The sequence below is a fragment of the Lutra lutra genome, chromosome 7, assembly GCF_902655055.1.
Source record: "Lutra lutra chromosome 7, mLutLut1.2, whole genome shotgun sequence".
Taxonomy (NCBI): domain Eukaryota; kingdom Metazoa; phylum Chordata; class Mammalia; order Carnivora; family Mustelidae; genus Lutra; species Lutra lutra.
The window spans coordinates 101146112-101290290 of record NC_062284.1 but is presented as its reverse complement, the minus strand read 5'-3'; the positions used below and the strand labels follow the sequence as shown (position 1 = coordinate 101290290).

Sequence of the window (144179 nt, the reverse complement as noted above, 5' to 3'; positions counted from 1 at the left end):
TTGGGGAATGACTGCTAATGGGTATGGGGTTTCTTATGGGGATGATGAAAATGCTCTGGAATTAGATAGTGGTGAGTAAAGCATAATTTTATAAATGTATACAAATGATTCTCATTTTTCAATGTAATTATATTCTATAAATTAGCTATAAACACTCAAGGAGTGAACCCTAAGCCATTGCTCTTCAGGGAAATAGAGGAGTAGGTTCCCACTAACTTTTGTTCATAACATTTTAGTCAACCAATCAATACATAACCTTGTTTTATGTGTATTTCTGTCTAAAGTTACCTTATTCAATAGATATTTCTTATAATTAATTATAGGCAGCGTTTCTTTACACTAAACCACTAACCAAGAAGAGTTTAACATTTTCCTCCCCTTGGGTAATGCAACAGTCAATTTTTCTGGCTTTTGGTCTCACAACGATGCCATCCACTATGCTTTATGCACTTTTCCATCTTTTCCATGGCTTCTTCATACACTAAAGATGTTACTTTAGCATTTTCCAAAGCAGCCTCATGAATAGATTGGCAAATTTCCTCCTCTTTTTTCCTAGATGTCCTGCATTGTTGTTGATTCACTAACATTGAACTCGTAGTGAACAGCACTATAACTCATGCATGGGGGAAAAAAAAAAAGCTTATCAAACATATGTATTTTCTTTGTAAGGTACATCACAATCTTCCAGTGCTTGGGAACAGTAGATAACACTTCAACACTACACGTGGGAGCCATTCTAAACAGCAACATCACCAACAAAAGCACAAAAAATGCAAAAAACACGACACTAAATAGACCACCAAAAGGGCACCTGTCTTTAGTATGAGAGTTGTCTAACCTCAGCTGGAAACGTGCATGTCCAGTAATTCAAATTTTTCACCACTGTGCACATTTCCATGAATAACCAACTGTACAAAAAACCACTACTGAGTTGTATAACTTTAAAAGTGAACTTTATGGTATGTGAGTTTTTGAATTATATCCCAATAAGCCTGTTATTAAAAAAAAAAAAAAAACTTTAGGGTAGCCTGGGTCACTCAGTGGGTTAAGCCTCTGCCTTTAGCCCAGGTCATAATCTCAGGGTCTTGGGATCAAGTCCCACATCCAGCTCTCTGCTCGGTGGGGAGCCTGCTTCCGCCTCTCTGTCTGCCTGCCTCTCTGCCTACTTGTGATATCTCTGTCTCTCTGTCAAATAAATAAATAAAATCTTTAAAAAAAAAACTTTAAAAAGAAAAATGTCAAATATCAGTCCTACATGTAACATATAAAACTTGTGTTTTATATATCGCTATGTGTGGCTTCTTTTTTCTCCCATGTATCCTGTGAAATAGAAAAATACCATTCTGTTGTATGAGAGATTAATGAGACTGACTAGCAGGAAAAAGCAGATGAGGAGGACGTCCAAAAAGAGGTGGGCTTCTTACAATGCTTCCAACCCCTAACCTCTAGAGGCCTGCTTGTCCACACTTTCTTCAATACCACTGTAATTAATGCCCCCTTTTTTGCTGAAACTGGCTCAAGTAGCCTTCTATTATGACAACCAAAACAATTCTAATTAATACAACAGACTTTAAGAGAATTTTCTTGAACCTTTTGATGAAGTAATGAATGAGTATACCTAGGTCTTCAAACTAGAACTTGAATAGATGCCTTGAAAACATCCGACTAAATCTCTTGAGTGCAAGTTATGATCTTGGTCTTTGCTCTACCCAGAATTCAGGCTTGCCATCCAACCCATGCAAGAAAAATGCTGACGCATAAGTGCTGGATGGTGTAACGTATTTCTGGTACTGTAGACCGTGCACTAGAATTCCTAGAACAAGAAGTCCTTTGTGGTCCTGACTCTGTCACTCTCTAGCTGTGAGACCTCTGAAACACAAGATCAGAAAAACAAACATTTCCTAAAGTCTCTTGCTGCTCTGATATTTTTTGGTTACGTAAATGAAACATACTGCTTAAAATAGTTCATACGCTATCACTTATCTTGCTAAACCCCTCCTTCATGGCCATTACAGAAGATAAATGACAACTCAGCCTGACTCAGCCCAGGGCATCCAGATCAAGTTACAGTGTTCAACTAAGCACTATTCCCTCTCAGCTGAATTAGCAAACCCCTCTTAAGATTACAATGGATAGGGGCGCCTGGGTGGCTCAGTGGGTTTAGCCTCTGCTTTTGGCTCAGGTCATGATCCCAAGGTCCTGGGATCGAGCCCCGCATCAGGCTCTCTGCTCAGAGCCTGCTTCCCCCTCTCTCTCTGCCTGCCCCTCTGCCTACTTGTGATCTCCATCTGTCAAATAAATAAATAAAATCTTAAAAAAAAAAAGATTACAATGGATAATTAAAAGTGTTACTATGGTAGAGAGACCTTTGAAGTATTTTCAATAGGATAAAAAAAGAAAGTAAGCTTCATTCCCCTTCTCCCCACAAACACTCATTTTCTCCACCATCCAGGAGCCCGAGGCCCAAGGGAGCTCTCCCCAGGTGATCTGAACCCCTGTGGCAGAGCAGCTGGGGAGGTTCTGTGAGGAACAGTGCTCCCAAACTTTAGTCTGCTGCAGAATCTCCTGGAGGGCTTTTTAAATAGCAGAGTGCTGGGATCCACCCCAGAGTTCCTGGTACAGTAGATCCCAAGAGGGTCAGAAATTTTACATTTCTGGCCAGTTCCCAAGCAAATTGGGCTTGGGTTTGGAACCAAAGTTTGGGAACCATAGAAAATCTCAGAGAGTCAATCCTCACAGCCAGGTTATATTTGCCCCTGAGAGGTTGTCCAGTGGGGAAGCTCTTGTATCAGAGCTTGCAGGTAAAGAGAGCCTCCATAAAGGTTTTCCTTATTCTCTTCCCCTTTCCTATTTTTAGCTTTCCTGGAGAGGTCAGGAGCTCCTCCTATGAGCTTTCTAAAGCGTTAGGTATATCTCCTTTCAAAGTCCCATCACATGACGTGTCCACTGAAAGAAACCTGTTCCCTCTTGAAGCATCTGATGGCTACGTAATGTGAGAATAGTTCTTTCATGGAAGAGGTATATTCAAACCTTCCATGAATGTTTTATGCCATATTGTTTATCAAGTAGTGACTCCTCTCCCTTTAGGTCAGAGATGCAGTGTTCTCATATTCTTTATGAATGCCTACTATGCCCAAGGGCTGTGGGAGATACAGATAACTAAATATACTGGCCACGGTGCATTTACGCTGCACGGCAGAATTAAGATTACAAAGTAGAAGATGGCACGCGGCATTGGGAGGGCACAAGCAAAATTCTGTCGGAGTCTACGAGGGCTATCTTTTAAGAAGGAAATTATGGATAGCTTCATAGTATGGATTTTTTTTTTTCTTAAGGTTTTGAGTTTCTGGAAATTTGACCCTTTGTCACTTCGTGTTTAGTGCTTTTTATGGTACTAGGAATGATTATCTAATATTTAGAGGTATAACCTTGTCTCTCTGTGAAAGAAAAAGAAAGATCGCTGCATGGGACAGAAAAATTAAAGGGCTCTTTACCAGGTGGCAATCTGGAAGTGGTAGTAAACTGACTACCCACAGTAGTTCAGTGGAACTCCCTTCTGTAACCTTCCATCACACACACATACACACACACACACATTCATGCACACACACCTCCAACCACGCTGCCCCTTTTCAGCTTACTCGTGGGCTAAGCTAGCTGGACAATTTGCAATTTTAGAAAGAGCAGAAAAGAAGAGCACCAAAACAAGTTGTTAACCTTGTAATTTGGAGCTGTTGGAAGAAGCATACTTGGAGTTGCACTGGGATTTGCATTCCCATTTAGCATTAGAATAAATAGCGCCATGCATACTAATCTCTTGAGTAGTTCAAAACAAATAGAAGTGAGAACGTGTGTGAAACCCAAATTGTGACATAACTTTCCACTCCATATATTATGTTTGGCTAGATACAAGTCTCTGATCATACTTGAAATTGAGATGGGGGAAAAGTATCTTAAATATTTAGTGGTGGGGTTGGGGGGAAGAAAAGATACCTAACCCAAATTATTATATTATAAAGAAGACTTTAAATATGTTGTCAATAGTATGCTTTTTTATTATATTTAAATAACTCTGAGTATTTTTCCTTTCAAAAGTCAGAGTAGAACAAAAGAGATTGTATCATGATAAATATTCTGTCTTTTAAAGAAAATGAATGATTTTTCAGTTTCCTTTTAATTCCATATGCTGGGAGAACATACCAAGTTATCCCTATCTTTTATTTAAATGATTGTTTGAGGCATTTATAATCAGATGTCCTAACTGCTGCTGGTGGTTAAGCATACTGGTCCATCCAGAGCTAAGCTTCCTTCTTATACAACACCCAAGGGAAAAAAAGTTTTAATTATTTATAGAGCAAAAGCTGTGTCAGTGGAATTGAGGCTACGGTAATGTTAGCAAAAATATGGAAATCTATGTGATATAATAGAAAACACAATATTAGATTCCATCACTAACTAGTTGTGAGACCTTGAATAGCTCACTTTAAATCTCTGGGTCTTATTTTCTTCATCTGTAAAATAGAATAATTGGACTTGATGAGTTGTTCCAAACCAGAACAGACAGCAGGATCATCTGGAGAGCTTCCCTTTTTTTTTTTTTTTTAAGATGTATTTATTGATTTTTAGGGAGAGAGGGAAATAGAGAGGGACCACATGCAAGAAGGGTGGGCAGAGGGAGAAGGGAAAGGAATCCCCAAGTTGACTCCCCACTCAGCATAGAGCCCAAGGTGGGGCTCAGTCTCAGGATCTAGAGATCATGACTTGAGCTGAAATCAAGAGTCAGATGCTTAACTGACTGAGCCACGCAGGCCCCCCTGCAGAGCTTCTTAAAAGCATTTGTGCTAAGTCCCCCATACATGGCTCCTATACTCCAGATCATCCCATCAGAAACCCAGCAAGTATGTCTCTGAAAAAGCTCTCTAGGCCATTCTGGATTGTCTCCTCAGTCTTTTCAACCCTGCCCTCTACCCCTCAATTCTAGGACTCCCTAAGACTATGAAATATATCTTTATTTTTTTTCTGTTTATCTCAAAGTAGAGCCAAGTAAGAGAAGAAATTAAAGCACTTCAATGAAAACTTGGATATTTATTTTCAAAAGATGCCTCCCTGTCTTATTCTAGTTGAAATCATAGAATTTCAAGCTCCCCAGAGACCTTCGCAAACATAGGTTATCTCCAGAGCTTTAAAAATAAAGATATGATTCTATATTCTTTTAAAACCTTCAAAATTTGGGGGCACCCGGGTGGTTCAGTTGATAAAACATCTGCCTTGGGCTCAGATCATGATCTCAAGGCCCTGGGATCAAGTCCCACATCAGGCTCCCTGCTCAGCAGCAGGTCTGCTTCTCTCTCCCTTTCAGATCTCTCTCATTCTCGCTCTCTAAAAAAAAAAAAAAAAAAAACCTTTCAAAATTTTCTTGGCCTCAGCATTTGGCTTGTTTTCATATTTGGAATGCTTTTCTTTTTTAACTTTGTTCAGGAAAAAAGAAAATTACCCTTTCTAACTTGGATAGAGTTATTCATCGATGATTTTAAAAAACATTTGTTAAATACCCCTTTGTACCTGATACAATGCTAGAAGATCTATAAAACAAGCAAAGAAGAAATCATTACTGCTCTCTGAAAATATTTCTAAGATCAGTAGCATAAATGACAAAACTTGAAGTTTTATGATTTCACAATTCAAGGTATAGGATTTTCTGTTGACTAATCATGGACTCCTTATTTTCCAAAGCATTTGAATGTTTATAATCTATTTTTATCCTCAGCTCAGCCTTTTGAAATACATTCAGAAGGCATTTTCATTCTGATTTATTCTGACAAATAAACTAAAAACCAGAATAGATCCCTTGTCTCCTGTGAGCAGCTTGAGTTCAGGAAATGTGGATGTTCTTTCGTAGCCCCAATGCCTAGCACACAGCCTGACACAAAGTAGGTGCTCAGTAAATGTATTAATGAGTGAATAAATAGGAGTGTTGCCTCCCTCCTCAGGGCTGTTCTCCAACGCAAGGAAAGCAATCAGAGCATTAGCAGGGTGTCTTGACTGCTCTCTGAATCTCCTGGCTCTGGGTTCCTGATTTCTGGGATTTCTAGTGAAAAAACCAGGTGAGACACTATAGATATGCAGCCACATGATTTATTATTTTCATTGACTTTGACTTCAAGGATTCTTTTAATTGTCTCCTGACCCCTGGGGCTGCCTCAACCTTGTATGCTTTAGTAGCAGCTGCAGATGCTAGGACTTCGGCATAGTTCATAGCTGAAAACAGCTGTTCACACTTACTCATCTTTGTATGCACAGCATCTAATACAGTGCTTGGATTGAGGATCAGTAGGGGCTCAATAAGTGTTCAGTAAATTGAACTGCAGAGGCTGCTGTGTCTGGAAAAAATACAGATGCTTGGCTCCCATGCTTGGAGATTCTGATTTAATTGGTCTTGAGCGCGGCCTTGCATCAGAATATTTAAAAGTTGTTCAGACACAGCCATGTCTGAGAATGCTGCCCCTTATTATTAAGAGGGAAATGAGTAGTTCATCAAAAGCCACCAGGTGTTAAAGAGAGATTAGCACCTAATAGGAATTTTCTCTCTGATGTAGTCAGAATTAAAAGCTTAGAAATAGGGAATGCTACAGAGAAAAGGGCACGATTGTCATGCCCTTGCTTTACACCTTCAAAGACATCACAGATCTGAGACGAGATCCAATATCCTTAGCATGGACTGCAAAGCCTCTTCCATAACCCCAATCGGGTTTTCCAGTGTCACCTGGGGTTACCTCCTCCCTCACCTCCTGAACCGTGGCCATGAGCTCCTCTTCTCACTTTAGACCCTCTTCCCTCCTGGAATACTACCCATTCCTCATCCTTAATCCCATCCCACCCATTCACCCAGCACTTTGCCTTCCTAACTCCTATACACTGTGGAGCCTCACGATTGAATGTCACTTAGTCAGGGAGGAATGTCTTCCTTGTCCCTTCAGACTAGAGGTTATGTGTGCTAAGCACCTGGCATGATGACTCACAGCTGTCATCCATCCTTTGTTCATTGTTCGACATCTGTTGTCTCCATACAGGACTGGGATGGAATCTCTACCACCCCCCCCCACCCCCACCACAACTGGGGCCCTGCTACTAAAACATTCTGTAAGTTTGGGCATATTATTTAACCTCTCTAAGCTTCAAGTTTCTAATTAGTAAAATGGTGTTGTCACTAGTACCCATTCATAGGATTGCTATAGGAATTCAGTGAGATCACTCATGCAGAAGGCTTGTGGTCCTGTGCCTGTCACACAGTAAGTGCTAAGAAAAATAAAAAGGATGATTACTGCATTGAAATCTTTAGCTTAGATGTGGTTCAGGTTCAGGATGACCTCTTCAGGTCCCTTCTAAACTCAATCTTACAATCATATGATGGCTTACAGAGAGTTTAAGGACTAAATAAATAACAGTTCTTTTTTTCCTCTCTAAAATTTGTAACTAGGGATGTCTGGATGGCTCAGTGGGTTAAGCACCTGCCTTCAGCTCAGGTCATGGTCTCAGGGTCCTGGAATCAAGTCCCACATGAGCCTGCTTCTCCCTCTCCCTCTGCCTGCTGCTCCCCCTGCTTGTGCTGTCTCTCTGACAAACAAATAAAATCTTTAAAACAAACAAACAAACAAAACTGTCACCAATAAGAAATAAAATGCAGGAGATAGAAAAATAAATATCTGTTGCCTTTACAGCAGATAAAGCTGATTAGATAATGTGACTTTAGATATGAAGCCAAAGGGGTTTATAAGATGCTTCCCAAATGGAATTCCCCTCAAATCTGAGCTAGCAGGCCTCTTCCTGGAGGCAGCGCTGCTTCAGTGTGAACCACAGGGAAGAGCAGAGGATGTGGGCATCCGGAAGACAGACTGACTCTGAAAGATGAGCCCAAAAGATACAGAGCCAAGCCAATTCACCAATAAGGTCTATTCCATCTCCCTGGAGGAGGAGTGAGGGGACAGAAGATGCAAAGGGTCTTGTCTTACCTTGCCTTGCCTGTTCCTTCTGGGAAAGAAATGGATGGTCTATCCCTGTCCATGAGGAGAAGAAAATTAAGCACTGTCTCATTCACAATGTAGTTTCAATACGAGTAGAATGGTGCCTTTCAAAAGATAATTACAGGGGCACCTGGGTGACTCAGTCGGTTAAGAATCTGCCTTTGGGGGCGCCTGGGTGGCTCAGTGGGTTAAGCCGCTGCCTTCGGCTCGGGTCATGATCCCAGGTCCTGGGTTCGAGCCCCACATCGGGCTTACTGCTCGGCAGGGAGCCTGCTTCCTCCTCTCTCTCTGCCTGCCTCTCTGCTTACTTGTGATTTCTCTCTGTCAAATAAATAAATAAATAAAATCTTTAAAAAAAAAAAAAAAAAGAATCTGCCTTTGGCTCAGGTCATGATCCCAGGGTCCTGGGATAGAGCCCCGCATCGGGCTCCCTGCTCAGTGGGAAGTCTACTTCTCCCTCTCATACTCCCCCTGCTTGTGTTCCCTCTCTCGCTGTCTCTCTCTCTGTCAAATAAATAAATAAAATCTTAAAAAAAAAAAAAGATAATTGCAAAGTGCATTTTGAAAAAAATCAACCCATAGTGCACTGCAGGTGGTACATCTGATGCAGTAGGCAAGTAAAAACAAGTTTGGTGATTGGCTTCTTTTGTTTTTCTTCTAAACCAGTTGGTGTCTCTTTGTGTATATATGTATAACAGTATTTGAAGATAACATCAAAGTCTTTGAGGCTCTGCATGAAGCTGACACCCCAGCCACTCCAGCCTCCTACTCTGGCCCCTTCGAGAGAGAGACACCCTGGCTTTCTGACTGGTGCAGGTCTGTGGCCATGTTTCCACCTGTTGATGTCCAAATTTAAAAAGCAAGTTATGTAACCAATTTTTTAGTGATACTAACTGTAAGGTGTGATTAATGCTTATCACATGGTTTTGAAAACCATGAATGAATGGTTTGAATGAATGAAATGAATCCACACTCTGCCATTACTGTGTTTCTTTAGACACATTACCTCTTTGTACCCGATTGTCTTCATCTGTAGAATGAGAATAATAACAGTATCCATCTCACAAGGTTGTATGAGTAATACAGTATATTCAAATGTCTCAGTACCTTGCATATAAGTGTTCGATAAGTGTTAGACACTATTATCTATTTTGAAAGACCATTCTTTATCCTGAAATAATACCCACCCTTTCATTTTGATATTTGAATGTCTTCCTTCATGAAATCATAACAATAGTTTATAGGAAATCTCTTTTGTAATTTCCTCCACAAAATTTGCAAAAAAAGAGTTGACAACCTTGTATTGATTAGTCTCTCCCATTTTTTTTGTTTTGTTTTAAAATTTAACTGATTTATTAAAATCAAGTATCTGGAAACCACTAAATTATTGTACACTGCCTCCCACTTCCATTTTTTGAAGACCTGGTAAGTAAGAAAATAAGGTATATATTTTGTTATCAAATAACTTTTAGAATATTACCAACTCTCCTGCCCCTGTCTTTGTTGCAACAAACAAATGTGTTTGTTGCAACAACAAGTTGTCTTTGTTGCAAATTAACATCCAAGGGCCCATTAGTATATTTGCACAGGGGTCTGAAGGGCTGTGTGAAATGACCTATGTTTAAACAGTCTTTACTAGTGGGCAATTAATCTGCCTATTTACATTGCCTTGGCACTGTGCATCAGTGAAATTATGATAAATACTGCTGAATGATAATGTCCCCTGTGACAGTGATTCTAATATCCTTTGTCACTCGACTTGAGGCAGTAGAGGCACTGAATGAACATACAATTCATACATGATTGACTGAAAGACAGCAGAAGATACCAATTAAAACCAAACCACATTTCTTTTTTTTTCTATTTCCAAACTTTATTGACCACTTTCTAGTGGTATTTCTAAAATTTACCTTTTTTTTTTTAAATACAGTGTTTTATTAGTTTCAGGTATACAATATGGCAATTCAGCAATTCCATACACCACTCAGTGCTTGTTACATTAATTGCACTCCTGAATCCCCATCACCTATTTCACCCATCTCCCCACCCACTTCCCCTCTGGGAACTAACAATTTGTTCTACATATTTAAGAGTCTGGATTTTTGTTAACCCTTCCCCCCTTTTTAAAAAACAAACCTCATTTCCAACTCTAGCCCTGATCTTATGAAATTGCTGGCACTCCGATTGTCACCACTGGGACATAAATTCATATTTTGAAATAAGTTGGTAATGAAATAAGAAAATGAGAACCTGTGTAATTAGGAAGTGAGAATCCACGTCAGCACCCAGAAGTTCTACGAATTTTATTGGGATGAACTTTAAAAGCCCAAAACATTTTCCCAGGACCTCTTACTTGTTCACACTGCAGCACTGTTGACTAAAGCTGTGATTAATTCTGACAATAACCACAGGTAAGGGATAATATTTGTCATAAAAACAGAAGCCTTTGCCTCAAACTAACATGTGACGGCATCTTTTATGATGAAAATATCCAGGCTCCTCCGGATATTTTTGAAGGGGATGTGTCTGTTTCTCTAAGCTGGCTCTGGGCGTCTGGCACGTCTCTGTGAGTGGGCAGAGGAGGGATGCCAAAGGAGCAGCCCCTCATCTGAACTCTTGATTTGCCTTCCCTGACAGCCCCGCTCAGATAGAAACTGAGATTAGAGAGATGCCTGTCTCCTGGGAATGTGACAAGTGACAGTTTCCATCAGCGTTTATCTCTACTTGGCAAAAATAAGGCAGGTCTGGATACAGGCCTCTATGGAACTTGTTGGCAGTCATGGGCCATCCCGAGCTGGGCCCTCATGTCCAGGAATACATACATATTATCCATCATAACCAGATAAAGAGGCTGCCAACTATGAGAGTGACTAGAATTTGAACTTCCTTCACTGAAACGAGGGCAATCATCTAATGACCAAGAGATTTATATGAACTCTCAGATGTATATTCCTATCCCTGTTTAATGGTTGGGGATGGAAGGAAACAAAGCTGAGAAAGATTTGGTCGTCTCATATACAAGAGCCCACAGCAGGTAAATGGTGGGGGGGATGGAAGAGAGGGGGAACCAGGATTCCAACTTGCCTGCCTGGTTCCAAATTTCAGGTTCTGGCCACTGTGCTAATGGACCTCTTGCTCTCTGAGGAAGGCTGGGTAAGGTAAGTCTGCTCCCTGCAAGACTGTGCCATGTTTGTGAAACTGTCTTTCTAATTAACTTCTGTCCTGAAATGTTTCTCAGAAAGGACCACCCCTCTGAGATTCTTCAGGGTCTGGTTGGCTTACCTGTTCCTGTCATTTTAAAATCCAAAGCTAGGAATATTGTATACATTTATTTAAGTGCATCCGTTTCCCCCTTTGTCTTAACTTTCCCTTCACCTCAGGAAAGTCTCCCAAGCAAGCTTTGTGAAACTGCAACCAATAATCCCTTTTGCTAGTAATTCTTCAGAAGTATTTGACTCTAAAGGTATGCTCTGATGGCTTGTCACCTAGAAAGATGGAAGCATAGAAAATTGTTTGTTTTAATTCATTAGCCTTCTGTGAGAGTAAATCTACAACCAAGTATTGAAAAGAACTTTTTATGAAGTTACATTGAGTATCCAAAATATAGTATCTTTTTAAATAAATGAAGACAAGTGGAAGAAATTAGAGTATAGCTTATATGTTTTTATTTGGGTTCTACTCCCGATCTTGACCCTCCCCACCCTAATAACCCTAACCGATGCCCTTATGTCTGGACAATAATGTGCCAAAGGAAAGACTTAGGGCCTGGCACATTGATCTAGAATGTGGCCAGAAGCAAAGACCTATGATCAGGAAGGCAAGAAAATGGTGCCAAAATCCAGAATCACAACCAGCCAATCAGCTGAAGGGTTGACTAAGAAGCTACAGATGAGATGAGACAAGCTATGTCTAGTAAGGAGATATTGAGCCACATGTGGGCAGGTCAGGCTGGATAGTGGGAGCACAAGAACATTCTAGGCGATTCCTTTTATACTGCCCTTGGTCCACTTTGCTGGGCCAAAAATGGAATGAAACTATGTTGGAAGATGTTAGAAATAACACTGTGTTAATGGACTAAATGTTTGCATCCCCCTAAAATTAATATGTTGAGATCCTAACTCCCAACATGATAGTATTAGGAGGTGGGGCATTTGATAAACGATTAGGTCATGAAGGTGGAGCCCTCATAAATGGGTCTAATGCCTTATAAAAGGGGCCCCAGAAAGCTCTCTCACCCCCTCCACCATGTGAGGACACAGCAAGAAGACGGCTGTCTATGAACCAGGAAGTGGATCTCACCAGAATCTGCCAACACCTTGATCTTGGACTTCCCATATCCCAGAACTGTAAGAAATAAATTTGTCATGGGGTGCCTGGGTGGCTCAGTTGGTTGGGCGACTGCCTTGGACTCAGGTCAGAATCCTGGAGTCCCTGGGTGAGTCCTGTATCAGGTTCCTTGCTCTGTGGGGAGCCTGCTTCTCCGTCTGACCCTCCCCCACTCATGCTCTCTCTCTCTCTCTCATTATCTCTCTCTCTCAAATAAATAAATAAATAAATAACTTTTTAAAAAAAAGAAAGAAAGACATTTGTCATTTATAAACCACCCAGTCTATGGTATTTTTGTGATAGCAGCCCAAATGGACTAAGACAGAATTAGCACTAATAATATACATCCGAAAACCATATTAAAATGAACTTAGCTTGATACTTAAGGAATATACAAAAGCAACTCTTAAAAATGAATTCTGACCAAATTTCAAAAGCAAGAAATAGCATATTTGCATGGTAGGAACTTTAGGGAGTCTACTTTCCTCATCATATCGTCATGACCTTTAACCAGTCTGGTTCAGTATCTTTAAGCACACAACAAGCACACACCACATAAATAAAGCAAATCGCCTGTCCCATTCCCTATTACCGACTTCACCTGGGAAAGCTTCAGCTTCTTCCACGCTTCTCAACCTGTCCTAACGTTCCAGTTCACCAGCCAGGTTCCAGGCCTATCTCCAACTGGCTCCTCTGACCACAGCTCTGTAATTCTGCCCTTCACTCTGCCTCAGGGGTCCTCTTCATTGTCTGAGTCATTCCTTGCTTACCTGATTTGTTCTAGCCTTTCAGGGAAGGGAGAGAGAATGCCATTCCTTTACCTTGAACCATTGTAATGAGAAGATAAAAATCTCTGCCCTACTACTATCTTGAGTTCCACCTATAGTGATCCATTCCTTTGTGTTAAACAGGGATCTATCCCTACCACTCTCTTTTAAAATGTAAATACTTCCAGAAGACAGAGACTTTCAGCATGAATTAATTTATCTCGTTTTTTCCCCAGGACAGAAGAAATCAAGATAACAGAAACAACTCAGAGTAGAGAAAGCACTGAAATACAGAAAGAGAAGAAAGGGAAGTTAGAAGCACCAGGCAACATCACCCCTTTGCATTTTAACTATTAATATGGACAGCACTGGACTTTTGAAAACAATATCCTACCTGAGCTACATCTTCAGAATGAAAAAGTCAAAATAGTTTACAGGTTTATTACTGCTTGCTGCCTTGTGCCAAAAATCAAGGATTAAATACAGACTCATTAATATTTGTGCAGTGGGATAATACTTTGAGATATTAACCTAGAGTTTTCCCCCTGATACCCACCTCTCTACCCTGTCCTCCGTACCCCCACCAGGTGCTCTTAGGCCTTTCCTAGGCCCCTAAAGCTAGACCTTCTTTATTCATTACTTCAGTCAAGAGTAAGAAGCCTGCTAAGCCCTTGATCTCTACCCATTCAGCCTAGAATGATAGATACCTTCACTGTGTCTCTTCTTTTTTAATTAATTATTTTTATTAACATATAATGTAGTATTTGCCCCAGGGGTACAGGTCTGTGAACCATCAGGCATACACAGTTCACAGCACTCACCATAGTACATACCCTTCCCAATGTCCATAACCCCATCACCCTCTCCATACCCCCCTCCCCCCAGCAACCCTCAGTTTGTTTTATGAGATTAAGAGTCTCTTATGTTTTGTCTCCCACCCGATCCCATCTTGTTTCATTTTTTCCTTCCTTACCCCCCAAGCCCCCCCCCACTCTGCCTCTCAACTCATATCAGGGAGATCATATGATAATTGTCTTTCTCTGATTGGTTTATCTCACTCAGCATAATACCCTCTAGTTCCATCCACCTTGTCGCAAATGGCAAGACTTCGTTTCTTTTGATGGCTGCATGTTATTCCATTATGTATATATACCACATCTTTTTTATCCATTCATCTGTTGATGGACATCGAGGTTCTTTCCATAGTTTGGCTATTGTGGACATTGCTACTATAAACATTTGGGTGCACGTGCCCCTTCAGATCACTACATTTGTATCTTTAGGGTAAATACCCAGTAGTGCAATTGCTGGGTCATAGGGTATCTCTATTTTCAACTTATTGAAGAATCTCCATGCTATTTTCCAGAGTGGTTCACCAGCTTGCATGCCCACCAACAGTGTAGGAGGGTTTCTCCTACATCTGCATCCTCTCCAACATCTGTTGTGGAACCAGAAAAGATCCCGAATAGCCAGAGGAATGTTGAAAAAGAAAGCCAAAGTTGGTGGCATCACAATTCCAGACTTCAAGCTCTATTACAAAGCTGTCATCATCAAGACAGTATGGTACTGACACAAAAACAGACACATAGATCAGAGGAACAGAATAGAGAGCCCAGAAATAGTCCCTCAACTCTATGGTCAACTAATCTTCGACAAAGCAGGAAAGAATGTCCAATGGAAAAAAGACAGTCTCTTCAACAAATGTTGGAAAATTGGACAGCCACATGCAGAAGAATGAAACTGGACCATTTCTTACACCACACACAAAAAGAGACTCAAAATGGATGAAAGACCTCAATGTGAGGCAGGACTCCATCAAAATCCTTGAGAAGAACACAGGCAGCAACCTCTTTGACCTCAGCCACCCCGACTTCTTCCTAGAAACATTGCCAAAGGCAACGGAAGCAAGGGCAAAAATGAACTATTGGGACTTCATCAAGATCAAAAGCTTTTGCACAGCAAAGGAAACAGTCATCAAAACCAAAAGACAGGGCGCCTGGGTGGCTTAGTGGGTTAAGCCTCTGCCTTTGGCTCAGGTCATGATCTCGGGGTCCTGGGATTGAGCCCTGCATTGGGCTCTCTGCTCAGCCGGGAACCTGCTTCCCTTCCTCTCTATCTGCCTGTCTCTCTGCCTACTTGTGATCTCTGTCTGTCAAATAAATAAATAAAATCTTTAAAAAAAAAAAAGACAACTGACAGAATGGGAGAAGATATTTGCAAATGACATATCAGATAAACAGCTATTATCCAAAATCTATAAAGAACTTAGCAAAGTCAACACCCTAAGAACAAATAATCCAATCAAGAAATGGGCAGGGGGGGAGGAGTCAAGATGGCGGAGAAGTAGCAGGCTGAGACTACTTCGGGTAGCGGGAGATCAGCTAAATAGCTTATCTAAAGATTGCAAACACCTACAAATCCAATGGGAGATTGAAGAGAAGAAGAACAGCAATTCCAGAAACAGAAAATCAACCACTTTCTGCAAGGTAGGACTGGCGGAGAAGTGAAAACAAAGCGACGGGAAGATAGACCGCGGGGGGAGGGGCCGGCTCCCGGCGAGCGGCGGAGCAACGGAGCAAAATCAGGACTTTTAAAAGTCTGTTCTGCTGAGGGACATCGCTCCAGAGGCTTAACTGGGGTGAAGCCCAGGCGGGGTAAGCGCGGCCTCAGGTCCCGCAGGGTCGCAGAAGGATCGGGGGTGTCTCAGTGTCGCAGAGCTTACCGGTATTAGAACGGGGAAGCCGGCTGCAGAGACAGAGCCGAGGAGTGACTCTCAGCTCAGGGTTGAACCTTGAACCGGTCGCAGGCTCGGTCAGCTCGGAGCGCGGCCGGAGGCCAGGGTGACGAGAGTCATTTGGCACTGTTCTCTGAGGGCGCACTGAGGAGTGGGGCCCCGGGCTCTCGGCTCCTCCGGGCCGGAGACCAGGAGGCCGCCATCTTCATTCCCGTCCTCCAGACTCTACGGAAAGCGCTCAGGGAACAAAAGCTCCCGAAAGCAAACCCGAGCGGATTACTCAGCGCGGCCCGGGGTAAGGGCGGTGCAACTCCGCCTGGGGCAAAGACGCTTGAGAATCACTACAACGGGCCCCTCCCCCAGAAGATCTACGGGAAACCCAGCCAGGACCAAGTTCACCTACCAAGGAGAACGGCGGAATTCCAGAGGAGAAGAAAGCAAAGCACGGAACTCATGGCTTTCTCCCCATGATTTTTTAGCCTTGCAGTTAATTTAATTTTTTTTTCTTTTTCTCTTCTTCTGCTAAATTTTTTTTAACTTTTACCATTTTCTTTTTTTTAACGTTTTTTAAATAGTTTATCTAATATATATATATTTTTTCCTCTTTTTATATTTATTTCTTTATCGGCTTTCTTTTTTTTAATAGTTTTTTTTTTTTCTTTCTTTCTGAGCCCCTTTTTATCCCCTTTCTCCCCCCTCACAATTCAGGATCTCTTCTGATTTGGCTAAAGCATATTTTCCTGGGGTTGTTGCCACCCTTTTAGTATTTTACTTGCTCCTTCATAAACTCTTATCTGGACAAAATGACAAGGCGGAAAAATTCACAACAAAAAAAAGAACAAGAGGCAGTTCCAAAGGCTAGGGACCTAATCAATACAGACATTGGTAATATGTCAGATATAGAGTTCAGAATGATGATTCTCAAGGTTCTAGCCGGGCTTGAAAAAGGCATGGAAGATATTAAAGCAACCCTCTCGGGAGATATAAAAGCCCTTTCTGGAGAAATAAAAGAACTAAAATCTAACCAAGTTGAAATTAAAAAAGCTATTAATGAGGTGCAATCAAAAATGGAGGCTCTCACTGCTAGGATAAATGAGGCAGAAGAAAGAATTAGCGATATAGAAGACCAAATGACAGAGAATAAAGAAGCTGAGCAAAAGAGGGACAAACAGCTACTGGACCACGAGGGGAGAATTCGAGAGATAAGTGACACCATAAGACGAAACAACATTAGAATAATTGGGATTCCAGAAGAAGAGGAAACAGAGAGGGGAGCAGAAGGTATATTGGAGAGAATTATTGGAGAGAATTTCCCCAATATGGCAAAGGGAACAAGCATCAAAATCCAGGAGGTTCAGAGAACCCCCCTCAAAATCAATAAGAATAGGTCTACACCCCGTCACCTAATAGTCAAATTGACAAGTCTTAGTGACAAAGAAAAGATCCTGAAAGCAGCCCGGGAAAAGAAGTCTGTAACGTACAATGGTAAAAATATTAGATTGGCAGCAGACTTATCCACAGAGACCTGGCAGGCCAGAAAGAGCTGGCATGATATATTCAGAGTACTAAATGAGAAAAACATGCAGCCAAGAATACTATATCCAGCTAGGCTATCATTGAAAATAGAAGGAGAGATTAAAAGCTTCCAGGACAAACAAAAACTGAAAGAATTTGCAAATACCAAACCAGCTCTACAGGAAATATTGAAAGGGGTCCTCTAAGCAAAGAGAGACCCTCAAAGTAGTAGATCAGAAAGAAACAGAGACAATATACAATAACAGTCACCTTACAGGCAATACAATGGCACTAAATTCATATCTCTCAATACTTACCCTGAATGTTAATGGGCTAAACGCCCCAATCAAAAGACACAGGGTATCAGAATGGATAAAAAAACAAAACCCATCTATATGTTGCCTACAAGAAACTCATCTTACACCCGAAGAAACCTCCAGGTTTAAAGTGAGGGGGTGGAAAAGAATTTACCATGCTAATGGACATCAGAAGAAAGCAGGAGTGGCAATCCTTATATCAGATCAATTAGATTTTAAGCCAAAGACTATAATAAGAGATGAGGAAGGACACTATATCATACTCAAAGGAACTGTCCAACAAGAAGATCTAACAATTTTAAATATCTATGCCCCTAACGTGGGAGCAGCCAAGTATATAAACCAATTAATAACAAAATCAAAGAAACACATCGACAAGAATACAATCATAGTAGGGGATTTTAACACTCCCCTCACTGAAATGGACAGATCAATCAAGCAAAAGATCAACAAGGAAATCAAGGCCTTAAATGACACACTGGACCAGATGGACATCACAGATATATTCAGAACATTTCATCCCAAAGCAACAGAATACACATTCTTCTCTAGTGCACATGGAACATTCTCCAGAATAGATCACATTCTTGGTCCTAAATCAAGTCTCAACCGGTATCAAAAGATTGGGATCATTCCCTGCATATTTTCAGACCACAATGCTCTAAAGCTAGAACTCAATAACAAGAGGAAATTTGGAAAGAACCCAAATACATGGAGACTAAACAGCGTCCTTCTAAAGAATGAATGGGTCAACCAGGAAATCAAAGAAGAATTGAAAAAAATTATGGAAACAAATGATAATGAAAACACAACGGTTCAGAATCTGTGGGACACAACAAAGGCAGTCCTGAGAGGAAAATATATAGCGGTACAAGCCTTTCTCAAGAAACAAGAAAGGTCTCAGGTACACAACCTAACCCTACACCTAAAGGAGCTGGAGAAAGAACAAGAAAGAAAGCCTAAACCCAGCAGGAGAAGAGAAATCATAAAGATCAGAGCAGAAATCAATGAAATAGAAACCAAAAAAACAATAGAACAAATCAACGAAACTAGGAGCTGGTTCTTTGAAAGAATTAATAAGATTGATAAACCCCTGGCCAGACTTATCAAAAAGAAAAGAGAGAGGACCCAAATAAATAAAATCATGAATGAAAGAGGAGAGATCACAACGAACACCAAAGAAATACAGACAATTATAAGAACATACTATGAGCAACTCTACGCCAACAAATTTGACAATCTGGAAGAAATGGATGCATTCCTAGAGACATATAAACTACCACAACTGAACCAGGAAGAAATAGAAAGCCTGAACAGACCCATAACCAGTAAGGAGATTGAAACAGTCATCAAAAATCTCCAAACAAACAAAAGCCCAGGGCCAGACGGCTTCCCGGGGGAATTCTACCAAACATTTAAAGAAGAACTAATTCCTATTCTCCTGAAACTGTTCCAAAAAATAGCAATAGAAGGAAAACTTCCAAACTCATTTTATGAGGCCAGCATCACCTTGATCCCAAAACCAGACAAGGATCCCAACAAAAAAGAGAACTACAGACCAATATCCTTGATGAACACAGATGCAAAAATTCTCGCCAAAATACTAGCCAATAGGATTCAACAGTACATTAAAAGGATTATTCACCACGACCAAGTGGGATTTATTCCAGGGCTGCAAGGCTGGTTCAACATCCGCAAATCAATCAATGTGATACAACACATTAATAAAAGAAAGAACAAGAACCATATGATACTCTCCATAGATGCTGAAAAAGCATTTGACAAAGTACAGCATCCCTTCCTGATCAAAACTCTTCAAAGTGTAGGGATAGACGGCACATACCTCAATATTATCAAAGCCATCTATGAAAAACCCACTGCAAATATCATTCTCAATGGAGAAAAACTGAAAGCTTTTCCGCTAAGGTCAGGAACACGGCAGGGATGTCCGTTATCACCACTGCTATTCAACATAGTACTAGAAGTCCTAGCCTCAGCAATCAGACAACAAAAGGAAATTAAAGGCATCCAAATCGGCAAAGAAGAAGTCAAACTATCACTCTTTGCAGATGATATGATAGTATATGTGGAAAACCCAAAAGACTCCACTCCAAAACTGCTAGAACTTGTACAGGAATTCAGTAAAGTGTCAGGATATAAAATCAATGCACAGAAATCAGTTGCATTTCTCTACACCAACAACAAGACAGAAGAAAGAGAAATTAAGGAGTCCATCCCATTTACAATTGCACCCAAAACTATAAGATACCTAGGAATAAACCTAACCAAAGAGACTAAGAATCTATACTCAGAAAACTATAAAGTACTCATGAAAGAAATTGAGGAAGACACAAAGAAATGGAAAAATGTTCCATGCTCCTGGATTGGAAGAATAAATATTGTGAAAATGTCTATGCTACCTAAAGCAATCTACACATTTAATGCAATTCCTATCAAAGTACCATCCATTTTTTTCAAAGAAATGGAACAAATAATCCTAAAATTTATATGGAACCAGAAAAGACCTCGAATAGCCAAAGGAATATTGAAAAAGAAAGCCAAAGTTGGTGGCATCACAATTCCGGACTTCAAGCTCTATTACAAAGCTGTCATCATCAAGACAGCATGGTACTGGCACAAAAACAGACACATAGATCAATGGAACAGAATAGAGAGCCCAGAAATGGACCCTCAACTCTATGGTCAACTCATCTTCGACAAAGCAGGAAAGAATGTCCAATGGAACAAAGACAGCCTCTTCAATAAATGGTGTTGGGAAAATTGGACAGCCACATGCAGAAAAATGAAATTGGATCATTTCCTTACACCACACACGAAAATAGACTCAAAATGGATGAAGGATCTCAATGTGAGAAAGGAATGCATCAAAATCCTCGAGGAGAACACAGGCAGCAACCTCTTCGACCTCAGCCGCAGCAACATCTTCCTAGGAACATCACCAAAGGCAAGGGAAGCAAGGGCAAAAATGAACTATTGGGATTTTATCAAGATCAAAAGCTTTTGCACAGCAAAGGAAACAGTGAACAAAACCAAAAGACAACTGACAGAATGGGAGAAGATATTTGCAAATGACATATCAGATAAAGGGCTAGTGTCCAAAATCTATAAAGAACTTAGCAAACTCAACACCCAAAGAACAAATAATCCAATCAAGAAATGGGCAGAGGACATGAACAGACATTTCTGCAAAGAAGACATCCAGATGGCCAACAGACACATGAAAAAGTGCTCCATATCACTCGGCATCAGGGAAATACAAATCAAAACCACCATGAGATATCACCTCACACCAGTCAGAATGGCTAAAATTAACAAGTCAGGAAATGACAGATGCTGGCGAGGATGCGGAGAAAGGGGAACCCTCCTACACTGTTGGTGGGAATGCAAGCTGGTGCAACCACTCTGGAAAACAGCATGGAGGTTCCTCAAAATGTTAAAAATAGAACTACCCTATGACCCAGCAATTGCACTGCTGGGTATTTACCCTAAAGATACAAACATAGTGATCCGAAGGGGCACGTGCACCCGAATGTTTATAGCAGCAATGTCTACAATAGCCAAACTATGGAAAGAACCTAGATGTCCATCTACAGACGAATGGATAAAGAAGATGTGGTATATATACACAATGGAATACTATGCAGCCATCAAAAGAAATGAAATCTTGCCATTTGCGACGACGTGGATGGAACTAGAGGGTATCATGCTTAGCGAAATAAGTCAATCGGAGAAAGACAACTATCATATGATCTCCCTGATATGAGGGAGAGGAGATGCAACATGGGGGGTCGAGGGGGTAGGAGAAGAGTAAATGAAACAAGATGGGATTGGGAGGGAGACAAACCATAAGTGACTCTTAATCTCACAAAACAAACTGAGGGTTGATGGGGGGAGGGGGTTGGGAGAGGGGGTGGGGTTATGGATATCGGGGAGGGTATGTGCTATGGTGAGTGTTGTGAAGTGTGTAAACCTGGTGATTCGCAGACCTGTACCCCTGGGGATAAAAATATATGTTTATAAAGCTGTAAAAAAAAAAAAAAAAAAGAAAGAAAGAAAGAAAGAAAGGATGAATCCCCAAGTTTTGTAGCAACATGGACGGGACTGGAAGAGATTATGCTGAGTGAAATAAGTCAAGCAGAGAGAGTCAATTATCATATGGTTTCACTTATTTGTGGAGCATAACAAATAGCATGGAGGACAAGGGGAGATGGAGAGGAGAAGGGAGTTGAGGGAAATTGGAAGGGGAGGTGAACCATGAGAGACTATGGACTCTGAAAAACGATCTGAGAATTTTGAAGGGGTGGGGGGTGGGAGGTTGGGGGCACCAGGTGGTGGGTATTGTAGAGGGCACGGATTGCATGGAGCACTGGGTGTGGTGCAAAAATAATGAATACTGTTATGCTGAAAAAAATAAAAAAAATTAAAAAAAAAAAAAAAAAAAGAACACCAAATGATACAGCCACTTCAGAAGAAAGATTTGGCAATTTTTATCCTATGTAGCAATCCTACTCCTAGGTATCTATCTACCCACGTGAAATGAAAAGCTATATTCACACACAAAAAAAAAAAAAAAAAAGAAATGGGCAGGGGACATGAACAGACATTTCTGCAAAGAAGACATCCAGATGGCCAACAGACACATGAAAAAATGCTCAACATCACTCAGCATCAGGGAAATACAAATCAAAACCATAATGAGATACCACCTCACAGCAGTCAGAGTGGCTAAAATTAACTGTGTCTCTTCTTGCTCAGAGTATCTGAGACAGTTTCACAGAGGTTTCCACAGGCCACTGTGTGCTCCAGCTGAATAATGGTCAACATACAGCACAGAGAAAGCTAGCAAGCCTGGAGACAACTTGAAATTGGGACCAGAAAGATACCATAGTGACCCAGTGATCAATTATCCAAGATCAGACAGGAATGCTGCCAATCTTGGCAGGTGCCAGGATGGATAAATGATGACAACATAGAAGAGATGCTCCTGACTCCCAGCTCCAGGATGACTCAATGGCACAGGTGAGAACTCCAGAATCTCAGATCCTGAGATTAATTTTCGACCACCTGACAGAATAGAGATAAAGACAGCACATTTCTTACATAACTGCCTATGTAGCCTGGAATGTGGACCCTCCACATCAGCTAATAAAATAAGCAATTTAACCAAAATTTTTTGGTTAAATATTTATTTATAAATATTTATATTTATAATTATAAATATAAATTATAAATATATATAAATATAAATATATTTATATATAAATATATATAAATATAAATTATAAATATAAATAAAATATTTAACCAAATAGAGATAAAAAATATTTTTTTAAAATTTTTACTTTTAATTCCAGTATAGTTAACATATGGTGTGATAGTAGTCTCAGGTGTAGAAGTGAGTGATTCAGCACTTCCACATATTACTCAGTGCTCACCATGATCAGTGTACTGAGAAAAATACAGTTTTAAGAAACAGGAAAATAGGGCACAAGGTGGACAGGGACAGAAGCAAATGTAGAGCCTCTGCCTCAAGGCATGTAGTCATGTGGCATTTGTACTTGAATTACTTGCATAAGGGTCCTCTCCCTGGAACTCCAGTGCCAGGAATTCTTGCGAGGAGAGCGCCACCCACACTCCTACTTCAGAGGCTTCTCACAGTGTGATCTGACACATGAGGTTGGTTAGGATTACATTTCGGTTAGCAGGAGTTGCAATAAGACATTTCTTTCAGACCCAGAATTCTGAAAATTCCTTTCCAAGAACACTGAAACCTGAACACTGTAAAGGAAAGAAAGGGTCATGGTTGGGAGAACAATAAAAAACAAGATAAAACAGAAAAATAAGAGAGGACGGGAATGAAAAAATGAGAGAAGTATAGAGAGGTAACGCATAAGATCATGTTAGTGGTCTCAAAGCCATGTCCGATGTAACCCCTACTCCTAGGACACCCCCACTAACTCAATGGCTTTACTTTGCTCTAGGTTCACATGACATATCAATTCCATTGCTCACATTTTGCTGGTGCTAATAATGGCATGCCAGGTGCCCACATTTGGCAAAAAGGCCAAAAGTCTTACGTACATAGTCACTGATGCTGAATTTAGGAGTAGGAAAAATAGTCATAAGAGGTCATAACTAGAAACAACTGTAGCTCAATTTCCTCATATTACAAATGAAAAAAAAGCCAGACCCTCTGCAGATAAATTGTTGCCAGAGGTCAAATGTCTAGTTGGTGACAAGCCTGAGTCTAGAATCCAGGTGTTCTAATTTCCTAGACCATACTTACTCTGCTCCTGCATCCCCATATGCTGCTATTCACTACATATCTTGAAACACACCTGCTCTCCCTGATTTCTGTCAATAGCACCAACTTTTTTCCCTTCCATTACTATGAAGGATGCAGTTAAGGACAGCTGAGATCAACAGGACCTACTGCACCCACCTACAAAAAGAAAGAGGAGGTGCCTGGTGTTTCAGCTGGTTAATCATCTGACTCTTGATTTCAACTCAGGTCATAATCTCAGGGTTGTGGGATTGAACCCTGTATCAGGCTCGCACTCAGCAGGAAGTCTGCTTAGGATTCTTTCTCTCACTCTCCCTCTGTCTCTTCCACTCACGTTCTCTCTCTGTCTCAAATAAATAAATAAATCTTTAAAAAAGAGAGGGAGAGAAAGTAATGATACCCAGAGATTCTATTTTTCCACCCATAGAGCTCTACCTGGGAAAGTTCTGGAAAAGGCTTATAATAGTAATAAATAAGAATAATAATTAAAAAACAATTCATTAGTTCTATAGTCACTATATTAGACTATAGTCAGCTGATGGCTGGATGACAGCAGACCTCATTTGGGGAAAGGGTAAACCATCATTGCATCACCATGATTTTGGTGAGCTCTAAGGGACAGGCTTAACACAGGAAATAAACAGAAGAAATCTGGGCAGGAAAAAAAAATTGGTTTTTGCTCGATGTTATTGCCAATTAAACTTCTTTGAAAGAAGGAAACAATGTTTATGTTCACATAGGGCATCTTCTAAAAAGGTTGCAATATTTTTTTCAATATGTATCAGAAAACTCTTTGTCCTTGGGGTAAAGCCAAACTTAAGGAAGCCTCATTACCACAGGATATCTTTGCAATTAAGGAGGACCATTAAAAATGAATGGCATAGCCATTGTAAGGAAACTGAGAAATTGTTCATGTGTCATGGACATTGAGAAGAAAAAAAAACCAACAACAACACTTTCTGAAAATGGAAATCCCCCAATTCTTGATACTGATGCTTCCTGATTTTTGTGGAAAGACGAAATTTCTTTATAAGGACACTTCTGTTCAATTTGAAAAATGAGTTCTGGGCTGTTCTTATGTGTTATCAATTTATTCAGAGTCTCACGGTACATTAGCATCACTTATCAGGCTACTAGGTCTACTGAGAGACAGTATAACGGATGGAGGAAGTCAATGCATTATTCAGTCCCTTCTTGTGGGTTTTTCCAAAGCTAGATATCTAGCGACATGACTGTATAGACCATTTCTGGAACTGTTCCCTCATCTTTACTATAATGATCTTCTTTAATCCATCCTATACCCAATTGATTAACTAATCTTCCCTTTTAAAAAGAGAGGCGGCTGAGAGAATGTTATTCTCCCGCTAGAAATCTATCCATGTCTTCTTATCATATACAGAATAGACTCTAGACTCGTGAACATGGCATTCAGGGTCCTCTGTGATCTGGCACAAATTTTGCTTGGCACAAAGTGGCATGCGATTATAGCTTTACTTTCTATATTTGTTGTTATTGTTAATATTCCAGATGGACCTTTAATCCCATTCTTTTAGCTATTTTTTAAGTTTTCATTTCCTCATTTGGCAATTTTCTATTTATAACTTTTGATGGAGGTTTATTAGTTTTTCCAATACATAACTAGGAACTCTCTACCAATTAAGGTTTGTAATCTTATATCAGGAATGTTTTATGACATCTTTTTCAGGGTAGTTGATATGAACTTATGGGTGAATTTAGAAAGTCAAAGCACAAAACAGCTTAACTGGTAGGGCCAGAGTTTGTCTTCCTGGCAATTCATGTCTCAAAGAAGCTTCCATCAGATAACTTCTTTTATTTATTTATTATTTTTTTTTTTTCAAAATAAGTTAGACATCTGCATTATCTACATGATTGTGGTTTTATATTATTTGGCTTTTCCAATAATCTGTATGTGCTTATCTCTCCTGCCCCACTCTCTGTCTTCTACGCAGTTCTTCCAATCCTAGGTCAGTGTGTACATGATTCTTTCTACCTGGAATATTCCTCTGCAGCCCACCTCCATTCACCTTTTCAGCTACCTTTTATTTGCCTTTTCAGATCCTGCTTTAGGCATCTCTTTTTCTGGAAAGCTTCTGTGACTGTCTCCATCTTTCCCCTCACAGATGGGTTGAGCAACCCTCTGAGCATTGCAACATTACCAAGGTCTTTCTCAGGGCTCCTTTCAACTTTACACCTGCCTATTTGTCCATTTACCCACTGGGCTGTGAGTTCTCTCCCTAATGCTGTGCTTGGCTCATACTTAATAGGCATGCGATACATATGTGTTCATTTCAGTTGACCTTTTGTCAGTTACCCCTAACAACTGTTATGCCTTGAGAGAGAGGTCATATCAATTGTCCTTTATTTTACAAGTAGGAAAATATTGCCTGACCATTATTTACAGGAGCTAAAAGATGCCACTGAAAAGAAAATTCTGTTTATATCCTTTCTTCCCTAAGAATGATGAATTCCATGTTTCACCCCTGATTCAAGCTGCTAAGTCTCCAAATCAAACAACTCCAAGAAACTTTCACTTACCTTAAAATTCATTTAGCGCTAATAGGGTCCACGTAGTTTTCATGATCTTTGAAGGAGATCAAAAATGTATAGATATCAAAGAATTTCAGAGGTCCCTGGACTCCTCAGAAGAAGATTTCAAAGTGCATGGAAGAGTACTTGAATTCTCGTTTTTATCCCTGCAGCCTGTGCCACTGTTATTAAGAAAGCCAGCTGTGTTAAAGGGGAGAGGGACAGAGTTGCAACGAGGACTTTGTGTTACCTAAAACTCAGGTGTATGCTCCCTCCTAGGAGCTGCATCAAGGTAGAGGAGCCAAAAAGGGGTTGAGAGAAGCTCCAGAGAAGAGGATACAAGTAATCGCAGGCCATCTAAGGACTGAGAAGTCCAGTTCCCTTTTCCTGACCTCTGTGTGGAGCAAGAGTTCTGAGAAGAACAAGTTTAAGTAACTGAGGAATCACAGGGCTAACTGAAATGTAAATAAATAAGGTGCTTTAGATGCTGAATACCACTAATCCTAGTTCATAAAACGTAGAGATAAAAAGAAAGTGGGGCGGGGTGAGGGGAGCACGGAGAACGGGGGTGGGGGGGGGAAGGAAACCTTTGGAAATACTGGAAGGTGTTCTGTTACACAATGTGTTTGCCACCAGAGGTGCCAGGGGACGACTGTGGGAGGTTCCAGAAGGACTTTCATATACATTATCCTATGTTTTCTTAAGTAACCCTCAGCACAAGTGAAGCAAGTATTGTCATTATTCCCACGTAACTGATGATGAATTTGAGCTAAAAGCACACATAGCTAATCTTTGACAGGACTGAGAGCTGATTCTAGTTCTGTCTGCAACCTGTGTGGGGTATCTATGATTTTATTCAATAAATAGTAATTTTATTCAAGTTGGGGAGTCAACAAGACTGATGTGGTCATCTAAAGAGAAGGCTACTTGGAATAGAGGAAACTCTAAAACAGTGGGAGTGGTGGACATCATATTATTCTCCATTTGATTTTACTTGTTTAAAAAAGTTATTTAATTATACAAGTAACATACAAATATATGCTCAATCACTTAAAGTTCAAATAATATTGAATTTAAGGTCTAACTTCATTTCCCCACCACCTTCCAGGACTAACTATGTGGGTGATTTGTAGCTTATTCTTTCAGATTTTTACCAGTGATTTACAGATATATTGGTGAATATATATGTATATGTATATGTACACACATATTTTTACTGTATATGCATAGTGTGGATTTCTAGGGTTTTTTTAAAGATTTATTTCATTGAGAGAGAGAGTGTGAATGAGAATAAGCATAGTGGGGAGGGACAGAGGGATAGGGAGAGAGAGAATCTCCAGCAGACTCCCCACTGAGTAAGAAACCCTGCGGGCCTCAATCCCCCAACCCCTGAGATCATGGCTTGTGCTAAAATTAAGAGTCGGACAGATGTTCAACCAACCAAGCACCCCTAGATTTGTGTTTTTAATATAAAATATGTAAAAAAAGTAAATATGTAAAATAATGTTAAAAAAACGTAAAAAGATCAAACCACAGGGTGCCTGGGTGGCTCAGTTGGTTAAGCATCTGCCTTTAGCTCAGACCATGATCTTGGGGTCCTAGGATGGAGCCCTGCTCAGGCTCCCTGTTTAGCAGGGACCCTGCTTCTCCCTCTCCCTGCCCCACCCCTCCAATTGTGCCCTCTCTGTATCTCTATCTCTCTCAAATAAAATCTTAAAAAAAAGTTCTCCAGTAAAGATTAATCTAGTCATTATTTACATGTTTGACAAAGTTGTTTAAACACTCATGCCTGCTTATTCACACTATAGTAAATTCAATAGTGTCCCCCCACAATTCTTGTTCATATGGAACCGCAAAATGTAGCCTTTCTTAGAAATACAGTCTTTCTAGATATAATTTGTTAAGATGAGGTCATACAGGGGGCTCCTGGGTGGCTCAGTCAGTTAGGCATCCACCTCTTGATCTCAGTTCAGTTCTCATTTCACAGTTGTGAATTTACACCCTGCATTGGGCTCCACGTGGGGTGTGGAGACTACTTAAAAAAAAAAAAAAAAAAAAAAAAAAAGAGGTCATACTGGATTAAAGTGGGCCCTAAATGCAATGACTGGTATCCTTATAAGAAAAGGAGAGGTCAGGGGTGCCTGGGTGGCTCAGTGGTTTAAAGCCTCTGCCTTCCACTCAGGTCATGAAGGGATCGATCCCTGATCTCTGCTCAGCAGGAGGCCTGCTTCCCTTCCTCTCTCTCTGCCTGCCTCTCTGCCTACTTGTGATCTCTCTCTGTCAAATAAATAAATAAAAATCTTAAAAAAAAAAAAAAGAAAAGGAGAGGTCAGACATACAAACATACAAGGAAGAATGCCATGTGATGACAGAGGCAGAGATTAGTGCAATGTAGCTACAGACCAGAGAACACTGCAGACCACTGGCAAGCATCAGAAGCTAGGAGAGAGGCATGGAACAGTTCCTTCCTCAGAAGTCTTCAGCAGAAACCAAGTTCAATGACACCTTAATTTTGGACTTCCAGCATTCAAAACTGCAAAAGAATGAAATTCTCTCATTTGAAGCCACACAGTTTGTAGAAACATAGTTATGACAGCTCTAAGAAACTAATACACTGTCCTATGTATTCATTAAAATTATTTCCAAAGCACCTCTCAAGAGCATTTCAGGAGATTTATAGTTTCTAACCTGAAAGTATGGTAAGATGAGTGATCTAGGTTTATAGTTTCTAACTTGAGAAGTATAACAATATGAATAATCAGATGAAGGACTGTGAGCTCTCATTGATGATTAAGAATTTATTTGAAGTCCTAAACTAAAGAAGTAAAGAAAGCATGAGTTGTTAATGCAAGGCAGTTGTTATTCATTTTTTATATTAAAATACAGATTATTTAGTCTTAAAGATTAAATTTCTGAAGAACTTAGCTTTTCCACAATCTCATTTTAATTTTTTAATGATATTACCCTAATGGCTATCTAGTTTGGTTCCAAAGGCAATGGGAAAAGCTGTGAAAGTGGTTTGTGGGCTTATGAGTCTATAATCATTGACATTTAAAATGTTGATTTATGATGTAAAGGATAAAAACACTGTCTTAAGCAGCAGTTGCAAAAACAATTAATTGATTCTACCACTCAGTCCTTTAAAAACTCAGTAAGTTACTCAGAGTTGCACTAGAGGAAATCCCAACTGAAACATAGCTCCTTTCTTCTTTCCTTTCTACTTCTATGAAAATCAGAATATGAAAATCAGAATAAACTACACATAAGCAATATGCTACATCCAAGTCTTAGCAAAACTTGTGATGATCAATTATTTATTGTTGAAGATGATATGAATTAAATACTATATATGTACTATGTATGAATTACATACTATACAGTTTGTGAATAAACAAATATGTACTTTTGGTTTACCTCTGGTGTGAGAAAGGAAAAGATCCTGGAGCACAAAAGTCATCAAATGCATCTACAGTGGATACAGAATGTGGACCTCACAATAGGCTATGGTTATACTCTAATTCACTTTTCTATAACAAAAGGACAGGGAAATAGCCAAATCTTCTCTTTCAGATATAAACAAGCTAATGAAGATGCATAAAGAATGCATCAATATTTTATTGATCTGCAATCTGTTGCATTTGAGTATATACCTTCAATGCCATTGACCTTTATTTCCAAAAAGAATATTTAAAAAAAATTTACGGGGTTTTTGTAGGTACAACTTTGAGGCCAGACCTCTTACAAATCTTTAGGTAAATGCACTAGATAATTCTACATTTTAAGTGTGATTTGAAGTAATATAAAAACAAAAAACATTAGCAAAATAGCAGTAGACAATAAATATTTGTTGAATGAATGTATAGAAATGAATGACTTTATTCATTATGTATTCCTATGTTATTTCTGCTCATGTAGCTACATTTTTATTGTAATAAAATTCCTTTATTGATCTGTCTTTAGGGGAAGAATGACTCCTGCGGTCATTCTGGCATTGCAATTATATTCCTCATAGGAACTAAAAAGTTGGCATTCTGGGTTTATTTAAAGATACCTCTAGACTGTGAATGCTTCACAGTAGGGCCTAGCTAGTGCCTGGAACTTAGCAAACATCTAATGTATGTTCAATGAATGTTCCCTGCTTTAGTCTAGGTTGTCATTCCTTTTCATCTGTTCACTAAAAAAAAGACACTCTCTGCCATTGTCCAAATGTTTGTGTACCCTCCAGAAGTCATATGTCAAAATCCCCAAGGCGATGGGGTTAGGAGGTGGGCCCTTAAAAAAGAGGCCTCACAGAGCTCCCTAGCCCCTCTGACATGTGAAAACCCAATGAAAAGATGACTGTCTATGAGCCAGCAAGATCTCACCAAACACCAATCTGCCAGCATCATGATCTTGAACTTCCCAGCCTCTAGAACTGTGAGAAATATTTGTTGTTTATAAATTATCCAGCTTTTGGTATTTGTTATAGTAGCATGAACAGACTAAGACATTCTAATTTTAAGAAACTAGGTAGTGATCCTAAAAATAAAAGTTACAATAAAAATTTAAATGTAGTGGATAAGGTATCTATCGAACAGGAGATAGAGCAAATAGGGATATGGTTATATGACCACCCTCTTTCTCCATTCTAAATTTTCCATCTGTATACAATGGATTAAGCTATTTCAAGTGTGGGTGTGGTTTATTGGTTAGAATTAACTACATGGCATAAGGCCTAATGACCTAATATTTTTATACAGGTGAAAATGGATTAAAATGAACAATAAGGAAACCTTGAAAAGAGAAGAAAAGGGAAAGGTGGCATAAAATTGCACCATGTAACTTTTGAGAGATGGGGAGGGAAAGATGGTTGTTGTTGTTAGATAGCTCCAGTCATGTCTAATGGGGAAGGGAGGGTGGCAGGACCTGCAGATGAAATGCTTTAGTCTTTAATAGTACAAACCACCTAGCTTTGCCTCTTTATCTTTCCCATACCAACCAGAACTCCCTCAGGTTCGGTTCCACATCCCAGTGGTTATTGCAGTGGCCTGGATCCACAATGCCAGAAGTCTGAATCAACCATACTCATTTGGCTTATGGGAAGGTGGCTTGGTCTTGCGTAATGATGAAAACACAACATCATTCTTTACATACAACCATGAATGTTCAGATACTGCTCTGTCCGTTGCATACAATAATGATGTAGAGTGCCACCTGACACCTATACCAACAAGTGGGGACTGCTATCGATGGAAGCTTCCTTCTCTTGTCAGGATATTATGACCTAAAAAGATGTTTTAAAAAGCAAAAGTAGGGGGGCACCTGGGTGGCTCAGTCGTTAAGCGTCTGCCTTCGGCTCAGGTCATGATCCCGGGGTCCTGGGATCCAGCCCCACATTGGACTCCCTGCCCTGCCGGAAGCCTGCTTCTCCCTCTCCCACTCCCCCTGCTTGTGTTCCCTCTCTCACTATGTCTCTCTCTGTCAAATAAATAAAGAAAGAAAATCTTAAAAAAAAAAAAAAAAAGCAAAAGTAGGGGATGCCTGGGTGACTCAGTTTTTAAGTGTCTGCCTTTGGCTCAGGTCATGATCCCGGGGTCCTGGGATCAAGCCCCCCCCCCCCATCAAGCCCCACATTGAGCTCCCTGCTCAGTGGGAAACCTGCTTCTCCCTCTCCCACTCCCCCTGCTCACGTTCCCTCTCTCTCTCTGTCTTTCTCTGTCATATAAATAAATAAATAAAATCTTAAAAATTTAAAAACTTAAAAATAAAAAGCAAAAGGAGAGTAGTAGAAGGAAGGATCAGATAAAGGATTTTTTTTTTTTTAAAAGCAGAGAAGAAAGTTGAGAAGAGCAACTTTGTTGCCTTTGCCTTGACATGGCTAAGGAATACAAGGAAATAAACACATACAGTCACATGAAATTAGAGATTATATTTTCAAGTATCTTCACTTACTGTTAGTCTACGGCCAGCTACATGGGTCTGTTCTATTAGTTGCAACTCACTTCCAAGGGGCAGAAGCGATCTCAACTCCCAGAAATACTGAAAGACATCTCCCCTCGCCAAGGTCTAAACCAAGATAGTGAAATCAGAAGAGAATGTGGAATTCCCTTCTCCTGGATTCTCAACTGGGTTGTGGGGTTTTTATTCATCATCTTTGGGGATCAAGAGCTTCTTCAAGAAAGATCATGCTGCCTAAAAGAACATGGCCTTACCCAGTGGACCACAAGAGGATATATATAACCTAATAAGCACAACATTTAAATAATAAAAACATTCATTTGATACAGGGTGGACAGTAATTTTTTTTTAACAGAGGATAATATTCATTAGTGGGAATTGTACTGTCCTAACAGGTTAACATTTGGCTAAAATAATCAGATCAGAAGCTATACAGGTAGGATATGTTCAATCAAGAAATAGAGATATTTTAAATGTTATGACATCCCTTATTTTGAATTCCCTTTATGGTACTTATCACACTCTACTATGATGTATCTGTGTACTTGTCTGTATTCCCTTCTAGAGTGTAATGTCCCTAAAGAAGGAACCGAGTCTCCAATTCCCTTTTGTATTGTCACCCAGAACAGAGATGCCTGCCACATATATCAAAGAATGGTAGAATAAACGCTTTATGGGCAGTAAATAAAGCAAAGCTCATAACCAAGTTTCATATTCTGCATGTTGTCATAGAAAGACTGGAGAAGAAACTGAAAAGTGAGTACTCAGAAAGCAGTATGAATGGAGATGAGTGCTCTGATCTTAGATGCTTTCATCAGGGCTGCTGTGTCCAACTGGGCATGTTGTTCGCCACATAAAATTATCATTTGGGCAAGGGCACAAATTGGAGCAAAAATCCAGCCCATGCTCTGTTTTCTAAGCTGTGAACTTCAGCACTATCCCATACCTTGTATTGCACACAAGAAGCAATGTCCTTTCTTTCAAATTCACTTAGCACTGCACAAGCTAGAGACAGCCATGCTTTGAATTATGACTTAATCTCTAACAGGTTAGATCACAGGGCAAGAAAAACTGCCCCATTGATCTGATTCTCCACAAGAGGAGTGAAAGAAACAGTGTAGACTGTGTGGTCATGAATTGATAACATGAGGTTGGAGATTGTTTTTCTCTAGATTTTCAACACAAGATAGGGTGTTGTGCTTATAAGATTAAACTTTTTTTTTTTTTTTTTTTGGTAATATAAAAGAACTACACAGTGGAGGCTCAGCATTCAACTGGATTCCAGAAAGTGAGCTACAGAATTAGAGAGGCATAAAGAACAGGAAGAGACCGTGAAGATCATAGAATGCCATCGCTGGAAGACACTTTAGAGATCATCTGGTCCAATAATCACCTCATTTTACAGATGAGGAAACCAAAAAGATCAAGGAGATGATGTGACTTGCCTGCGGTTAGTAAAACTAAGTCTAGGACCTAGTGTTTTCTGGCTTTCAATGTAATAATCTATCACAACTGGCTGCACTTAACATCAGTTATAATCAACATTGATTACGCACCCACTGTGCGGGAGAGGTTGAGACATATGGACTCGATCTCCATCAAGGGCCTTACAGTGAGGTTGAGAAAACAGGAAATAAGTATTCAAAGATAAACAATAATAGAAGGTGGCCTGAGAGGGAAGGTTTAGACTCGGGCTTCTGAGAGGGAATGGTGATGTCAACATTAGGGACCGCAGGCATGGAGTGGAACGCCTTTGTGTGTGCCGACAGTTCTGGAGGGACTAGAGCCAGGTGACTGAGAAGCTCCAGGTGAGAACCTAGGGTCACAAAAGCAGTGTCAGGAGAAGCCAGCTTCCTTGGGACCTCTCCTGTAGCTTAAGCCCTGCGGCTCATGACCCAGAATACAAGGCTGAGTGGGATAAAGCCTCTCCTCACCTGGGCTCTGATCCCTAGAAAGGCGGGGGCCGAGGCAGGTGTGCAGGGAGAGGAGCGTGGAGAAGGAAGACAACTAACGCATGTGAGAAGTTGCGGCTGCCCTGAGCTGACCCACCGCGGAAGGCCACAGAGAAAATCCTAGGCCATCGCGCGAGGCCCGGGAGGAGAAGTGGCTTCCGGGGCGGCGCGCGCGGCCGGCGGGGCGGGGCCGGGACAAGCACCGCCCATGTCGGGCTGCGCGACAATGGGGCGAGCTGTGCAACGCGGCTGCGGCTGCCGCGGGCCTCGGGGGGGCGGAGCGACCGCCGCTACCTCCGCAGCCCCGGTTGGGATTTGAAAGATTAAAAACTACCGGTGGAGAGGGCTACCGCGTTGAATGTGTGTCGGAAGCGCTGGGGGCCACGGCTCGGCGCGGGGCCGGGCAGCCGGCGGCGTCTCCACACCATGAATTACCCGGGCCGCGGTTCCCCGCGGAGCCCTGAACATAACGGCCGGGGCGGCGGCGGCACAGCCTGGGAGCTGGACTCGGATGCGGAGCCGGCGTTCCGCGGCGGCGTTTGCTGCTTCGACCACTTGCCCGGCGGGGACCCGAGCGACGACGAGGTGCCCCTGGCCCTGCTGCGCGGGGAGCCCGGGCTGCACTTGGCGCCGGACGCGGAGGACCACAACCACCACCTGGCGCTGGACTCCTGCCTTAGTGACGAGAACTACGACTTCAGCTCCGCGGAGTCGGGCTCCTCGCTGCGCTACTACAGCGAGGGCGAGAGCGTGAGCGTCGGCTGCGGCAGCTCCTCGTCGCTGCACCCGCCGCCGCAGCCGCCGCTGGTCCAGTCGAGCGCGGGGGGCATCGGGCCAGCGGGAGGGGGGCTCGGGGAGAGGAAGCGCACCCGGTCTGGCGGAACAGCCGCCAGGCACCGCTACGAGGTGGTGACGGAGCTGGGCCCCGAGGAGGTTCGCTGGTTCTACAAGGAGGACAAGAAGACCTGGAAGCCCTTCATCGGCTATGACTCGCTCCGCATCGAGCTCGCCTTCCGAACGCTACTGCAGGCCACGGGTGGCCGGCCCCGGGCCGAGGACCCGGACGGCGACCGTGTGTGCGGCCCGGCCTCCAGCTCGGGAGAGGACGAGGACGAGGACCGCGTCTGCGGCTTCTGCCCGCGCGCTGCGGGACACGAGCCCGAGATGGAGGAGCTGGTGAACATCGAGCGGGTGTGTGTGCGGGGCGGCCTCTACGAGGTGGATGTGACCCAAGGAGAGTGCTACCCGGTGTACTGGAACCGTGAGTAGCCGGCCGGGGGAGGGAGCGGGATGGGCTGCTTGTGGGGCGGGCGAGCACCCGGGTGGGGTTTGGGACTTGACCGCCGCAGAGAACGAGGCGCTTGAGGCCTGGCGTTTGGGCGTTTGGTAGGGAGAAGGGTGGAGATGAGACCCGCAGAGCCGGCAGGTGAAGGGTAAACGAGCAGATGGCAAAATCCAAGCCGCCTGGGGTTCCGAAGAAGATTCTGCCGGGGTAGCCCTTCCTGGGTGAGCTGGGTGCTGCTGCCATCCCCTGGAGGTGATCCAGGAACGGATGCCCAGCCCGAAGGTTAAATTTCGCGATCCTACCTGAGCTTTGTCCACCTGGGGATCTGATTCGGTCTCATTTACCCAGAACTGCCTCTGATTTAAAGAGCAGCCTGTCTTCTGAAGTGTTAGAGATGATCTGCACGAGAATCAACAGTTCAGTTACGGACTCAGGAAAAGAACATTAATCCCAGGCGGGAAAGGAAAGGAGATAGGTTGTTTCCACCCGGAGCATTCGGGAGAAGTGGAAAGCACTGCGTGAGCCGCTCCTGGCAAATTGGTCTGTTCACTCTCTGTGGAATACTCGTTTTTGTCTCTTACGTTCTTGTTTACTTATTCTCAGTTTGCTTCTTAGCCTTGAAAAAATTACTAAGGCCTATGCCTTGGGTCTCCTCATCTATAAAATAGAGATAATTGTATCTATCTTGTAGAGTTGTTGGAGGAATTAAATGAAATAATGTACCTAACCGGCTTGAAACTGTGCTTGGCACACGTGTGATTTATAAGTGTTAACAGCATGTCTTATTCAATTAGACAGCAACACAATTAAGTTTGTAATTAGGTTAAAAGCAAATGTTGCATATGTAATAATATACAGTAGATATTCTACTGTGACACAAACTATTGGCCACCAGTAATTTGTAATATATAGTTTTCGTTTTTATGAACCTAGTGCCCTAACTCAGATATCTGTCTTCCTTGGTTGTCACTAGCCTTAGGTCTTATCTACATTTCACAGTATTCTGCCTTATATTAATATATATTCATGACTTACCTTCCTTTCTATATGTTTAGCAATCTATGGGCAGAGTCCACCTTTATCTTCATAACGCTCATTGGGCCTAGTGCAGTAGATATTTAATAGGTATTGAACTGCGTGAGTGATTCTGATAATGTTAAAACATATGAGAAGCAGGAGTCACTAAGATAACAATTATAGTATGTGTCAAATCAAATAAAATAAGCACAGCAGAAAATTTAATTTTTTACTGCACTTAACGATGACATTGAAGGCATTGGCTAACATTTTCACAAGACCAGATTCGTATGGGATTTGTCACATTACTCCTTTTGATTACAAGCTCACTAAGGATAGGGTATGCTTGTATTCACTAATTTATTCATTCATTCACCTTTTTCATTTTTGACAAGTATTTGTATGTCCATAATATAGTAGTCTCACAAAGGCTTTAGGAAAGGTAGAAAAACCAACCTTTACCCTTCAGGAGTCTCCCATTTAGTCTTTTCTTCAAATGTCCTAGACTTCACTATGGGCTTTTTTCCTTTGAATGTAGAAAAACAAGGACTTAGTGCCGCAGTAAAGTTGGATAAAATGCAGGTGCATCCTTGGAGAGGGGTCTGGAGACCAAAGGATGAATCCTACCCTTAAATCGGCTAAAGTATATTCACCTAGAATATTGTGTGCTCTTTTGGTTTATGGTAAAATTGTGTTTTTATTTTATTTTATTTTATTTTATTTTATTTTATTTTATTTTATTTTATTTGAGAGAGAGAGCATGACCGAGAGATAGATCATGAGCCAGAGGAAGGGTAGAAGGAGAAGCAGACTCCCCGCTGGGCAGAGGGCCCTATAAAAGGATCCCAGGACCCTGGGATCATGACCTACGCCAAAGGTAGATGCTTAACCAACTGAGCCACCCATATTCCCTCTGATAAAATTGTTAATGCTTGCAAAGTGCTTTACTATTTATTAAGTGATTTTTCACATTATTTCATAGTGATATAAAATTAATGCTACCATTCTGTTCATGAAGAAACAGACTCAGTAAAATTAATGAACGTGTCCAAGGTTACTCAGCTAGAAAGTAGTGAAGCATTTTAGAGTCCACTGGGGGAATAGGTGTGACGTCCAAAGAGCATCTGACACACCACCCAAGGGTGAGGGTATCAGGAAAGCTTCCAGATAATGTAGGACTGAATCCTAAAGGATGAATTTAATCAAGGGAATAAAAGGGGAGGGTGAGATGCAGGGAAAGTCATTTCAGCCAGATGGGGTAACATACAAAGACACAGAAGCATGCAAATGCATGACATTTTGAGGAAATTAAGGCTGCACCTGCAGGGACCAAGACATATAGGATAGGCTTGAGACTTGACTACCACAGAGACAGGTGTTTGGTCCAGGAAGGGAGGAGATTGTGAAGGGTACCTGCCTTCGAATGATGCATTTGGAGAGTAGCTAGGAAAGGAACAAGAGTAGATATGTAATGCTAAGAACTTTGGACTATATCCTGTGAGCATTAAGGAACCAAACAATCAGGGGCGCCTGGGTGGCTCAGTTGGTTAAACAACTGCTTTCAGTTCAGTTCATGATCCCATAGTCCTGGGATGGAGCCCCACATGGGACTCCCTGCTCAGCGGGGAACCTGTTTTTCCTTCTCCCATTACTGCTTCCCCCCTGCTTGTGCTCTCCTGTGCTTGCTCGAGCTCTCTCTCTCTCTCTTTGAAAAAAAAAGAAGAAGAAACCAAGCAATTGAAGGTTCTCTCTTACTCAGGTGATTAGTGACAGCACAAAGGCGGAATTAGAGAGTTGGGGTATATCTTTAGAATGGTAGTGTCCTGGGGCGCCTGGGTGGCTCAGTGGGTTAAGCCGCTGCCTTCGGCTCAGGTCATGATCTCAGGGTCCTGGGATCGAGTCCCTCATCGGGCTCTCTGCTCAGCAGGGAGCCTGCTTCCCTCTCTCTCTCTCTCTGCCTGCCTCTCCGTCTACTTGTGATCTCTCTCTGTCAAATAAATAAATAAAAAAAATCTTTAAAAAAAAAAAAAAAAAAAAAGAGTTTAGAATGGTAGTGTCCTGAATCAAGAGAGAAACCATGAAGGCCTACAGAAGTTAGTCTGAAAGAAAATGTGGACTTAGTCTTCTCAAATCTTCTTTTCAAAAGCAGTTAGCCAATAGACCAGTTATAAGTTAGTTTTCGTGAACTAGCATAACAGCAGCACTCCATTTATTTTCACTCCATTTTAGCATTTTCTAGTTTTCTATAGTATACAATCCTGTGGGTATCCCAGGCCTTCGTATGAACTACAGTGAAAACACAGTGGTGCTTGTTGTCCCTAATTCACCATTTCTCAGAAAATCCCATGTCACTTTGCTCCAATTGGTTCTTCAGGTATGTCTGTATTATATAAGTTTTCATACATTCTCATGAGGGTTTAATCCCAGTATGGTCTCGTCAGCTTTTGCAGCTTTTGACTTCCTTCTCATTTTACTTTTCTTTTTTAGTTCATCTGGAAGCTTTCTAAAGAATGAAATGAAAGTTAAAAACAGAAGAACTTCAGAAAGTTCTTACAGAGGGGTGGTGTAGGATTCTAGTGGTTGTTTAGGGTTTTGTGACCTAATTAAGCCCAATGCACCTGGGTGTCAAAGCCAATAAATTAGCTATGCCTAGTCTAAAAGAAAGGTGTAGTTTATATTTGCTCTTCCTTTTGAACTCTTATTAGCAGACAAAATTTGAACTAATTTAGGGTATATGAATCAGAAGGGGAATAGAATTTGTCTTCTATAGATAGGAAGCCCATATTATTACATATGAAAAAATATTAATTTTAGGAAATTTATTTTCATTTTATTGTCTGTTTAGATATTTTTCTTACTGCATGTAGACATTTTAGATAAAAACTAATTTTTGCTGAGTAATGGCTAAGTGAATTCCCTTGCTCCTCCTCTTCTTTCTAAGCTACTTGTAGCCCTCTAATAGGCTTGTTTTGAGAATTGTTATATATAACATGCCTGGAACAGTGGGTGTTTGGCACAAAGTACTAGGTGTTAACTCTATCTATGTGGATCTCAGAAAACAATAATCCTTATTTGTAGAAACTCACCTGAGATTTCATTAGGATGACCAGCACAAAATTGTCAAGAACAGGGTTTGTTACTGGCCTGTACCTCACCATAAGTGAAAGAATGTTTATAAAGAATATTAGCAAAAAAGTGGCCCTATTTAGAAATAGTGGTAGAAAGGCATAGGGAGCTTTATAGAGATACTTGATGAATAGTCTCATAACAATTCTTATGTGTGCACTGTACACTAGGGAGTATATAATTTCCATTTATTGACTAAAGTTATTTGACCAAATATTTATATGAATGTAATCCACTTTCTGATATATCTTGTGGTCTGCTTGTATTGTTATCATTTTAAACCATTTTCAAACATTTTAGAAATTAACCAGTCTTCATGATATATTGAAGAAAGAATAATACTTCCACCAAAATGAGGTAGAAAAATAAGGGCTTTTCCTGCAAGTACCAAAATAAAATGGTGTTTATTAACTTGGCATACCTGTAACCATCTCTTTGGTCTTTTTCATTTAAGGATTAATAACCTTAATAATCCTTTATGAGGTACAGGGCATCATGGGAAAGTAATGGAGTCCAGCCTGGGAGAAGTCACTCTTTCTTGGTCAGTTTCTCCTCCAATAAAGCAGAACTATAGGGAATGGAGACCAGGGATTGACATGCCTGACTCTGGAAAAAGTGTTAGAGTCTTTTCTATTTCTTTTTAGCTGCATTGTCTCCCACAAGCCCGGACTGGAAAGCAGCCTTGGGCTGCATTGGAACCCTGGCTGCTCATTTGCAGAATTCTGACAAATGTCTTCTGAGAACCCTGTTCTAGATCAAGCCTGCTTTAGACTGTATTTTTCAGCAATCTACTGAAAGAGCACAAAGAAATGAATGACACCGAGTGATATATAAGAAGGGCAGGATTTGACACAATCTGATCAAGGCACTCAGGACTTTTCTTCCCCTTTACATTGGACCATTACTTTCAAACTGCTTTCATATCAGTTATTGATCCACCTTGTTTGTATATAGCTCAAATGTAATAATGCATGTTTTACAAGTGCTTTATGTAAATATTCAGAGTAATTGGTATGCCTTTCTTTATTCCGTCTGTCACCCCCTTCTTTTTTTCCTCTCCTTTACTATTTTTTTCATAAAAGAGACCTTTTATACTGTTCCTTCCTCCAAATATTATTTCCTGGGTCTTTTATCTCCGCATCACACACTATAGTTTCTGCTTTGCTAAAATCTGATGTCTAGAACCGTAGTGGTGATCCTTTTCTGATCCCTGGTTGGGGTGGGTAAAAAAAGCTGGATGTTCTGGTCATGGAATCCTCTGAGATTGTGGACACTGAGTGAGGACAGTACAGGGATGAAAAGGAGAAAGAGAAATGGGGAATATACTCACGGAAACCTAAGATGATTATTGGCAGGAGAGATGGGGAGGTAGACAGTTCTAGAACCCCTGATTGTTGGGCAATCTAAGTCATGAGTGTGATAAAATTTAAAATGTACATGTTATCAAGAAAAACTTTAATACTGATAAAGGGTATAGATACCAGTTTCTTCTTTTTTGCCACAATACATTCCTAAAAGCTTGGTTAAAAAGTAGAACAAGGAAAAACATCATTTTTAGAGCCAGTAGTTATAACTTACAATTCTACTCTTTTTGAGTCTGCTCTGGTAAAGGGAAATTATGCCCACAAAAATATTTGAATCACTGACAAATGAGTGGATTAGTGGGATGCAAAGCATAATATAGATACTTTTTGATACGCCCAGATTAGGGGACAGGTAAAATTTAGGAAGTGGTGAAAAGATTAGGGGACAAGTGACATTCAAGATTGTAAAAACTGCTACCCGTGTTTACTGTCAAGATTGCCTGTGCCAGAGAACTAAAGAAAAATGGTGGAAGTTTTGATATGATTATATAAAAGTAGATATGTTTTATGTAGTGCTTTCTAATTTTGCCAGATTGCCATACAAGATAAATTATATACTCATTAGTATTTGTTCTAATGTGTTATTACATTAAGCTATATCTAGATAATCCTTATAATCATTGCACTTATAAGTTTAAATAAATCTGTCGAATGACTTTTGGGCCCAGGCCAGCCTTTAGAAATTACATTGTCATTTGTACTGCTATACCTCAAGACCTCAGGTATCTAGAAATCTTAGAGAAATGTGAATTATGTCTGAATGGATATCTTTTCCAAATTAGTTGAGAGTTAAGCTTTTATTTGTTAAAGGGTAATTTTAACTATGTGAACGGAAATCTCTCATGTTACTATTTCTCCTTTTGGCCACTTCTCAGTGAACCGTCATTGTGAAAATTGGTACAGGATAGTTCTTGAGATACATGATGTGGGACAGAGAGCTGCATTAACTGTGCCAAACATAAATCTTCTAGATCATATGCTATAGAATGTGCTGCTCAGTAACTTTAGCTGATGCATAGGGAGCCTAGTTCGAATTACTTCTGAGCCTTCCTGTAGATAGAGTTAAATGTAGATCCACCTTTATTTTACTATGTATTAAAAATGATCAACTTTCAGTTAGTATTTTATTGACTGAATTCATTTTTTTCCTTATTCTATAGAATTGCTTCTAGATAGGCCTAGGATATCCCTTCTCCACCTGATTCACCCACCTAGTCCTTCAGTAATGCTTGCATTGTAACATCTGATATGTTTTAACATTAAGGACCAAGTTTGTTTATGCTTTAGAAAACAAAATCTTTGCTGTGAATCAAAAGGCAGTTATTGGAGAGAGAGAGGGTCTACTTGAAAGAAATTGTTGAGGACCACTCAAACTGAGGAAAGTGCATTATGGCTGTTTAAGCACTTTTAATGGCACTCACTTTACCATGCTGGCTGTCCACTGCCAAAATGAACCCTTTCTATATGGTTAGCAGTAAATCATAAGGCTGGTATACATGTCTATGAGGTTTATGAACAAATGTTTGCCTTTGTTTGACATTTGCATTGTATAGCAAACCACTCTTACTCTTATATGAGTAACCACTAACCATGGTTCTGCTCTTTGTCTTTTACTAGAAAAAAATTGGGACCTTGTATTTCAGAGTATCTTTTTAGATATAATTTATTTTTATTTTTAACCTGTTTACTATTTAGCCTATTATTTTGTGTAAACTACATTATATATTACACTTTTTTGGTGGGCAAAGAAGGGCGTTACTGTACGTCACATATAACAAATGTTCCTAATCCTGGAATACTGGACTGAATTGTTTGGAATTCTGATTGCCTGACAGGATTCTGTCTTTCATGGGCAGATCTAGAACCCATCAAAGTATATGGTAGGTCACACATAAAGGGTAGACCTGGTTTACTTCATGTGTTTTCAGATCAGCTCTTCTCCCACCTCAGGTCATCCGTTTTATCTCTTCCCCTTCCAGTTCAGTTCTTACTGGCTTTTCTAGACTGGCAGCCCTGTGTTGTGTTTATGAATGTAAATGATCGCTGATAGCAACTCTGTGGGTCAGAATCCCAGCTCTACCTTTGACTTTGTGACTTTGGGTAACTTAAATTTATCTGTGCCTCACTTTCTTCTATAAAATGTGGTTATTAGTACCTACCTCTTAGAATTGTTGACATAAATGTGTTATAATAATCAGAGATCTTGAAACCTCCCATGATGTTCTAAATATAAGTTCTAAATAACAGCTGTTATTCTCCATTTTCCTGACTCTTCTGTCCTTTCAAATTTACAACCTACTTGACATTCTTGGCTTTCAACTCTCCTATTTCAATTTGCAGTTCCTTTCCTGACTTTCCAGTTCCCCCCTCTTTGGTCTTAACTCCTGGTAATCGGCTCTTGATTAGGCACAGGGCTAGAACCCTCTGTGAACTGTTGCCTGCTGCTGTGAGAAGCTCACTGGGTTTTGCCCCAGAAAGAGCTGTCCTGTCTTGAGTTTTCCTAGTTTATGCACCAGAGGTGTGCACCATTTTCTTATATATCTACTGCCTGTGGGAAGGGAGGAATTCTTTCTCATGAAAGCATTCCAAGTTCTTGAGCATCTACTCTTTTTGGTATGCAGATCCTGTCACCAGCTGTGGGAGGTACTGACTTCATCCGCAGAGCTCATTTAGAACATCTCTACCAGCTACCAGGATTTTTGATACAATAGAGAATTTTACAGCTTTCAAAAGGCTGCTCAGTTTTCAGTTGAGGCAGAGCCAGTAGTGTTTTTGGTCTTTAGCCATGTTGGCAAGAAAGAAATGGCCCATAATTCCTTTTACAGTGAAGACCTCAACATGAAAACTTTGAAGGAATCAGTTCCTCTTAATTGACCTGCAGTTGAACCAAGAGTGGTAGGAATGGCAGCTAGGTTATGCACCTAGGGCAAAATCTAGCTTCGAATCTGAAGTTACCTTTTAGACCAGGGATTCCAAGCAGCCGTCCCTTACCAGCATTGGCAATAAAAGCTGAGTGGGCTCCGAAAACAGATCTTTGTTGCCAAATTCCCTTAGTTTGAATCCTTGATTTATCATAGCCATATGACTTTAGGCAAGTTATAATCTCTTGATTGTCCAGTTTCAGCTTTGTAAGTAGGGATAATAATTCCTGCTTCACAAAGTTATTTTAAAGATTCTGTTAAAATACACATAGAGTACTTAGCATAGTACCGGTTCATTAAGTGTTAGCCATTGTATTTAAGCCAGGCTGATATATTGGCTCTTCAACTAGAAGCCTAGTTTCTGGAAATTAAAAAGTGTGTGGTTGGCCCATTTTATTTGTGAAAAAGAAGAATGTGAATCTGTGGCTCAACCAAAATTACTTCACCCTGTATTTGATGACCATATACATATATAATACATACATACACGCATAGTCCCTCATTCTTCCTTTCCCCTTCTCTCTTACCTTTTTCTATATGTATAGCTATGTGTTTATTGTAAAGCTGCTTAATCTTACCCCCACAATCCCCCCCCTCAAGTGTTCTGGTAATCACAATGAAGTAATCACATTGCAGGCACTTTAATTGCTCTTGTTGACTCTGACACTGAACGAAATTATGGTGAGGACAGTGAAATACATTTCAGGCTTTGAATTGCCTCTGTTGGGTTCTGTTGCCTATGGAATGGCATCCTATCTTAGACCAATAGTTTGCAGATTTCATTGAGCTGGGAAGATTGTTAAAACTGTAGGTTTTTAGATCATCCCTGGAGATTCAGTGGAACAGATCTGGGCCAGGGGGCATTATAGACCTCAACATTGATAACTCTATTAATTATCTCCTGCAGTCTAAATGGCTCACAAATGCCTCATCCTAGTTTGTCTTCATTTTGAATCAGAGGATTACCAGTTCGGCCAGTCCAAGGTTGTATTTCATGCAGCTTGAGAGGAAACAGCCTTTCACCCACGAATTGGTTTATCTTTATTTCATCTTTGTTTTTCTTTACCTGTTTCTGCTCTGACCTTCCAACTTAAAATTTCTGTATTTATATTAATTTTCAATAAACTCATTCTGTCAGTTATTGAGGAGGATGAAATACCATGTGTGTATAAATAAATAATTGACCAAAGATTCAAGATCTCCTCTAGATATCTCCAGCAGTGTCTGTCTTTATAGCCCTCTGTTTTCTGATATTTTGCCCCACAGATTCTAGCTACCTTAGCCTCCCTGAACTCTGAGCCATTTGGCATCTGAGCAAGACTAGTGGACTCTTGTTTCCTCTTCCTGTGCTGTGGTATGGAAGCTCTAGGCACTAAGCTTGGGCAGTTGCTGGAGTTCTCCCAGTGATCACTGTCCTCTTCTGCCTGTTGCCTGTTGTGCAATATCTGATGATGATGAAGGATGAAAATCGTCCTTCCATATATTTGATTTGATTTTCCTGGTTGTTAAAGGTGGGGCAGTAAATCTAATATGCATTACTCCATTATGACTAGAAGTAGAAGTCTGTCCTTCCAATTCAGCAAACCTTTCCATTCTTGGTGGCCTTTTTTATGTCTCTTTTTGTTAGGCACAACCTATTACTTTCGTATCCTATATGTCTCTCTGTCCAGGAATGTTGAAATGGACAACAATAATTATCTATTGAGCTAACATGGATCAAGTAAGTGGCTATATGCCACTCAGAGTAGAATCAGGGTGTCTTCTGTAGCCGTTTTTATGGACTGTAGGGTAGAAGTGATTGTTAGGCTTATACATCAAAACTATTTGCTGCTGCCTCTTTTTGCTGAATATTACAGTACATGCAGTTTACCAAACCAACTGCTGCATTTAATTTCTCATGTTTCCTAGTCTCCACCTTTCTTTTTCTATCTTATTTCTTACACCTTCATATAGAAGACTCTTGAGGATCTCTGTTTTCATATCGAAGGCTTCTCCCTTCCCCCACCTTTACAGGTATCAGCATGAAGTAAATCAAGGTAACTGGATTAACCTGCCAGTCACAGTATGTCTGCAGTGATCTCATCTGTAGGGTTTTTTTTTTTTTTAAGATATTATTTATTTCAATCTCAAGTAGGTGGAGAGGCAGGCAGAGAGAGAGAGAGAGAGGAGGAAGCAGGCTCCCTACTGAGCAGAGAGCCCGATGTGGGGCTCCATCCCAGGACCCTGAGATCATGACCTGAGCCGAAGGCAGAGGTTTAACCCACTGAGCCATCCAGGTGCCCCTCATCTGTAGGTTTTAAGCTTATATTTAGTTTCTGGATTTCTGAGCCTGCTTCTCCAGTTGTCATAGCATGAGGTTTTCATTTTGGAAGAGATGGTAGGGGAAAAGGGAATTTAGTCGATTCAAATAGCTGAGGATTCTAGAAAGCTAGTCTTGATAAAGCCAGATTTAACCACTGCACATAGTTTCAGAAACTTAAAAAAAGATAATATATGAATTAGGGCCTTGGTGCCTCAGTCGGCTCAGGTCATGATCCCAGAGTCCCAGGATAGAGCCCCACATCAGGCTCAGCGGGGAGCCTGCTTTTCCCTCTGTCACTCATCCTGCTTGCTCACTCTCTCTCTCTCTCTCAAATAAATAAATAAAATCTTTTTTAAAAAAGAAAAAGATACTATGCAAATCAGACTAACACCATAATTAGGAATGGGATTTTATAGTTTACAGAGTACTTTCACATACAGAATTTTATTAATCCCTATTCATCCTGCAATGAGCTAGAATATCCTCATGTTACAAGATGGTTGCAGAGAGAAGTTCAAGATGAAACTGGAATTAGGCCCAGCCTTCTGAGTCCTTATCTAGTTCCCTTTCTCCCATATACCGTCTATGATCCTTTGTACCATCTGAACAGATGTGAAGATTATATGATAACAGTACTGGATTATTTTGTAACCTATGTAAGAATTACTTGCCTACTTTTATTGCTACATTCCCTCTATGGACGTTCCTTCCTTTCTTTTTTTCCCTTTCTTTTTATTTCTTTTAGAGAGGAAGAGACAGGGGCAGAGGGAGTAGGGGAGAGAGAATCCCAAACAGGCTAAACACCCGGCATGGAGCCCATGGAGGGCTCAATCCCACAACCCTGAGGTCATGACCTGAGCTGAAATCAAGAGTCATACACTCAATAGACCAAGCCACCCAGGCGCCCCTCTATTTGATGATTTTTAAATATATTCCTCAAATAAGTTTCTTGTGACTTTAGTCTTAGGAATTTAAGGATTTTCCTCGACTTTTTTTTGCATATTTTCAAGTTTTTGCTTTTATACTTGTTAACATTCTGAATTTTGACTATACAGATCTTTTTCTCCCTTTTCTCCCATTCCTTTTTTACAAAAGATTTTAGCTTTCGTTTGATTTTGACCCAGTTTAGAGCTGACATTCTGAAATGATCATATTTTATTTGTAGTTAGTTAACTCACCTGAAGCTAGTAAGCCCACCTGAAGAGAAACTGCTTTGACAGATTAACATTTATTTGCCATCTTCCTAAACTATGTGCTTCTCTTTTGTGATGTGAATTTTTTTTTTTTTTTTTTTTTTTTTTTTGTAATGTGAATTCTTTTCTTTGAATACTTTTTAACTTAGGTCACATTTTATTACTTTCATTCTATAAATATTCATCTAGTGTCTGTTAGGTTACAGAAGAGAGGGATCATCTCTACCTCAAGTTTACAAAAACTTTCCAAAGAAATACTTGACTAAGATCTTTAAGGGTGTTATTGGCAGAGGGACTGGCATGGCTAAAGGCCTGGAATCTTTTTTTTTTTCTAACTTTTTTTTTTTTTTTTTAAGTTTATTTTAGAGAGGTGTGTGTGTGTGTGTGTGTGTGTATACTGAAGAGCTGGGGGTGGGGCAGAGGGCGGGTGAGGGAGAGAAAGAATCCTCAAGCAGACTCCCTACTGAGGAGGGATGGGGGCTCAGGTGAGGATCCAACCCAGGACCCTGAGATCATGACCTGAGCTGAAATCAGAGCTGACTGAGCCACCCAGGCATTTTGAAGCCTAGAGTCTTGAAGGAGGACTCTTGTATTCAGAGGACTCAAGAGTTTCTGTTTGGTAGGAGCACTGGGAGTAAGGTAGAAAGGGTAGAAGAAGAAAACTGGATATAGATAGGCAAGGACTAGATCAGGCCTTTTCATACTGGAAATTTTAAATTATGCTGTGAGAATGAAACACTGGAAGGTATAAAATGAGGAAAATGCTTGACCAGATTTGCATTTTAAATTATGAGTTTGGCAGCAGTGTGGAAGATAAATGGAAATCTGGAAATGTGATTATAATACTCAGGGAGACTAGTAAAGGAGTTACTGCTGTGTTACAAGGGAAAAACAGGGTCTAGGGCAACACTCTTTGAATGGATATTGGAGGGTTGGAAGAAGATATGAAGTAGAAGGGACACTATCAATGCAATATGAGTAAAGGGGAGCGTAGTCCAGCTTATCCTTAATGTTTTTAACTTGGGTGGATTATGGAGGAAGAACAGGTTTCTCTTCCACGTTCTGCCAAGTGGCAGAAGGAAGCTAAATACTAGTGTATTTTTTTTGCATTTAAGGTGCCTATTGCACACCCAGATGGAATCATCCCTGGGCAATTGAATATATAGTTCTAGAGCTCAGAAGAAAATAGTGTTGCAATTAAAGATGAAAAGATCCTCATAATGTAAGCCAAGGTCTCTAAAATGGGTCTGCAAACACTCTATTGGAGATATTATAATGAACATGTTTGAATTTATATTTCCTTTCTGTTTCATCCCTTCAAATTTTCTATTTTTGAATGTTTTCTAATGTATGTAGAATAGTAATACATATGCATAATTTAGAAATAAGTATGTATGAAAATATGCTCAAAATATTTCTGGTAATTACTAATCTAAGTTGATTGTAAACTAATGGTCACTTCTGAGCATTCTGCTTTACAATAATAACCTGGAGAACTTTTAGAAAATACGTATTTCTGGACCCTATCTCTAGAAGACTGTGATTCTAAGTGTGCGGCAAGGACTCTGAAAAATCCATTTTTTAATTTAATTTCTCAAGGGATTCCTATAATCAGCCAAGTTTAAGAGAACCAACGATAAAACTGTGGAAACATGTATAATATAGAAAGAGATGAGAAAATAAGTTTGAATGCCACTTTGCTGATTCTGAAAGTTCCAAATATGTTAATTTCTATTCTTTTGATTTTAATACTCTGATGGAGTGGCTATAGTCAGTATTGAATTAATTATCTCCGTTAAGCTAAAATTAACATTAAAAATTCAAAAGCCCGTTTTTGTGTTATAGGCTTCATTTTTGGTATAGGTGTTCCTCCCATATCCATGCAGATTATATCAAACATTTTTTAACTAGCCAGGGAACTAGAGAACTTTTCCCTAAGCATGTAAAATTCTGCGTTGCCTGGAACCACTAAAATATTAAACTTGGAGAGTTAAGAACAAGAGGGCCAGTGATTTAAAGTTTTTGCTAACACCATCTAAAATATGCCTTCTGTGAATTAAAATGTGTGAAAAGGATGAAAATGTAATGAGAAAGCCTGAAAGGATCATGTAATAAGAATGTTTGAGGACTTTTAGGGGCTGAATTTTGTCCTTCCCACAGACTCCTATGGTAAAGCCTTTGTCACCACTACCTCAGAATGTGACTGTGTGTGGAGATAGGGCCTTTAAAGAGATGATTAAGTTAAAATGAGGCCATTAGAGAAGGCACTAATCCACTTCGACTAGTGTCATAAGAAGAGGAAACATGGACATGAGGAATGCATGTGCACAAAGAAAAGGCTGTGAGGCTGTAGTGAGAAGGTGGCCATCTACAAGCCAAGGAGAGAGGCCAAACCTGCCAGCCCTGTAATCTTGAACTTCTAGCCTCCAGAGCTGAGAGAAAAATAAATTTCTCTTGTTTAAACCACCCAGAATGTGGTCTTCTGTTTTGGCAGCCCTAGCAAACTACTATAAGGACTGTAAATTGCTTATTAAACTTTACACTTACACTAATGTAGAACTAAGAAATAACACAGGTTCTAAAACCTATTTGCCCTTGTTCCCTGAATCAAAAGAAACAAACAATATGAAGGGTATAATTATATTGTCCAGAGTTTCTCATCTCTAAGAAATAGGTTTAAATTTTGGTGAGTGTTACATATTATCCACAGAAGCTAGACATAATTTAGTATTCCTAGTGTAATTGTTACTTCAAATATGAGCCCAGGTATATTTTGAAATATAGGTATTTCTTTCCTAAGATAGAATTTTGTGTGATTGCTGAGTATGAACCCAGTTCTGCAATTTAACATTGTAACGAAGCTAAATGAGGATTAGGTTAATGATTGTGTAATTATTTTTGTCCTACATTATTCTTCCAGATTATAGCTTCTTGTGCAGTGAATAAACAAGTCTTCAGGTATTCAAATGGAAAGTAATATTTTGATATCTAGATCCTAATTTACTACCTTTCATTTCGTTTACCAATGAAACTTTCTTTTCAGGGGCACCTGGGTGGCTCAGTCGGTTAAGTGTCTACCTTCTGCTCAGGTCATGATTCCAGGGTCCCGGATCAAGCTCCACCTAGGGCTCTCTGCTAAACGGGGGAGCCTGCTTCTCTCTTTGCATGCTGCTCCCCTGTTTGTGCTCGCTTGCTCTCTCTCATATAGACAGATAATCTTTATTTATATTTTATATAAATAAATAGATAAATCTGTAAATAGATACATCTTTAAAATAGATAGATAATAGATAAATCTTTATTGAATAAATAAAATAGAAAAATAGATAAATCTTTTTTTAAAACTTTCTTTTCATAACTAATGTTTTTATTTTATCACCCACCTTCTGAGAACTCTCAGTTTTATCAGTAACTGTTGATTTTATTATGAAATGTCTCAATTATATACAAAAAGCTAGATAACATAACCGAGAATGAGTACTCCCCATCACTTAGCTTGACAAGTTAAACATGACCCCTCCCAGGCCCCTTTCTTCAATCCAGAAGTAACAGTCCTACTTAATTTGTTACTCATTTGCATACATTTTTTTAGATTATTATTTCCATAGGCTTTTCTTTTTTTTTTTTTTGGCTTGTTTCAACTTCATAGAAATGCCATTTCTGTGTGTTTCTTTCTGCAGTTTGCCTTCTGGCTCAGGTTGGGATTTTGAGATTTATCTGTGCTGATACATACAACTCCAGCCATTTGTTTTTACCCTATGTAGTAGCAGTAGTACATTGTATGAATATACCACAGTTTGTTTTCCTCTTTGGACACTTAAGTCGTTTGCAATTTTTTGCTATTAAAACATTGCGGTATCGGGCTCTCTGCTCAGCAGGGAGCCTGCTTCCCTCTCTCTCTCTCTCTCTCTGCCTGCCTCTCCATCTACTTGTGATCTCTCTGTCAAATAAATAAATAAAATCTTTAAAAAAAAATTTAAAAAAAAACAACATTGCGGTAATAAACATTTTTATAGCGTGTCCTATAGAGATGTGCCAGAATTTCTGTAGAGTACATACCTAGGAATGGTACTGTTTCAGATTCCATCTCTTCTTGGTTGACTAGTGAATCTGAGTATATTTCATACTGTATATTTATTGACTTTTTTTCCTGCTTTTTTTGTTGTCTTTGTCTTCCTGGTAAAATCTTATTATATCAGAGTCCAATCAGGAGACAGAAACCACACAGTAATTTCACCAGAGAAAGTGTAACATAAAGAATTATTAGAGGAATGAAGAGGGTAAAGAGAGCTCTATGAAGAATACAGAAGCAGCAGATGCACAAAGCAGCCCCCACCCTGTGACTATGATAGAGCATCAAGGAAGAGGCCATGTGCTCTCAGGCCTGAGATTCTGAGCTTATTGGAGAGTGGCAGTGGTCACTGTGGTGCTACCCCAGTGGGACTGCTGGAAATCTGCCCTCTGGACAGCTGCGCGAGGCCTCCCGCAGGGAAGTGCCTAGCCTCAGAAGTCACTGCAAGCTCCTTTTGGGGGTTTGGGGCGTGTAGCAGGTGACATTCTAGTCTGAAACTGCCTGGGGGTAAGGGTCCAGCCCACGGGAAGGTGCTCCTGCTGTTAGCACACGGGTGCTGCTGAAAAGCAAAATGCACACTCTGAAAGAACCCGATAAAATGAGCCCACTGAAACTAGGGAGAGAAACCCCTTCCTTTTCCATCATAAAGGATGATCTGGAAGAAATAGTTCATCAATATGTTAGGCACATAATGGTTTACATAGGCCTTTATGGGGCTGATCCCTGAACCTTATCTACCATTTACAGCATTAATTCTGTGGGAAGTATTTTCAGAGTTCCCAAATAGTAAGTTTACAATAAACCTTAAGAATGGATGACAAAATATTTTTCTTAATCTCCTATTCTTTTTTTTCCATTTTCCTTGTCTCTCTCTCCTCCTTTCCTTATGTCTTTTATTTTTCTTACATCTGATCCTTGCTGATTTCTTCTTCCCCTATATACCAATACTACACTATTCTTCTTTTCCCTTATTCTGTGACTTTCCTCCTTTTTAAGCCCTGTGTGGTCAGATTGGCTGTGTAAGTTTTTAGAGCAGTGAATGATAAGCATGCCTTGAACGCTAAGTCCATAAAGCTACAGGAGCATAGCTAAGCTGGAGGAAAAGGGTCAAGACTTCCTCTCTACGTATCCTGTATTTTAGAGTCTAAGAAAGGTTGAAATAGTTCTTGAAAAGAGTCCTTTAGAAATCTTATAGTAGTTCCCTTTGCCTCCTGATGTAAGTATGGCTTTTTTATATATAAATGTTATTATTGCCAAGTTTCCCCCATCCATGTGTAAGAGATCCATTTAAGCTTTTGCTTAAATGAAGAAAGTGTTCATAGTAGGAAATGGGCCTTGCAATTGCTTTCTAGTCAACAAGAACCTGTATTTTTCTTTTTTAAAAATGCTTATTAAGGTGTAATTGACATATGACATACTACTTTCAGGTGTATAGCAGAGTGATTTAATATTTGTATATTATTATAAAATGATCACACTAAGCCTAATTAACATCCATTACCATACATAGTTACAAAAAAATTATTTTTTCTTGTGATGAGGACTTTTAAGATCTACTCTCTTAGTAACTTTCAAATATAGGTGGGCTAGTTCCAGACCACCATGATAAAGCAAATACCACAATTAAGGAAGTGAAATGAATTTTTTTGTTTCCTACTGCATATAAAAGTCTTCTTTACACTATACAGTCCTCTATCAAGTGTACAATAGCATTCTGTCTACAGATATAGATACAAACCTTAATTTTAAAACACTTTATTGCTGAAATGCTAACCATCACCTGAGCTTTAGTGACTCCTCATCTTTTTGTTAGTGGGGTTGGCAGACTTGCGTGAGTACTGATGGCTGCTGACTGATCAGGGTGGTGGTTGCTCAAGGTTGGGCTGTCTGTGGCAGTTTCTTAAACAACAATGAAGTTTGCTATGTCTATTTTACTTTTCCTTTCACAAACAATTTCTCTGCAGCATGCAATGATAGCTGATAGCATTTTAACCATGGTAGAGCCTCTTTCAAAACTGGAGTCCATCCACTCAAACCCTGTTGCTGGCTTTAGTAAGTAAGCTTATGTCATATTCTAAATCCTCTGTTTTCATTTCCACAGTCTTCACAGCTTCTTCACCAGTAGATTCCGTCTCAAGAAACCACTTTCTTTGCTCTTCATTGTTCAAGTTTTATCCTGAGATTGCAGTAATTCAGTTCTATCTTCAGGCTCCACTTCTGATTCTAGTTCTCCCACGGTTTCCACCACTTTTGCAGTTACTTACTCTACTGAAGTCTTGAATCCCTCAAAGGCATCATCCATAAGGGTTGGAACCTATGACTTCCAAATTCCTGTTGATATTTTGACCTTTTCCTGTGAATCATGATGATGTGGGGTTTTTTGTTTTGTTTTCTTTTCTTTTCTTTTTAAAGATTTTGTTTTTTTTGACAGACAAATCACAAGTAGGCAGAGAGAGGGGAGAGCAGGCTCCCCACTGAGCAGAGAGCCCAATGCGGGGCTCGATCCCAGGATCCCAAGATCATGACCTGAGCTGAAGGCAGAGGCTTTAACCCACTGAGCCACCCAGGTGCCCCTGAATCATGATGTTTTTAATGGCACCTAGAATGGTGACTTCTTTCCAGAAGATTTCCATTAACTTTGCCTGGACCCATCAGAAGAATCACTAACCGTGGCAACGGTAGCCCTATAAAATGAATTTCTTAAATAAGATTTGAAAATTGGGGGAGCCTGGGTGGCTCAGTGGGTTAAACATCTGCCTTTAGTTCAGGTCATGATTCCGGGGTCCTGGGATTGAGTCCCACATCAGGCTCCTTGATCAATAGGAACCTGCTTCTTCTCTCTCTGCCTGCCTCTCCCCCTGCTTGTGCTTGTGCACTCGCTCTTGTGCTCTCTGTCAATTAAATAAATAAAATCTTTTTTAAAAATTTGAGAATTGTAATTATTCTTTGATCTATAGACTACAGAATAGATGTTATGTTAGCAGCCATGAAAACAACATTCATTAATCGCAGTGTACATCTCCCATCAGAACTCTTAGGTGACCAGGTGCCTTTTCAGTGAGCAGTAATATTTTTTTTTTAATTTATTTATTTGAGAGAGAGAGAGAGCATGAGAGGGGAGGTCAGAGGGAGAAGCAGACTCCCCATGGAGCTGGGAGTCCGATGTGGGACTCGATCCCAGGACTCCGGGATCATGACCTGAGCCGAAGGCAGTTGCTTAACCAACTGAGCCACCCAGGCGCCCCGAGCAGTAATATTTTAAAAGGAATCTTTTTTCTTTCTTCTTTTTTTTTTTCTTCCCCTGAGGAATCTTTTTTTTTCCCCCCTGAGCAGTAGGTCTCAACAGTGGCCTTAAAATATCCAGTAAAACATGTTGTAAACAGATGAGCTGTCATCCAGGCTTTGTTGTTCCATATACAGAGCACAGGCAGAGTAGAGCTAGCATTATTCAGGGCCCTGGGATTCTCAGGTTGGTAAATGAGTGTTAGTGTCAACTTCATGTCACTAGCTGCATTAGCCCCTAGCGAGAGAGTCAGCCTGTCCTTTGAAACTTTGAAGCCAAGCATTGCCTCCTCTCTACTATGAAAGTCCTAGGTGGCACCTTCTTCCAATAGAAGACTGTTTCATCTACATTGCAAATCTGTTGTTTAGTGTAGCCACCTTCATTTATATCCCAGTTACATCTTCTGGATAACTTTCTATAGCTTCTACATCAGCACTTGCTACTTCACTTTGTACTTTCATGTTAAGGAGACGGCTTCTTTCCCTAAACCTCATGAACCAACCTCTGCTGCCTTCAGACTTTTCTGCAGCTTCCTCACCTTTCTCAGCCCTCTTAGAATAGAGGAGTTAGGGTCTTCCTTGGGATTAGGCTTTGGCTTAAGGGAATGTTGCAGCTGGTTTGATCTTTTATCTAAAACACTAAGATTTTGTTCATATCACCAATGAGGCTGTTTTGCCTTCTTATCATTCATATGGTCACTGGACTAGCACTTTTAATTTCCTTCAGGAACTTTTCTTTGCATTCACAAGCTGGTTAACTATGGCACAGGAGGCTTAGCTTTTGGCCTGTCTCGGCTTTCAACATGCCTTCCTCACTAGGCTTAATCATTTCTAGCTTTTGATTTAAAGTGAGAGACATGAGACTCTTCCTTTCACTTGAGCTCTTAGAAGCCATTGTAGGGCTCTTAATTTTCCTGATTTCAATATTACTGTATCTCAAATAGGGAGACCTGAGGAGAGGGAGAGAGGCAGTCTGTAGAGCAGTCAGAACACATACTTATAAATTAAGTTTGCCATCTTGTGTGGGTGTAGTTCATGGTGTCCAAAAACAATTACAACAGTAATATGGAAGATCACTGTTCACAGATCACCATAACAAATATAATAATAATGAGAAAGTTTGAAATAATGCCAGAATTACCAAAGTGTGATGCAGAGACACAAAGTGAACAAACGCAGTTGGAAAGATAGCACCAAAAGACTTGCTCGATGTAGGGTTGCCACAGATCTTCAATTTGTAAAAAAAAAGTAGTATCTGTGAAGCACGATAAAACAAGGTATGAACACAATATTATTAACTATAGTCACCGTACTGTACATTACATCCTCATGATTTATTTTATAACTAGAAGTTCGTACCTTTAGATCTGCCTTCATCCATTTCGCCCACTCCCCACCCCTGGCAACCACCAATCTGTTCCCTGTATGTGAGCTTTTGTTTTTGTTTTAATTCCACATATAAGTGAGATCATATAGTATTTCTTTCTCTGTCTGACTTATTTCACTTAGCATAATGCTTTCAAGCTACACCCATTTTGACCCAAATGGCAAAATTTCATTCTTTTTTATTGAATAATACTCCATTTTGTGTGTGTGTGTATGTCTGTGTGTGCATACCACATCTTCTATACCCATTTATCCATCAGTGGTCACTTAGGTTGTTTCCACATCTTCCATATCTTGGCTATTATAAATAATGCTGCAATGAATATGATTCCAGTAAAGGCTTTTCTTTTTTGCCTAAGAGTTACAATTAGGATAATGACTTACTTATTTTCTGATAGGCAGGTAGTAATTATAAGTATTAGTCTTAATTATATTAAGTTTACAATGACTTTCAATGAGTGTTTTCATAAATGAGAAAAGTAATACTTTGTTTATCTAGTTCCAACATATTCTTTACATGGGTTATCCCTGTGAAAAGTTTTTCTCTGGTGCCTAGCTACATAGTCTGTTGTTTAACAGATGTATCCAGATCTCACCATGCTATAACTACAAAGTAAGGTGACATTTTAAACATATATAAGTATGCAAGGCCATATCGCCATGAGATTGTACTGTGTGTGATCTTAAAAAGCTAAAATACCAGTGGCTTAAACACAAAAAGGTGTATTTCTTTCCACGTAAAAGAAGTGTGGATGTCTAGCGTTCAGGGCTATGTGGCCCTGTAACAAGGGACAGAGGTTCCTTCTGTTATTCAGCGTTCTGTCTTATGTAAGTCTTTAGGTTCTTGTAGCCAATTCCATGTATGTGAGTGTGGTACTGTGTGGGACTGTGGTGACCAAGCAGTTCTCTAGGGATACCAGCTGTAGTTGTTCTACAGTTAAACAGTTCTGACACTGTCTCCCCAGAGATAGCATCAGATCCTACAGGTTAAGGGCTAAGTCCTCCAAGACTGGCTCCCTCACTGCCTACCCTCAGAAGCTAGTCTACAAGCCCAGATTGTTATTTTTACTTCTTACTGACCAGGTATTGTTAATCAGAGGTTTCCACAGCCCCCTGTTTGGGTTTGATTAATTTGCTAGAGTAGCTCGCAGAACTGAGAGAAACATTCCACTTCCTGGATTACTGCTTTATTACAAACTACATAACTTAGGAACAACCAAATGAAAAGATTCTTAAGGCAGGTCATGTGGGAAAAGGGGTACAGAGTTTCTATGCTCTCTCTTAGTGCTCCATTCTTACTACAGTTCCACGTGTTCACCAATCCAGAAGCTCTCCAGACTCTGTCCATTCGGGTTTTTAGGTTTACTTTTTTACATGGGTATGACTGATTAAATCAGTGGCCATTGGTGATCCATTCAACCTTCAGCCCCTCTCCTCTCCAAAAGGAGGTAGGGAGTGAGACTGAACATTCCAACCCTCTAATTACATGGTTGGTTCCTCTAGTGACCAGCCCCTATCCTTAGATGAGCTAGAGGTGGTCTAAAATTCACCTTGTTATCATAATAAAAGATAGCTTTATCTTTCTCATCTCTTAAGAAATTCCAAGGGTTTTAGAAGTTCTATGCCAGAAACAAGGACAGAGACCAAATATGTTTTTATTATTGTTAAAAAAACAAAATTCAGCAGAGTAAATTTGAAGATGTAACTGGTTTTATTAAGCAGTTCATGAATCAGGCAGCATCCCAGGAGTTGTGCTGAATGGAAGGTTTTATAGGAAGGAGAGTGGGTCAAGAAGTTATTAAGCAAAGAATTGTTTCAGGCATAGGCATCTTCCCTTAGGGGAAAGGGCAGAGGGTCTTACTAGGTAGGTGGATTACCTCATCTTCCTTTGGGGGATGGAATGGACCCAAGTGATAGATTATATTTGTTTAGTGATGAGGAAATTTCTGACAAGTTAAGACTATATTTCTAGGGGAAAGATTGGAACTTCAATTTAATTAGGTATTAAGCCCCAGTTTGGTTACTTGGTCTGGTGTAAGTGACTCTGTCTTTGGCTTGTGGGTTTCTTTTTTTACCATTACAAATCACAATTTTATAGTAGGTGACTTGAGATCTTCAGGAGCTCAAGACATATAGGTGGCAGTAAAGAAAGAGGTAAAAATAAAAAACTCTATCACCAGTAATTTGCAGTATTCTTTTACTAAAATTTTTACTAAAATTCAGCCATGTGATGGAACCTAGCTGCACAAGAAGACTAGAAAATCTTTTAACTGCATATTGCTGCCCTGAATAAATTAGTATTCTGTTATAAGGAATAGGGAGAGAGTAGATATAGTGTGGGCATCTTGGAGTTTCTTCCAAAATATGTGATCTTTACTTTTCCTGAATGTATTAGGGTTCTGCAGAGATGAAGAGATGTTAAAGATTTGGCTCACATAATTAGGGAGGGAGGCTGGCAAGTTGGCAGAGCCAGTGTCTCTGTTCAAAGGCCATCAAGAGGGAAAAGCTTAATGTTCCAGTTTAAAGGCCAACAGACAGAATTCCCTCTTATATGAGGGAGGGTCAGCTTTTTGTTTATTCAGGCCTTCAACTAATTGGGTGAGGCCCACCCACATTATGGAGGGCAATCTGCTTTACTCAGTCTATTAATAAACATGTTAGTCTCATCCAAAAACACACAAACTCCCAGAATGTTTGACCAAATATCTGGGTACCCTGTGGCCCATTTAACTTGATACATATAAGATTAACCATCATTATATTCATCATTAACTGAATATAAAACTTAAACATTTATATTATAAAAACACCAATTTGACATTTATTATGTAGAAATAAAAATTTCCTTATAGTCCTATCTCCCAGAGATATCTGTTAATAACAGCTTAGTGTATTTTTCTCCACTTATTTGTAGTATAGATACTAATGTATATATCTCACAGAAACAGGATTACATTACTTATATATATATATCTATGATTTAATTTTTAAATTTTTATTGTAGACCTTATTCCATGTCATTAAATGTAGACCTACTTTTTCTGAACATTATTTCACTATGGCTATTTTATCCATTCATTCATATTTTGATTTACTTAATGAATATTTTTCATACCTACTATGTGCCAAGCAACATTTTTATGTCTGGTCCTCTGTTAGTAGAAATTTGGGTCATTTTGTTTGTTTTTATTCTTTTGTTTTCATTTATAACAATATTGAGGTAAACATCTTTATCTTCGGACATTTTTGCAAGAGTTTATTCTATAAAGCATATTTCTAGAATTGCTGTGTAAGAAGATACCCATGTTTTAGGTTTTAAAAGGTGCTGCTAGCCCAGAGTTTGTCTCAGCACTTGTTGACATTTTGGGCAGATGATTTGTTGTTTGTGGGCATGGTGGTGTGAGGTCAAGTGCAAGATGTTTAGCAACATCTTTGGCCTAGATACCAGCAACACTGTCCCACCCCCAAGCTGTGACAATCAAAAATGTCTTCAAACATTGCTAAATGTGAGGATGCCTGGGTGGCTCAGTCAGTTAAGCATCTGCCTTAAGCTTAGGTCATGATCCCAGGGTCCTGGGATCAAGTCCAACATCAGGCTCCTTGCTCAGCAGGGAGCCTGCTTCTCCCTAGCCTGCTGTTCCCTTTGCCTGTCACTTCCTCTGCTTGTGCTCTCTCTCTTTCTCTGACAAATAAATAAAATCTTTAAAAAGCAACAACAAAACAAAACATTGCCAAATGTCTCCTGGTGAGGAGATTGTCCCAGGTTGAAAACTAGTACACTAACCCTTCTCTCTTTTCCTGCTCCTGAGCAATACAGCTCAGCTAAGCTGGGCTTAGGAGGTCAGAGCCCAAGCTGAGTGAAGAGATGTTCACATGAGAGGCAGCCCAGCATGGGATATTGGAGGCCAACTGGGTGGGGTGAGGAGGGTAGCCACAAGGGATCATGGCTTATTGTGGGATATCAGAGTGTAAGCCAGATTAGGAGGGCTTCCAACCATGAGGGCAGCCTGGCGTGGGGTATTCTGAGCCTCAGGCAGGGTGAAAGTATGTCCATATTAGAGAGGCAGGAATAGTCCTCTCTAGTTCAAAACTGAGAGTGCTTCATTTATATGGCTAAAGACCCGTTTAGGGGAGTTTCCTTACATTAGAGCTTGCTCTCTATGGAGATCCATTAATGAATTGATGATTTAATATCTTTTAAGGCATATAATTAGGGATTTTTTGGCAGATGTCTCTATGCTATTTGGAATTATTTTAATAGTAGAAGATGATAGCCTCAGAACATAGGTCACAGCTATGTAATGCCCACTTGCTATCACCTGGCGAGTACTTGAACCATGCAAATAATGCCATCTTTGTGGCTGACTCTCAGTAACATAATGCTGAGCCAAAGAAAGTCATAGAAGAATACACACTACATGATTCTACTATATGAACTACTAAAAAGCAAAAATAATCTGTGGTGCTAGAGGTAAAAATTATTTTTACCGTTGGTAAGGGGTAGAACCCAGAAGGAGATGCATGAGGGAGCTTCTGAAATGTTAATAATGTTTTCTTTCTTGATCTGGGTGTCACTAACTTGTAAAAAGCCATTGAGCTGTGTGCATAAGATTAGCACACCTTGGGGCGCCTGGGTGGCTCAGTGGGTTAAGCCTCTGCCTTCGGCTCGGGTCATGATCTCAGGGTCCTGGGATCAAGCCCCGCATCGGGCTCTCTGCTCAGCGGTGAGCCTGCTTCCTCCTCTCTCTGCCTGCCTCTCTGCCTACTTGTGATCTCTCTCTCTCTGTCAAATAAATAAATAAAATCTTAAAAAAAAAAAAAAGATTAGCACACCTTTCTATATGTATGTCATTCTTCAACAGAATGTCCACACACCCCCCCCCCCCAAAAAATAACCTGTTCTTTTACTCTGGGGAAAATGGTCAGACTCTTTCCTCTGACTCACATAATTATCATAAAATAGAATGTTAATGGCTGACCACAGTATAGACCAACTAAAGAGGTTGGCGAGTACCACTCAAACTGAGGAAGGCCCAATTGGGAGTAATAATAAAAGTGCTCAGTCTACCACATTTGCCAGGTGATAGGATAAGCTGAATGAAGTATGTCTTGTTCAGCAACATTCAGCATACTTTTATTGAAATCCTACTTTATCGTAGGTGCTCTTCTCTTTTAGGTTTTGGAGGTTCCTAAGACATAGTACCTACATCCAAGTATCCAATGGAAGTGAGGGAAGACTAAGTTACATAAACACTGACAGATGTGCAGAGTTTTTTCAGTGAAATCACAGAGAAGGGCAGGTCACCAAAGGATTCCTGCAGGAGAGAAGGATGAAAGTTAGCTAAATGAAGAATATGGGGAAGAGAATCCAGGTAGAAGGAAAAGCACATGCCTGATACAGAAAATACAACTCAACATCACACATTCAAAGAACTGTCCTTGTTGACATGGACAGCACAGCAACCATCAGCATTATCTTACATATCATCCAGAGCGTACCCCAGAGCCTGATTCATGGTAGACATTCAGATATTATGTAGGTGAATAGGTGAATAAGTACCTAACACAGCATCAGTTATGTGAAGAGGTAGTCAAAGAAAGATCATGAGCTTATAATTAATTCTAAGAAGCTCAGAGTTCATTTAGTACGGAGTGAGGAGCCATTAAAGAATTTGAAGTATTAGAATAACATGATTTGTGGTATTTTACAAAGGTTCTCTGGAAATTCTGTAAAAGAAGGATTGAATCTTTCTCTAAAAAGAAAAGAGTAAGTTAGGGGGATTCGTGTATGTGTGTGCATGAACACATCTACTTACACAGCTGTGTGAGCAGGCATTTGATGAGAGTTGAAGCTAGGGATACTACATTTAGAAAAGAAGTTCCTGAAATAAAACAGGTAGAAATGATAAGAGTGTGAACTTAGACTGTAGACCCAATGAATATGGAATGAATTTGAAGGTGATTTAGGAGATATAATAAAGACTGATTAATGTCTGGTTATGAGAAGCACTAGAGGAGTAGGCGTCTTGGGTGACTGGTTCAATGCTGTCAGCACACCATTTGCTGTGACGGAATACAAGTCGAGTAACAGGTTTCGGTTCCATTTTGTTTTCCAGGAATCTAGTATGTTCCATGGCTACTTGTGATTCTTGTCATTGTGATGTATCTGCTAGTAGACATTTAGTTAGCAGTTGAATATTTGGACAAGATAGAGGACTGAACCGGAAAGATGATATTTGATAGCATACTTACTGGTAGGATTTGAAGCTTGGGCAAAACTCCAAAAACATCTATCAGTAGAGTATTTGTTTAGATTTATTAGGCTAAAGAAAGGAAAAGAGTTCAAAGTACAGATGTTTGCTATAAATTTGTTTTACTTTTTTTTACTCTGGTTTTTATGGGGAGGCATGGTTGGCTCTGGTTTGTAAGTCTCATAATAGACTGTCAGTATAAAATCTCCCAAATTACTTGTTTTCAAATTACCAACACAGCTAAATAGTCTGTATTTCTTGGGGAGAAGGCTAAAAAGGGATTTTTCTTTCTTGAGAAGGTTGTGTTGTAGAGTAGAAGCCTAGATGAAGATTGGAGTCAAAGTTTGGCAGGAATCCTGCTTCTCATATTATTTAGCTATGTGCCTTTGGGCAAGTTATTTAGTTTCACTAAGACTTAACCTTTTTATTTGTAAAGGTGCAGTAACTATAGCTATCTTTTAAGATTATTATAAAAATTAAATGAGGGGGTGCCTGGGTGGCTCAGTGGGTTAAAGCTTCTGCCTTCGGCTCAGGTCATGATCTCAGGGTCCTGGGATCGAGCCCCGCATCGGGCTCTCTGCTCAGCGGTGAGCCTGCTTCCTCCTCTCTCTCTGCCTGCCTCTCTGCCTACCTCTCTGCCTACTTGTGATCTCTGTCTGTCAAATAAATAAATAAAATCTTTTTAAAAAATTAAGTGAGATGAGCTTTTGGGTTTAGAAGATAATGGCAGCTGTCCAAATGTTAGTCTCTCCACACATCCTTCCCAAAAGCCATAAGACCAAACAGGACCATACACGTACACGCACACACATGGCCCATATAAAATCACACCTTCAGCATTACTACAGTGTAGATAATACCATGAATTTTAAATTGCCTTTGTGTAAAGAAACAACAAATTACAAAAGTTCCTGTTGCTGCTACAAATCCCTGAGTCCAGAAAGTGGGGCAAGGAGAGGCTCAAGAGATAGTGAAGACAGAGGAAAGGAGATCAGAGGTTTACAATGAAGCACAAGCAAAATGACCCCCATAGAAAGAAAACATCCCCCACATAACTGGGAAAATACAGACACAGGCCTGGGACTTGGGAATTCATAGCACTAGCTATAGGGAAGGTGTGTGAAAGAGAGGGATGACTAACCGCATCAGAGAAACACTGCTCTTGGGAGAGGAGATAGAGAAAGGTTGGTTCCCCTCAGAGCCATTGCAGGGAGAGGAAAGAAGAAAGGAAGGAGAAAATAAATGTCCTGGAGAAATCAAAGAGAAACAAGACACACAAGTTCAGTATCCACTCACCCACCACCTACTACCACCATAACATTATCCATTAAAACAACTGCTTTTACTAATGTGCAGAAGCAGGACAGCCTTCAACAAAGAACTTTATCCATAAAATGCTCAGGAATAGAAATAAATTAGATGCTATACAAAGCTACTTTAAGAGGAATACAGAAAATATGAACCAACATATTTCCACTGATAAAAATTCTTTCACATTGGGCACCTGGGTGGCTCAGTGGGTTAAATCCTCTGCCTTCGGCTCAGGTCATGATCCCAGGGTCCTGAGATTGAGCCCCACATCGGGCTCTCTGCTCAGCAGAGAGCCTGCTTCCCTCCCTCTCTCTCTGCTTGCCTCTCTGCCTAATTGTGATCTCTGTCAAATAAATAAATAAAATTTTAAAAAATTCTTTCACAAAAAGGAAGTCCAAAACAGAGGAAAACTCTTTTTTTTTTCAAATTTTTTTAAATTTATTTATTTTCATCATAACAGTATTCATTGTTTTTGTACCACACCCAGTGCTCCATGCAGTCCGTGCCCTCTCTAATACCCACCACCTGGTTCTCCCAACCTCCCACCCCTCCACCTCTTCAAACCCTTCAGATGGTTTTTCAGAGTCCATAGTCTCTCATTGTTCATCTCCCATTCCAATTTCCCCCAACTGCCTTCTCCTAACTCCCCATGTCCTCCATGCTATTTGTTATGCTCCACAAATAAGTGAAACCATATGATAATTGACTCTCTCTGCTTGACTTATTTCACTCAGCATAATCTCTTCCAGTCCCGTCCATGTTGCTACAGAAGTTGGGTATTCATCCTTTCTGATGGAGGCATAATACTCCATAGTGTATATGGTTTAATTAATGTACAGTGTTAACATTAGTTTCTGGCACAGTATAATGATTCAATAATTCTTTGCATTATCCAGTGCTCGTCACACCAAGTGTATCTTTATTTATATATATATTTATTTATTTATTTATCCGAGAGAGAGCACAGGCAGGGGGAAAGGCAGGCAGGGGGAGAAGAGGGCTCCCCGCCGAGCAAGGAGCCTGATACAGGACTTGATCCCAGGACTGCAGGATCCTGGCCTGAGCGGAAGGCAGATGCTTAACCGACTGAGCCACCTAGGCATCCCATACTAAGTGTACTCTTAATCTCCTTCATCTCTTTCATCCATTCCCCACCCACTGCCCCCTCTGATAACTATCATTTTGTTCTCTGTATTTAAGAGTTTTTTTTTGGTTTGTCTCTTTATTTACTTCTTTGTTTTGTTTCTTACATTCCACATATGAGTGAAATCATATGGTATTTGTTTTTCTCTGCTGTATTTCACTGACGTTATATCCACTAGATCCATCCATGTTGTTGGCAAATAACAAGATTTCATTCTTCTTTTTATGGCTGAGTAATAGTATTCCTGTGTGTGTATGTGTGTGTGTGTGTGTGTGTGTGTGTGTGAGTGTGAGTGAGAGAGAGAGAGAGAAAGAGAGACATTTTATCCATTCCTCTATCAGTGGACACTTGGGTTGCTTCTATAACTTGACCATTGTAATATGCTATAAAAATGTAAAAATGCCGTAGTAAATATAGATGTGCATCTGTCTTTTCAAGTTAGTGTTTTCCTGTTCTTTGGGTAAATATCCAGTAGTGGAATTAATGGATCCTGTGGTAATTGCATTTTTAATTTTTTGAGGAACCTCCATACTGTTTTCCACAGTGGCTGCACCAGTTTGCATTCCCACCAATAGTGTACAAGGGTTCCTCTGCATCCCCTTCAACACTTCTTTCTTCTGTTTTTTAGCCATTCTGACAGGTATGAGGTGATATTTTATTGTTTTCAATTGCATTTCCCTGATACATTTTTTCATGTGTCTGTTGACCATCTCATCTATATGTCTTCTTTGGAGAAATGTCTATTCATGTCTTCTGGTCATTTTTTACTTGGATTATTTGGTTTTTTTTGGTGTTGTGTAAGTTCTTTATATATTTTGGATACTAACCCCTTATTGGATAAATCATTTACAAATATATTCCCCATTCAGTAGGTTGTCTTTTTTCCTTGTTGTTTCCTTTGCTGTGCAGAAGCTTTTTATTTTTATGTAGTCCCAAAAGTTTATTTTTGCTTTTGCTTCCCTTGTCTTAGGAGACATACATAGAAAAATGTAGCTACCACCCATGTCAGAGAAATTACTGCCTTTGCTCTCTGCTGGGATTTCTATGGTTTCAGGTCTCACATTTAGGTCTTTAGTCCATTCTGAGTTTATTTTTGTGTGTGGTTTAAGAAAGTGGTCCAGTTTTCCCAACACCATTTGTTGAAAAGACTTTTTCCTGTTGCATATTCTCACCTCTTTTGTTGTAAATTAATTGACAGTATAATCATGGTTTTATTTTTGGACTTCCTGTTCTGTTCCATTGATCTATGTATATGTCAGTTTTTGTGCAAATATCGTACTGTTTTGATTACTACAGCTTTGTAGAATATCTTGGGAACTGAGATGTGATAACACCAGTTTTGTTGTTCTTTATCAAGATTGCTTTGACTATTCAGGGTCTTTTGTGTTTCCATACAAATTTGAGAATTATTTGTTCTAGCTCTGTGAAATATGCTGTTGGTATTTTGATAGGGATGTCATTAAATTATAGATAGCTTTAGGTAGTCTGGATATTTTAACAGTATTTGTTCTCCCATTCCATAACCATGGAATCTCTTTCTGTTTCTTTGTGTCATATTTAATTTCTTTCATTGGTGTTCTTTTACAGTTTTCAGAGTACAGGTCTTTCACCTCATTGGTTAAGTTTATTCCTAGGTTTTTATTTTGGAGCAATTGTAAATAAGATTATTTTATGAATTTCTCTTCATTATTCTACATTATCAGTGTGTAGAAATGCAGTGGAGTTCTATATATGGATTTTGTATCATGCGACCTTACCTAATTCATTTATCAGTTCTAATAGTTTTTTTGGTGGAGTCTTTAGGGTTTTCTATATATAGTATCATGTCATCTGCCAACAGTGAATGTTTTACTTCTTTTTCTTGCCTGATGCCTATGGCTAAGCCTTCTAATACTATGTTTAATAAAAGTGGGGGAAGTGGACATTCCTGATCTTAGGGGAAAACTCTCAGTTTTCACCATCAGGTATGATGTTAGCTCTGGGTTTTTCATTATGGTCTTTGTTATGTTGAGGTATGTTCCCTCTAAAACTACTTTGTTGAGGGTTTTTATCATGACTCGGTGTTGCCCTTTGTCAAATGATTTTTCTGAATCTATTGAAATGATCATATGGTTTTTATCTTTTCTCTTACTGATGTAATGTATCGTGTTGACTGATTTGTGAATAATTGAACTACCCTTGCATCTCAGGTAAATCTCATTATCTCAAGTAAATCCCACTAGCTCATAGTGAATGGTGTTTTTTTTTAATATATTTTTTGATTCAACTTACTAATACTATGTTGAGGATATTTGCATCTATGTTCATCAGAGATATGGGCCTATAGTTCTTTTTTTGTAATGTCTTTATTGTTTTTGGTATTAGGGCAATGCTGGCCTCATAGGATGAATTTGGAATTTGGATGAATTTGGAAGGATGAACTTTCCTTCCTCTTCTATTTTTTGGAATAGTTTGAGAGAAATATATATTAGCTCTTCTTTAAATGTTTGGTAAAATTCACCAGTTAAGCCATCTGGTCTTGGACTTTTGTTTGTTGGGAGTTTTTTGATTAGTGATTCAATTTTATTGCTGGTAATCAGTCTGTTCAAATTTTCTATTTCTTGCTGGTTCTGTTTTGGGAGGTTATATACTTCTAGAAATTAAGACATGTTTTCTACATTGACCAATTTGCTGGCATATAATTTTTTATAACATTCCTATAATCTTTCGTATTTCTTTTTTAAGATTTTGTCTATTCAGGGGTGCCTGGGTGGCTCAGTGGCTCTCAGCTCAGGGAGCCTGCTTCCCCCTCTGTCTCTCTGCCTGCCTCTCTGCCTCGTGATCTCTGTCTGTCAAATAAATAAATAAAATCTAAAAAAAAAAAAAGATTTTGCCTATTCATTTGACAGAGACACAGCGAGAGAGGGAACACAAGCAGAGGGAGAGACACGGGGAAAAGCAGGCTTCCTGCTGAGCAGGGAGCCTGATGCGGGGCCCAATCCCAGGACCCCGGGATCATGACCTGAGCTGAAGGCAGATGCTTAACAACTGAGCCACCCAGGTGACCCCCCTCTTTTTTTTTTATCTTCTAGATGGAGGCGTTTCTGCTTCGCAGCGGCAATGCCTGGCACAATCTTTTGTATTTCTGTGGTGTTGCTATTTCTCTTTCATTTCAGATTTTGTTTCGGTCTCTTTTTATGATGAGTCTGGCTAAAAACATCCTTTTTTTCCCCTCTTTTCAAAGAACAGCTTCTGGTTTCATTGATCTGTTCTAATGTTTTGTTTTGTTTTTAATTTCTATTTTGTTTCTTTCTGCTTAATCCTTTTATTTGCTTCCTTCTACTGTTTTGGGGTTTTGTTTTCCCTTTTCTAGCTCCATTAGATGAAAGCTTGGGTTTTTTATTTGAAATTTTTCTTCCTTCTTGAGGTAGGTCTATCTTGCTATTAAACTGCCCTCTTAGAACAGCTTTTGCTACATCTCATAGGTTTTGGACTGTTGTGTTTTCATTTTCATTTGTCTCCACGTATTTTTTTTATTTTCTCTTTGGTTTGTTGGTTGACATGTTCATTGTTGTGGTAGCATGTTATTTGTCCTCCATATATTTGTGTTCTTTCCAGATCCTTTCTTGTCGTTTATTTCTAGTTTCAAGTCATTGTGGTTTAAAAAAAAAAAAAAAAAAAAAAAAGATGTGTGTTGACTTCATTATTTTTTAATTTGTTGAGACTTGTTTTGTATTGTAACATGTGATCTCTTCTGGAGAATGTTCCATGTGCACTGGAAAAGAATGTATTCTGTTGTTTTTTAATGGAATGTTCTGAATGTATCTTGTTAGATCCATCTGGTCCAATGTATAATCCAAAGCCACTGTTTCCTTGTTGCTTCTATTTGGATGTTTTATTCATTGATGTAAGTGGGATGTTAAAGTCTCCTACTATTATTGTATTACTATCAATTACTTTCATTATGTTTGTTATTAGCTACTTTATCTACTTGGATGCTCCCATGCCAGGTGCATAAATATTTACAATTATTACATCTTTCTTTTGGATTATTCCTTTTATAATTATGTGATGTCCTTCATAGACTCTTGTTAGAGTCTTTGCTTTAAAGTCTGTTTTGTGGGGCGCCTGGGTGGCTTAGTTGTTAAGCGTCTGCCTTCAGCTCAGGTTATGATCCCAGGGTTCTGGGATCAGGGCCCTGCATCAGGCTCCCTGCTCGGCAGGAAGCCTACTACTCCCTCTCTCACTCCCCCTACTTGTGTTCCCTCTCTCACTGTGTCTCTGTGTCAAATAAGTAAATAAAATTTAAAAAAATAAAGTAAGGGACGCCTGGGTGGCTCAGTTGGTTGGAGGACTTCCTTTGGCTCAGGTCATGATCCCAGAGTTCCCGGATCGAGTCCCGCATCGGGCTCCCAGTTCCACGGGGAGTTTGCTTCTCCCTCTGACCTTCTCCTCGCTCATGCTCTCTCTCATTGTCTCTTTCTCAAATAAATAAATAAAATCTTTAAAAAAAAATAAAGTAAAATTGTCAGGAGGCAATAATTAAGCAAGACTGTTTATTTGGGATCAAAGAACTGCAGTTCAGCACATACACACTTGAATAGCAACCTGAAGAGTTGCTTGAATAGCAACCTGAAGAGTTGCTTAGCGAAACTCTCCCTTTAAAAAGAAAATACTAATAAAATAAAAATAAAGTCTTTTTTGTGTGATTGTAAGTATTGCTACCCAGCTTTTTTCTCACTTCTATTTGCATGATAAATGCTTTTCCATCAGGTCAGTTTCAGTCTGCCTGTGTCTGTATGTCTGAAATGAGTATCTTTTAGGCAGCATATAGACAGGTCCTGCTTTTTTATCCATTCCATCACTCTGTGTCTTTATTGGAACTTTGTCACTTAAATTTGAGCCCACCCCCTCCCACATTTTAGGTGTATGATGTCATACTTTACATCCTTTTATTTTGTGAATCCCTCAGCTGATTTTTAAGATTTTATTTATTTATTTGTCAGAGAGAGAGAGAGAGTGAGCACAGGCAGACAGAGTGACAGGCAGAGTGGTAGGCAGAGGCAGAGGGAGAAGCAGGCTCCTTGCTAAGCAAGGAGCCTGATGTGGGACTCGATCCCAGGACACTGGGATCATGACCTGAGCCAAAGGCAGCCGCTTAACCAACTGAGCCACCCAGGCATCCCCCCCCCAACTGATTTTTATAGATATACTTAATTTTACTGTTTTTATGCTTCCTACTGTTCTTATCCTGCTCAGCTCATGGTCTTTCCAAAGAGTTCCCTTTAACATTACTTGTAAGGCTGATGTAGTGGTGATGAATTCCTTTAAGTCTTGTTTGTCTGGAGTACTCTCTCCTCCTCTTCTGAATGATAGCCTTGCTGGTTAGAGTATATGTGGTTGCAGGGTTTTTTCTTTCAGTACTCTGAGTATATCATGCTCCTCCCCTCTTGCCTGTAACTTTTTTGCTAAAAAAATTAGCTAATGGCCTTATGGAGTTTCCCTTGTATTTGAGTGTTTTCTTTTCTCTTACTGCTTTTAAAATTCTCTCTTTATCACTCTACTTTGCCATTTTAATTACTGTGTGTCTTGGTGTGGACCTCCTTGGGTTGATTTTGTTGGGGGTCCTCTGTACTTCCTACATCTGAGTTTCTATTTCCTTCCCCAGATTCAAGAAGTTTTCCACTATTATTTCTTCACATACATTCTCTGTCCCTTTTTCTCTATCTTATCCTTCTGGGATCCCTATATTTGAATGTTATTACACTTAATGGTATTATTGAGGATTCTTAATCTATTTTTATTTTTTCTTTTTCTTTTTTCTTTTTTTTCTTTCTCATATTCAGCTTGATTGTTTTTCATTACTCTGTCCTCCAGATTGCCAATCCATTGTTCTTCCCTTTAATGTACTGTTTATTCCCTCTAGTGTATTTTTTATTTCAGTTATTGAGTTCATCTCTGACTCTTTATGTTTTCTCTTTGCTGTTGTTCTCACTGAGGTTCTCGACTCTTTTTTGAAGTCCATTGACTATCTTTATGACCATTACTTAAAATTCTCTAGGAGGCATATTACTTATCTCCATTTCATTTAGCTCTCTTGTTGTGTTTTGTCCTATTCTTTATTCTTTATTCATTTTGTCTCTTTCTTTCTATGTGTTAGATAAATCAGCTACATCTCCTGCTCCTGACAGTAGTGGCCTTAAGATGAAGATTCCTATAGTGTCCTGCAGTGCAGAGTCCCCTGTTCACCAGAACCTAGCACTTCAGGTGTTTCCAGTGTGTGTTGTGTGTACCCTACTATTGTGGTGAGCCACATTGCATTTAGTCGAGTCATCTGCAGTGACTCCGTTTGCCTGTTGCAGGCAAGGTTTGGCCCTTGTGTTGTTAATGGGCCAATCTGGGGCAGCCTTGACTTTGAGTGGAGTCAGACCAGGATTTTGTCAGAGATGCAGTATCACTGAACTGCTGGGTATTTTCTCTTTGTTGTCCCCTGAGAAGCTTTTGTTAGTATTTGGGACCTGCAGTCAGACCACACATCTGACCTCTGTCTACTGCTGGTGCTACAGTGCGACTGGTGTGTGTGTGGTTGTCTTCCCCTCTCCCCAGGGCAGGGGTTACTTTGGAGCAGTTCTGGCCTCTGTTGGGGCTACTTGCACACTGCCACACTTGTTGCACTGCTTTGGATGGACTCCTGCTGAGGGCTTGTTGGAAGAGATAGGTCCACAGGAAAGAGCTCTGTTTATAAGGTAGGTGGAGAGAGTTCCCAGTGGTTTTTCCAGTTGTCTTTGTATCTAGGCTGGCGAGATGGGGAGGCAAATGGCACCCTCCAACTCCTTTGTTCTTGGAGAAGACTCCTAAAAATCCCTGTCTCTCCAGCATACGTTCTGAGATTCATAAATGAATCTTCCCCAGGTGTTTTTCAAACTGCTGTTTCTAATCTGTATCTCAGTGGGGCTTTTTCTAATACTGTCTCTTTTCAGCCAAGGACTCACATTCTCTCCCTCTCTGGCTCTTCCAGAGCCAGGCCCACTATTTTTTTTAAGATTTTATTTATTTAGGGGTGCCTGGGTGGCTCAGTGGGTTAAAGCCGCTGCCTTTGGCTCAGGTCATGATCCCAGGGTCCTGGGATCGAGCCCCGCATCGGGCTCTCTGCTCGGCGGGGAGCCTGCTTCCCTTCCTCTCTCTCTGCCTGCCTGTGATCTCTGTCTGTCAAATAAATAAATAAAATCTTTAAAAAAAAAAAAAGATTTTATTTATTTATTCGACAGAGAGAGATCACAAGTAGGCAGAGAGGCAGACAGAGAGAGAGAGAGGAGGAAGCAGGCTCCCCACCAAGGAGAGAGCCCGATGTGGGGCTCGATCCCAGGACCCTGGGATCATGACTTGAGCCGAAGGCAGAGGCTTTAACCCTCTGAGCCACCCAGGCGCCCCAAGCCCACTAATTTTTTAAAGTTCCAGTTTTTAATCCCCACTGATTGTAAGAACTTGAGATGTTAGGACCCTCTGGTTTTCAAAGCTGCACATTATGATGATTCCTCTTCCCAGTGCAGGTTCCCCATGCCTGGTGAAGTGTCTGCTCCTCTGTCTTTCTGTGCCTACAGCATCACTTCCTCCTGTGGACAGTCTCCCAGTCAGTTTGGTTCCCAACCAAGTCTCTACCCTTCCTACCCTCTTCAGTGTGCCCTCATGTCTACATTTAGCTGTGGAGAGTCTCTGGATTGTTTTCTGGGTTATTTACACTGATGTGGTTGTTACCTAGTTGTATCCTTGGGATGAGGAGAGCTTAGGATCCTCCTACTCCACCATCATCCCCAGAAGTTTCAGGAAACTATTAAATACTCCAGCCAAATAAAAAATTTCTCAAACTTGTGGACATACTAATAGGGGCATTGACATAAGAGGGATTGATAAAAGGAAGGAAAACAAACAAAATAATGGAAAAAATGCAGAAAGAAATAAAAAGCTTGAGAAACTGTGTGAAATTCCATATAGAAAAAGGAAGACCCAACATATCTACAATTAGAGTCCCTAAAGGGAAGAAATCACTGGAACAGAACTAATGACTAAACCATAATCCAAGGGAACTTTTCAGAAACAAGAGAAAAATTGAAATTTATGTATTAAAAGGGGCCACCAAGACTGATTGATCCAGAACAATGAACTCTGAGTCAAAAACTATTAGACTTCAAAGGCAATTTTTTTTCTATCATCTGGGGTAGAGTGAGCAGGGGATCACTTTACTTAAAAAAAAAAAAAAAATTAGACTTACATCAGAATTCTCAAGAATAATACAGCAAGGAAAGCTAGAATAACATTTTGAACAACTCAAGGAAACAAAATTCAGGCTTAAGATGTATCTGTAGTTCTTTTTGTTCACAGGATATATCCTAATACATATATGTAAAAATTACTGTGTGTTAAACCCAGTTGAAATAATTTTTCTATATATGATTAAACCACCAAATCTCTACATAATTAAGTTCATTTGTTTTATTTTGCTTTTTATTTTTAGGCTTGTTATTTCCATTTTATTTTTGCTTTATTTTTTACAAATCTTAAAGGATTCAAAATAACATAACTAACAGCTGTGGTTTATTTTTAAAAAAAAAAAGTAAATAGGGGTGCCTTGGTGGCTTAGTCAGTTAAGTCTCCAACTCTTGATCTCAGCTCAGGTCTTGATCTTGGGGTCCTGAGTTCAAGCCTTGCATTGGCCTCCACACTGGGCATGGAAGGAAAGGAAGAAAGGGAAGGGGGGGAGGTTTGGAAGGAAGGAAAGTATTAGGCTTATAGAAACAGCATTTAAATCTTTATTTTTTAATTAATTTATTATTTTAAAGATTTTATTTATTTATTTGACAGAGACATAGCAAGAGAGGGAACATAAGCAGGGGGAGTGGGAAAGGGAGGGAGAAGCAGGCTTCCCGTGGAGCAGAGAGCCTGATGCGGGGCTTGATCCCAGGACTCTGGGATCATGACCTGAGCTGAAGGCAGACACTTAAGGGCTGAGCCACCCAGGTGCTCCTAGGAACAGTATTTAATCAAAGGAATGTTTACAGTTATTCAAGAAAACTTTCTATTCAATTTTTTTCTAAAATGGGTAAGGAATTTACTATAATTAAATATATCAGCTATTCCTATATTCTAACTGGGAATCTATAACCTTCAAGGCAACTCTAAAAAGTACAACACACTACTACCACACACTCTAGTTCTGAAATACTTCTGGGAACGTGTATCAGTATTTTCTAAAACATTGGAACTATTACCAGCATCTTGCATGAACTTGTCTTAACACCATCATCTATTAATTTGGGTAACTCAGGGCCTCAGTTATAAAGATAACAGCTCATCTGCCTTTCTAATGCCAAAATAATTTTTACATAATAGCCAATATAAATAAAATGATATACTGTAAAAATAAGTATGGTGCCTTAAAATCTAAAATTTAAAACTAAATGATTCTGCTGAGCCATGGAAGTTTTTGTCACAGTAGTAACAAAATATAAAAATTATAGTTACTATGTCTCTCTCTGGGACCCTTGGATCCTAAAATGTATAATTCTGTGTTTTCTCTTTTCAGAGGCAGATAAAATACCAGTAATGCGTGGACAGTGGTTTATTGATGGTACTTGGCAGCCTCTAGAAGAAAAAGAAAGTAATTTAATTGAGCAAGAACATCTCAGCTGTTTTAGAGGTCAGCAGATGCAGGAAAATTTTGATATTGAAGTGTCAAAATCCATAGATGGAAAAGATGGTAAGACCAATTAATACAATTAATATGTTGTAAACCAAGTAAGTTCTTGATGAAGTTTAGAGTAGTTCTTAATTTTGCATGGTAATTCATGAGTGTTAGAATTTATAAAATTCCAGATTTAAACATTTGGTTATTTTAGAATTTAATACTGCTATGAATTTCAAACTGTCTGTTTTTATTTTACTTAGTATATGTGTTCATTGGCATGACACTAACATGACTTACTATTGTACAAATTGTTAAAGGTTCTGTGAATTAGTCCTTTTCAGTAGTTTGTAATTACCAATGAAAATTGAATCTACAAAAAAAATTTGTCATTATATCAAAAGGGCAGTTTTATTAATATTTTAATGTCACTTCTTTTCCTGAAGTTTAAAAAAAAAAAAAAAAAAAACCTTAATTTCCTTTGTATGAGTACCTTTAGGTTGTTTCCATATTGATAACCACATCAACTTTTACTTTGAAACAGTCTACTCTTTATATTCCCTTACTCAGCATTTGCATTTGTTTACAATACCTTAAAATATTTATATCATAGCCAAGATGGCCATGTTTCATTATGTGTCTGATCTTGAGTAAAATTCAAAATGTGTGGTAAAGTTAAAAATACTTCTATTGTTCCATTTACTGCAGGCAGTGGGATCAGCTATTCTGGTGAGTATAATATAGGTAGAGTAGAATTTATAGATTTCTCTAAATATTTTTTTCTAAAAAGTATTTCTTCATCTATACTTGCCTTTATTTGGGAGGTTTCTTGGCAAGCCCTGTTAAAATATGAGTTAAGTGGGGTTTTTTTTCCCCTTCTCACAAAACATCTCTAAAGCAGAAAAACTCAGTGTTGATCAAGTAATTCACAGAATGCAGCTTGAAAAAATTATGTGGTTAGAAGTAAAAAAAAAAAAAAGAAAGAAAGAAAGAAAGATAGGATCCGGAGGGAGACAAACCATCAGAGACTCTTAATCTCACTAAATAAACTGAGGGTTGCTGGCAGGTGGGGCAGGGGAAGGATAGTTGGCTGGGGAGAGTATGTGCTATGGTTAGTGCTGTGAAATGTGTAAGCCTGATGATTCACAGACCTGTACCCCTGGGGCAAATAATATATTATATGTTAATTTAAAAAAAGTGATTGTTCACATGACATAATGGCAAAACAATAAGCTTTAAATTGGCTAATTTTTTTTTCTTATTGTTAGTATCAAACATCCTAAGTCTTCTTTCTCCTATTTTTTCTCTGTGAACACACACACACATACACACACATCACAAGCAAGGAAACTATACAGCTTAGTTCACACCAAATTAACATATCTTTTGTATCTAGTTGATTAAAAGTCTACATAACTGAGGAAAGTTGTGGCTCATGATCACTACCAAAATAAGATTGCTACTGGAGAAGGCTGAATTCTAGATTTCTTTCTATTAATTCTCCTTCAGTCCTCCCTCAGAAATGGCAGTTCACCTTAACAAACCCAGTTTAGCCACCTGAATTCATTACTATTAGTAGGGGAAAAAATCCCAAGAGCTTGGAGGAGAAAAAGGATGAGTATAAAAAATAAAAATCTAAGTAGATTATTTCCCTTTCTTGTACTGTATTCAAAACATTCTTTTTCAAAACTCTTACTAATTTATCCAATAGAAGTTACTCACCAGCTCTGTTTTATCTCTATATCCATCTATTTGGAATCTTGTTTTTATTTCAGTGAAAATTAGAATCTTGTGTGTCTTTTTTACTTCTACTGCCTGTCAAAATGTTAAGGATACCAGGATACTTCCATTTTCTTCACAGTACCCTAATTTTAATGTACCAGTCATTTAAAGAAGTCTAATAAAGAACATGGTATATTTGTGTGAGTAGACTTTTAGTATGCCTAGAGTGTCTGTGTTGATTCTAGAGTATCAATTTAGGATATTATAGTAATATTTTTTGCTAGCTTTAAGGATATACTTTGGTAAAATTCTCATTAGTAGCAACAGAAAATTTTTAAACTGTTAGAACATTTTTCCCTTGTCATCTTTCAAAATGATGGTTCTTTAAGGTTCATTAGAAGAAAAATTGGTTTTTTAAAATACACTGTGGCATATAAGTAAAGCTTCAGTATATTTTGTTATTAACAAAGATTTTAAGTTCAATGTGGTATATATACTGTTGTCATAAATTCAGAGCCATTTTAGTTTTTATTCAGCTTTATGTAAAACATACATTTCTGTGTTAAGATGTGATATTTGACTTTGAAGATTATGGGAAATTTTGTAGTGTACTTGAAAATTATCACTGGTCTTAAGAATATTTGCTGTCTAAAAAGCCACCATTGTTAGAAAAATCAAATTTACCATATCTACAAAGATAAAAACATTATCTTTTATTTTGCTTCTTACCTCCAAGCTTCTAAAATTTCATATCTCATTAATTCATTAGGGTAAAAATATCTTTTCCACCCAAATTTTCTCATGCACATGTGAGAAAGCCTTGACTCTTCATATTTTTAGGAGGTTTTCAGTGTTTCCATGTGCAGATAGTACTGTGTTAGGCACTTTGTTAAAGATACAGGGTTTTGAACCTCATGAAGTTTTGGGAAAGACAAACCCAAAGGTGAGAGTAGTTACAAAGAGTTAAGTATAATATAACACAGTAAACAGTGAATACAGAATTAGATATTCTGCAAACAGAGTTGGAATACAGAGAGTTGGAGATCACAGTGCCGTGGAGTTTTTCAAATAAGACTTTCTGGAAAAATCCCACTTAATAATTAAAAACATTTTAAAAAACTATATGGAGGAACTCTTAAGTGCTCTGTGGAATTATTTTCCCTCTGGAATTTCTAAGAAACTAAACAGAGTTCTTGCCTTGAAGGACATTAAAATAATTCCTTTTCTTTCTGATCTTATCTGTGTTTTGGTTAGGGTAGCTGATGCCACAAATAAATTGGCTTTTAAAGTATTTTCTCCTTGTTAATTTTCCTACTAATCTCAAAGTGAGCAGTGAAATAGATTGAAAGTTTAGCATAACTTTTTTAGCATACATAAAGATAACCCATAAAAATGTCATGACTTTTTGTGATTTAGATACTTTAATCTAAATTTTGTTTTCTCGTAGAGTTGCAATAAAAATTGATTCTCTTCCCACCCCACCTTAGCAGCCTAACAAATGGAAGTCTAGAGTTTCACTAGGGATGAATTCTACAAATAAAATCAGCACTTCAAATAAGTAATTTTGAAAATATCTGAATATAGTACCAGAGTAGTATTTGACTCACTTTATTGATGCAAGCAATAATCAGTTTTAAAAAGATTAAAGTTTTTAAATGGGTTAGTCCTGTACTTCACCCCGCCCAAAAAATGTATAACATCAATCCAATCATGAGAAAACATCAGATAAACTCAAATTAAGGGACATTCTACAAAACAACTGATCAGAGCTCTTCAAATAGTTGAGGGGTTTAATTAACTAGATAAGGGGAACACTTTCACAATGTATATCAGTTTACTATGATGTACACATTAAATATCTTACACTATTGTCAATTGTACCTCAATAAAGATGATTTTTTTTTTTAAATGTCAAGGTTATGAAAGAAAAAAAGTCCAGTTGGGGCATTAAAATAAAATAGTAAAAAATATTTAATTAACCCAAGAGAAATCAGGAAGGAGAAACAAGAAACAAAATACAAATGGAACAAAGAGAAAATAAATGTGAAATGATAGGCCTAAATTCACCCATGTTAATAATTACAGTAAATGTAAATACTAATGCTCCAATTAAAAGGCAGAGATTAACAGATTAAGAATGTGAAATGTAACTATGTGCTATCTAAGAGTCACACTATCAATATAAAGTCATAGGTTACTGTTCAAGCTATTTTGGGATACTGTGACATCACAGGTGTTGGCATATCTTGAAGGACTTAAAACATTTAACAATTTGGCATGTAAAGTGTGTATTCCTATCACTTTTGCTGGATAAGAATATCCCAAATTCTGAATACAGAACTGCAAAAGTCAAAAAGGCAAGAGGAGTAGGGGAGCTAATCCTTTCTAACCAGCTTTTCTTTTCCTCCCTCTTTGGTGACTAAGAGGATTCTCCTCTTCTAGCTTTTTAGTTATTACTTTTTATAAATTTACCTAACTTAATTTCTCTGAGTTCCAAGAAGGTTGCTGGGGGTTTTCTCATTACAGTTGGCATGTTTGAGATGTCAAAACTGCTTTCCCTAAAGTTGAGATTATCCAGGTTACCAGCTTTTAGAAAGGAAAAAGTCATTGAGTTGTTCTATTCTGGGAATTAGTATGTCATCAGCAACCCCCTTTTTTGATACTCGGTTACTTTCAGAATTATATAATGAAGAAAATCCTTTTAGGAGGAGAAGGATTATTATGGAAATTTATTAGAAATGCTTTAGTGCTTTAAATCTTCTTCATTGCTATGTAAGGCTTTGGTATATAAAATAACATTTTAATTAAATGTTAGCATTTAATAAGTTAACATTTTGAGTTTATGCATATGTTTGCTAACATAAAAATTCCTAACTAAAACTTCACATTTTAGGGGAAAAAATTCATTAATGCTTTTTAGCACGTGAGTTTCATTTAATGGGGATACCTGTTGGATTGATAGTAAATACTTTTTGTCTCTCTTGTGCTCATGGTAGTACCACTAATTCTGCCCTTTGGGTTGAAAAAAATTAAGTTTTCTAACTATGCTGTGAGATATTGTGACAAATAGAGCAAGTGACTTTCGAGTGAAAATAAGAATTTGATTTGAGAGGAAGGTATAAAGAACCTTGCCTATTTAATTTTGTGAAAATATTTTAAATAGGGGCGCCTGGGTGACTCAGTCAGTTAAGCACCTGCCTTCAGCTCAGGTCATGATCCCAGGGTCCTGGAATCAAGTTGCTCAGTGGGGAGCCTGCTTCTCCCTCTCTCTCTCTGCCTGCCACTCTGCCTATTTGTGTTCTCTCTCCATCTCTCTGTCAAATGAATGAATAAAATCTTAAAAAAAAAAAGAAAATGTTTTAAACAAATATGTTTTTCTATTTTTAGTAAGTTGGGGTATTTGTCTTTTTTAATCCCTAAATCATACAGTTCCTTTTGAAAGAAAAGCCTTTATTTTTTATATCTTGAGTAGCTTTCTGAAAGTGTTTGTATAATTTTGAAGTATAGTCAAAGGTCCATATGTATTTCAAGTGGATTTATAAATAATTGTTTACTTAAAATGTAAAGCATTTTATATTGGTTTATAACCAGCAATATTTAATAGGGAAAATGTTGATTTTAGGGTTATCTGCTGATTTGCCAAATATCAAGTCTATGTCTGGCTTTATGTTGGCTGTTCCATGCTTACCAAATGTCACAGCATACATTTTTACTAATGTCTTTTTTTTATTATTATTTTAGTTTTCTTTTGGTAAATATAGATTTGGTTCATGTTAGTTTTACTAGTGGATATATAAAACCTAGGTTTTGTTTCTTTGAATAGTAAAGTCTCAAATTTATGCCAGTTTGATCTACTTTGATATTTAGCTTTTTCCTAATGAATTTTTTTTGTTTAAAAATGTTTCCTGCAAGTGGTACATCTACTCCTCAATAACTAACCAGAAGGCACCTTTGAGAAGAAACTTTTTCAGTGAAGAAAATTGCTTCAGTTGTCATTTTCTACCTCTCTGTAACAATGAAATGTTTTTATAATCTTAATGTTACCACCCAGCTTTTAAATTCTAGTTTGTAGCTATCTAATTACAGATAGTTGTAATTATTAAGTGCCTTGTAAACATTTCTCAGTTACCTTTATTGCACAAATCTTTGAATATGCTTTGCCTATACATACAACAGATTTTTTAAATGTATCTAATACTGCTCAACAGGAATTAAATATATCCATATTTGAGCAGTATTTAACCTTTGAATATGACATTATTGTAGAAGGGAGTGAGGATGGAAAAGCAAATAGATGTTTTAGAACATAAATTTGAACTAAGTCATTAAGGTTCTATGGTTCATTTCCTGAACTGTTAAGAAACTGCTTTATTAAAAAAAAGAAGAAGAAGAAGAAGAAAAGAAAAAAAACTTTTATAAGGTTCAATTTCAAGTGGATTTTTTTAAAAAATGCTTATTTAAAATGTAAAGAAATTTACTGATATGTAACTAGCAATGTTCAACAGGGAAAGTGTTGACTTCAAGGTTGTCTACTGATTTGCCAAAAATCAAGTCTATGTCTGGCTTTATGTTGTCTGTTTCATGTTTAAAGATGTCACAGCATGCATTTTTACTAGTGACTTTTTTCATCATTTATTACTAACTTTCATTATTTTATCACTAACCAGTTAAAGAGCTTCCAATTTTATTTATTTTGGCAAAAGTTTCATTTTAAAATTCTTTTCACAGCTTGAACAGAGTTGTGAAAAGAATATTTTGTTTCTGTGGGAAGCTTCCATTATATACTTCAGTAATAGAAGACATCTAGTGGAATGTATATTGTGATATTTTCTCAGGAAAACTGCATTAAATGTCTAAAATGTTATTTATTTCCTTCTTAATTTGGACACCAGCTGTCACCTAATTTGGTGAAAGTAAATAACCTTAGTATTGTGAAGATGGGTTTATATATCCCTTATGCATACAAAAATACCAGACCTATTTTTTATTCTATCTGTGTAAAGGCATTAAATATGATGATCACATAGTTGTCTTTAACTGATAAATTTTAGGTATCATTTGCCTTTTTTTCTTTCAATAAAAGTAGAGCATCTATTTGATAAACATTATTAAACTAATGTTTTGCTTTACTGGTTTTTAATTAGAAGTTATGTAAATAAAGCATTTAGAATAATGTTTGTCAAATACAACTCATCTTTTAAAGTTAATACAACAAAAAGGCAAAATGGCAAACCTCATTTAAAATTTACTTTGAAGCTCAGTGTTTTTGCTTTCTTAGTTGTCTACCACCTCCCTCCCTTCTCCCTCCCTTCTCTGTTCAAATGGAGAGGATATAAGGAGAGTACAGATGCGGCAGGTCTTAAACGAAAGCGTTCTCAAGGTACAGTAATTGTAGTTTTATTTCTCCATGTAGTTATTTCTCCCTGGCTTATAGTATTCAGCATTTAAAGCATAGAAGTTTTTAGTTTTTTAGAAATGTGTCCATTGTGCTATTTTGCTTAGAGTTACCTAATTATAAGCAACATAAACATTTGTTAATAATGTGTGTAGTCCAGTAAAGGGATGTTCACCCAATACTAAGGCAGTTTGTGGATGATTTTGAGAAGGAACAAAATTTTGTTGGCTTCAACACTATTCTCTTAATATCTTGGTCCTATAGTTTAAATGTTTTAAGCATATGTGACTCAAAACTATTTTAACAAAGATGTAGCTTAGAAACTTTAGATAAAAATGCTTTAATAAAATAGTGGTTTGGATCAGACATAGAAAAGTAAATAATTATTAAACTCTTGCAAAAGATTTTCCTAATTTACAAAAAGCTCTTTTATAAGAAAATCTGAGTTTGTACATTGTTACTGGTTTTTTTTTTTTGATTGAACATTATTTATGGTTGTTACATTAATCGCATCTAGGTCTGTATTCAATGTTAGTAAAATGCATCCTGACAGATAAGTGAAATATAAATAGGTTTTTCATAAATTTTTGAAATTACATTTATCACATAACTAAGAATAATTTCCCTGAAATGATTTACTTTTCTATGTGTTTTTAGTAGGGAATAGGTTTTCATAAAAATGACTTAACGATTTTAGATCTTGACCTCGGCTATATAACCTTTCATATTTAAACTTCAGGTTATTTTCAACTCATCTTCAAGTCAGAATAGTTAGACTCTGCTGGTAATCAGCTTTGTGGGAAGTCACTTAATCTCTTTGTACCTCTGGGTCTTTATATATATTGGGAGATAATATTTTGCTTAAAAAGGTTTTTTTTTTTAAATAAATCAGGGATAGCAATTTTAAGGTGCTTGGTTTTCTGAAGATGGGTATGTGGATTTTTCTCACCTCTATACCAGAGATATAGAGAGGAAAGTTTAAGGCCTTCTGAATATAATTATCAAGTTATGAATGCATGAATATGTTATGACATTCTTAATCCGCTGCTTCCACAAACATTACTGAATTTGTGACACGTCGGCACTATGCTAGGACGCTGGTGCCAGTGGTACAAATTGTGGTACAAGACATTGTAGCTGCCACAGAGAACTTACGTATTCCTTGAGCACAAAGGTTTGGTTTTTGTTTTTCCTTAGAGCTTATTTTCACCAGGCATACCTTAGTTATAGAAATGCAATAACCATACTGATTTGAACATCAGAGTAGAAAATATTTCTTCAATATTTTTTTGATATCTTATTAAAACATCTTTCAACAAGCAATATCCAGTGATAATTGGTTTTTATATCCATTTCAAAACTACCCTATATTCTAATAAATTAGGTTGTTCTCATCCCAGTTAAAGATAATTGTTTTCCTCTAGTCTTGTTTTGTCTTGCACTGAGTGAAATTTTCAGAGATCCAAAAATAAAATCCGTAGAAGAAAGGAAACTTAAGTTTCTATGTCAAAGATATTGAGGACTTTCATGAAGGTATATATTATTCCTTAGACCTAAGAAATGGGCATATCACGTGGGAAAGCAGTTCTCTAATAATCACAACATACTGACTACGTGTTACACGTTAAAATTACGGTGGTTAAGCCAGTTATTCCGTGTTGTTGAAACAAGTTGATATTCCCTGTAGCATGGTTTATCATTTATAAAATAAAGTCCCTATCCATTACTTGCTTCACATCAATATGTGTTTCAGCAAGACAGTTTTTTATTGAACAGAGTTAAAATACTGATTCAAAAATCTGTGTATAATTCTTCACACAAATGAGCAACCTTAACATTAATTTTTCCTTTTTGCAACAGCTATTCATAGTTTCAAGTTGAGTCGAAATCACGTGGACTGGCACAGTATGGATGAAGTGTATCTTTATAGTGATGCAACGACATCTAAAATTGCTAGGACAGTAACCCAAAAACTGGGATTTTCTAAAGGTAATTGTTAAATATTACTATAGTTTGTCAAAATTTTGAAAGAATCTTTTTCTCTTACATTCAAAATAGACTATTCATATTCGATTTTTAGTGTATTTTAAATATGCCTTAAATTTAGTGACAGTTACTGCCCCGTTAAATGAAACTTTTATTAAGGTGATTGAGTTCACATGTATTCATCAGTGGTAATATATTTAGAATGATCTGACAAGATTAGTAAATATCTTTTATACTTCTAGAAACACAACAGCAATCAAACCTCAGGCAGTGATGTGAAAATAAAACATAGCAATTGAAGGTGAAAACTAAAGTTTTATGTTGGATTTAGTGAAATGGAAGTCATTAGTGGTTTGGATAGATTGAGGGGGCAGAAGCCAGATTGGTGTGGGTTGAAGTCTAGGTAGGTGAAGAAATGGTGGCAGTGAGATGAGACGAATTTTTCAAGAAGTGTGACTAAAGGGAAGAAAAGAGGAAATGGTACCTGAGAAAGGTGTGAGAGCATTACTAATACATTTTTCAGAAATTTTTGTTAAGTCTGATATTAATCTTTTTTGCTATTCCATCTTTTGTTGTGACTTCTTTGGTAACAGATGTGCTTGAATATCTTCTTTATGTTTACTAGTCATTTGTATTTGTTTTGTGAATTACCTTGTACCTTTTGCCCATTTTGCTATTTGAATGGTTGTCTTTTCACTTTTTGGTTAGTAAGCTCTCTCTTGTACCTTAGTAATTAACTAATTTTGCACATATTTTGCAAAATTTTCCCCAGTTTGTCATTCACCTTTTATCTTTGCTTCATGGTATTTTTTTGATAGAGAAGTTTTACAAAAATTTTTTGTGTTCTGTCCATCATTCCCTCCTTCCTTTTCTTTTTTCCTGTTGTTTCTGGCTTTGGCATCATGTCCATTTAAGCACTTTATATCTGAGCCAGTCAAGATACATCTTCTTAACAAATTTCATCTCCACCCAATCCAGTGAAATTTTTTCTTAATATTCCTTTTACTTTATTATTTCTTTCAGTATATTGTCAAAATGCTATATCTGGAATAAATAATAAACTTAGAATCACACTTTTTCTACAGCATCAAGTAGTGGGACCAGACTTCATAGAGGTTATGTAGAAGAAGCCACATTAGAAGACAAGCCATCACAGACAACCCATATTGTATTTGTCGTGCATGGCATTGGGCAGAAAATGGACCAAGGAAGAATTATCAAAAATACAGCCATGTGAGTTCTTTGATGAATACATTCTCCCTGTAGTCTAGAATCCAAACTTTTGTCTGGGGTATAACAGAGTGTAATCATTCCACCACCTGTTTCTTCAATGCCAGCTACTCTAATATCTCTTACTTTATAGATGGAATTTCTGGACCAAATTTTGAGAGTGATTATGTCCAGACGATGACGATGATATTTGAATTCTTTTTCTCCCACAGTGTGGAGAAGATGAAGGACAAGAAAGTGTTTTTAACTTACTAATTTACATTAAACTAAGGTTGAAAGCAAAGAGAAAGGCTGTTTTCAGTTTTTATCTTACTGTTTGAACTGCAGAAACTGAGAATAATTGCAAATTTGCATAATTATGAAAAAACCTAAGAATCATTTAAATTGCCCATCAGCAGTTTAACCTGGCCATTTAAAATTACTACCAGGGGAAACCAAACTCTAAATTTTACACAAAGAACAGTGGGTATTTTACCAACACACCAGGTATATTATTTACCCCATTAATTTATTTATATTCATCTTTAGTCTAAAAAGTCCATCATGTTATGGGGGTGGAGGATGTTTGTGTGTAATGAAAAATGTTAAGGACTGTGTTGAAGAGAAATGTTAGGGTTAAAGATCCCACCACAGGAGCACCTGGGTGGCTCAGTGGGTTAAGCCTCTGCTTTCAGCTCAGGTCATGATCTCCCGCCTGCTGCTCTGCCTACTTGTGATCTGTCAAATAAATAAATAAAATCTTTTAAAAAAAAGTTTCCAGCACAAATTTGGCTCTAACCTAGCAGCCAGTATGAAGAAAAATCTAATCAGGGCTTTCTGCCTGACTCAGTCTGTAGAGCATGCATCTCTTGATCTCAGGGTTGTGAGTTCAAGCCTCATGTTGGGCATGGAGCCTACTTGAAATTTAAAAAAAAAAAAAATCTAATCACATGATGAAAACAAACAATTGTTGGTTCAGAGCACACTTGATCTGGTTCTGAGGCTTCAAGTAAATGTGTTTCTTAAGTCCTTTAGAGCAAATACTGTGGGATACCAGGAGCTTTGTCCTCATCAACATCTCTATAATAGTGCAATGTTGAGTTTTGTTTCACCTTTTATTGTAACACCTCTTAATGTCAACTGATGTTGATTAAAGTAAAAATACAGTTCAGCTTTTAAAAACTTTGTCAGATACTGCCAAGCCACCCTAACTTCTGTCAGTCTTCATAGCTTATATTACAAAAATCTCTTCCCTCTGATTCTGACTTTATTTTCTGATGAGTTGTGCATGACTTCTTGAATATTTATGGTTTATTGTTAAAATGCTGATCTCTTGCTTGGATACCTAGGAACCCGAGACATAGGTTTAATGACATGTTCTTTGTGTATCTGTTGATAAATGGGAAGGTATCACCTTGCTTATTTTGGGTGTAGGTGAGGGAAAAACCTAACCCAAAAAGGCTTAAGCCAAAAGGAGGAATTAGTAGTTCATAAAACTGAGAAGTCTAAATCTAAGATTTGCCAGGTTGAGAATCCAGAATTCAGTTTCTATCTGTTCTGCTTTCCTTCATTTTTTAGCTGTTCTTGGACATCTGGTTCCAGATATGATTTCTATTATATTGTGTTCAACTTCAAGGAAAAAAAAAATAAGCCCTTTTTTCCAGAAGTCCCAGCTAGTCTAGACATTTCCGTGACCAATGGCGTTGCATCCAAATGCCTGAATCTACACATGCAGCCATGCAGTGTCTGATCTGCTGAACCTGTCATCTTTCCACAGTCAGATGGAAGTTGTCTTCATCGTAATCATAGAGAGAGATAGAGCCATAGATAAAAATCAAGAGCTAGTATTGGAAGCAGAATGAATGAATCCAAACTGGCTCAGAAAAGACAAGAATCTCCTGGGGCAACAGGTGGTTGAGTTTCTACTCTGGTGGTAATCTTGGGGTCATAGGATCGAGCCCCATGTTGGGCTCTACAGTCAGCACTGAGTCTGCTTGGACTCTCTCTCCCTGTCCCTCTGCCCCTCCTGCTCGTGATCTCTCTCTCTCTCTCTCAAAAAAAAAAAAAAAAAAAAAAAAAAAAAAAAAAAACTTTTAAAAAAGTATCAGTTACAGAGAAGATTGTCATCATTCCTTCAGAGACAGGTTAATTTAATGAAAAATTCCCCACATAAATTAGTAAATAATAAAAAGTAAACAAAGCAATTCTCCTTAATAATAAGTGGGAAAACCCAGAGGACCTCTTAATCCTTTCCCTGCTTCCTACCATTCTTAAGTTAGTTGTCCAAAACTATAAAAAGAGTAAAATTAACTTCATCTTTGTCACTGCCATTGTGAATCTTATTTGTATTTGTGAGAGTACAGTTGAAATGAACAAAGCAGTGTAAAGGATTACCAGACTCCACCCAACCTTTGTTCTTTGAGGACCTCTTGAAATCGTGTTCCAGAAGCCTAGAATTAGAGGTTTATCCCTCACCTTATTTTAGTGATTGATGTGTATTGAGAAGAAAGTTTATAGACAACTTCTAGGAATATCAGAACTGGTTTACTAAAAAGGATGAATGTATTTGAATTGGATTGGATTTACTTTTTGTGGTGATTTATGACAAAGAAAATCTTTGCTGAACTTATATACCAATACCATAAGTAATGTTAAAGCTATAATTTTAGAAGAGTATAAGCAACTTTCCATTAAACATGGTAGATTTAACACTTAAGCTTATCTTATTCCCTCCTGAAACCTCACTGAAAATGATAGCAAAGGAATTTTTAAAAGAAAAAAGGCATAAGCACAGAAAAAAAATGGACAACAGCAAACAAGATTATCAACAAAATTTACTTTTTAAATAGGAAGTTCATTCACATGGTTAACGAATCAAAGAAAATGTGCAGAGTGAGAACCCTGACCCCCATTCTTATCTCCATCATCCCCCGTTGTCCCTGTCCTTGTGTTTCAAAGCAATGTTATTCATTTATTTTATATTCTTCTAAAGTTTCTTTAGGCAAATCCAGATTTTTTCCATTCAAAGGTGGCATATATAGTTCTGGACCTTGCTTTCTTGTGTAAAGAGTGTACCTTGTGGATTGCTTTCATGATTTTCTATTTTTCTCCTTTCCTATATATGTCTTAAAACCAACTTGTTTTATCAATTGATTTTTTTTAATTGAGGAGAATTAGAAAGACTTTTTTAGAGTAATTTCATGATACTTAATTGGCAGTAATTCTCAGGCACTATTAGTCTCTTCTTTCCTTTCTCAAAAATACCAACTAAGCAAGCATTCGTGTAGGAGAACACTGAAGTTTAACAAGCTTATAAAAGGACAGAGCTTTGTGCATGGCCTTACAGCTTCACAGTCATGGGCTGTAGCCTCAGCCGTAGCATAATAGTTTTCAAGCATTCCCGTTTTGTTGTTTCTTCCACCCTCCATTGGTCTCAATGTTTCTCATGTAGTCAAGACCTATACATTTTGGAAATGTTTTACCATTTTTAGTAAGGCAAATCTGGGGACATGACCAGTCTCTCTCTCTCCCTTCTTCCCTCCTACCCAGCTCTCTTCTTTCCTTCTCCTTTTCCCCTTCCTCCATTCCCTACTATCTTTTTTCATCTTTTTTTTCTTTCCTTTTTTTGAGTCATTCCAGTTATTACAACCAAGTGATTTAAGAGATATACCTGCTTGCCTAATCATTATCTACACGTGTGACCATTTGAGAACTAGTGTAGTGATCCTGTGGAGTGGAGGACTGTGGAAGTTTACTAGAGAAAAGGACAGTATTTTATGAAAATGAAGTGTTTTCCTGAGTTTATAGCTCAGTCAGGGTTCCTCAACTCTATCAGTTTTGACATATTTGATCAGATAATTCTAATTATTATGTCATAATGAAATACATAAGAACTATACAGTCATCAAACAAATATGTGGGTAGAGTAATATTAAAAATCTTAAAATATGGTCTTTCTTATACATTCTCATACTTTTTAAAACTAAACATTTGAAAGGATGGCAAAGAAACTTAAAAATGCATTTATAACCCTTATTGGACTATCTGCAGTGAAAGAAATAAAACGAAAACAAAAAAGGAACTTTTAGACTCTGTGGGTAATGAAAGAGGTCATGCCTTCAAGTCTGAAGTTTTGGCTATCATTTATTTTCAGTACTGTTAAAGGAAGCAGATTTCCTTTTGGCAACCTACAATATATTTAGACATTTTTAAAGGCAACTTTGGGGCTATATAATCAATAAAATGTAATCATATTGTAAATAATGCCTTTTAAAGTATATTAGAAATGGAGATAGACTTTTTTTTTTTTTTTTTAATTTATTTGTCAGAGAGAGAGGGAGAGAGAGCGAGCACAGGCGGACAGAATGGCAGGCAGAGGCAGAGGGAGAAGCAGGCTCCCTGCCAAGCAAGGAGCCCGATGCGGGACTCGATCCCAGGAGGCTGGGATCATGACCTGAGCCGAAGGCAGCTGCTTAACCAACTGAGCCACCCAGGCGTCCCTAGACTTTTTTAACAAATAGTAGTAGTGTAGCTAGATAACCATAGGGGAAAAAAATAAAATTGGGTCCATTTCTCACACTCAGGTAAATTTTTATTGGATCACATTTAAACGTAAGAAATGAAGCCATACAAATACTATGCATTTAAAAGGTAGAATTGAGGGGAGTTTGAATTCTTTTACACTTTAGGAGTAGAGAAAACTATTCTAACTATGACTTGATCCAGAAACAATAAGGAAAAATATTGATAAATATTTTCCCAAAAAAAGCTATGTTGACAAAAACATAAAATAAGACAAACTGAGAGAAACTATGTGCAGCTTATATCACAGATAAACAATTAATATCCTTAGTATATAGGGAACTTCAAAAAACAAAGAAAAAATATCTGGCTACCTTTTAGGAAAATGGCCTAAAGAGGTGAACAGCTAATTCCCAGAAAAGGAAATGCTCAACCTTGCTCATCAAATGTAAATTAAAATTGCACTAAGATGCCATTTATTGACATGAGATGAGCAAAAATCAAAATTTGACAATATTCTCCTTTAGCCAGACTGTAGGTGATAGGCATTCTCAAACTGCTGGTAAACTGCAATGAATAAGAGAGAATGTGGGAATGTCTGTCAAAATTATATATGCATTTATATTTTGATCCAGCAAACTTAACTTCTGGATAAAGAATAATACCAGCAAAAATATTTTTTAAAGATGTATGCCCAAAGCTAATCTTTGCAGCATTATGTGTAATGGGAAATTACCCAAATGTGCATCAGTAAGAGACTGGTTGATAAACTATGGCTGTTTATGTGATGGAAACTATACAGTCGTAAAGCAATGAGGTGGCTCTTTGAAAAGATCAGTAAAACTAAGAAACCTGCAGCTAGACTGACCAAGAAAAAAGAGAGAATTCAATTTATTAAAATCAGGAATGAAAGAGGGGACATAATTACTGACCTTACAGAAATCGAAAGGATTATAAGGGATTACTATGTATAATTCTGTGCCAACAAATTGGATAGCCTAGATGAAATGGACAAATTCCAAGAAAGATACCTGCTGTCAAACTGATTTGATGATCAGTAAGAAGATATAGACAATCTACATTGACCATTTAAAAAGTAAAGCATTTGAATTAATAATAAAAAAGCTTCCTTCCAAAAAAAAGGCTACCATAAGGAGAAAAAAACAAAACAACAACAAAAACCCTATAGACCAGTATCTCTTATGAATACAAATGAATATTCCTTATGGACACAAAAATCCTCAACAAACTGAATCCAGCAGCACATAAAGATTATACACTATGACCAAGTGGAATTTATCCCAGGAATGCAAGTTTGGTCTGACATAGTTTTTTTTTAAATCAATCAAGAGTAACAGAACAAGGACACCTGGGTGGCTCAGTGGGTTAAGCCTCTGCCTTCATTCAGCTCAGGTCATGATCTCAGAGTCCTGGGATGGAGCCCTGCATCGGGCTCTCTGCTCAGCGGGGATCCTGCTTCCCCCTCTCTGCTGCCTTTCTGCCTACTTGTGATCTCTGTCTGTCAGATGAATAAATAGAATCTTTAAAAAAAAAAATTCAGACCCTGATGAACTCTACAAGACAAAAATAAATTACAAAACAACACCCCCAAAAGAGGAGTGAGGGGAACCTATAGATTAAGAGATGAATAAGAGACATATCCACCAACTACAGTGCACAGACATACAGTAGTCCCCCACCTTATCTGCAGTTTCACTCTCTGTGATGTCTGTTACCTGGTGTCATCTGCATCTGGAAGCAGGTGATAGTAGCCTAACACTGCGTCACAATGCCTACATCATTCCCCTCACTTCATCTCTCCGCAAAGGCATTTTGTCATCTCATGTCATCACAAGAATGATGAGTACAATGCAGTAAAACTTTGAGAGACCACATTCATATAACTTTCATTAAATTATAAGTGTTCTATTATTAGTTATTGTTATTAAGCTCTCACTGTGCCTAATTTATAAACTCTATCATTGGTGTGTATGGGTAGGAAAAAACCATATAGATAGGGTCAGTACTATCTGCAGTTTCAGGTATCCACTAAGGGTCTTAGAATGTATCCCCACATTTAAGGGGGGGGAAACTCTTTGGAGCTCAATTCGAACAAATGTAAAAATATATTTTGTGTTATAAAATAACATTTCTAGTCAACTGGGAAAATGGGACCATTGAACTACATATTTGCTGAAATTAAATTGTTAAAAAGTTTTGGTGTGATAATAGTACTAAATAGGTTATGCTTTCCTTACGTTTTAGAAATAGCTACCAAAACAATTTACAGGTGAAATGATGTGACATCTGGGATTTGCTTTTAAAATATTATGGGGGAAGGGTGCTACTCTAAAGGCTGTGTGTGAGAGAATTTGGGGGGATGATAGAACTAGTCTGTATCTTAATTGTGCTAACCACAAATCTATACAACTGACACCAAAAGGGAAAAGAACCCAATTCTGCTGTATCTTAATTTTAAAAATAAAGTTTAAAAATTCATATTATGGACAGAACGAGTGGAGGAATAGATGAAATAAGACAGGCCATGACTTGCTAATATTTGGAGCAGAGTGATGTCAGAAGGATGGAAATTCATTGTCCTCTCTCTCTCTACTGAAGATTTATATATATAATTAGAATAAAAGGTGGAAGCTTGTAATACTTGAAATCACAGGTGACAAATTTAGGGAAATATTCAGGTTTCCTAGTATTGTAAATTACTGCATAGTGTAACAATGAAACATTATAGGATGAAGATAGAAGTGAAAGTGATATGATTAAAGACATTTTATACCATATAAGTACATATGAGAAGTTACTTTGATAATGTTTTCTTTTGTTTTTATTTTGTTTTCTTTAGGATGAGAGAAGCTGCAAGAAAAATAGAAGAAAGGCATTTTTCCAACCACGCAACACATGTTGAATTTCTGCCTGTTGAGTGGCGGTCAAAACTTACTCTTGATGGAGGTACAGTTTGTTTAAAAATTAAGTGATTTAATCAGTGACAACAAAGTGTTGCTCATTGGGAACAAAGTGTCTTTCATTTAGTTGTCTTGGGGTATAGTCACTCTTTGTTATAGATTATTTAAGAAAATGCATTAATTTTTATTTTTTTATCTTCTTTTTTTATTAACATGTAATGTAATATTTGTTTCAGGAGTACGAGTCTGTGATTGATTTTTAAAATAATTATATTGACATATGTTGATTTAGATCACCATGTAGATTTCACAGATAGCCCAGTTTTCATGCATGCCTTCTGTAGCTTAGGGGACGGGGCACGGGGGATGGGGAGCATGTGGAGGGAACAAAATATTGTCTCAAGTTTTTGACAGAAACTTGATTTATTGACAACTTTAAAAATATTTGTGGTCCACAGTTCCATATGAGCTTACATTTTCTTTCTAATAATTTTCTTTTCCTGTATTTGGAAGATAAAAATCTCAGGTTTTTTGTTTTCTTTTGTTCCTGCATTCCCTGGGCTGGTAAATTATACTCTAACATAGAGAAATTACACAATATATGTGTTTAAATAAAATCATTTTTGTTTGCTTCCTTAAAGAGTTGTAAGCTAAAATATGCACAAAGTTGTGACTTTTTAATCTTTAAACCATTAGGATGTCACGTTTCAGTTGATGATTTGCATAATCTGGAAAATGAAAGCGTTGTTCTAAACTTGACATCAGCTGCTGTTTGTGGGCTTTTCCTGTGTGGCCTGGCACTCCATAGTTCATTCTGCATGGATTTTCTCATTTAATTTTCTCATATGTCTTTGAAATATACCTACTTTGTTTTCTCTGTTTTACTGATAAGGAAACTGAAACTCAGTGAAAGGTAAATGAGTTTAATTAAGAACGGCAGACAGAATCTAGATCTGTATGATACCAGAGCCCTTGTTCATCACAGCACTAACCTGCCTCCCTGGATGATTTCCAAGGATTATTCCAAGCCTGTGATTCTATCTTATAGTCAGTTAGGAATGTCAGTTTTAGCTTGTGAACCTAAATGGTATCCGAAGTTGTAATGAATTCCAAAAAAAAAAAAAAATTGCTAGTGATCAAAGAAGACTTCTTAGCAACAGGAGCTCACATATAAGGTTCTAGGGTAATTAACACTATCTTTTGGGCTTTTCCCATTTACCCAGATAAATTTCTGAGGCTGCTCAAGAATGTAGGCAATATGAGTGAACTAACATTTAATAAAATGGAACCTGTAATTTTCCATCAGGTTTAAACTACTGTGATAGACTCTCAAGGCATTATGTTAAGTGAGAGAAACTAAAGGAAAAACACCACTGTTTCTCTTCTCAACACTTCTGATAACAAAAGTTATGGAAGTTTTTTCCCATACCAACCATTTCTCCAATTCTGGGTGTCCTGCAATTTAACTCAGTTCTGCCACAAACTCCCCAGAGAAGAGTGCAGTCAGATTCAGGACTCAGACCCACAAGACTGCCCCCTGCTTCAGATGCCTTCACACATTCCAGATTGTCACTTGTATCGGACTGACTGGCTGTAAGTTGGGGGAGGGGGGATCCTGTGACCCCCATCCTAAGGTTCAATAATTGACCAGATTCACAAAGTAACCCACAAAACTCAGGGAAGCATTTACTAGTTTAAAATTCACTAGTTTAAAACACATTTACTGATTTAAAAGGGTGTTCCAAAGGATACAATGAAAAGCCAGATAAAGAGATAAGTAGGGCAAGGTATGGGGAAGGGGTTTAAGGGAATGTTTAAGTTTAAAAGGGCATTTTTGGGGGGTGATGGAACAGTTCTGTATCCTGATTATCCTGGTAGTTATACAAAAGCATATATGCATTAAAACTCGAGTGAATTTTACTGTTTGTAAATTCAGAAATATTGATAAAAGGTATTTACCCATCATTGTCCTCATTAGTACTCAAGGGATAAATTCATTTCCTTTAAATTAGGAACAAGCTAAGGATATCTACTCTTACAACATATACACAGTTTGATATCTTAACCACTATAATGAGATAAGAAAAGAAATAGTTTTAAGGGATGAGAATGATATGTTTTCATTTGCAGGTCTTATGGTTATCTATGCAGAATATACAACAAAAAAAATCTAAGGAAAAATTAATAGAAACGATAAGGTAGTTTACAACATTGTGAAATAAAATATCTATATGCAAAAATAACTACATTTCTGTATGCCAGCACAAACTATTCAGAATAGCATAAAAATACAGTGTTCCTAGAAATCTAATAAAATATGTATATTTATATTAAAATTTTAAAAAAGATATTCAATACAACTTTTAAATATAAAGTTCATTTTTGTACATTAGATGGTTCAATATCTAGAGATATTAATTCTCCCAAACTGATCTATAGATTCCATGCAATTCCAATCAAAATCCCAATAGAGTTTCATAAAACTTAACAAGCTGATCCCAGAATTATTATAGAAAGATCAGAGGCCCAAAAATAGCCAAGATACAGAACAGGAGGGTGGAGAGGGTGTCATGTCCTGGTAGATAACTGGACTATTTTTTAATTTTTATATTTAAGACAATTTAGATTGGCATGAGGATAGGCAAACAGAGCTGTGCACCAGAGTAGAGACCCCTCAAATAGATCTGTGCTTAGTTTGGAAACCTGATGTATGACAAAGCCGACATTATAGTCTGAGGTGAAGGATGGCCTGTCCCATAAATGGTGCTTGATAACCACTTACTGTAGGGGGAGGGGAGTGAAAATGATTCATACGTCACATTCCAGAAGATCAAATGCATAGGCCAAAACTTTAAACATATTAGAAAAAAAAAATATGGCACAAAAACACAACTCTAAAGTAACATTGGTAAGTCTAATGAGATTGAAATTAAGAACTTCTTTTTCTCAATAAACAACATAAAAAATGAATGACAAGCCACAAACAGAGAAGATGTTGCAACAGAACAACAGATATAACCACCAAAGCTTTAATATCCAGAATAAAGAACAGGAAACTTAAATGGAGATAGATAGGCAGACACGTACATACACATAGATGTATATATGTGTGTGTGTGTGTGTGTGTGTCTATTTTAAGATTTTATTTATTTATTTGACAGAGATCACAAGTAGGCAGAGAGGCAGGCAGAGAGAGAGGAAGGGAAGCAGGCTCCCCGCCAAGTAGAGAGCCCGATGCAGGGCTTGATCCCAGGACCCTGGGATCACAACCCAAGCTGAAGGCAGAGGCTCAACCCACTGAACCACCCAGGCACCCCAATATATGTGTGTGTGTTTTGTAATATATATTTTTAATTATATATTTTCATATATAAAATGTACATCTCTCCTAGTAATCAAGGAGATGCAAGTTAAAAACACAATGAAATATCTTTCAGCTTTCAGGCAAAAATTTAAGAAAGTGACAATACCAAATATTGGTGAGGATGTATAGCATTGACAGTTCTCATTGACTACTGGTGGGAGTGTGAATTGGTATAATCGCTTTGGAAGGTGATTTGTTATATTCTTACAAAGTTGAGTGTTCATGTGCCCTATGACACAGCAGTTTCATTCCTAGATGTATATACCCTAGAGAAACTCCTATACATGTGTACCAGGAGACATGTGCGACAGTTATTAGCATAGTTTATATCAGCAAAAAACTAAAAACAACCCAACTTATTTTCAAAGGAAAATGGGTACATTGTTAGACATGTATGAAATACTATACAGCTGTGAAAATGAGTGGATTATAGCTATATGGGTCAACATCAATGAATCTCAGAGGCACACTATCGGGAGTGAAATAGTTCAGTTTACATAGTGTTCAGAAACAGACAAAATGAAATAAAATATTTAGGCTCTGTCACATAGTAAATGCTATAGAATTGGCTAAAGTTATTAATATTAATGAACCTGTAGTGGATTTATAAACCTGTAAAGCAAGAGTGTAGCTCCAGCTTCTTATTGATGGTTACTTAGGGAGAGGCGTGTGATCATTTAGGGGGATATACTGTTGAGTTTCAGAGATACTCGCAATATTCTTACGCTAGATGGCAGAAACATGTTTTCCCATATATAAATTATTCTCTCAGATGCACATATATATTAAATTTCTTTATATGTATGTGTATTTCACAGTAAAAGCTTTTTTTTGGAAATGCATTAAAATGCACTGAAACTCTTCATATCAGTATGGTATTCACGTCTTTCACTTTTACAATTTAAAAATGGGTTGTGCTACCCATATCCTTTCCATCGTTGAGAGGACTTCTAGCTTTTGCTTGAATCATTGTCACTATTAGATTGTCATTATTCCAGTCATTATTAGATTGTATTAAAGTAGGGAATAAATAAAAACAAACCAATACAGTGAAAAACTGGAAGATAAAAGAAGCTGCACTAGACTAAAAATACAATCCTTCTCCTGCCTAAATGTGTTTTCATTTTATGATGTTCATCCAAGTATAGGGCTTCTTTGTATTTCTGTGGGAAATGCAAAGTTTCCTCTATCTCAGATCATTTCATTAGGCATTTCGGAGAACAAGCTTCCCAAGATAGAATTTCCACGGGTTAGCTCTAACTCATGAATACTAAATTGTTTGCAGTGCAGTGTACGTGACTTTCTTTTTTCAAAAGCAAATTATACCAATTTGACCTTGTTTACTGTAGAGGACCTTTGCTGATTTGGCTTTGTGTGTATTTATAATTTTGCAGCTTTTGCCCGTAGGATCTTGGGTTCACTAAAGAGAGGTGTATGTAAAGCATAGGGAAGCTTTTTAATTTGTTGCTGGTTTGCTACCAGTGGCGGTGAGCATTCCACATGGGTATTGCCAGGCCTAAGGTACAGAGGCCAAAGAAGAGAAAGGAAACAGAAAAAGAGGTACAGGAAGAGTGAGGTTGTGTCCCTTAACACTTGTTCCAAGAACAGAGATGGCCTGCTTTTGCTCTGGGTACCCCTAAATGTCATGCAAAAGCCAGTACATAAGAAAAATTAGTAAATCTTTATAGATTTGATAATGGCTTTCATCCTTATTGTTCCTTTTCTTCCTGTGTCCCCTTTAGCCTTCTACTGTTTTTGTTTTTTTCAGCATTTTGCAAGAAGGGAAGGTTCATTAGAGCCAAAGCCACTCTTGAATTTTTAAACATGAGCTTAAACAAAGATCTTCTGTAAGTTTAATTTTTTTTTTTTAATTTGTAGACACTGTCGATTCCATTACTCCTGACAAAGTACGAGGTTTAAGGGATATGCTGAACAGTAGTGCAATGGACATAATGTATTATACTAGCCCACTTTATAGAGATGAAGTAAGTATCATGATTACCTTGTTGCCGTTGGGTATTTTTTAGAGTGATATGTGTCCTGAATTTTAAACTTTCATGCGCTTTTTTTATGTAAGCAAATGAGAATTTACAGGAATCCATTAACTTAATAGCCTGTATTTAATTATAAATTTGATTATCTCCAAACTACACATTGGGAAACCCTTAATAAAATGGATAATCTTGGAAGTCAGAGATTAGTTAGAAAACAGCTCTTTGGCGGTGCCTGGGTGGCTCAGTTATTTAAGTGTCTGCCTTTGGCTCAGATCATGATCCCAGCGTCCTGGGATCGAACCCCATACTGGGCTCCCTGCTCCACGGGGAGCCTCCTTCTCCCTCTCCCTCTGCTGCTCCCCCTGCTTGTGCTTTCTCTCTCTGTCAAATAAATAAATAAAATCTTTTAAAAAAGAAAACAGCTCTTTGAAAAATACCAGTTTTCATAAATCTTATTAATTATGACTGTAATTATTGTCCTCATGAAAAAGTTTTAGACACTTAAGAAATTTCCTTCAAGTTTTTTGTTTGTAATAGACTTACTTTTATTGTGTCATTTCTGTCATAAATTTGTTCTTAAATAGTAATGTTGCTGATGCATCACAAAAATAACCCTGGGGTAAGGGTAAAAATTTATTCAGAGGGATGAGGGACTCTCCACTGAATACATTTTGTCACTTTATTGGTAAGAGAAAAAGAATTCTGTTTCATAGGAATAAACTTATTAATTACCTAGCATGTGTTAGCTTGCCTAATGCTCATAAAAACCCTATGAAGTAGGTATAATTAGTATTCTCATTCAAAAGATGAAGAAACTGGTGAGGGAGTAGTTACCAGTAGAGCTGCTCTGCACTTCTCCATGCCAGTTCATTTCTGATTTTTTTCGTTCAGAGTCATCCCTGACTTCACTCATGATATCCCTTGTATATCTACAAAAATATGTTAGGTTAAGTGCCACAGAACTGCCTTCTCTTTGGGCTGCCATCCCCTCAGGATTTTTCACCATTCCTCTTTCTATATCCCCTCATTGTCATGTCCCAGTCTGGGGCAAAGTCTGCCTTGATCTGCTTGATAGCAGTAAAAGAAAGTATAATAAACAGTAAAAAGAAACTATACAAGACCTCATTCTAACCAACAAGGAAAGCCTGGTTCATGAAGTAAAATACTGATAATTTACATGTTCATACCCGTTGTTGGATATGTTCATACCCATTGTTGGCCCTTAAGGTTAGGAAATTGAACTATAGTATTTCAGGTGAAACCAGTAAGGGGGAAAAAAAAGAGAATGAGAGCATATAACATATACACACACACCCTCATAAAGCATAAGTATACCTTATACACACACACAGGTATATGGTTGGTAGGTTTCCTAAGAAGGTATCCTGAATGTTTAAGGGTAAAATGTTCTGAGGCCTGTCCCCCAAAACTAATATTAAGAGCTTTTTTTAAAAAAGTTTTAAGTTGACATTAATAACAGGAAAAACTAGAAAGAGAAGAGTATCAGACTCAAAGCTCTGACCATTGGCTAGTGATGACTGAGAAAGTAGTCACTTTCTATTTTACTCTTTTATCTCCAAAAATAATCATCTTCAGAATGGAATTGAATAAAACAGATATTCAGGTGAAAGAAGAAACTGATCGCTAAGATAAATGAAACAGAGAATACCCAGAGTCGTTTGTTATTGTTGTTGTTTTAAGATTTTGTTCATTTATTTGAGAGAGCGAGCCCACATGTACAAGGTTAGGACACAGAGGGAGAGGGAGAAGCAGGCTCCCCAGCTCCCCACTGAGCAGGGAGCCTAATGCAGCCATCCCAGGACCCGGAGATCATGACCTGGGCTGCTTAATCGACTAAACCACCCAGGTGCCCCAAGAACACCAAGTGTTTTAAATTAGTTTGTCTTTTAATCCAGTTGAATTTTGTGGAAAAGCACCAGAGAACTTGTGGCTGAGATCTGTCGCCATTCTTGAGCAACATTTCCCAGACATCCTTAACTAGAACAATTACTTGGAGTACTCATTAAAAATACAGGCCAAGGGGGCGCCTGGGTGGCTCAGTGGGTTAAGCCGCTGCCTTCGGCTCAGGTCATGATCTCAGGGTCCTGGGATCGAGTCCCGCATCGGGCTCTCTGCTCAGCAAGAAGCCTGCTTCCCTCTCTCTCTCTCTCTGCCTGCCTCTCCGTCTACTTGTGATCTCTGTCTGTCAAATAAATAAATAAAATCTTTAAAAAAAAAAATACAGGCCAAAAAAACAGTCTCGAGGGGGTTATTGGAATTAAAGGTCTCATAAATATGAACTCATGATTTTGAAAATATGTGTGTATAGATAGCTATATATTAAATGTATATGTGTATATATGCATGCATATATTTCCCACCCGTGTGCATTAAAAGGGCCAAGAAGCGAGGATACCCCAATCTAATGAGCACACCTAGCACCCGCATCTTTTTCTCCTGTACTACTATTACCTTCTAAGAATAACTAGGTTTCCTTGGGAAAATGGCTGATTCCAGGCCTGGAGTAGGATAGATACAGATCAAAGCTGGAACCAACTTGTCATGACAGAAAGTAGGGAAATGCTTGGAAGAACGATGGGGCGGGTCACAAGGACATAGCCAAATTAAAGAAGCAGATCCCACTGGCCAAAGCTGGAACAATTTGAGCACCAAAATAATCAAGTAATTATTATTACTTATAAGGAATTAGTAGTAGTTGTTTTAATATAGAATTATAATAAGGATAATATAAGGAGTTATAAAATCACTAAAAAATTCATAATCCGAATCAATTACACATAGATAAACAATGCGGGAGAAAGCTACTGTGCCCACCATAAATGCAACGGGGTTTCTGAAATATGTGGGAGGAATGCTAGAGGAAAATCCTCATTTTGCAGCTGTCGTGGTAAGATAAGGTAAAGAGGCTTGGGAAAGATTCGTCAATGGATGCTTCATTGAGGGCCTTATTTTGATGAGGAACAAGATATTTGAATAGTCTTAAAGTATATCCTCACTGCGTATTAGTTAAAGAACAGGTATAGAGTGGAGAAATTAGACAGCACCTTTACTGGGTGTTAAGAGGGACACTCAGAGGACACAACATCATTTATGCAGTACTCCAGTAATTAGGAAACATCAAGCAAACATAGAATGAGGAAGTTCAAATAAAGTAAGAATGAGACTATGTCCTTTTAAAATGTAAATATTGTGAAAGATGAAGAATGGCTGTGGAGAATGTGCCAGATTAAAGGCTAAAGAGATACAGTAGCTCAGTACATCTCATCCTAGACCATAACTTGTCCTAGATGGGGTAAGTGCTACCAAGGATATTAAATCATCTGACAAAAGGTGGATGGTAGATCAGATTAGATGAAATGTTATATCAAAGTAAATTTATGAAGTCGATTACTACACTATTAGTATGGAAGAGAATATTCCTAGTCTTAGGAAGTATATACTGGAGTATTTAGGGGATAAAGTACGATGATGTATGTAATATATCCTCAAATGGTTCACAAAAAAAAATGTACATGGGTGGTGTGTGTGCTACAGAAACAGAAGGAATGATAAAATGCTAACAATGGATAAACCTTTGAGAAAGGATATGTGGATGATCTTTGAGGAGTTGTGTTTTCTTGTTTGGTTTTTGGTTTTGGGGGGTTTTTTGCAACATTTTAATTAGAAATTATTTCCAGGTAAAAGGTTAAGAGAAGGAATGAAAAAAATGGTTTCCAAGGTCTCCTCTCTGGAGATTCTGATTCAGTGGGTCTGAGGTAGAACCTGTGAATTTGTGTTTTTTAACAGTTCCCCCGGTGATACCATTAGGGAAATATTGTGAAGAAACAAAAGAAAACTTAGTGAGAAGCAAGCAGAAATTGTTCTTAATGTTAAGAAAGGAAAGCTGATTCTTCAAGCCATTTAGCACAGGGTTGATGTTAGCTAGTATTCTAGATTAAATTATTATTTTTTTTCTTTTTAAAGATTTTATTTATTTGACAGAGCACAAGCAAGGGGAGAGGGAGAAGGAGGCTCTCCACTGAGCAGGGAGCCTGATGTGGGGCTGGATCCCAGGACCCTGAGATCATGACCTGAGCCAAAGGCAGATGCCCAACCATCTGAGCCACCAAGGCGCCCCTAGGTTAAATTATTTTTTAAACTGTATATGTTTCCTTAAGGAAGTAGTGATAAATAACAGCAATCAGGAGTTCTTTTAGAGAATTATATCATGCCCGGTGAATGAACCTTATTTAGTTTACTCAATAGGCATATGAAAGAGTCTTTTTTCTGTCCTCTCAGTTAAAATAGATGCCATTCAAAACCTGTCACTTAACTAGCTGTGTGACCTGAGACCAAATTTCTCACTTTCTCAGCTTCCTTGCTTATAAAATGAACACAATATACCTACTGATAAAGTTGTCATGAGGAATAAAGATGTAATGTACATAAAGTTCCCAGTACAATTCCTCATCCTTAGATTCTCCAGTTGTGATTAATTATCTGTCTTTATGTATTTCAAGGGCTCCCATTTAAGAAAAAAAAAGGAATAGACTTATTCTGTTAACTCTAGGAAGTGAATAAGGATCAGTGATAGAAAATATGGAAAGGAACATGTTTGTTTACTAATGAAGAACTTTGTAAGTAACTAAAGCTGCCTTAAAAAAAAAATAGAAATGTCTCAAGGGAAAAAAATTGTAAATAATGTGATGTATTTTAACTAAACTTATTTGTAGTGATCATTTCACAATTTATACATATATCAAATCGTTATGTTGTGCACCTTAAACTTATACAATGTTATGTGTCAATTATATCATAATAAACTGGAAAAAATTTGCAAAAACTGGAAGTGTCCACCTTAGATTGGAGATACTCACTGGGGTAGATGCTGAGCAACTTACCAGGATGCCAATGAAGAGACTCCTGCCTTCACAGCAGTTTAATTAGATCATCTCTTAGTTCCCCTTTCACTGGAAATTGTGAAATGCTCATGGGAGGACCCTAATTAGTGATTGTGCCAATAATCATTAAAAAGCCATAGTTAAGGGAAAACTTTTAGTGTTTCTCAGGTCATACTTTCCAAGGAAAGTCCTTTTTCAAAAAGGAAACTAATCCATACTACAGAGACCTCATCAGAGAATCTTCGGCCCTGACTTTTAACCCTAAATAAAGTAACATGAAAAATCCAGAGAGAACTATATATCTTGTACATCTGAACTCTCTTTTCAATGACTTTTAAAAATAAAGAATCTTAAAGAGAATGGTCATGGCCATCTCTTGTTATTTTTACTTGAAAATCATTCAACAGCTGCATATGACTAAAACTCTGTAAATTACTTTTTCTCATTAAAATTTCCTAAAGCAGAGAGAAGGACAAAGGACTAATTATATTATTTAGCCATACTTTGTCAGTTTGGATTCTCTCTTGAAACTGCTGATTTTTTCCTTTTCAGTTGATTTTCTTCATAAATTTTAACTTCTAAGCAGCTATGAAAATTAAAAACTCTTAAGCTTCTGAAAACCCATCAGTTACCTACCATGTAAGAGGTTGATTAGATAATATTGTAGAATTAATAAATTAATATCACAAAGTATATCATTAATCGTGGTTCATATATCTCAAAAGAATATACTTGGTCACAAAGGGATCATAGCTGGAAGAATATAATTGGAAAAAATATATACATATATATATAATTGGATCAGTGAAGAGAAGGAGAAAAAACCCTAAATAGTGTTGACTTTATGGACACAAAATAGAGGTAGAGTTCTCCTTTTGCTGCTGACTGGATGGTTTATCGATCCTAAGGTTGTATTCAACTGTTTATTTTTAATTTTTTTTTATTTTTTCAGCATAACAGTATTCATTATTTTTGCACCACACCCAGTGCTCCATGCAATCCGTGCCCTCTACAATACCCACCACCTGGTGCCCCCAACCTCCCACCCCCCACCCCTTCAAAATTCTCAGATCTTTTTTCAGAGTCCATAGTCTCTCATGGTTCACCTCCCCTTCCAATTTCAAACCATATGATAATTGACTCTCTCTGCTTGACTTATTTCACTCAGCATAATCTCTTCTAGTCCCGTCCATGTTGCTACAAAACTTGGGTATTAATCCTTTCTTTTTCTTTTTTTTTTTTTTTACAGCTTTATAAACATATATTTTTATCCCCAGGGGTACAGGTCTGCGAATTGCCAGGTTTACACACTTCACAGCACTCACCATAGCACATACCCTCCCCAATATCCATAACCCCACCCCCCTCTCCCAACCCCCTCCCCCCATCAACCCTCAGTTTGTTTTGTGAGATTAAGAGTCACTTATGGTTTGTCTCCCTCCCAATCCCATCTTGTTTCATTTACTCTTCTCCTACCCCCTCAACCCCCCATGTTGCATCTCCTCTCCCTCATATCAGGGAGATCATATGATAGTTGTCTTTCTCCGATTGACTTATTTCGCTAAGCATGATACCCTCTAGTTCCATCCACAATGTCGTCGCAAATGGCAAGATTTCATTTCTTTTGATGGCTGCATAGTATTCCATTGTGTATATATACCACATCTTCTTTATCCATTCGTCTGTAGATGGACATCTAGGTTCTTTCCATAGTTTGGCTATTGTAGACATTGCTGCTATAAACATTCGGGTGCACGTGCCCCTTCGGATCACTACGTTTGTATCTTTAGGGTAAATACCCAGCAGTGCAATTGCAGGGTCAGAGGGTAGTTCTATTTTCAACATTTTGAGGAACCTCCATGCTGTTTTCCAGAGTGGTTGCAGCAGCTTGCATTCCCACCAACAGTGTAGGAGGGTTCCCCTTTCTCCGCATCCTCGCCAGCATCTGTCATTTCCTGACTTGTTAATTTTAGCCATTCTGACTGGTGTGAGGTGATATCTCATTGTGGTTTTGATTTGTATTTCCCTGATGCCGAGTGATATGGAGCACTTTTTCATGTGTCTGCTGGCCATCTGAATGTCTTCTTTGCAGAAATGTCTGTTCATGTCCTCTACCCATTTCTTGATTGGATTATTTGTTCTTTGGGTGTTGAGTTTGCTAAGTTCTTTATAGATTTTGGACACCAGCCCTTTATCTGATATGTCGTTTGCAAATATCTTCTCCCATTCTGTCAGTTGTCTTTTGGTTTTGTTCACTGTTTCCTTTGCTGTGCAAAAGCTTTTGATCTTGATAAAATCCCAATAGTTCATTTTTGCCCTTGCTTCCCTTGCCTTTGGTGATGTTCCTAGGAAGATGTTGCTGCGGCTGAGGTCGAAGAGGTTGCTGCCTGTGTTCTCCTCGAGGATTTTTATGGATTCCTTTCTCACATTGAGATCCTTCATCCATTTTGAGTCTATTTTCATGTGTGGTGTAAGGAAATGATCCAATTTCATTTTTCTGCATGTGGCTGTCCAATTTTCCCAACACCATTTATTGAAGAGGCTGTCTTTTTTCCAGTGGACATTCTTTCCTGCTTTGTCGAAAATGAGTTGACCATAGAGTTGAGGGTCCATTTCTGGGATCTCTTTTCTGTTCCATTGATCTATATGTCTGTTTTTGTGCCAGTACCATGCTGTCTTGATGATGACAGCTTTGTAATAGAGCTTGAAGTCCGGAATTGTGATGCCACCAACTTTGGCTTTCTTTTTCAATATTGCTTTGGCTATTCGAGGTCTTTTCTGGTTCCATATAAATTTTAGGATTATTTGTTCCATTTCTTTGAAAAAAATGGATGGTACTTTGATAGGAATTGCATTAAATGTGTAGATTGCTTTAGGTAGCATAGACATTTTCACAATATTTATTCTTCCAATCCAGGAGCATGGAACATTTTTCCATTTCTTTGTGTCTTCCTCAGTTTCTTTCATGAGTACTTTATAGTTTTCTGTGTATAGATTCTTAGTCTTTTTGGTTAGGTTTATTCCTAGGTATCTTATAGTTTTGGGTGCAATTGTAAATGGGATGGACTCCTTAATTTCTCTTTCTTCTGTCTTGTTGTTGGTGTAGAGAAATGCAACTGATTTCTGTGCATTGATTTTATATCCTGACACTTTACTGAATTCCTGTACAAGTTCTAGCAGTTTTGGAGTGGAGTCTTTTGGGTTTTCCACATATAGTATCATATCATCTGCAAAGAGTGATAGTTTGACTTCTTCTTTGCCGATTTGGATGCCTTTAATTTCCTTTTGTCGTCTGATTGCTGAGGCTAGGACTTCTAGTACTATGTTGAATAGCAGTGGTGATAACGGACATCCCTGCCGTGTTCCTGACCTTAGCGAAAAAGCTTTGAGTTTTTCTCCATTGAGAATGATATTTGCGGTGGGTTTTTCATAGATGGCTTTGATAATATTGAGGTATGTGCCCTCTATCCCTACACTTTGAAGAGTTTTGATCAGGAAGGGATGCTGTACTTTGTCAAATGCTTTTTCAGCATCTATGGAGAGTATCATATGGTTCTTGTTCTTTCTTTTATTAATGTGTTGTATCACATTGATTGATTTGCGGATGTTGAACCAACCTTGCAGCCCTGGAATAAATCCCACTTGGTCGTGGTGAATAATCCTTTTAACGTACTGTTGAATCCTATTGGCTAGTATTTTGGCGAGAATTTTTGCATCTGTGTTCATCAAGGATATTGGTCTGTAGTTCTCTTTTTTGTTGGGATCCTTGTCTGGTTTTGGGATCAAGGTGATGCTGGCCTCATAAAATGAGTTTGGAAGTTTTCCTTCTATTTCTATTTTTTGGAACAGTTTCAGGAGAATAGGAATTAGTTCTTCTTTAAATGTTTGGTAGAATTCCCCAGGGAAGCCGTCTGGCCCTGGGCTTTTGTTTGTTTCGAGACTATTGATGACTGTTTCAATCTCCTTACTGGTTATGGGTCTGTTCAGGCTTTCTATTTCTTCCTGGTTCAGTTGTGGTAGTTTATATGTCTCTAGGAATGCATCCATTTCTTCCAGATTGTCAAATTTGTTGGCGTAGAGTTGCTCATAGTATGTTCTTATAATTGTCTGTATTTCTTTGGTGTTGGTTGTGATCTCTCCTCTTTCATTCATGATTTTATTATTTGGGTCCTTTCTCTTTTCTTTTTGATAAGTCTGGCCAGGGGTTTATCAATCTTACTAATTCTTTCAAAGAACCAGCTCCTAGTTTCGTTGATTTGTTCTATTGTTTCTTTGGTTTCTATTTCATTGATTTCTGCTCTGATCTTTATGATTTCTCTTCTCCTGCTGGGTTTAGGGTTTCTTTCTTGTTCTTTCTCCAGCTCCTTTAGGTGTAGGGTTAGGTTGTGTACCTGAGACCTTTCTTGTTTCTTGAGAAAGGCTTGTACCGCTATATATTTTCCTCTCAGGACTGCCTTTGTTGTGTCCCACAGATTCTGAACCGTTGTGTTTTCATTATCATTTGTTTCCATAAATTTTTTCAGTTCTTCTTTAATTTCCTGGTTGACCCATTCATTCTTTAGAAGGATGCTGTTTAGTCTCCATGTATTTGGGTTCTTTCCAAATTTCCTCTTGTGATTGAGTTCTAGCTTCAGAGCATTGTGGTCTGAAAATATGCAGGGAATGATCCCAATCTTTTGATACCGGTTGAGACTTGATTTAGGACCAAGAATGTGATCTATTCTGGAGAATGTTCCATGTGCACTAGCGAAGAATGTGTATTCTGTTGCTTTGGGATGAAATGTTCTGAATATATCTGTGATGTCCATCTGGTCCAGTGTGTCATTTAAGGCCTTGATTTCCTTGTTGATCTTTTGCTTGGATGATCTGTCCATTTCAGTGAGGGGAGTATTAAAATCCCCTACTATTATTGTATTCTTGTCGATGTGTTTCTTTGATTTTGTTATTAATTGGTTTATATAGTTGGCTGCTCCCACGTTAGGGGCATAGATATTTAAAATTGTTAGATCTTCTTGTTGGACAGTTCCTTTGAGTATGATATAGTGTCCTTCCTCATCTCTTATTATAGTCTTTGGCTTAAAATCTAATTGATCTGATATAAGGATTGCTACTCCTGCTTTCTTCTGATGTCCATTAGCATGGTAAATTCTTTTCCACCCCCTCACTTTAAACCTGGAGGTGTCTTCGGGTTTAAGATGAGTTTCTTGTAGGCAACATATAGATGGGTTTTGTTTTTTGATCCATTCTGATACCCTGTGTCTTTTGATTGGGGCATTTAGCCCATTAACATTCAGGGTAAGTATTGAGAGATATGAATTTAGTGCCATTGTATTGCCTGTAAGGTGACTGTTATTGTATATTGTCTCTGTTTCTTTCTGATCTACTACTTTTAGGGTCTCTCTTTGCTTAGAGGACCCCTTTCAATATTTCCTGTAGAGCTGGTTTGGTATTTGCAAATTCTTTCAGTTTTTGTTTGTCCTGGAAGCTTTTAATCTCTCCTTCTATTTTCAATGATAGCCTAGCTGGATATAGTATTCTTGGCTGCATGTTTTTCTCATTTAGTACTCTGAATATAGCATGCCAGCTCTTTCTGGCCTGCCAGGTCTCTGTGGATAAGTCTGCTGCCAATCTAATATTTTTACCATTGTACGTTACAGACTTCTTTTCCCGGGCTGCTTTCAGGATCTTTTCTTTGTCACTAAGACTTGTCAATTTTACTATTAGGTGACGGGGTGTGGACCTATTCTTATTGATTTTGAGGGGGGTTCTCTGAACCTCCTGAATTTTGATGCTTGTTCTCTTTGCCATATTGGGGAAATTCTCTCCAATAATTCTCTCCCATATACCTTCTGCTCCCCTCTCTGTTTCCTCTTCTCCTAGAATCCCAATTATTCTAATGTTGTTTCGTCTTATGGTGTCACTTATCTCTCGAATTCTCCCCTCGTGGTCCAGTAGCTGTTTGTCCCTCTTTTGCTCAGCTTCTTTATTCTCTGTCATTTGGTCTTCTATATCACTAATTCTTTCTTCTGCCTCATTTATCCTAGCAGTGAGAGCCTCCATTTTTGAGTGCACCTCATTAATAGCTTTTTTGATTTCAACTTGGTTAGCTTTTAGTTCTTTTATTTCTCCAGAAAGGGCTTTTATATCTCCCGAGAGGGTTGCTTTCGTATCTTCCATGCCTTTTTCAAGCCCGGCTAGAACCTTGAGAATCGTCATTCTGAACTCTATTTCTGACATATTACCAATGTCTGTATTGATTAGGTCCCTAGCCTTTGGTACTGCCTCTTGTTCTTTTTTTTTGTTGTGAATTTTTCCGCCTTGTCATTTTGTCCAGATAAGAGTTTATGAAGGAGCAAGTAAAATACTAAAAGGGTGGCAACAACCCCAGGAAAATATGCTTTAGCCAAATCAGAAGAGATCCCAAATTGTGAGGGGGGAGAAAGGGGATAAAAAGGGGTTCAGAACGAAAAAAAAAAAAAGAAACTATTAAAAAAAAGAAAGCCGATAAAGAAAAAATATAAAAAGAGGAAAATATATATATATATTAGATAAACTATTTAAAAAAACGTTAAAAAAGAAAACGGTAAAAGTTAAAAAAATTTAGCAGAAGAAGAGAAAAAGAAAAAAAAATTGAAAAAGAAAAAAAAATTAAATTAACTGCAAGGCTAAAAAATCATGGGGAGAAAGCCATGAGTTCCGTGCTTTGCTTTCTCCTCCTCTGGAATTCCGCCACTCTCCTTGGTATTGAAACTGCACTCCTTGGTAGGTGAACTTGGTCCTGGCTGGGTTTCCCGTTGATCTTCTGGGGGAGGGGCCTGTTGTAGTGATTCTCAAGCTTCTTTGCCCCAGGCGGAGTTGCCCCGCCCCTACCCGGGGCCGCGCTGAGTAATCCGCTCGGGTTTGCTTTCGGGAGCTTTTGTTCCCTGAGCGCTTTCCGTAGAGTTCCGGAGGATAGGAATGAAGTTGGTGGCATCCCGTTCTCCGGCCCGGAGGAGCCGAGAGCCCGGGGCCCCACTCCTCAGTGCGCCCTCAGAGAACAGCGCCCAATGACTCCCGCCACCCTGGCCTCCGGCCGCACTCCAAGCTGACCGAGCCTGCGACCAGTTCAAGGCAACCCCGAGCTGAGAGTCACTCCTCGGCTCTGTCTCTGTAGCCGGCTTCCCCGCTCTAATACCGGTAAGCTCTGCGACACTCAGACACCCCCGATCCTTCTGCGACCCTGCGGGACCTGAGGCCGCGCTGACCCCGCCTGGGCTTCACCCCAGTTAAGCCTCTGGAGCGATGTCCCTCAGCGGAACAGACTTTTAAAAGTCCTGATTTTGCTCCGTTGCTCCACCGCTTGCCGGGAGCCGGCCCCTCCCCCCGCAGTCTATCTTCCCGTCGCTTTGGATTCACTTTTCCACCAGTCCTACCTTGCAGATAGTGGTTGAATTTTTTGTTTCTAGAATTGCTGTTCTTCTTCTCTTCAATCTCCCGTTGGATTTGTAGGTGTTTGCAATCTTTAGATAAGCTATTTAGCTGATCTCCCGCTACCCGAAGTAGTCTCAGCCTGCTACTTCTCCGCCATCTTGACTCCTCCCTCTGTATTCAACTGTTTAAACTTGGCTTTCAAGATGATAATGTTTTGGAACACAAACATTCCTGTATATCTATGGGCAAAGATTAAAAATGCTACCATAGCTAGATATGTTCTAATAAGGAAACATGAAGACCACTTCTATTCAAGTATACAATTATTAAAACAAATGAAAGCATCAGCTCTTCAGAAACTGTGCATTCTGTGTATTCATTCCATGGTGAAATATTTTAACATCAAATAGACTTTCTCTGTCCTGGATATTTATCCTTGTTTTGTTATCCATATATGATTACTGAAGTATTGGGTATAGTGAGAAATGCTTTTAAAGTTTTTTATATGAGATAGGTTAATCACTGGTAGAGATGCTGGTAGATCTTTCCCCTTTTTTTAATTTTTAAATTTTTATGGGGAAGGTGGTATTTTAAAACAAAAGATTCGATACCTTTTGCCAGAGTACTTAAGTGTTTGTCTTTTAGTGTGTCTATGTTTACATGGTGTGTCTTAAAATCAAGGACTTCAAAGTAAAGCTGTTAACAAATGTTGCTTTTGAAGGAATTTATCTTGACTATACGTTAGCTTTTTCTGGACTTCTTTCATGTAGACTATAAATCAAGAAAATTACAAATTTTAAGGGTTTCCTGATAATCTTCTCAAAGCTAAGTCCAAAGCACTACACTATAGCTCCCTTTGAACAGAGCCCTATAATATTCATATCACAGTGCATACTCTTTAAACTATATTGACTGTAATTATCTACAACCCATGTCTTAGAAGGTTTTTATATGCATTTGCCACTAATGCAGTATAGTAGTTCCTAAAATGTGGTACACAGAACTGCTGAATCAGACAGTCTGGATTGGAGCCTAGCAATCTGTCCTTCATAAGCCCTCCATGTGATTCTGATGCACTTTGAAAGTTTGAGTTGGCTTTTCCCAAGAAAAAAATTGAAATGTCCAATTAAAGTAAAACATTTCCATTTCTCCCTAGATAAAAAGGCAGCTTATCACCCTTCCACATGCTAGCAGCTCTTCCTATCCTCCTCTTCCTTCATTGGATGAATATGTCATCAGACCCAACACGAGCTTTCAGTAGCTTTAAGCAGACCTCCGTATTGCATTGTAGAGTCTGTGATGCCAGCAATCACGAGAGAGCACCTTGCCTTCATTCATGTCACTGCTAATCCTGCCAAGCATGGATGCCCAAATGATTTTCAGTTAATGTCAGAGATAGAAATGTTCAGTAAAATCTAGTGGAGTCTAGTTAACTCTTGAGATAGAATAACAAGACCAAAAATAGAAGTAACACGTAATTGTAGATAGGCATATTAAGAAGTATTGAAATGAGGAATTCAGTTAATATCAAGCAGGAAATTTATACTCAAATAGTAGTAAGCAATGAAAAGAAGAGGCAAGGACTGCCTTAAAACTCAGGTCAGGACCCAGTATGGGCTGGGTAACAAACATTTTTCTGACCTTATGGAATATTTCAGTTAATATTTGTTAAAGCTAAATTTCAAAGGAAGCAATTTTACAAAGAAAATGACTAAGATACTTCCCACCTTACACCTTAAAAAGCCCTGCTTAGCAGCCACATAAAATAACTTTTACTCATATCCATACTGCCAACTTAATAGGAATGTTGGAATATCAAGTAGATCAACATTAGCTTTTTTTCAATCATACGATGGCCTTTACATTACTCTTATCTAAATGCATAATGAAATAGTATGTATGTTGGCACATCTATTAACATAAACTTAGATAAATTCTTTATCTAAAATACACTATAGCTTAAAACTACAAGGTATAAAAATTTAGAGTAGCATATGAGTAGGTTGCAGTGAAGAAAAAATTTCAAGGGTCTCTTTGGAAAACATATGGGAACCTGCATGGAACTTTTTGTTTTTAATCTATGAAACTGCTGGTTCATATAGTTGGTATAAGGACTGTGAAAAGTTCCAGGTGGGTATATCTGCCTTTATTTTTTAGTGATGAGATGGATTACGCATTATGCATACTTTTCTTCATTTTCTGCAAGGTTTTGAAGCACCTGAATTAATTTTAATGACCTAGACATATTTGGCCAGTAATGTCTGTTTTTCTTTCATAATATATTTGAGTTTAGAGATAAAGTCTACAGCAAAGTCAGTGACTAATATGATAATGTTTTCTTATTTCAAACAGCTAGTTAAAGGCCTTCAGCAAGAGCTGAATCGATTATATTCCCTTTTCTGTTCTCGGAATCCAGACTTTGAAGAAAAAGGGGGTAAAGTCTCAATAGTGTCACATTCTTTGGGATGTGTAATCACTTATGACATAATGACTGGCTGGAATCCGGTTCGGCTCTATGAACAGTTGCTGCAGAAGGAAGAAGAGTTGCCAGATGAACGGTGGATGAGCTATGAAGAGCGACATCTGCTGGATGAACTCTATATAACAAAACGACGGTAAAATACCTAGTCTCTGCAAAGCATTTTAAGTCTTTGGGAAATTACTGGACTTCTTATGAGAGCACTGTAAGATTTTCATGATAAAGAAAAATATATTATTCGGAGTGTGAAGATTATTAGAGAACACGCCTGACCAGCTAGAGACTGTTTTGTTAATTTTCATGTTAATTCATGTGTGTTGCAGTAGCACAAAATAAGTTGTTTGGTCACCATCTACTTTTTCCTTCCATTTCTTCTTCACAGTTTATTAGGAGTGAAATCTAAAACTTATTCCAAGCTGAGTCACCACACAGAATCCTTATCGAAAGTGTTTACCAGTTTATAATCCTTTGTAGTTCTTACAAATCTTAGAGATGGACCTTTGCTTATTATTCTGAAAATAATTTTAAAACCCTTTTTTTCCTTGACAAATAACTTTTTTCACAGATTTACAGTTACTTGATCACTTGTGGCCTTCCTGATACTATCTTATAATTCTTTAACACATTCCTATCTTCTTCTATGGTTACATGCTCTGCTCTTCTTTGTCCTCTTAATGCATCTCATCAATTCTAGTGGAGCAGTGAAAAGCCACTGATTTTGATAATTAGCATCATATAAAAACAAACAGTTTAGATGACTAAAACTTTTATTCCAGAAGCCTTGGATTTGTTTTAGTCTTATAGAAGTTGTCTAAGGATTTCATTTAGAATATTATTAAATAACCATAGGCTAGATATGTAAATTTTGTAGTGTCAAGATAATTGATAATTTTGAAAGAAAATAAAAGCCAAGCCCAGAGCAGCATTTGAGATTAAAAAAAAAAATCTAGTAAAAAAAAAGTTTAGGAAGTGAACTGCACCTTTAAAAAAAATTTAGTTCTTTATTAAATGTAAGTAGATATAGAACATTGTAATGGGGAAAAATTAAAATAACCCAAATGTTCATCAGCAGAGTATTAATAAACTGTGGTTGATTTGTTTGAAGGACAATTACACAGCTGTTACAAAGATTGAAGTAGATCAGGAGGCAATGAAATGAAAAGACCTCCAAGATTCATTATTAAATGTAGAAAAAAAGACATAGAATAGTGTATATGGTATGAGCATTCAGTGTGGTTTTTTTTTTTAAGATGTATATATGCTTGTATTTGCCTCACGTTTTTCTGAAGGATCCTCCCCAAAAGCTACTAACAGCAGCTATTATGAAGAGTAGGGCTAGTTTCACTAATCATTTTATAACCATTTATAGACTACAGCAGGTGCATTTATTAAATACTGTCAATAGGGATTAATTTGAGGAACTGGACAATGGGCCATCATTTTCTTGAGTGAACTAGTGAGCATCTAATATTTATGAAATTTTAAGTATAAATATGCATTCATAATCTCATACTGCTTTCTAGGCTGAGAGAAATAGAAGAACGGCTACATGGGTTGAAGGCATCATCCATGACACAAACACCTGCCTTAAAATTTAAGGTAAGGAAAGAGAGATGAGATTTTCATTATTTATCTCAGTTTCTTTTCAAACATCATTTGAAGCATGATATTAGCATTCAAGTGAGATCTGAATTTTTCTTTCAAATGAGTGTATATTGAGCACATACAGTGTGTTGGACATTGCTAATTTGGGGGTTCTACAAGGAAAAGAATGGACAAGATGGTTCCCAGCCCTCAGGATCTGTAACACAGTGTTATTGGTACTATTAGCAGTGTATAGAACGATACATACACGAGAGAGGGGTTTTAGTTTTGCCCGGAAAGGTTTGCAGAGGAATGACATTTGTACTTGATCTCAGTAAATTGGATCTTGCCGAGTGGAGGAAAGGAGAATTGCTATTCTGTATAAAAGAAAAGGCATAACAAAGGTGTGGCGGAGTATGTCTTCATAGTACCTCATGAAACATGAGATAATCTCAAATAGTGAAAAGAGAAAGAGATTTGGGAAATATTTAGTATTTAGAATTAATAAGCCTTAGTAACCAGCTAGTTGTGACTGATAAGAAAAATAAGCAGAAGTATAATCAGTGACGATTTTAGGGCTGGAGAACTGGCATTTCACTCAATGAGCAGTGTATGACAAAAACACAAGATGGGGATGTATGTGGTTAGTTTGGGGCAGGCAAAACAGTTTAGCTAGAATGCATAGGATCGGGCAGTGGGCTGTGGGATACAGGAAAAGCCAGAAATGAAGAACTTATATTTCACTGGACAGTGGGAAACTTTTCAGGGTTCTTGAGCTTCAGAATGGAGCTGTTGAAAGCAGTGGTTTAAAAGAATAAAGAATGACAGAGATCCGTGGACATTGACCTGACTGTTGGAAAGGACACAGTCTATAACTGAATAACAGAGAACTTGTTTGCAATGTTAAATGGAGCATGGCATAACTTCCCTAATATTCACTTGCTTTTGAATATATACCCAGGGATAGTGTATTATATTGAAACCTCTTTATTATGGGAACTTAGTATCCAGGTTAAGTGAAATAATGTAGACATTTTTTTTAAAGCAGTAAGAATTTTCTTACTGAGCATGTCTCTATGACTTAAAATGTTTTCTTTTTAAACTTAACACATTTAAAAGCCACATGGTAAAATTATATTTAAAAACCGTATGAGCATGGTCTTTGGACTCATCACCTGGAATTTTAGTTCCATCTCTACCACCATTATTATATGATCAATGTGTTGAATATGTAGAATTGATCTAATAGAAAAAGTTAACTCTTGTATTTCAAGTCCTGGGTTTTTTACTGGAGAGTTGAGTATGATCCACCAAGTATATCATGGTTCTCAAAATTTAATACTATATTTTTAGAACTTATACACTAACCATGTATTCTTCTAAAACATAGTCATGTCATCTAGTAATATGGATTTTTAATTGTTATTTCATTACTCAGAGAAAAAAATACAGAAATCTGAAATTTAAAAAGGAATATCTGATGAACTGGCAAATATTTAGGACTTCAGAGATCTAAGAGGAACAGAATAGATGGATTTACTTTCAGAATACAGGTGTTAAAATTGTTATAGGTGACCACTGAACTTAAACAAACTTGAAAAATACTGGTCTGGAGAGTGGGAAACTTTGTTTCTGATCGTGAAGCTTTGCTGCTAACTGGTTATGTAATGTCAGCCAAATCATTTAAAATCTCAAATTCATCTGTTTGCTCCTCTATGGACACGGTGGTTAGACTAGATATCTGAAGCTCTTTTTCACCTTTGAAGTTCTTTGATGGATGTAGATCTGACTAAGGCAGTCATTACCCCTAGAATAATTACTTGGTGTGTTTGTGACCTGCATACCAATCATAAAGAAAAGTTATTAATTCCAGGGATTTAGCAATTTTACAAACATTTATGAAATGCCTGACCAAAGGATAAAGCATTTTGCTAGGCCGTGTGTGTATGTACATGTGTCTATCAAATAGCAGAAGGATTTACAAAGAGAGAGAGAATAAGAGAAAAAAAAAGGATTAACATAGCTTCTATCTCAACTATTTTCTTATCTTTATCCTTTCTTAATTATCTTAATCTTTTCAAAATTAATGTTTTCATCTGTGTCACTATTTCAAATGCTTTTTCCTATAATTTTAATTGAGAAGTTAATTTTCTTCGGCCCTCAGACATGTTGATGTTACCCAGTCCTTTAAAAACAAAAACTTTCCAATACATTCTTTAACATAAAGGTACCATTTTCAAAATAAATATTGATTCATTTGGGAAAAAAGAGGAATCACTTCAGATGTGGTAGGGTGGGGGGAGATTAAAGGTACATAAAATTGGTGCCAGAACAAGTTAGTTACAGTGTAGTTACAGTGCAGTCCAGATTGGAGGCCATGAGGAGAAGTGTTAGAGTCTGTTAGAATAACTTCTTTGATGTTGGGAATGAGAGAATTGGGAGTGTCATGCATCAGGGTAATGGGACATATGAGAGATGTAGGGTGACTTTAGGAGGAAGAGGTGTCACATTCTGTGTATAATCCAGTGCTGCTGACCACACTAGTTTTCTAGAAGCCCTCTCGCATGGCCTCCATGTATACTGCATTATCCTGGTTCTCCTTTTCTTTCCACTCTCCCTTTTGTAGTCTCCTTCCCCTGCTAATCAAATGTAGACATTGCTCCTATTTCCAGCTAAAGCCCTTTCTTACTCTGTGCAGTTCCTAAGCCATCTTACCCCTTCTCTGGCTTTACAGGTCACTTCTGTAATGGTGACACCTAGACTTGGGAGAGGACATATCCAACTCTACATCTCTTTCCCTAAAATTTCAGCCCATTAGATATGTTACAGATACTTCAGACTTAATATGAACAAAAGCAGGACTACCTAGAGTTTCCTGTTATAGTAAATGGAACCACTGTCTTCCCAGTCAGCCAGACCCAAAGCTTGTAACTTGCCGCTGACTCGTTCCTCATCCGCATCTCCATTCTGTCATGTCGATTGCACCCTCTCCCCTCCCATTTCCATTTCTGAATGGAACGTCTTGTCCTGGCCCAGTTCAAATTATCTTTTGCCTAAGCACTTTGAGTAGTTTCCTAACTCGTCTCTGAGTCATCAGACTCTGTTTTCCAGTTCATCCACACAATACTACCAGGTTTACTAACCTCCTAAAACATAGGTCAAATCCTGTTCTTCTTTACTACCTACAAAATCAATTAAGTCCTACTTTTTTTAGTCAAATAGTCAAGGTTCCATACATTCTCATTCCAAGTTACATTTTCCTGACACACAATTTTTCAACTCTGTCCAACTACTTCTATTTTCTAAATTGAGCCAGATTTTCTCCTGCCTCTGCTTTAGTTCACAGTGATTCTGTCAATCTCAAATGTCCTTTCTGGCCCCAATGATCCAGCTCCAAATGCAGAAATCCTTTTTACCTTTTATCGCCAAGGTGAATGCTTCCTCCTCTGTGGAAAACATGAATAGACATTTCTCCAAAGAAGACATACAGATAGCCCACAGACGCATGAAAAAGTGCTCCACATCACTCCCCACCCGGGAAATGCAAATCAAAACCTCAATGAGATACCATCTCACACCTGTCAGAAAGGCTAAAATTAACAACATAAGAAACAGCAAGTGTGGGTGAGGCTATGGAGAAAAAGGAACCATCATGGACTGTTGGTAGGAATGCAAACTGGTACAGCCACTATGGAAGACAGTATGGAGGTTCTTCAAAACATTAAAAATAGAATTACCGTACAATCCAGTAATTCCACTACTGGGTGCAGACCCAAAGAATACAGAAACACTAATTTGAAAAGATATGCAGCGCTATGTTTACTGCAGCATTATTTACAATAAACAAATAATGGAAGAAACGGGAACGTCCATCAATAGATGAATGGATGAAGATGTGATACATATATCTATATGCATATAGATATATATACAGATATATAGATAGATATACACACACACACCATGGAATATTAGCCATTAAAAAGAATGAAATCTTGCCTTTTACAGCAACATGAATGGATCTCGTGGATATAATGCTGTGTGAAATAAGTCAGTCAGAGAAAGACAGATACCATTATGATTTCACTCATTTGTGGAATTCAACAAAACAAAATGACAAAAAGACAAATAGACTCTTAAATATAGAGAACTAATTGGTAGTTGCCAGAGGAGAGGTGGGGGCAGGGGGTGATGGGTGAACTAGGTGAAGGGGATTAAGAGGACACTTACTGTAACGAGTTCTGAGTAATGTTCAGAGTTGTTGAATCACTATACTATAAACCTGAAACTAATAAACACTGTTCTTTACACTGCAATTAAAAGAAAAAAAACTTCACACAGTTTGGGGGGGAAATGCTTCTTCCTGTATAAACACCCTCAGAGTTGGAATTATTCCTTTCTTTACTCTCTTATAGCAATCTTTCCCTCTCTTCATTTGTTTTTTCTGCCTCCCGCACAGGGTTGTAAACTCTGAGCCCAGAAGCTCTACACAGTGGTCTCCATAGACTTCACAGAACCTAGAATATTACCACAAAATAGTAGCTCAGTGAAGCTAAGAAGTTGAAGGTCTTCCTCCTCCTTCTCATTCATCGTTTTCTATTTGAGTTAAGGAAAATGAAGGTTGCTTCTGAAAATAGATTTTTAGAATAATTAATGGTTGGCATATAATTAACAAATAATTGCAGATACCATCTGAACCAAGCTCATGAAAAGAAGACTTATATTTGACGATAATTTTATTATTCACATTTTTACCATGTATTATGTTGTGTCCAAATTCTGCTGAAAAACCCTTCACCAGTTTTAAAATTTAAGATAACTATCATTTTAGGTTGAGAATTTCTTCTGCATGGGATCCCCACTAGCAGTTTTCTTGGCATTGCGTGGCATCCGCCCAGGAAACACTGGAAGTCAAGACCATATTTTGCCCAGAGAAATTTGTAACCGGTTACTAAATATTTTTCATCCAACAGATCCAGTGGTGAGTTGCAGTTGTAGATGTTTTTCCTCTCAATATTAAATCATTCTTAAAGACCCTCTAAGAAATATTGCAAGGTACAACTGAACTAATGAGAAATGAATAATTCATTTATCTGATTATATTTTCATAGATTCATATTTTTAAGACGTTTGTGTTTTGGCTAATTTAGGTAGAGATGATGTGTTTATGTTATAGTGTAAGAGCATAATGAAAAATATTATCTCTGGACAATTAATTCCTGGAACAGCAGTCTTCTCGACTGTCAAGCCATTATCAGTTGTGATACCAGTAACCCAACAAGCATAAATTTTAAAACCCCACTCTAAGGTCTTCTTTCTCTAAAGCATGCTTCAATATTGAAATGTGTCTAGTAGGTCACCTTAGAAATGAAAATATTTGAATATTATGTTAAGCATGAATAAAGGAATGAAGTTATTTTAGCCTGATGGGATTATAAAATTTGAGGTTTTTCTCTTGTTATATTTGTACTGTTAATAATTTTTTAATGTAAGCACTCCAGTGATCTTGCATCCAGCTAGACCATTTAATACCAAGTAAGATTTTTAGATGAGAAAAATGCTTCCTTAAATCCTTTTGGGGACAAGGCTAGGTATAACTAAATGTAAAACAAACCATTTTAAATAGCATTCTTTCTCAGAAAAATAGCTTTGTCTTCTAAAAGATCTTTAGCTAGTACCAAGTAAATATAGCATTGATTGAATACAAGAGTTTCAGAAAATGTCCTATATGTTAAAGAATCAAAAACACTATATTTATGAAATAAATTTCACTTGAGTTGGAAACTAGTATTACATTAAAATACAGACTGCACAATCTTGCCCAAGTCTCTCCTGAGACGACTCTTCATTATCTGTAGGATGCAGATGATAATATTTTACCTCATAAGGTTGTTAGTATTAAGTAAAACGTATGTGAAAACCCCCAGCTAGACATTAAGTATTTCATTAATATACATTCATTTTACTCATTGCCTTATAACTTGAATGTGAACTTGAGTTCATAGGGGAACTCTGAGTTTTCATTGTATACACTTTTCTGGATATAATCTTAACTTTGTTTTATTATAAAGGGGTGCTCCAAAGTCACTGTATTATTTTAAGTTATTTTTATTATTCATTTTACAGTTTTCCTGTGATTTTTTAAAGTAAAGTTTTTTTTAACAAAGTTTATGTTAGAACTGTGCTAGGCAGTATTTACAAACATTATCTGTTCTTCCCAACATCCTTGTGAGGCAGGAAAAGTTAATCTCCTTCCTATAGCTCAGGAAATGGTATCTCTGAGACCTTACAATTTGGCGGGTGTTACATAGTTAATAAACAACAGAGGCCAGAATGTGAACTTGGGGAATTCTAATTCTAATTGGCCAAATCCATTCATTGCCTTTTCTGCTCTGTCATCCCTTCCTCACATTAGACAAATGGTCTTGTATCAGCATCTAATTTGTGTTATTATGTTAATCTGTTTGAAAATTTAGAGCTTACTAAGAGCTCCTAAGATTATATTATAAATTATATTTATAGACTTATAGATACATATTATAGATAAATATAAATCTATATAGAGAGAGATTATAAGATTATATTATAGATTGACCCTATTTATTGTGTTCTAGTTTACTGCTTCAGCTTTGTTGGTGAGACTAACATAAATCTAATTGTTAGATGATATCAGAACATCATAAAATGAATCTGTTTCTCTAAAAAACAAATTAATGGGCACTGTTAGCTTAGACCGGTGCTAATTGGTTTTTTAATAATCTCATCATTAAAGATATATAATTAGACCAATTACATATTATTAACAGGAAACAAATAGGAATGCATGTTAGAAATACCAGGGTTGTTTTTTTTTTTTAATTCCCTAAGGTCTGCTGAGCATGCAATAGAATAAGAATAAACAGTTTAGTAAAATCCAAACATTGTGCCTTAATGTTGTGTTTCTTTGAATTTTTTTAAATTCAAGGCTTATAGATTAGAACCGTTAATACTGAAACACTACAGCAACATTTCACCTGTTCAGATCCACTGGTATAATACTTCCAATCCTCTACCTTATGAGTATATGAAGCCAAGCTTTCTCCACCCAGCAAAAGAACCTACCTCAATTTCAGAGAATGAAGGCATTTCAACAGTACCAAGCCCTGTGACCTCACCAGTCTTGTCCCGCCGGCACTATGGGGAATCTATAACAAATATAGGCAAAGCAAGTATATTAGGTAATTTCTCATAAGTATTTCTTATTAGTAAATATAAGTGCTTTCTTAGATAGGCATTAAATTTGGAGTTCTTGAAGATATTCTATGTATTATAAAACATCCAACATTTAATCCCTGTGTTTAGAAATAACTACCCTCTCTCTGTTCATATTGCGAGCCAAAAGCCCTAAAGGTTCCCTAATTAAATCAGATCTTGTAGTTTTAGACTATGAGGTAGTTGGAGAGACAAGAGAAGGTCTGGGAATCAAGGTCCTCATTTTAATCTTGGCCCTGCCACCTACTGTGAGATCTTGGGTAAGTCACTTTTTTTTTTTTTTTTTTAGAGATTTTATTTATTTATTTGAGAGAGAGACAGTGATAGAGCATGAGAGAGGAGAGGGTCAGAGGGAAAAGCAGACTCCCCGCAGAGCTGGAAGCCTAATGGGGGACTGAATCCTGGTCCTCCAGGATCACGACCTGAGCCGAAGACAATTGCTTAACCAGCTGAGCCACCCAGGCACCCAAGTCACATCATTTTTTTTTTAAGATTTTATTTATTTATTTGACAAAGTTCACAAGTAGGCAGAGAGGCAGGCAAAGAGAGAGAGGAGGAAGCAGGCTCTCCGCCAAGCAGAGAGCCCGATGTGGGGCTCGATCCCAGGACCCTGAGATCATGACCTGAGCCAAAGTCAGAGGCTTTAACCCACTGAGCCACCCAGGCTCCCCAAGTCACATCATTTTTAATGGTCTGCTTCATCTGTAAAATGAGGGAATATATGAGTTCTAAGGGAGCCCCTGCCAACCCATTCTCTGATTCGTGTCTGTCAAACCGCATCCATCCTAGGGGCAAACAGGTTAATTTAATTTCTCTTTAAATGATCACCAGCCACAGTGTTTGTTGGTGTAGAGCTGGAGCTCAGTTATGTGCCACTTGAATTAGTTCGTTGGTTCGGGGTTTTCTTAATATAAAATGCCACAAGATGGCACTATAAATAGGCTTTTCATTGATATTTCACTTTGTCATACAGATTATTTATGATAGCTTTTTGTAAAATATTCACTTAATTTCAGTAGTAAAGCATATCAGTAGTAAATATAGACCCATGTCGATGGCATGGTTCTGTTATTAAGGTTTTTAATCTTACCAAATACTTTAATAAACAATGAACACTTGAGTAAAATAGAATCTTCATTCCTTTTTTGGTAAGCTCTATTCCTACCGTTTGTACAACTCTCATTCTATTCAACACCATTTTTACTTAGAAACCAACAATATAAATTGCAGTTTTCCTATGTTCCCACCCTGGAAAAATATGAGTAGGGCTTGGTTCCTCTGCCAGTTGGCTGTAACTGTGGCTGGTGTTCTTTAGCTTGGTATGTGGTGTAATTCAGCAGACTGACTGCCCTGTTTTGTGAAATGCAGGGGCCGCTAGCATTGGAAAGGGTCTTGGAGGAATGTTGTTTTCAAGATTTGGACGTTCATCTACATCACAGGCGTCTGAGGCATCAAAAGACTCAGTAGAAGATGAGAAGAAGCCAGTCGCCTCGCTCCCCACAACCACTGTAGCAACGCAGACCCTTCCACACAGCAGTTCTGGCTTTCTGGATTCTGCATGTTAGTTCATACTCTTTTTTTCTTATGTTTATACCATATCTCTTACAACTTGAGGGCAGAGAGGATTAAGATACTGACAGGAGCAGTCAACTCTAAAATCTAAAGCATAAGTTTGCTTTTAAAGAAAAAATACTTTGATTATATTTTTAAGTATAATTCCCAGGTAAATACAGTTTTACTCTCTGCATTGGTGAATTAATAATTAAGAAGAGTAATAATCAGGGCCTGGTATATAACAGATTTCTTTGGAATGAGCACCCCTGATTTTTATAAAGTAGATTTTTTAAAATATGACCTTAAAAATTCATGTAAGTGCTTCAAACCTATGCTGTGTATATTCTTGATACTTTTTAAAAGCTACTATGCCAAACCCATCCTGCTGCTAATTCCACAGTCCCCTTCATCCAACCAAATTATAAGACTTTCAAGCTTATATTATTGTATTGGATCCACTGTATGGCTTTCAGTCCTATTTCAGCTACCTAACAAAAGTTGATATTCAAGAAGTGAGGGAATGAATGGATAATTAAGCTGGACTTACTTAATTTTTTCTAGTAGATTTCTAAGGTTTAAAATCTTGAATAGTTTTGAAACTCTTATACATTTAGTATATATTTAATTCCAAGCATCTAAATTTGAACCTTATTTTTAAGTGTCCATTAAAATAAGACTAATGAGTCCTATTTTTCTATTGATTCACATAAGGAAATGTGGATTCTCAAACTAGCTGCTTTTTGTGACTATATAGCAAGCAGAAAACTTTCCTTCCTTTCTCAATAAATGTTTAAGCAGATTTTATTTCACATACTTGTGAGGCGAACATGATAACCACTACACTACGGAAAGTTATTTCAGATACTTGTAACCTTATTTTCTTGCTGTGTCTGCTCTCTAAATTTTCAAATGACCAGCATCCATTGTCATCCATAAAATGTACTTAAAAAGGAAGCTCAGGCGTGGCAGTCCTAGAGGCTGGATCTTTCTCCACAGTCAACCCCACTACAAAAGGAATTACCCTGGACGTTCCAAGTTGGACATTCCAATTTGGACAAGTAGCAATTTTTTTAACCTTACTCCTATTTATGTCATACTCTGAGTACTAAAAATTTTATAATTGTAAGCCTTTTGAACAGTGCATAGAGAATTCATTTTAGACTTTGATATTTGTACAGACTTCATTTTTTAGTTTCTTACATAAGTTCCTATACTGTTGGTGATTTAAGATTTCATTTCTACTTAATATCAGGAATGTGACTATAAAAAAACAGAATTATATTGTAACATGCAGAGGTCAAAACTCTAAACTTCTTAATAAAAAAAAAAAAAAAAAAAAAAACCTCTAAACTTCTGAGGAAAAATACTTTCAAAGAATTGTGTAAGATGGCAGGTATAAAGTCACAATTCCTTGTAATGTTAATGCCCCGAGAAAGGGTAATGAAGACATAAAGAGAGAATCTATAGAATCTGAGGGAAGAAAGCTGTTTTTTAGGTCTTTTTACTATTTAACATAGTAATTTCAAAATTAATGATGAGAAACCTGTTTCTTCTTTCAGGACAACAGTTAGAGAGATGCTTGCTTAGCTATATTGCATCATTATATTTTGATAGCAGTACACTTTCTGTTATTCTTGCATATAAATTCTTCGTTGGTCCTAATGGTAAATTCCTTGTGGACTGTAGACTCCACCAAACTTGAGCTAATCATGACTCTTAGTTAACATATATTTATCTCTAGACATCTATGTAATTAAACTATTATAGAATTCCACCTTTTAAAACCAAATTCCCAAGATTTGCCTTACTAATTCTTAGACTTGCTTCAATAATGCACTTTTTTATATAATCCTGATTTCGACATTCCTTATGTCATACTTGCTCTATCTTGCAAATCATAAAGCCTTTCTTCCTTAAATCTTCTTTCTGGAATTTGGTCATTGTGATTAGGTGATTCTGGCTTCCTTCCTTCTTTCTGCTTACATTGATTGCCTCAGTTCTTGATAACCTTTATTCTGAAGCTATGGACTCTTTGATTCTCTTGCTTTTTGAGGGTAAAATGGACACAGACTGAATTCATGAATCAATCAGGGTTTCTGTCTTTGAAGAGTATATGTTGTTGTCTGTTGAAACCACTTTATTGTCATCAAGTTGAAGCATCTAAAATAGTTATTCTTCATTTCTTTTGAAAATTCCAGGTTTATATACAGTGGTTTTATGATTCCATTTCTTGTACTCCCCTGTGTTTTTAACATATTATGAAAAAAAGTTTCTTTTAGCACGTTTTGCTTCTACATTAGAACTTACCTGAGCTATAAATTTGGGGGATATCTGGGTGTTAACAGATTATGACATTGTATTTCCAAGTTAATTACACTTACATTTTCCATGAAAGAGCTCTTCATAAAAACCAAAGTGTGTACTTCTTTATGTATGCTAGCTTTAATCAGCATATTTGGGAATAGTATTCTAACTTTTGGCCACTACATCACTGAAGGCTCTTTGTAACCTTCAGCCAACACTTTACAGCATCTTGTGTTTTTTTTTTCACAGATTTCAGACTTCAGGAATCGTTCTTTAATCTCCCACAACTTCTTTTTCCGGAAAATGTAATGCAGAATAAAGATAATACCCTCGGTATGGTATATGTCAGGAATAGCATTCAGAATACTATGTATCAGTTCTTCTATGAGATCAGCTTGAATGTCACCATTGTAGACTATTTTATATGTACTTTCTATTCTTAAGTAGCAGTGTCCTGACATCAAAGTGTTGATTAGCCACTTAATGTGTTAAAATGATACTCTGTATGTTTCTACAAAGAAGGAAACTTACAAAAAGGGAGGAAAAGCATTTGGCCATTTTCCTTCTTTATTGTCCTAAAGGCTTCAAAGAGGTTCACTGTTCTTTTCATGTAAGACATTTAGATATAAAAAGGTTTCATAGTATAAGAAATATAATCATTCCCAGTTATTTCAGGTGTCCATAACATCACTCCTTAGGGCTGGAGGTGTGCCATAGCTGCTGGTATGTGGTTTCAACACAAATACTTAATCTTCTTTAAGAGGGGTCGGGTTGCTTTTAAAAATTTGTATTTTATAATGTAGGAGATATTTTCAGTCTCTTAATTTACCGCCGATTCTAAATGTATCACTAAGGATTAATCTTAGTTAAAAATCACTTTTATCATTAACTTTCTTTCCTTTTTCCACAGCTCCTCTCTCTTTCCTTTTTCTTTTTCTTCTTCTTTTTTTTTTTAAATATTGGATTTGACTTTAACAGAAAATATGTTGGAGGTTTTTCCTTTGATTTTTAACCGCATCTAATTTTACAACTTCTCTATTTAATTGCTAATATCCCATCCTTTTTTTTTTTCTATTTTCAAAGAAAAAAAAAACCCTCTTTCTTGATAAAAATTCCAAAACAGTATTTTAATATAACAAACTGATTTGGGGTTTTTTTTTTTTTGCTCCCTAGCAACAGTTTGTGTTGATGTAATTTCATGAATTTCCCTCAAGGAATGATCTTATATAAGTGCTCTCTCTTGCCCCTGCTCATGTAAATAGTCAAATCCATGAAGAAATTATTTGACTTGTATTTTTTGCATATTTAATTAGATGAAGGAATATTAATCCATTCATTTATCCTGCATTCAAGTAACCCTTATATCTACAATCTTAAAGCCATCCCCTCTATCTTAGGCAACTAGACCACTAATCATAACTACACCAAACTGATTTAAATGGTAATATGTGTATTGCTTCTATTTTTCTTCCTCTGCTTTTTTTCATTTAACAATTGCTTGTTAAAGGTTTGCCATGAGCCAAGGTACCAAGCTTGTCACTAGAAAAGATACCAAAATGAAACAGACTTCAGTACTGCCCACAAAGATGTTAAATGCTGGTGTGGAAATTAAATATTTCCTAGAGAATATTTATTCTAGTAGGGAGGTAGATAATTACATGAATAATTATAGTATATTTTAGACTATGGTGAGCCACATAACAAAGATACAGGTAAAGACACTGTCAGTTCTAGGGAAAGAGAAAATGCCTTCACCTAGGAAAATCATAAAAGGCTCTGTGGTAGTAGGATTTGGACATGCAGAGGTGAAAAGATGTTTCAGGAGGAGAAACCACATAAGCAAAGCACAGGGTATAGCGAGAGCCAGAAGAGAGTTGAAGGGAAGGAAAGGGTTCTAAATACTATTGGAAAAGTTTCTTAAACCAGATTGTAGGGGTGCCTGGGTGGTTCAGTGGGTTAAAGCCTCTGCCTTCAGCTCAGGTCATGATCTCAGGGTCCTGGGATCAAGCCCCACATCGGGCTCTCTGCTCGGCTGGGATCCTGCTTCCCCCTCTCTCTCTGCCTGCTCTCTCCCTATTTGTGATATCTCTGTCAAATAAATCTTTAAAAAAAAAAAAAACAGATTGTAAAGGGTCCAACAAATCTGGCCATCTCCTGGAGTTTTTTGTATTCAAAATTTACCCATAGAGCATATATTTACCAGTAAAGACCATCTGTTATCAAACATGATGTATTTTGAGTATTTTTCAGGATAGATTAGTGTTGGGAAATTATTTTGGCAGATATGAAAACTAATTATAAAGCTCATTTTTTTTTAAGATTTTATTTATTTATTTGACAGAGATCACAAATAGGCAGAGAGGCAGGCTGAGAGGCACAGAGAGGGTGGGGGGGAGCAGGCTCCCTGCTGAGCAGAGAGCCCAATGTAGGGCTCGATTCCAGGACCCTGAGATCAAGACCTGAGCCGAAGGCAGAGGCTTAACCCACTGAGGCACCCAGGCGGCCCCATAAAGCTCATTTTAGAGTGTTTTTGTTTTTGTTTTAAATAAAGGACAGTTGGAGAATATTCTTAAGTATATTTGAAATTATAACAGTTCTCAAAATGTAAATATTCCTTGAATGTCAAACACCTAACCACATGAAATGTATAGCTACACTGAAGCAGCACAAAAATAAGAAGGCATAATTTACCAACAAGAACTCAGCATAATCTTTTTATGAAAGAATCTGCCAGTCATTTGAAAACACGGTTTCCTTTACTAGTATTTTTCTTGGTGTATGCCTGTAACCAAAAATCATGCAGTTATGACCATAATTACTACTTACAAATAAGATAACTTTTTTAAAGATTTATTTATTTGAGAGAGAGAGTGAGGGGGAGGGAAGAGGAAGGGGAAGATCCCAAGCCAGCTCCCTGCTGAGCGCAGGGGCCGATTTAGGGCTCAATCTCATGACCCTGAAATGAAGACCTGAGCTGAAACCAAGAGTCAGACACTTAACTAAGTCATCCAGGTGCCCCAAGGTAACTGTTAAGTCTTTGAAAAATTCTCTCCAGGGAAGTTAAGATGTTTCCATTAAAATAGTAGAAACCTGGGGGTGCATGGGTGGCTCAGTGGGTTAAAACCTCTGCCTTCAGCTCAGGTCATGATCTCAGAGTCCTGGGATCAAGCCCCACGTCGGGCTTTCTGCTCAGCAGGGAGCCTGCTTCCTCCTCTCTCTCTGCCTGCTTCTCTGTGATCTCTGTCTATCAAATAAATAAATAAAATCTTTAAAAAAAATAAAACAGAGAAACCTGTCCAGTTAGTACACATTTTAATACTAAGATGCTCTCTTTCTGTTCACACATATTTTTTTTTTAATTCTACATCCATGTGGACAAGCCTTGTGCAGAGAGTTCTCTGATGAGAAAACAGTACTGATGACACTTTACTTCCATACTTCATGAACTACAGACATTCACTTTGGGGGAAAGGAAGAGAAACAGGGCTGTATGCAAGACTCCCCAGAAAAGAAAAGAATCCACGTTTTCAAGCAGTAGAAGCAAACTGCTAAGGATTGTTAAAATCTAACAGTCTTTTTCTCAGTTTTACTTCTCTTCAGTTTTTCAGGATCTCTGTCTTTTCTTTGTGGATCGAAGTATTCTAGTCCTTAGGCACTCAAAAGAGAGAAGAAAGGACAAAGTAATGATTTTATGTTTTCCTTTCTCTTTGACCTAATTCGGTGAGAGAAACTACAAAACTACAAAAACTACAAGCTGTGTTGTGCCACCCATTTTTGATATGCTAATCATGAGAAAGTAGATCCAAGGCAGTCCCATATAGATTTGGGCCTGCTTTGGCCAAGACTACATCTCACAGCACATGAAGAACGGTACTGCCATCTAGACCCTTGCTCCCTTGGAAATTCTGAGATCTGTGTAAAAGGGAGAGAGAAGATGAGACCTGGGCCCACCTAACTCCCATCTCTCCACCTGCAGAAACAACATATGTGAAGTCAGTTGCACTAGCAGCCAGACTGCCTGTTGTAAACCTTTTAAGGTCTCTCATTTTAAGGAAAATGAGAGACTAAAACCAATTCATCAGGTAGAGGCCGGCTACCTTATTCCCATTTTGATGAAGACAGCCTACAGATAAATAGCAAGGGAGACAGAGTCCCTGTAGGTAATAAGAATGGCAAGGGCTATAACAGGTGATAATTAAATACAGCATTTGAGTGAAATGAAAGGCAGTGTCAGGGACACAAAATCAAAGCCAAATAATACTTGCTATAACAGAAAAAATTTCCCTTTCTTTGATTCTAAAATAACAATTCAACTTAAGACTCTTAGACTAGGAAGACATTCAACAGTGGCATTTTAAAGTAGAAATTATAACTTGGTGGTCCTCGCCGATATTAATGTGTATTTTTCTCATCTCTTCTGTTTTTCCTCTTATTTCTCCTCTTCTCTTTATAACTAACTCCAGTATGACTTCTCTTCATCATGCTTGAGAATTCCAGTTTCCTTCTTTTTTCATCTTCCTGTCTGTTGTGCCAGAATGTGCCTACAAATCAAGCTCAAATGTCCCATCGAATACAAAAGACAAAAGATTCAGACATTACTACCCCACAGTTCCACATATAGATTTCAGCTATTTCTGATGTATTGTGGATTAGCTTATTGTAATTTAAATGAGAAAAATGGCAGTTTAAAAAAATTGTAAAAGGCCTATGTCAATATATATATATATATATATATATTTTTTTTAAGATTTTATTTACTTATTGGACAGACAGAGATCACAAGTAGGCAGAGAGGTAGGCAGAGAGAGAGGAGGAAACAGGCTCCCTGCTGAGCAGAGAGCCCGATGTGGGGCTCGATGTGGGGCTCGATCCCTGGACCGTGGGATCATGACCTGAGCAGAAGGCAGAGGCTTTAACCCACTGGGCCACCCAGGCACCCCGTGTGTCAATATATTTTACAAGTATTTTATAATCTAATTGGTATTTATGCTGCTTAAGGGTAATCTTATCTGAAAACGTATAGATAGATCCATGGACTTTCCTTGTCAGAAAAGCATAGTTGAATAGAAAAGTAACAACTATATGCATTTTTAAATACCTATTTTAAAATAAGCATTAGCTAAACATTTATATCAAAGCATTCTCTTGAGTGATAGGATTTTCTATGTGCAATTATCAAATTCAGTGGAAAGCAAAACCCAACTTTTGTTCCAGCCTCCTTTATTTTTGCCACCTTTTACCTTCCACATCTTTTGGCACTCTGAACAACAATTTGAGTATTTTTGGTTTCTAAGAGCGTTCCTTCAAAATATCATATAGCTCAATGACAGTTTTAAAGGAGTTCCTGAATCGAAGTATTGTTTTTCTAAGTGTTTTACCTCTAAGGACATATTAAATGAATCCTTCGTAATTCTCTTATGGCCTTGATTTTTCTCTAACAAGTATTGCAAGAACTTTCTGTGGGTTTTAGAAAAAGACTTAATTGAATTGACTGATTTGTTTGAGGACAGCCCTGTTAAAAATGAAGTCCTTCCTCCCAAGGATCACCACTGTTCCTCCTGATCTAACTGTCCCAGCCACCCAGTGCATTCTTTATCGATCATACATTTAGTGAGCACTTGTATGTCCCTGGTGCACGTGAGGCCCTGCTGACTGCATGGGGACGAGGCAGTGTGATGGCAGCCAAGTGGGGACTCTGGGACTGCAAAAAGTCACCACTGAGCGAGGTGTCCAGTCCTCCCCAGGCAAGGAGACTTTGAGTGACCTGTGCGCCCCCACAGACATTATGGCACATAAGCCTGGCCCCCAATTTTGCAGGAGGGCTGTTTTCCTTGTTTTACAAATTAGGAACAAAAAGTAAATGGGAAGTCTAAGATTTGAGCCCAGTTTTTTTACTCCAAATACACTCCGTGATACCAAGTACATCTTTTTGTTGTATTCTTTTATTATCCCATACTGACCTGAGCATACAAAAGAAAGGACTCCACCAAATAGAATCCTGAGCTATTGAGGCTGTTTTGGGTGTTGTGTTTTTTGGGTTTTTTTCCTCCCATAAGCTTGGAGTGGAAAGGCACTAAAGGGGAAAAAAAAAAGATAATTATTAAGATAGTCACTTCTATTAGCTAAATTTTTATTCTCTACTCTAGGTGAAGTCTATATAGAACATATTATAATACTTCTTCCTTTGTTTGATTTTCTTTTCTTTTTAGTGGAATTGGATCACAGAATTGATTTTGAACTCAGAGAGGGACTTGTGGAGAGCCGCTACTGGTCTGCTGTTACATCACATACTGCCTATTGGTCGTCCTTGGATGTTGCCCTCTTTCTTTTAACCTTCATGTACAAACATGAGCACGACAATAATGCAAAACCCAATTTAGATCCAATCTGAACTCTTGAAGGACATTAATGGCTCAAAACTGATTTCTTTCTGTTAAAATATGTGTGTCAAGATATGAAGATTTCAGGTTTAAGTGTGTTTCAGTTTTGTTTAGGGCAAGAAACAATTGAATTTAAAAGCACTTTATTTAAAGAACAAAAATATTTTTTCAGTCTGAAAGAAATTATTTACAGTTTTCATCATTTTAATTATGAGTCCGACAGAACCCCCTGCCGAAAATCAAGCACAACCTGGAATTGAGTTTAGGTAAACAGTAAGATTATAAATCACAATCTAATTTCTCCCAAATATAAAGGCATATTAATGAGTTGAATCTAATGTATTAACCAAAATATGTTGTAAATCTGAAATGGCCAACGTCCAGTGTAGCCTATGTAAAGATCACAGGTGTTATCACTGTTGTAGATTTCCATGAAAGCTTCTATTTCCACAGTTCCTTTGAAATAAGAGGATAACAGATTTCAAGTGTTTTGACTTTAACTTGCTTAGAAAAATTAATGCTAAGAAACAATGTTTGAACTACTGTATTTATAATTTATTACCTCTAACGGCTTTATTTCAATATATGAAACATGACATTTTTTAAATGTTTCCTTTGAACAATTTAAGAACCACCTTTGTTTTCTATAGCATTAAGTCCCTTTTTTCCTCAAAACTCCATCTTTGTACTCTTCAGATGAATATATAGACACTGTGGCATACTTTCAGTATTTTTTTCATTAAAAACTTGTGGTTTCACATAATTAACACTAGTTGTTTTGAAAGAAATGAACTTTCTATTATGTCACATGTACCTCAGTGAAAGCTAAAGTTTTCTAAATTTGACACGGAGTACTCCCATCGTGGCTACATTTCATTAACTTTATTGGACAATTAGTAAACAACTTTGGAGTAGTGAGTACTACTTTAAATATATAAACATCTGTGTGCCAAACAATTAACATATATAAGGGACAGAGTGCCACCAACACATTTTACATGTGAGGTATTTTAAGAAAACCCTGTTGAGACACAAGGCACATAGATCAGGATTCCAAGGCACTGGGAGAGTTTTCCTCTGCTGTGATTGCCTCCACAGTGCTTTTCATCTGAGGAGCTCAAAGTGCTTTAAGGTTCAGTCATCTGTGTGGTAGCTCCTTGAGGTAAGTAAATGAGCGTTTTTCTCACGTTACGTGTTAATACACTAAGGCACCAAAACATTTTAAAGTGCCTTGAATTAGATTACAGAGCAAACAGAAGAGCTCAGATTGAGGCTAGACTATATTCTTTTATATGCTGTTCAGTGACTAGTAATTCACATGTGACCTCTTAGTAGTATGCAAACAATAATAATCACAGAAGTTGCAGTGCATAATTTGGAGAAGAGACTGTGAAGCCAGTATTTTACCCTACTTTTCAAATATGTTCTGCGGTTCTCACATGCAGAGGAGAGTTACTCAGAGGGGACCATCTCTACCCCAACCAACCCTCACTTCTCAGTGGCTTCTACCAAGTTCCACTTAAGGTGCTGTGTTCGCTTATCTTACAAGGATTTTCTTAGCGGCCCAATAATGGTTGTCAGACTGGGAGCAAAGTTGGATCAGTTGCATATCTCACCTACTCCTTTCTTTACAAACTAGTGGAATCCATAGGCTCACCTGTAGGTTTTCCTGCAGCACCATCAGTCCTCTGGTCTGTTCTGGCCCTTCACTGAATTTGCACAACAGAAAGCACTTCTTCTTAGTGCTTAAAAAGATCCCAAGGCTCCATAACCAAATATGTGACTCCCCAAGAAGTGCTTGCTATAGAAGGCTTTTGATGAAATCTTAGCAAAGCTGAAGCAATCTCTTTTGAATTGAGAGATTCCTGTGAACTCAGGTCATTTTCATACCCTGTTTTATTTCATAAGTCTAATTTAGTTCCTAGGAAAATTAAACTCCTGTCTCATATGACTGTATCTTAAAGGTACTTGAGCATATGTTGCTGTAGGTGATGTGACACTCAAATGTCTGGGAGCTTTAAGGGGTTCATTCTTAACCACTAGAATGTGAAGAGCCCTTTTTACCTGAGAAGAGTAAAGTCTATCAAACCCTTTAATTTGCTACTGAGTGGGGGAAAAAAAAAAAAAAGATATACCCATAGCTATAGCATATTATCTGCTTCTCATTTTTCATGTTGAGAAAACAAAATCAAATTTAACCATATGGAGTTTATTTGAATTCTTGAAAAGAGCAACATTTAAAACCCCCTTGGCAAAGTGAGGTATTCTGGATTACTCAACAGGTGGTTTGATTTCAATTCATTATTTCATCAATAGAGATGGTGATCTTGATTTGATAGTACTTCTCTTGTTTCCATGTCTCTGCATGTTATCATGGAATGTACTTGTATATACTCAAGTAATATACAGAGTATGTGTAATTCCAGCTTGATTTAGAAGCTAAGTCCGTTACTGAGTAACATTTTGCCACTTTATTCCAGCAAGTACTAAATTGGCCAAAAAGTTCTGTTTTTGATACCATTAAAATTTTATTCTCTATTTTGTGTACATGCTATGATGATTCTTCTGAGTACTGGTCAGATCCTTCAGTTTTAACCCCGTTAGGGTCCCAGGAATTATCAAAACTTAGAATAAGCAGAATGTTTTGGATTAAAACTTACCTTATTTTTACTTTGAAATGAGCTTTTGCTAAAGCCTTTTATTGGTTCATAACTTTATTTTCAGCAGTAATTATGCTTGTGTTCTTGTACTGGAACTGTCCCTTTATATGTGAAGCAAACGGTAAGAATCTTTTACTTCTTTCTATTGAATAGCATCCTCAGCCTTTGGAAACTCTCACACTGCACATGTTCTGTCGAAGCCTTCAGACAGTGACGTGTGAGCATTCGTCGTCATTCTCTTCTTCTCTCTGTTCTTTCCTCATTGGGGGCTGAAGTATCCTAGTCCGCAGGCATTTCACACACCATACCCCCGCTTTACAGTGCCCTGAAGAGTAGACTGGGAAAAGCGGTGGTGTCCCGCTCAGGTTGCAGTAATGGCACCTGAGCCCCTTAAAGTAGAGCCGACCAGACCTAGAGATTTCACTGTAAGGCCTGCAGTGGAGGAAAAGCAGTCGAATGGATCTCCTGTTAATTAAGTTGGTGAATATTTCTGTCTTCTCAGCTACTACATTTGGGTAATTGAGAAAGTTAACTTAAGTGTATGTCTTAAGTAATATTCTTTTAAGTTTCCTTAAGTAATCTCTATACCCAAGCTGGAGCTCGAACTCCCAACACCAAGAGCAACAAGAGTTGCATGCTCTTCTGACTGAGCCACCCAGGCGCCCCTATCATGAAAGTATTTTTCAGCAATCTTGTTGGCATAGAAATGGGGCTAAAGAAGAAATGTGTGACATTGAAGAAGGGTCAAGACAGAGCAAGAAAGAGGGTATAGTAATCCTACACTAGAGAAAGAACTAGAATTTTATTAAACTGTGAGTGTTGGCTAGTTGACTTCCGTGGATAATCTCAAGTTGTCTATCAGTATTCTGTCGTCCCTGGACCTCACATCTCTGCCAGGAATGGATTATACTCTGCCTGGATTTGAAATACATGCACTAAATATCTTTATAATTAGGTATGGTCAATATGTATAGTTTCCTAATGTTTTGTAAGAATTTACTTACATGATAAGCCTTTCATTGCACCTGCAAAGAGCAGATTTGGCAGGAAGCACTGCCACTGGATTCTTAACTCTTGTCACTTCTATGATGGGTCTAGGGAGCCCGTACAACCCACACTGTGTCCCTGTATATTCTCCTTTTGCATTAGTCAAGAGGAAAGGAAGTTGCAAGGAAATATTGAGTTTAGAGCCGTGTACAGAATGGCAGGCTATAGAATTTCATCTCAAAGTTCTCATTTAGTAAACCTGACTGCTGTGATGGGAACAGCCTGTTACAAACATCCTGTTTTGGTCTTCGGTGGATGTTTGTGATAATATACAAAGAATCCTAAAATCTTGGGGTTTGTACAGCTTGTAGAGGTCATCAGACCCAACCCTGTTTGAGTTTCATATGAGCATTTAAGTAGCATAAAGTCATGAAAAGTAAAGCCAGAGACAGCACATTAGGTTCAGCCCAACAGACCGGATGAAAGGCTAACCGCGCAGCGCAAAGGAGGAAAGTAGTGATGGCACCCATAAGGAAAAATAACCACTAAGCACAATAGCATTCTAAAGGTTGGGAGGGCTGGAGAGATCAGCATTTTCCAAAGCAGGTTTTGCAAATGTCAGCTGATGGTTTTTCAGAAAATAAGTTTGGGAAATGCCAAATTTAAAAGAATCCTTTACAGCAGGACTTTGGGAACCTTTGATAACACTAAATGTAGTAAGAGTCGGGCTGGTACTGTGGGGATCAGGGAAGGGAAGTTTTTCTAAATTTATTTAACCAGACTTTTTTTTTTTTTTTTTAGTTGGAATAAGAAAAATGCTGATCACATTTAATTATCCCATTTTACAGAGATCTGCCCCTTCGTATGATTTCTTCATTTGACAAGGGACCACTCCCACCCTGTAAGATAACATGTCCAGCCAATGATAGAATCAGATTAGAACGTAGTCCCCAAAGCCCCCCACCCCACCAACCCCACCCCCACGTCTTGTAAAGGTCATAAGACCCAACCCTGTTTGAGTTTCATGTGAGCATTTAAGTAGCATAAAGTCATGAAAAGTGACTGAGAAGTCATGAAAACAGACCACACGGCCTGTTTCCTTCCCCCTGGGAGATCCGGAGCTCCTGTATGGCAGAAACTGCCTCTCTCCATTTTTGTGCACCCCCTCTGCCCCACCCACAGCCCTCTTATGTAACGTGATGCTTTAGGGGCTGCAAGATCTTGACACATGGCTCCAGGCTTGAGTTCCCCAGTTGGTCTCCTTTGTTTGCAAGGCCCATATGAAAGAGTGCCCTACCTGATCGGGACAGAGGACCTTTCTCAGACTCAAGTTGTCTATCAGAAAAAATAAGAAAATAAGAAAAAAATAAAAGCTACACCAGAAACATATTAGTTGTTTTCCATTCTGGAGACAAATGCAAACTTGGTAGGGAGGTTACACAGTGTTAAATAATGTTTGATATTCCTTTCATTTCCTCCCTCCCTGTTTGTATGTTGGCCTTTCATCAATTCATGACAAGCGGCTCCCTTCTAAAACTGTCCCAACATAGGTTAACTAATCAAAGTTTATTTAATCTAAGTACTTCAGAGAATAGAAGAATTTTCTGCTGCTCGTCCTGCTGCTGTGTCTGTGTGTGTGTGTGCGCGCGCGCGCGCGAGCACGCACCCACGCGCGCATGCGTGTTTTCCAAAAAAATAATCTCGGCAGCATGAACTTTTCCTCCGCCTTTGTGTTTGAATAAGGGTGGGAGTGTGCTTAGTATTGTCTGTCACCTTATGGTTTTTCATTCATTTGTAACAGGGTGCAGCTTGCTTCCTCCCCACCCTACCGTTATCAGGATAGCTTGGGAAGTCACCCTTCAGGAAGATTACATCTGGTCTTCTGTCAGAGTGAGATGAAAAACAAGTGTATTAACTCTTCACCTTTACTGCTTTCTCTTGGAAAACGAGTATCTATGAGCATCATTCACCCACACACACCACCTCCTCTGCTTGATCTCTGAAAACCTTTGATTCCCTGTGAGTGTTGTCATAGACAAATATAACCATTTTTGGTTCTGAGACCATCATAATCCAAACTCTGCCAGTTTAAGAGTCTGGGGAGCTTTTCGCTTTCTGCCATTGGGTACACTTCTCAGAAGCAGCCGGCACTGCGACTCTCGAGACCCTTTCCTCAGCTTCTGGGACCGCTTCTGATGTTCGCCCACCCTCCCTGACAGTACGGAACACTGCCAGTGGCTGCTGTAACAACTCTTAGAAGGTGCCCTTTTTTTTCTTTCTTTCCTCTCATTTTAACAAAGTTAATTTTCTCAGAAACTTCAATTTTTACTGGAGCATTGTTCCCATTTTATGTCTTTAGTGATCTGCTTGGATGGGAAAAAAAAAAACATTTTAGCAGTGTTCAGTTTTGATTTTTTGCAGTTGGAGCTAGTGTATGCACATTTAGTAACTTCAAGGGAGTGAGGTGTAAATGTAATTTCCTCCTGGATTACACTGTTTCTCTAGCTGAATGGATCCATTCATTATCTCATTCACCAGGAGCAAACAATTATGCCCTATAGTAACAACTAGAAAGAGTAGGTAGGCTGTTCTAAGCATTCTTAGGAACATCATCTTCCTGATCCTATACAGTTTATGGTAATCTTCCCCAAAAGTTTAGGAGGAGTGAAAGATATTAAAATCTACACATTTGTGAGCTGTGGCCACATACCACCTCCTAGCAAGAGGGCTGGCCACAGGGGCACACTGGCTCCTTCAAGAACACGTAAAGAAAAAGCATGGGCATGTTCAGATCTCGTACAGTATAATCCATTTACAGTTTATCATCCCAGCGTTCAAAAGATGACCATAGTTCACAAGCTTTCAGGCTAACCTGAGTATGTGATAAGCGATAGAAAATTAACCCCAATGACCCATGCAGATTAGCAACCAGCTGGTAGTACATTTACATTTCCCACCCACCCCCCTTTGATTGGTGCCAGAGTGACTGAAAAGTAGGATTTTAGAATGTATTTTATAAGAATCAAGGAATTTCCGTGCTGGACAAAAGTCCCTAAGGGGGTATTGACCTTAGATTGGGAAACAAGCTGCCAGGATGTCAGGGCTACACATAGAATTGAGGTGAGACAGGGTGTGGACTGGAAAAAAGAAAAAGCAGATGGGCCAGGAAAAAGTCCATCTTCATGAGAGCCTGACAGTGGGTCCAGAGGAGTTAGCCCAGAGGCTATATTTGTGAGAAAGGGGGAAGTAGAGCGACCTAGGTCTTATCGCAACAATTCTTCAACTGAGCCCTTTAACAGGTCCCATTTATCAGTGGAAGCTCCCCGTGACCCAGCCCAACCTAACTCTCCTGCCTCATCTCCCACTGCCTATCTTTGACAATCTAATTTCTGTCACAGCAAACTGCATCCCATTTGCCTATGAGTGCATGCATTTTAGTTACTGTAGTGGTTACCTGGTGTTTTTGTCTGCCCCGCATCCTTTTTCTCCTCTTTTGGGGTCCCCTCCTCTCCATCTTCTTAGGAAGTACTGCCCTAGCCCTGCCCACTCTATATGGTTCTAATAGAGCTGCCAATCCTACAAAAGGCCTGCAACTTTTCCTACCTCTGGTTAAGATTATTTTCTGCTTTGTATGAGTCCCTATTACAACAGCTCCATCATAGCACTGTCCATGCCATGCCCAGGTGATGGGCATATGTCCCACTCCGTGAGCTCTAGTGGTTAACCTGGAGATAGGCAAGTGACCCAAACTAGACTGAGCAGAGCCTTTCCCTGGGATCTTATTTGCTGGCCCTGTAAAGCAGATAGGCTTCTCTGGCTTTTAAATATAATCCAGAGTGATAGGAGCATAGAGCCATCTGTGGCCAAACTCCACCCCTTCCTCTGCAACATGGTAATTATGTGTCTCTGCTATGGGAGAAAAGGAAGTACACACACACAAGCAGGGTCAAGAGTTCTGGGAGAGCTGAAGCAAGTGCCACCCCCAGATTTCCCAGTTACACTTCCCTTGTATAAGTGTAAGCTATTTTGAGATGGGTTTCTATCTCTTGGAAACGGAAGAGTCCAAACTAATAGTCACTTGACCAAAAATAACCTCCACATCCCTAATGGAAATTCTGTCTTTGAAGACTGTCTTGTGAAGCTTTTCCTCAATCCTCTGGTTGAAATTAATTACTGCATGTGAGCACCATATCTTAATCTTTTTGAACTGCTATAGCATAAATAGTATAACCCGGATGCCTTATAAACATCTCTCACTGTTCTGGAAACTAAGAAGTCCAAGCTCATGACACCAGCAGATTCCATGTCTAGTGAGGGCTCGTTCCTCACTGAACTGCCTTCTCACTGTACCTTCACAAGAACTATCTGGGATCTCGTTCCTAAGGGCCCTAATCCCATTCGTGAGGGCTCCACCCTATGACCTAAACTCTTCACAAAGGCCCCAACTCTAAACTCTATCGAACTGGGGATTAGGTCTCAGCATATGAATTTGGGGGAGACACATGTTTAGTCCATAGCACCCCCCCGCATTAACAGTGTATGCATCAATAGTTGCACTGGTTTCCTTCTGCCTTGATTTGGGGTTTGATTACACATCTCTTTTCCTCATTTGCAAGCTCTTTCAATGTAGCATTGGGCCCTCTGTAGGGCACCACATCATAAATGTTTAAATATTTTGAATTATGTCTAGACTGGTACTATGTACCAAGCTCCATTCTAAGAACTAGGAATAACAATGAATTTTAAAATACAAAAAGTGATGCTTTCGTGGAGTTTACATTCTAGTAGGAAAATTATTTAACCAAAATTCATGGGAATTGCTGAATTGGGGAAAACCTTGAGGAAAGGCAATCCCTACCTGGAACCAAGAGGCGCAGACAAAAGGGAACTTGCTTTTTCCACAACCAAAGAAAGCAAAATGAATCGCACTTAGAGTGTGATAGGAGTGTATGTCAGGATGAAGTTGAAAATAGAACTTAAGCATACTATTTTAAAAGGTGGTTATATTAACCTGTGCCAAACAAAAATTGCCAACTAGATATAATTACAGGCACTCCCCAACTTGTGCCTTATGGTAACTCAGTGACAGTTTCCGACAGACACCAAGAACTATTTCCTTCTCACCATATGCTCTTCCCTAAACATAACAGTGCATCTTCACATCTCTCTCGCTTTGTACTTGCCGTCCCCTCACCCTGGAAGGTGTGCTATTCTTTTTTCCCATTTATTGAACTGTTACTTATTTTGAAGTCAATAATCACTGAATTCATGATAGGGAGAAAAAGATCCCCACTGCTTTCCCAATTCTCTCCAGCTGCAGACTGTTTCTCTCTCTACCAGACAGTAATTTATGATTTACCCTCACAGCAACTGAAACACAGTGGAAGGGAAAACAAAGGAGAAGAAGGTGGAGTTCATGAGGAATGGTAGCTGGTCAATCTGTTTTTGTGAGAGACTAGAACATTTTACTTTAGTATTTATAAAGAAGGGAGTATACTTCCAAGTTTCAAATAACTACTAACTTCAGGACTATCAGTTTTGGGGAGCTAAAGTTTGTACCTATGTTTAAATGCACCCCAAGGTCAATCCTTACACAAAACTTTGCCTCCACTGGTTGCATGAGCATGTGTACTAAAGACGCCTTTTGTGGGGAAAGGATACCGCTGCACAGAGAAGGGGAAGGACTGGTCTGGGAGAGAAGCATTCCCACAGGTAAGGCCAGTGGGAAGTTCTCAGACAATGGGAACAACTGGGGCGCCTTGTTTGGGGGCTGTCTGAGCTGGTGCCTCATAGTAATGCCAAATTGGAGAACACCTGTTTCTGACCCATTAAAGCCTGGGAATTTTTCTCCTCTAGAGCTGTGGTTGTAAAGATTTGCTACTGCCACCTGTTTCAAAGCTTTCTCTGCTCATTTTCCCCCCTCAACTGTAAAAAGATTGAAGGATATGTCTATATCCAGAGGTGTGGAAACTTACAGCATGCCAAGTTCATTAAATCTTCACTCAGGTGACTTTTATATAAAGTCACTGTTAACATCTAGCTGGCACCATTCTAGATGCTGAAGATGTATTCCCTCATTTAGGGTTCTCTATACCCCTAGGAGGTAAATGCTATTGTTAGGACTTCTTTTTCCACAAGGAAACCAAGACCCAAAGGTGTAGGTAACCAGACCCTGGTCACACAACCACGGGATGATGGCAGAGCTGCATTGGAAGGATGCTTAAACCTGTGCTCTGCTGCCTGGCCAGCATGACATGAGGGAGAGTGTTCCAGGTGGGCCTCGGAACCCGACTCCACGTAAACATCTACAGCAAGAGGCCTCGGAATCCTGAATCAGTCAAAATTCTAGCTTATTCTCCTGCTTGTGGTCTTGATTGCTGGTAAAATTAACCACAATGCTTGCAAGTGGGATAGAAAAGAGCATATTTCACAAGAAAAATAAAGGTGATCACATCCTACTTTGCCTTCTTCAGGGCTCTTAAGCAGGAAGGATGTACAGGTGGGTTTCTCAGTGAGTATACTCTTACCTGTATTTCTTTCAATACGTACAAAAGCTAAATATCCTTACCTAGGAATAAAATCATCCTTTGAACAGTCAATCCAGATACCCTAGGTTTAAGCAAGCTGAAAATAACCTGTATTGTAGTTTGTCATAATCATCCTGGAACCACATTTTCTAATGGTGTTAAGTCTTTTCCAGAATTCAGACCCTGAAGTCTTTCAGACAGTTATACAGGATCTACATCAACAATACTGCTAGACAAGATTGAGATTGAGCACTTTCTCACGGGACCTAAGAACTCCATGATGAATTTATTGTTTTGTCTTACCCTTGAATTTCTTCTTGTTCTCTTTCTGTAGTGAATAATGTTTATATGTATAGGCACTCAGGTTCTTAGCTGTACAGAGGTCCCTAAGAAGTCCATAAATCATTAATGAAAAATTGTCATCAAAAGGAACCAGACGGGGTGGGGGGGGGGGGGCCTGCCTGGCTCAGTCGATTAAGCCTCTGCCTTTGGCTCAGGTCATGATCTCAGGGTCCTGGGATCAAGCCCTGCATAGGGCTCCCTGCTTAGTGAGAATTCTGCTTCTCCATCTCCTTCAGCCCCTTACCCTGTTCATACATGCTCCTTGCTGTGTGCATGCTCTCTCTCTCTCTCTCTCAAATAAAATATTTTTTAAATAAATAAAAGGAACTAAAGGGGCACCTGCCTGGCTTGGTCAGAAGAGCATGCAACTCTTGATCTTGGGGTCATGAGTTCAAGCCCTATACCATGCTGGGTGTAGAGATTACTTAAAAAAAAAATTTTTTTTTTTAAAGGCAATTCCCTTGATTTTAAGTCATGTTTTACGTTTCCCTGAGAGGCCTGACAATCTCAGATTTCCACTCACCTGAGATTTGTTGAGTCCTGTAACCACAGAATTTAATAATATTTAAGGCAAATTTCAAGATTCAGGAGGATAGTCATGTTTGTAAAAGCATTCCTCGTATGACTTGTTTGAGATAAATTCTATTAATCTAAGAAGAATCATGCAATTCGTATTAATATCATTTTCCTAGACTTGAAAATGCTTTCCTAACTTCATGTGCCATATGCCTAATTTACCATAACAATTTCCTTTGGTTGCCGATTTTGCCTCACCTTTTATTTCTCATGTCTAAATAGTTCATATTAAAGCCTAAGGTGTTGCCATGATAATGGGAATAAAAGGCAGGTGATATATGACACCATCACACCATCACCATTCTCTGTTCAGAGAGGTCTAATCTTACGATTTTGGCGAACACTCTCGCTGCTTAACAAACCAATGAATCCTCTAATTAAACAACTATCCCATTAATAATTCATCTTTATACTTTCATTAGCTAGATTTTACAACCTGGCCTCTGCCTCAATAATTAAATTCATCATCCATGTACCTTTAAGTTCATTGCTTCAAACTTGCCCCATGTTTTTGCTGTTAGCCTTTGTCCTGCTCTTTGGTATGTCACTAGACAGGCTGAGCATTCAGTAAACTATGCTGTTCAGATTCTTGCATAACATTCTAGTTTAGAACACAGTAGTCTTTTTGTTTTAGAGAGCCAAGCTAAAGAATGTTCTTGTTTATGTGGTGGCAAATAATCTCAGATGTTATCTAGGAACGTATATCATACTACTATACATTTTTAAAATACTTTACATAAGTCAGCTCATAATTATGCAGGACATTGAGGAGAATAGTGCTGACTGAAACAAAATGCTGAAAACGATAATTGTTTTGGAAATGTAATCCAAAAGTACACTCACATATATGTCAATGTGTGCTTTGTGTCCTAAGTAATTCTGTAACTCACGCAGGCTCTTTGTCAGCTTTCCCCCATGTTAACTGAGCCAACATGATGGTAGGAAATGCTGCAAATAACTGTTTATCAAGTCTTGGCTGACCTTTACTAAGTGGCCATTTGTCAAAGGTGGCATTAAAGATAGTTTTAAATCCATTAGATATTTATTTAAGGACTTGAAGATCCTCCAGCTGGAACACCAGTGTACTCAGGTATGTAACTCAGTGTTCACAAGAGAACCTTCTCTCTCAAGATCTTTGCCTTCCATAATCAATTCACAACCTGCCCTTCCTATTTGCACCCTTGCAACTGAGCACCAGTTGCACCACAGGCAGATGCCCAGTTAAATAAACAACTTCCTTACAACTCCAGAATGTCTAAAAATTATACTCCAAAAACCCTTGGGCAGACAAATGTCATTGATCCCAATGTCACATTCAGGAAGTCACTGATCCAAGTACCATATTCAGCAAATTCCCAGGCATGACCAAACTTGCTAGAA

At 38.2% G+C, this 144179-nt stretch overlaps 1 protein-coding gene across 4 annotated transcripts; it reads left to right on the top strand.

Annotated features, from left to right (window-relative positions):
* The first annotated feature begins 34638 nt into the window (after window positions 1-34638).
* Window positions 34639-133817, top strand: DDHD1 (DDHD domain containing 1). Of its 4 annotated transcripts, XM_047736386.1 has the most exons (14): window positions 34639-35681; window positions 74634-74807; window positions 81733-81834; window positions 83710-83838; window positions 84921-85068; window positions 92426-92532; window positions 97729-97835; window positions 112508-112770; window positions 114158-114233; window positions 119050-119199; window positions 121183-121435; window positions 122838-123029; window positions 125577-125660; window positions 131537-133817. In XM_047736386.1, exons 1-14 carry the CDS (start codon window positions 34847-34849, stop codon window positions 131716-131718), a joined length of 2802 nt encoding a protein of 933 aa, XP_047592342.1. In that variant the 5' UTR covers window positions 34639-34846; the 3' UTR covers window positions 131719-133817. The 4 variants fall into 4 exon arrangements, with proteins under 4 accessions (XP_047592342.1, XP_047592343.1, XP_047592344.1 ...); XM_047736387.1 differs by lacking the exon at window positions 125577-125660; XM_047736388.1 differs by lacking the exon at window positions 81733-81834 and having other exon boundaries at window positions 34640-35681.
* Window positions 133818-144179: the final 10362 nt, after the last annotated feature.

Excerpts from the sequence above, each read along its gene's own strand:
- DDHD1 (XM_047736386.1), top strand. The coding sequence starts at position 34,847 with ATGAATTACCCGGGCCGCGGTTCCCCGCGGAGCCCTGAACATAACGGC. Across the intron at positions 74,808-81,732 it reads ATCCATAGATGGAAAAGATG|TTGTCTACCACCTCCCTCCC; the intron begins GTAAGACCAATT and ends TTGCTTTCTTAG. Across the intron at positions 119,200-121,182 it reads TTCATCCAACAGATCCAGTG|GCTTATAGATTAGAACCGTT; the intron begins GTGAGTTGCAGT and ends TTTAAATTCAAG.